Here is a 144,179-nt window from a genome sequence, read left to right as displayed (position 1 = left end):
TCGCTGATCCGATCCTCTGCTTCATCAAGTCTGCTTTTAATTCCTTCTACTGTGTTCTTCAATTCAGAAATTGTATTCTTCATTTCCTCTTGGCTCTTGTTGATATTTTCTATTTCCTTTTTCATGTTGATATAGTTTGCAATGAGTTCATTGTAGTTTCCTTGTAGTTTCTGGTAGTTCTCTTTGAGCTCAGAGAGCTCAGTGAGCTTCCTGATGACCATTGCTTTGAACTCAGTATCTGATAGTTGACTTGCCTCTTTTTCGGTTAGTATTCTTTCTGAGACTTCCTCCTTTCCTTTCATTTGGGAATTGTTTCTTTGTCTTCCCATTGTTTGTGAGGCTCTTCTTGTTGGCCTCTGCTTCTTAAATTGCTTTGTTCTGATTCCCTGGGTTTATGATATGAACTTCTATGATAGAATGCCAATGGGATTCGGTGGTGCTGCCTCCTTACTCTCCTGTGCTCACTGGTCTTAAGCTGACGTTTATGTGTTTAACACGGTCTAACTCTAGTCTTTTCAGCACTCCAGGTTTTGTTGTCTCACCGTCAGATCTTTCAATGTCCTCTATCTTTGGTCTCTGATCTTCGTATATGCTGGAATACTGTTGGCTGTTCGCTCTGCTCCTCAGATCAGCTAGGTATTTCCCTGGCGTTGAGGGGAAGTAGATTCCGCTCCCACCTATGTTGCCGCCATCTTCCCCCAGAGTCCCCTTGCTGTTCTGATTTAATGCTTTTTTTTTTCTTGTGCTCCAAATCATTGGTTTGATTCTTGCCTTCATCCCCTCTACTGTTGGTTCCCTGTAGATTTTTCTTTATTTCACTTAATGTAAACTTCATTTCTGCCTGGCTCTTTTTTTATGCTGTTGAAGTACCCAATTGTTCCTGGAACATCCTGATAACAAAGTTTTGAACTCTACCTCTCATAGAGTTTTGTTTAGTTCTTTTTCTGGAGGTATGTTCTGTTTGTTATTTGAGCCATGTTTTTCTTTGTCTCATTTTGGCAGCCTCCCATGGTTTGTTTCTGCGTGTTAGGTGGAGCTGCTTTGACTCCCTGTCTTAGTAGCATGGCCTATTGCAGAAAAGCACACCTGTAAATTGTATAGGGCAGAGCCTAGCTAGTCACCAGGGCAGGGCAACCCAAGTGGCCACTCTGTTGCTGTATGTAGGGGGAGCTCAGAGAGGGGACAATGTCTCTGCCTTGCCTCTGAAGTTTTGCCCCAGAAGAAGCTGTCTCCTGGCACTTCCCTTGTTGCCAGTCACTTTATTTTCTCCCCTTATGCCACTGGAGCCCAACCAGCTGTTGCCCTGTTGCTGAATTCCAGAGTGGGTGGGTCGGTGTGAGTCCTAAGTCTATTGTGGACAGTTTAAGAGGGGACTCTTAAGAATTCCACAGTTTCTTCTGCTGCCCCAACCCCCCTGATTTTTACAATCAGAAGTTATGGGGACTTATCTTTCTGGTACTTGAAACTTGGGCTGGGTGGTCTGGTCTGGGGCTGAGATCTTTCATTCCCAAGGTATCCCTCCCAATTTTTATCCACCACATGTGGATTTGGGATCAGTCCTTCCATATCTCCATGCCTCTCCATATGTCTCTGCATCTCCACCCTTCCTACCCATCTGGATGAAACTAGCTTCTTAAAATCCTTGGTTGTTGGACTTCCATACAGCTCAATTTTCTGACAATTCTGGGTGATATTCATTTTGTAGTCTAGTTGTAATTTTTGCTGTAGTTATGTGAGGAGGCAAGGTGTGTGTACATATGCCTGCATCTTGACCAGATATAAAAATATAAATTCTGGGACTTGAAAGAGTATATAAATTGGATTATACTTATTGTTTTACAAATTACTGCCCCTTGCACCCACCCCCTATTCTCAACTAAATAGCAATGTCTGAGTTTCATTCAGCTTCTGCAGAGACTGTCAGTCTGAAACAAATCAGGACAATGAAGCTGAAGATACAGTTCTTTGGGAAAGACCCTTTTCCAGAAGGTGGTGCATGTATTTGTAAGAGCACCACTCCCATAACAGTGCACTCAGCAGGGTCTTTTCCATTGAAATCAGAATTTAGATCAGGAAAATTTGTGAAATAAGAGTATATTTGTTCTCTTGAGGCAAAGAAATTTTATTCTGAAGGATAGATATTTTGCTTAACTTCAACATTTTTAGAGCTCTATATTTAGTCCCCAAACTTCTCTATTTTATACCTTCACTATCCAATACAATAGCCAGAACCCACATGTGGCTACTGACTACTTGAAATGTGACCAGTCCTAACTGCAAAGTGCTTTAAGCATAAAAATCACAGAATGTAAATATCTCATGAATAATGTTTATGTTGATTATATATAGAAATGACACTATTTTGGTTAATTTGGGTCAAATAAAATATATTATTAAAATTAACTTTACCCATTGTTTTTAACTTCATTAATGTGGATACCAGAATATTTTAAATTATGCATGTGGTTCAAATTTGTGGCTCACATTATATCTCTATTAGCACTGATTTAGGCTGACCTAAAAAATCTAGTAGCTTTAAATAACATTAATATGTTGACAATTCTCAGGTTTTTACCTCCACTCCCAACCTCATCTCCTCTCTCCAGACTTGCATATATAATTGCTTATTTGAATATCTATTTGGATGTTTATTCATCAATTTTCAAGTTTACCTTCCTATCTTTTATTTCAGTGGACCTACTTCAGCCCTGGTATTGACACAGGATGACAAATTCTGCTTAATGTACATAACTCAAATATAGATTGGTCTTTTTCTGTCATGAACAATAAAGTCAATTTCCCTGGTTCATTTATATAACTATATATACATATAAATCTTTACATTTTAATTCCTTGTAGGTTTCATTTGGAAACAACAACCTCCATTGAAAACTTGGGTGCCGCTAACCAAATCTAACTTTGTGCATGAGATCAATTTAAATATTGCATATATAATTTAAACATCATGATAGAGATTTCCATCTTTTAACAAATAAAGCAGTTTACAGTAGGTAAAGTTAGTTCCTTTTTGAGATAAGCTATTAAGCCTGTCATTTCTTCCTTTTTCTTTTTTTATTTTCTTTTTTTGATATATTTATTGATTACGATATTAAAGTTGTCCCTTTTCCACCCCTTCACTCAACTGCATCCTGCCCACCCCCTCCCTCCTACATTCCCCCCCTATAGTTCATGTCCATGGGTCATACTTATAAGTTCTTTGGCTTCTACATTTCCTACACTATTCTTACCCTCCCCCTGTCTATCTTCCACCTATCATTTATGCTATTTATTCTCTGTACCTTTCCCCCCCTCCCTCCCCCTCCCAATCCCCTATTGATAACCCTCCATGCGATCTCCATTTCTGTGGTTCTGTTTCTGTTCTAGTTGTTTCCTTACTTTTCTTTTGTTTTGGTTTTAGGTGTGGTTGTTTATAACTGTGAGTTTGCTGTCATTTTTACTGTTCCTATTTTTTACTTCTTTTTCTTAGGTAACTCCCTTTAACATTTCATATAATCAGGGTTTGGTGATGATGAACTCCTTTAACTTGACCTTATCTGAGAAGCACTTTATCTGCCCTTTCATTCTAAATGATAGCTTTGCTGGATACAGTAATCTTGGATGTAGGTCCTTGCCTTTCATGGCTTGGAATACTTCTTGCCAGCTCCTTCTTGCCTGTAAGGTCTCTTTGGAGAAATCAGCTGACAGTCTTATAGGAACCCCTTTGTAAGTAACTGTGTCCTTTTCTCTTGCTGCTTCTAAGATTCTCTCCTTCTCTTTCATCTTGGGTAATGTAATTATGATGTGCCTTGGTGTGTTCCTCCTTGGGTCCAGCTTCTTTGGGACTCCCTGAGCTTCCTGGACTTCCCGGAAGTCTATTTCCTTTGCCAGATCGGGGAAGTTCTCCATTATTTGTTCAAATAAGTTTTCAATTTTTGTTCTTCCTTTTCTCCTTCTGGCACCCCTATAATTCGGATGTTGGAATGTTTCAAGATGTCCTGGAGGTTCCTAAGCCTCTCCTCATTTTTCCGAATTCTTGTTTCTTCATTCTTTTCTGGTTGGATGTTTCTTTCTTCCTTCTGGTCCACACTGTTGATTTGAGTCCCAGTCTCCTTCGCATCACTATTGGTTCCTTGTACATTTTCCTTTGTTTCTCTTGGCATAGCCTTCATTTCTTCATCTACTTTTCGAACAAATTCAACCAATTCTGTGAGCGTCTTAATAACCAGTGTTTTGAACTGTGCATCCGATAGGTTGGCTATCTCTTCCTCGCTTAGTTGTATTTTTTCTGGAGCTTTGAAGTGTTCTGTCATTTGGGCTGCTGGGAACCGCCCTGCCTGGTTTCAGAGGCTGTAACCCCCCATGATTAAGGCTGAGTCAGAGTTGGGACCATAAGCCACTAAGGAGACAAAGCTTATCTCCCTGGCAGGTGTGCCACCCCTGCCCACTTCACCCTGCTTGGCCCTGAGCTTGGCCAGTTAGCCAATGATGGGTAAGAATCCTCAAGGGAGGATCAACCTAAGACAGGCATGGTCACAGAAGAGGCCCGCAGGGAAGGACTCGGGGGGCTGTGGAAAAAGGGGGTGATGGACCCTTGCCCCTCGGTTTTGAAATAGCCTGAGTCCTCATTCTGTCTGCAAGAAGTCTCCTAATCTCTTGGTTGCCTTACTTCCCTTGCCTGACTTAAGCCTGAAGCAATAACAGAGGGCAGTGCAGTCCTGTGCTGGGAGGGGCGGATTCCCTGGGGAATCAGGCCTAACAAAAATACATACATTCCTGTGAAACCTACTTAATTTGTACCCTCAGTTTAAGAGATAAGGGTCCAGACCTGAGATGAGTCTGGCGCCTAAAGTTTTATGGCCCTCTAACTAATTGGCTGTAACTCAGAATAAGCCCTCAAAGTTCTCTGTAAATCTTGTATTGTTTAACCCTTACTGGCTGACAATGATTGATGAGCTTTATCTGTATTCCTATGCGAATGAACCTAATAAAAGCCCCTGGAGAGAGAGGCTCTGGGCCCTTCTCCTTTGAGAGAAGCGGCCACCTTTCCTCCCCAAGCAGATCATGTCTTGGTAGTCTTTTTCTTCATCCGTGTTGGACCGGAGGGCTGCGTTAAACGCCCCCCCAACGTCGGGCCATTTATTTTTTTTGTCTTGGAGCGCCTGTTACTTAAAGGGGCAGAGCCTTAGGTGTTCCCTGGGGTGGGGTAACGCTGATCTCTGTGCTGTGATGCTGTACGTGGGGGAGGGGCCGAGAGGGAGCAATGGCGCCCGCTCCACTCTCCACCGGGTTTCAGCCACTCCCTCCGCTACCCACAATCAAATTGGGCCCCTCTGGGGCTGGTTCCCGAGTAGGTGGGCTTGTGCACACTCTAGGCCCCTGTGGGTCTCTCCAATGACCTCTCCTGTGAGGCTGGGAGTCTCTCCTGCTGCCGCCCCAACCCCCTTGGGCGTTTTCAATCAGAGGTTTGAGGCTTTATTTCCCCGAGCTGGAGCCCTGGGTTATGGACTGCTTCGCTCCCCTCTGTTCGTCGTGGTTTATCTGTGGGCGAGTGTGGGGCCATGGTGTGCTACCTGCACTCTGCCTGCCCTGCTCTCCGCCACTCCAAGTCCAGCCCTCTCGGTTTATCTGCGGGAATGTGGGGCCACAGGGTCTGCTAGTGGTCAGACTGCCTGCCCCGTTCGTTCCACACTCTGCCAGTCTCAGTTGCGCCACGGCAATGCGAGTCCTCTCTGCCCCGGCTGCCCGTCTCCACCCCTCCTACCGGTCTCGATGAATGTTTATTTTTTATTTACTTGGTGTCGGACTTCCTTGCCATTCGATTTTCCGTCAGTTTTGGTTGTGTGAGTAGGCGCAGTGTGTCCACCTACACTGCCATCTTGGTTCTCCCCTTTTTCTTAATACCAACAAAGATCATTTTTGTTCCAAGAATATACTTCCTGGAATTCTCAAAGCACTCCCTCACTTGTCCTCCCTCCAGGGGATGTTTTATCAATGTCCATGTGAGAGAATTCTGAGGTCTGACACATCTTTAATTCAAATAACTGATGAAAAGGATGAGGATCTATAAATTAAATGTCACAGATCTAGCACAGAGCAGTGGCTATGGATAGTCCATTGCCTCTTGTTGTGTGAGGAAAACATTAAGCATATGTATGGAAAATCTCTCTTATTTCAAACAGTTGTTTTAGATGCCCCCTGGATCCACACAAGAGTAGCCTCCCCCATTATCAACATCCTCTACCAGAATGTACATTTGTTAACAAATGATGTTCATCATTGACTTATTACCATCACCCGAGTCCACAGTTTACATGAGGGTTCACTCTTGGAGTTGCACATTCTGTGGGTTTGAACAAATTCATAATGACAAGTATACATACAAAAAAACATTTGGGGATTTGGCTCATAAATCTGCCTAAGTAAAGAGGAAGTGACTGTGAGGACTGATGAAAAGGACCTTTGGTTTAAAAAGATGATTCTGAAATTTGACATGGGAGATATCAGAGACACAGGCCTTTTATGAAGTTATTATGCCTTCACGGGTATAATGTAGTGTTCAAGCCTTGACAACATCAGTAAATATGACAAAAGATCATAAGGAAGATGCCACAGAATTTAATGACACTTGCATTGGGTATGAGAAGATGAGGAATTGTAAATGTTAAGATTTTAAGTTCAGGTTATTGGTGGAGCCATTGGTACACAAGGTTGGCTAGAGATAATTTTAAAAATGATTAACAAACTAAAGATTGCATATTTAAATTTAAAATGGATATTTATGTAAAAATATTCAGCAGGAGGTTGCAGATGGGTCTGTGGTTTAAAAATAAAAGTAGTGTTGGAGTTATCCCAGAACAAAGTTTTAGCCCAAGGTATCCTCATGAAGTACAATACTGTAAATTAAATTCTCTTCTGGGGGGGAAGGGGAAAGACTTAGAGAGTGTAAATTACTTCTGAGGGACATTTATAAAGAATTTTCCAGAGAATTACATGAAAATAAGTGCAGCTTAGATCTGGACAGTAGTGACCTCACAAAGCCTATAGCTGTTTGGCTCATACTGAGTATTGACTAAATGTCATGTGTTTGGTCTGGAAGATTTGTACCTACCTCCCAAAGTGACGGCACTGGTGAAATGTGAGAGTCAATCCAGTCAACATAACCTTACTAAGGATCCTCATTGGTTCCCAAAACTATACTTGGAATTATAAAATATTTTAAAAAGTGTTTTAAAATTGCCCTGGCTGGTGTAGCTCAGTGGATTTAATGCTGGCCTGTGAACTGAAGGGTCACTGGTTCAATTTTCAGTCAGGGCACATGCCTGGATAGCAGGCCAGGCCCCCAGTTGGGGGTATGTGAGAGGCAGCTAATGGATGTTTCTCTGGCACATTGATGTTTCTCTGTCTTTCTCCCTCTCTTTCCCTCTCTCTAAAAAATAAAGGAATAAATAAAATCTTTTTTTAAAGTGTTTTAAAATAGTTCCTGATGTTGAGGGCTTTTATAAATCAGGTTGTCTGAATGGTTGTTGGTTTGCCACTTGTGGTTTGCAGTACATTCAACATTTACTATGCTCTAGAAAAGAACAACTGGCTGTGATGAAGGCAGAATTTGAGGGTGCTGAAATAAGTAATGTGTAATAGAAACCAAAAGCGAAACTAGAAACTCAATTTTAGAGAAATATATGAAAATCTTATTAAGTTGTATTTCAAAATAAAGAAGTCTACCTAAGGTATGGACATCTCTGGAACAAAAGAGTAATAACTGCCTAAGATTTAAATTATGAATCTAATGAATTTTTAAAACCATCTTTCCAATATATGAAAATAAAATAAATTGATGGTGGGGTGGAAAGCATCATCTTAATTGTCTCATGATCTTCCATATTTATTCTCCTAAATATTAATGATTGCATTATATTAAATTTGACTTCTGAATCTCTTAGTGGTTTCTCACAATAATACATTCACAATTTTCTTTAGTGCATCCTTCATATCTTTGTTCCAGAAGTTGTAGATAAGGGGATTAAAGCATGGAGTTACCAAAGCTTAGAACAAGGTCACAAATTTCTGTATGCCAGGATGGTCCCCCTGAACCTAGGCTAATGTACATCACCATGACTGAACCATAGAACAGAGACACCACAGCAAAGTGGGATGCAAAAGTAGAGAAAGCTTTATGCCTTCCTGAGCCTGAGGGCATCTATAGCACCACACCTAGGACACATAAGTAAGTGCCAAGGATCTACAGAAAAGTGAGAAAGATGATAAGAGAGGTAATGATACCACAGACCAGAGTAGTTCCAGGTACTGGAGCACAGGTGCCCAACAAAGGTGCCAGATCATAGAGAAAGTGGTCACTGGTGTTTGGACCAGTGACCACTTTCTCTATGAAGGGCACCTGAGATATTAGAGTCAAAAGAGTCAGTAAGCAGAGGAAGCCACCTGTCCAGCAGAAGACCACTAATTGAGCACATAGGTGATGTGTTATTATAGTGGGATAGTGCAAAAGCCAACAAATGACAAGAAATCAATTAAAAGACATCACTGACAGAAATAAGCCTTCGGCAGCACCCATGGAGAAGAAGAAGTAAAACTGGAGCAGGCAGCCAGAGTAGGAGATGCTCTTGTTCTGAGAGATGATGTTGGCCAACATTTTGGGCACATCAGAACTGACATAGCAGATCTTCAGGAAAGAGAAGTTGGCCAGGATGATGTACATTGGTGTGTGGAGATTCTGGTTTGACCACACAGCATAGATGATGGCTATGTTCCCCAGGAGGGTCAGAAGGTAGATGACGGAGAAGAGCACAAAGAAGAAGATCTGGATGTGTCTATGGCAGGGAAAGCCCAGGAGGATGAACTCATTCACAAACCCAGAGACTTTAATAGTCTCCAAAGTCCTCATTAGTCTGACCTGTGAAAGCGACAGAGACAGTAAAAGCCACAGAAATATTGACACAATTTTTCTTCTTCCTGATGGAGAGATATGTTTATTTTCCTCAATTTGGGGTTGTAATATTACTATATTTCCTTCAGAAGGTGAGTTGTTCTTTCCTCTTTGTCTCCTGCATTTATTCAATAAACATTTGCTGATATTACTGCCAACCAGTGTTCTACTAAATGGGGCCTGGGGGAATAATGAATTAAAAAGCAGAGTCCTACTCTTTTAGAGCTTATGTCAAACATCTTTAGTTCAAAACAACTTCAAGCAATGCAATGCATTCATAGCTCTAAAACAGGGGTGTCAAACTCATTTTCACCTGGGGCCATATTAGCCTCGCGGTTGCCTTCAAAGGGCTGACTGTAATTTTAGGATAGTATAAATGTAACTACTCTTTTTAAAAAATTTTTATTGTTATTCAATTACAGTTGTCTGAATTTTCTCCCCACCCCTCCACCCCACCCCAGCCGAACCCACCTCCCTATTCCACCTCCACCTGCTCCCTTGATTTTGTCCATGTGTCCTTTATAGTAGCTCCTGTAAACCCCTCTCCCCACTGTCCCCTCCCCACTCCCCTCTGGCTACTGTTAGATTGTTCTTAATTTCAATGTCTCTGGTTCTATTTTGTTTGCTTTTTTCTTTTGTTGATTATGTTCCAGTTAAAGGTGAGATCATATGGTATTTGTCCCTCACTGCCTGGCTTATTTCACTTAGCATAATGTAACTACTCTCTAACAGTTAAGTGAGAGCTCGGCACTGCTGCTGGGTAGAAACAAGGTGCCAGGCTAGATAAAAGAAGGTGGAGGGCTGGATTCAGCCTGCGAGCCTTCAGTTTGCCACCTGTGATCTAGAATTTTTGTTTAAAGGGAGTTTAAGAGCTTAAATCTGATTGAAAGAGATCTAAGGAGATTTACCTTGGAACTTCCTTTGCCTAGAAAGGGAATTGCTTTTATTTTGATTTTTTTGTGTGTGACAACTTCATGGGGAGCTGAGACAAAATATAAACCAAATTACCATCCCTCCACCTTCATCGTGGTGCTGCCACTGACAGTAACAGCAGGATATGAAATTTCAGAAAAAAGTGTTGTTGTCATATGAGACATGAAGATTATACTCATCTGGGCAAAATAATGAAAGGCTTTTGAAAGGGAGATGGACTTTGGCAAAAGACAGGATTTTCCAAGGACAATCACTGATGGAGGCAGAATATTAGCAGCATATAATATAAGCATAAAAGTTTTTTGTCTTTTTTCTTTTAACTGTTCAAGTACAATTGTCCCCATCCCCCCCATGCCCCCTCACTCCACCCCTCACCACCTCCCACCCTCAAACCTACCCCTTTGGCTTTGTCCATGTGTCCTCTACACATGTTCCTTGAATACCCTTCCCCTATTTTCCCCCATTATCCATCTCTCCCCTCCCCTGGTTACTATCAGATTGTTCTTTATTTCAATGTCTCTGGTTATATTTTTCTTGCTAATTTGTTTTGTTAATTAGGTTCCACTTATAGGTAAGATCATATGGTATTTGTCTTTCACCACCAGCATATAAGGTTTATGGAACTGCCTTTGAAAGACAATTTGCCAGACAAGTACAGGCTAATGAAATTAACAGGAAACCATTAGAAAGCTATTTCAATAGTCCAAGTTAAAAAAAAAATGTTTTTTGAATGCTGACCTAGGGTAATATATAAGCAAAAAGATACCAGGGATGGGTTCAAAAGATGTGTAGAAACCTAACCTCTCAGTCTTTAAAGTCAGCAGAGGTAATTAAATGCTTCTCATGGAACAGAGGAAAAAGACACACCAAAAACAGAGACCTCACTGTCCGTTTGCCACAGTAATACACTTTAGGTCTCTTCTAATTGTCCTGCCACCTGAGGTGACTCAGAGGGGAGAGCCACTCCCAGCATAACAATCCACTCTGTAGGCCTTCCGCTCCCACACATCACTGTGCTGAGGAGTGGATTCCCCAGTCCCCTGCTTTCTTTTTGACTCTGGAATCTGAGTACTATATTTCACTAAATAAATTAGCTTCTACTTACATAGTTTTCCCCTCCTACAAGCCACACACAATGGGTGTTGATTTGCCATGACATCAACAATGTGAAAGAGAACAGTAAATAAGAGTCATCTAAATTATTGCCAAGTTTTAAAGAAAAATTTTGCATTTTCTTGTCAGCTAAGAATACAATTCTTTTGAAGATGACCTGCAAAAACAAAATATTTTGACAAAAAATACCTCTTTAATCACATGTGTAATAAGGTTTCTATAATTAGAAGAGTGTTAATACAAGAAAATAATCATGAAAATTTATGCTCTTTTTTCTTGTGCATATATCAAACAAAAAGGACATTCAGACAGGAAAGAAGTTACTGTTCCATCTGCCCAAAACCACTTATCCTAATTCAATCCGTGAGCCTGAGATGTCAACTACTTGGTAAAAAAAAAAACCTTTTGGCTGCTTTCTTCACATCCTTTGGATCCCTTTCAGGTTTTCCTCAGAAAATAGAACGTGCCAAAAATCTCTCCATCCCCCATTATTTATCCCTTCCAAACTCTGAATCCTGTCTCTGGAGACCTCAATCCCAGTAGCAATGAGGACAACATATATCATACAGGCTTGAGTATGTTTCATCTTTAGTGAGTATCTTTTGGACATTAAAACTACATGAATGTACACACACTCATATGTACTCTCACACACAAATACAGGCACATGCACGCACTTATATTCTAGCCTAACACTTCCAGAGCTGCCTCTCCCAACCTTAATAAATTACTTGTAAACTTACAAAGATGCATCATTACCTTAAAGCTTTGTTAGAACTATAGTCTCCCATTCCTATTGTCCAAACAGCAGTTTAGAGAGCTCATCCATTGTATCTACAACGAGCCTATTCCCAGATATCCTCAGAATTACCTATCCCCATTGTTTACAAACTCCTTATCTCTCTACCTATGGGTCAAACAGGATATATATATGCTGGTCAAGCAGGAAGTTAAAACATTGTGTGAGAAAAAAAAATTTCCTCTTCAAAAAATGCATTTTTTCTAAGCCTTCCTTGCAGTTAGGTCTGCTCATGTGACTGAGTTCTAGTCAGTAGAATATAATTTAAACTGATGTGCAACACTCCAGGCCACACCTGTGCATGGTCCTTGATGATCTTTGATATAATCAAGCATGTGACCTAGGAAGCTGAGGTTTTTGTGGTTTTTGTTTGTTTGTTTTTAAAGATTTTATTTATTTATTTTTAGACAGAGCGGGAGGGAGGGAGAGAAACATCAATGTGTTGTTGTCTCTCACACACCCCCAACTTGGGACCTGGCCTGCAACCCAGGCATGTGCCCTGACTGGGAATTGACCTGGTGATCCTTTGGTTCACAGGCCGGCACTCAATCCACTTATCCACACCAGCCAGGGCAGAAGCTGAGTTTTGAAGAAGATGAAGGCAAAATGGAAAAAGCCTGAATTCCAGAATCCTTTTATTGTTGTTCTATTAGAGTTGTCCCCACTTTCCCCCATTGTTCTTCCTTGCTGCCCCCACTACTCCCCAGTCCTGCAGTCAATCCCCACCCTATTGTCCATGTCTATGGGTCATTTATACTTATTCTTTAACTAGACCCAGAATTATTACATGAAGAACAATCACTTGTCAATCAGGGACATCCATTTGGATTTTAAGTGAACAGTAAATAAACGCCCTTCATATTTGACCCACTAAAAAAGAACCTCATTTGGAGAACAATAATGTGAATAAAATATTTACATCTTGATAAATATAAAAAGAAAACAATCTGTGGGTGACTATATCAAAAATATATTTGCAGGCTTATTCCCTTCAAATTTAAAACAGCAGGGAAAATTAAGGAAACAATGCTTATGAAGGATAAATTCTGAGAAATGAAAACTTTGAGTCATAGAGTGAGTGTATTTTAAATGCTGGTGAATGTGGCCACATTTCCTCTAAAGCTTTCAGGGCTTTCCTCATTACTGTTACTCTTCTCCCGTATCTTAACATTGAGGCCTAGCTTTTCATACTGTGCTGTTGGCCCAGCCCTTCAAACTGGGACTCATAAATGAATATAGCAACACTATTACATGCCTCCATTATGAGATATCTGTAAGCATCGATTGAGAGAACATGCAACACATTCTTAGATTTAAAACTCTCTTTTCATCCAAGGTGACTCAATGTCTACCCTTTTCTTCTTAATTTTTTTCTTTTACTGATTATAAAGAAAGGGGAAGGGCAGAGAAAGAGAGGGAGAGAAACACTGATGTGAGAAAGAAACATTGATCAGTTGCCTCTTGCACATGCCCAGACTGGGAGCTGAACCTACCACCCAGACCTGTGCCCTGAGCAGGAATCGAACCTACAACCTATAGGTTTGCATGACGATGCCCAACCAAGTGAGCCATGCCAACCAAGGCTGAATGTCTACCCTTTTAACTGAATACCTACTCAATCAAAATATCAAGCTGCTAACCTTGAACTCTGACAATGTTGATGTAAAACAGAGATTTCCTGCCTTGACTCTATAACACTCTAAGATATCAGAAGTATTTTCGAAAGGAATTGTGAAGTTCTCAAAAGACTGAGATGATACAATTAATTTGAATTCCCCTTCTCCTTAAAACTGATTGGATAGCTTACAACATGTTTGATGAGAGAAGGAGCTATATTATGACACTAAACAGCACAGACTCTAAACTTAAAGACACCAAAAGTTTTAAAATGTAAATCTGATCACATCAATTCCTTGCTCTCAATCCTTAAATACTTCTTTCTTACATATAGATTAAGTTCAACCATTTCGGTATATCTAAATTCCTACATCTCTAAGTTCATCTCCTTTCAGGACCCCCCATTCACACTAATTATTCACACTACATTCATTTATTTATACATTAGGACTCTTCTATATGCTATTTCTTTTCCTGCTTGTCACATTATCATCCACCCTCCCTCCCTCCTATCTAGAACACTTGTAATTCAAGACTCAACTGAAATAGCCTCTGTGAACTCCTCTCTGACACTTCCCACTTACCCCACCCCCCAAACCTATACTCCTGTCAGACACCCCTCTGTGCTCCTCTGGCACCCTATGCTTTCCTTTTTCTTAGTATTTTTTACTGGAATTGTTGACATCTGTGCCACCATAAGTCAAAAGTCCTTTGAGAACAAGGATCCTATCATATGCATCTATGTACCATCAATACCAAGTGTACTGCCTGGAACATGATTTGAGTTTCAGAAGCCTTTGCAGGCCCCAGAGTTCCTATGTGTAAAAGTGTACATCCTCAGGCTGATATACCACCACTGGTAAGATAAAGAGAGGTCTGCAGAGCTCTGCCATCTCCTAGTAAAGATACCCACTCCCCTTCCCCATCAACCTTTCCACAACTGTCTGCTGTGGAGGGCAGCAATACAAATGTCATTGTGCCTTTTCCCAAAATGGCCCTCGTCTGACTCCATTGGTAACAAAAGGAGGGTCTTGCTTGTCTCTTTTGCTGCTTCCAGGTTTTTATCCCTCCCTCCTCTCTAAAAGCCATGTTTTGAAGTTCAATCTCCCTTTAGATAAAGAAGACAGAAAGGAAGGGACAGAGAATAAAGAAAACATAAGTCGTTTACCTAAGGTTACTTATGGAAACTCCTCATCTACTAGCCCTAATCACCCCGCTCCCACCCACTCTCATTACAAAGGACAACATAGAAGCCACAGGGCATCATTGTCTCAAAGGTAATCACTAGCTACATGTGGCTGCTGAGCACGTACCTGTGGCTGGTCCAAATTCAGATGTGCTCTAAGTAAAAACAATTCAGCCCAGTTTATGATCTCTCCTTCTTCCTGAGCTCAGATGCCTCAAAACTGTTGCTCTATAGTGGAAGAGGCTGTTGACCCACAGTAAAATCAAGTCAGCTCAGGTAGGAGGCATATCTGAGCTTCAGGAGAAGCTCTGCCTGTGACAAATGCCAAGAGCTGGCACACCTCAGGTGGACTTGACCTTACATGGATGGCCCAGAATCAAAATTTTTCCTTTCTTTAAATTTATCACCAGTGACAATGCAGTTTCTATAATCATGTATACTGGAGTGAAAGAAACTTCCTGAGATGGAATTTGCATTTGGAAGAAGGGAGTGCCTGTCTCCTGGAGACCACTCTCTGTAATGGAAGAGCTTGCTTCCAAGGAGCACCTGGAGGACAGAGCACTGCTGGAGTTGGTGAGTGGGGACATATTTGTGACCAGAAAGGAAAGATGTTTGTCCTCCATAGCTTTTATTACTTAGTAAAAGTTATAACAGCATCATCACAGAAGAAAAGAAAATGCACACACAGATGAGATTAGAGCTGCAGGGAAAATGTGAACACAATAAAATAAATAGCAACTGATATTGGTGGTGTACTTTGCATTTAAATTTTTTTTTAATTATTTTTAATTGTAGTAAAGTACACACAACATGACATTTACCATCTTAACAATTTGTTAAGTGTACAGTTCTGTGGCATGAAGTCCATTCACATTGTTAAACAGCCATCACCACCATCCACCTCCAGAACTCTTTTCACCTTCCAAAACTGAAAATTTGTATACATTAAACAACAGCCCCCATCCCCCTTCCTCCAGTCCCTGGAAACCACCATTCTACTTTGAATTTGGCTACTCCAGGAACCTTATAAAAGTGGAATCATACAGTATTTGGGGGGGGGGGTTGACTAACTATTTCATCCAGTTTCAGAATATTTAAGAATTTTCTTTCTCTATAAGACTGAATAATATTAGATCATATATATATATCATGTTTTGTTCATTCATTCATCTGCTGATGGACATTTGGGTTGCTTCATCTTTTGGCTATACATTGCATTTTGCAAATAGTTTCATATGTGATTTCTCATTGATCCACATAAACCTTCCTTCTAAAATGCCCTTTTTGAGAACTAGGGATGAAAGTTTTGATTTGCTTAGGTGGAACTAAAACACAGTCCTCAACAATATTTGTCAAAAAAATTATTGTCATCACTTTCAGAAGACAAGGAAATGTGAGGGAATGTAGCAAAAATAATTCTCCTTTTGATTTGCATTTACATAGATCCCTTTTAAAAATCAAAACTTTTTTTCTTAAAAATAGTCATTTTTTGAACTATAAGCAAAATAGACTACAAAAGTAGTCATTTTTTATATAAATATAGTAGAGTATTATTTAAAAATTTGGAAAAAGGAAACTGCTGAAACATATTTTGCAGTAACTGATGATAATAAAATTTGGTGAAATTATTATTGATAATAATATATTACATAATATTATAATATAATACTTAGTGAGCGCCATGGACTGTTACAAATGCTTCCATATATTAATTCATCATCCCAAATATGTATGATATAGATATTATTTTTAGGATCACCACATTAAACTGGAAAATGAGACAAGTAACAATTTGCATAACCTGCCCATAGTCACTCAAGGAATAGAGAGAAGCTTTTTATTTTCCTTTTTAATGAATTTATTGAGGTGACACTGGTTAATAAAATTATATAAGTTTCTGACTTCTGGCCAAGATGGAGGCGTAAGTAGACACATTGTGCCTCCTCACACAACCAAAAGAAGGACAACAATTTAAAAACAAAAAACAACCAGAACTGACAGAAAATCGAACTGTATGGAAGTCCGACTACCAAGGAGATAAAGAAGAAACATTCATCCGGACCAATAGGAGGGGTGGAGATGAACAGCCAGAGTGGGGAGGGCTCAGGGCAAGGCAGCGGCTGGTGGACCCAGTGAGATGGCGGATTGTGAAATGGAGCAGGCCAGGCTGCAGCTAGCAGACCCCATGACCCCACATTCACGCATAGATAAACCGGGAGCAAGGCAGACCACACAACCCAGGGCTCCGGTATGGGGAAATCAAGCCTCAAACCTCTGATTGAAAACACCCATGGGGGTTGAGGCGGCAGCAGGAGAAACCCCCAGCCTCACAGGAGACTTCGTTGGAGAGACCCACAGGGGCCTAGAGCATGCACAAAACCACCCACTCGGGAATCAGCACCAGAGGGGCCCAGTTTGATTATGGGTAGCAGTGGAGTGACTGAAATACGGCAGAGAGTGGAGCAAGCACAATTGCTCCCTCTCAGCCTCTCCCCCATGTACAGCATCACAGCACAGCTACCAGCTTTACCCCACCCTGGTGAACACCTAAGGCTCTGCCCCTTTATGTAATAGGTGCACCAAGATAAAAAAAAAAAAAAAATGGCCCAAATGAAAGAACACATCAAAACCCGAGAAAAATACAACTAAGCAATGAAGAGATAGCCAACCTATAAGATGCACAGTTCAAAACACTGGTAATCAGGATGCTCACAGAATTGATTGAATTTGGTCGCAAATTAGATGAAAAAAATGAAGGCTATGCTAAGAGAAACAAAGGAAAATGTACAGGGAACCAATAGTGATGGGAAGGAAACTGGGACTCAGATCAATGGTTTGGAGCAGAAGGAAGAAAGAAACATCCAACCAGAAAAGAATGAAGAAACTGGGTTCTTAGGGTATAATCCCAGAAGTGGAATTATATCCTAAGAACCCTGAAACACCAATCCAAAAGAACCTATGCACCATAATGTTCATAGCAGCACAATTTACAATAGCCAAGTAGTGGAAGCAACCTAAGTGCCCATCAGCAAATAAGTGGATCCAAAAACTATGGTACATTTACAGAACAGAATTCTACGCAGCAGAGAGAAAGAAGGAGCTTATACCCTTTGCAACAGCATGGATGGAACTGGAGAGCATTATGCTAAGTGAAATAAGCCAGGCGGTGAGGGACAAATACCATATGATCTCACCTTTAACTGGAACATAATCAACAAAAGAAAAAAGCAAACAAAATAGAACCAGAGACATTGAAGTTAAGAACAATCTAACAATAGCCACGGGGGAGTGGGGAGGGAACAGTGGGGAGAGGAGATTACAGGAACTACTATGAAGGATGCATGGATGGGATCAAGAGGGAGAGTGGAGGTGGGGGAGGAGGGTGGGTTCGGCTGGGGTGGGGTGGAGGGATGGGGACAGAAGGTATACAGCTGTGATTAAATAACAATAAAAATTTTAAAAAAAAGAATGAAGAAACAAGAATTCAGAAAAATGAGGAGAAGCTTAGGAACCTCCAGGACATCTTGAAACGTCCCAACATCTGAATTATAGGAGTGCCAGAAGGAGAAGAGGAAGAGCAACAAATTGAAAACTTATTTGAACAAATAATGAAGGAGAACTTCCCTAATCTGGCAAAGGAAATAGACTCCCAGGAAGTCCAGGAAGCTCAGAGAGTCCCAAAGAAGCTGGACCCAAGGAGGAACACACCAAGGCACATCATAATTACATTACCCAAGATGAAAGAGAAGGAGAGAATCTTAGAAGCAGCAAGAGAAAAGGACACAGTTACCTACAAAGGGGTTCCTATAAGACTGTCAGCTGATTTCTCCAAAGAGACCTTACAGGCAAGAAGGGGCTGGCAAGAAGTATTCAAAGTCATGAAAGGCAAGGACCTACATCCAAGATTGCTCTATCCAGCAAAGCTATCATTTAGAATGAAAGGGCAAATAAAGTGCTTCTCTGATAAGGTCAAGTTAAAGGAGTTCATCATCACCAAGCCCTTATTCTATGAAATGTTAAAGGGATTTATCTAAGTAAAAGAACATAAAATATATGAACAGTAAAAAATGACAACAAACTCACAGTTATTAACAACCACACCTAAAACAAAAACAAAAGCAAACTAAGCAAACAACTAGAACAGGAAGAGAACCACAGAAATGGAGATCACATGGAGGGTTATCAACAGGGGAGTGGGAGGGGGAGAGAGGGGGGAAAGGTACAGAGAATAAGTAGCATAAATGGTAGGTAGAAAATAGACAGGAGGAGGGTAAGAACAGTATGGGAAATGTAGAAGCCAAAGAGCTTATATTCATGACCCATGGACTATAGGGGGGGAATGTGGAGTGAGGGGGTGGGCAGGATGGAGTGGAGTGAAGGTGGGGAAATGGGACAACCGTAATAGCATAATCAATAAATATATTTTTTAAAAATCTTTAAAAAATTATACAGGTTTTTCTTTTTAATATATTTTATTGATTATGATATTACAGTTGTTCCATTTTTCTCCCCTTTAATCCACCCTGCACCCCCCACTACCACCAGCATTCCCTGCCTTTAGTTCATGTTCATGGGTTATAATGAACTTCTTTAACTTGACCTTGTCTGGGAAGCACTTTTTCTGCCCTCCCATTCTAAATGATTTTTTTGCTGGATAGAGTATATATATAATTGGATATATATTATTATATATTTGTAATATATTTATACATTTATTATATATAATAATATATGTTGGGATATTATTCAGCCATTAAAAAGCAAATCCTGCCATTTAGGACAACATGAATGGAACTTGAAGGCATTATACTAAGTGAAATAAGTCAAAGGCCAAGACTATATGATCTCACTGGGGATTATTATGCTAAGTGAAATAAGCCAGTCAGTGAAAGAAAAGTACCGCATGGTCTCACTTATATGTGGAATCTAATGAACAAAATAAACTGATGAATAAAATAGAAGCAGTGGCATAGACACATGGAATCGGCTGACAGCTGAAGAAGGAAGGGGTGAGGGGGGAACTGGTTGAAAGAACATGAAGTGGTTAGCCAAAAAACATATATGCATGACCCATGGACACAGACAACAGTATGGAGATAGTCAGAGGGAAGGGGGGCATGGGGCAGGGGAAGCAGCGGGGGTACAGGGACATCAATAATAGTATAAACAATAAAAATAAAGTAAAAAAAGAATATAATGTAATGATTAAAAAAAAAAGATCAGATTTGTGGTTACCATAGGGGGAGAGGAAATTGGATGAAGGTGATCAAAACGTACAAACTTCTAGTTATAAAATAAATAAGTACTAGGGTTGTTATGCACCACATGATAACTATAGTTAACTCTGCTGCATGGTATATATAAAAGTTATTAAGAGAATAAATCTTAAGAGTTCACGTCACAGCACAATTTTTTTCTTTTTTCTTTTGTATCTACATGAAATGAAGCATTTTTACTAAACTTATTGTGCCAATAATTTTATGATATATATAAGTCAAATCATTATGCTGTACACCTTAAACTTATACAGCATGTCAACTATATATGAACAAATGATATAATTAGAAACAAGGAAATGCAACTATAAAAATGAGATATAAATGGTTTTCTTTTTTTATTGTTGTTCAGCTACAGTTGTCCTACCTTTTTCCCCATTGCTCTCCCCTAACTTACCCCCCTCACTCCCACAGTCAATGCCCCCCTCATTGTCTGTGCCCATGAACCCTCTATTCCTGAATGGGTTTCTTCTATCAATATAGAGGTAAATTTTTAAAATACCATCCTTATGTTGAAAAGGACACTATAAGATGGCAAATTCATCAACAGATCTTTCGAGAATATATTTTGGAAAGTAATGTGGTAATGTATAAGAAAATTTAAGCATACATATATATAATTTGACATTATAATTTTCATTCAATCAGTCTGTTCTAGGGAGACACTCTAAAATTAAACAAATATTTGAACCCAGATATTTTTTATTTTATTATTTTAAGATCAGAAAAGTTTAAATAGCCTCAATACACACTAGGAGAACGTTGTGCAAATAACATTATTCTGCAGCTTTAAAAATATTTGGAAGAAAGATGTCACCTATAAGTGGAACCTAATTAGCAAAACAAACAAGCAAACAAGATATAACCAGAGACATTGAAATAAAGAACAAACTGACAGCAACCAGAGGGGAGGGGGATAACGTGGGAAAGAAGGGGAGAGGTTGTCAAGTAACATGTATAAAGGACACATGGACAAAGCCAAAGGGGGTAGGTTTCAGGATGGGAGGTGGGGATGGGGGGAGTGGTGGGGAAAAAATGGAGCCAACTACTTGAACAATAAATAAGTCAATTAACTAATTAATTAAAAGTTTAGAAGAATTTTAATCATAAAAAAATGTTTATATGAGCAGGAGACTAAAGTGTCAATGCTGTCTGACCTCATATGTTAAAGAAAAATTGTTAGGGGGGTTTGGCTGGGGTGGGGTGGGGTGGAGGGATGGGGAGAAAAGGCATACAACTGTAATTGAATAACAATAAAAATTTTAAAAAAAAAAAAATGTTAGAACAAAAAAGACCACAGGACATATGCCAACTTTTTACCTGAATTTCTATCTGCTTGATAAAATCATCACTAATTTTTAGCTTCCTTAACTCTTTTGAAACATCCAAATTTTACTTAAACACATATCATTTTGATAATGAGTATATTTAAAAAGTTACAACAGTGATGCCTGGTACACAGGGTGTTGCAAGAATTAGATAAAATGATTTATATGTAAGAATTTCCCACACAGCTGGCATGAGGTGAGTTATCTGTAAGTATTGTTTTTCTTCCCCACCAAGTGAAGATTCAGGATAAATAGTTTACTATTTAAGAACTCGGGCTCTGCTCTCAGAGACAAGTTAGTTCAAATATACTTCAGATCTTTTATAAGATGTGACACCTTGGACAAACTAATTTATTTAAGCTTCAATAACTTTACCTATAAAATAAAAGTAATAGTAATAGCTAAAATATTGAATTGTTATGGGAGTTAAATCAACTTATTCATAAAAGTTACTTATCTTAGTACCTGCCATGTAACAAGCTTTCAATAAGTGTTAACTGCTAATATTTGTATGGCCAAGTAAAAGGGCAGCTATGGGCATGTAATAAACTCAAAAATGAGAAAACAAAATAGCTGTCTCTTTAATCAGATAAAGAGGCTCAGAACTGCATGCTAAATGGACAGTGTAGATAGGTGGAGTAGAATCCTTGGTCCAATGTGAGCAAAGGGTTGTCAGATGTTTGAAATAAAGTCATCCAAAGATGGGTCCCTGGGGTAATGTCCATCCAGCTGAGGGAATCTCAGTAGAGTCCCTTTAGGGAAGCTGGCTGCAGTACAGCAATAGTTTCACTGGGGACAAATGGAGAATCCAAGTTTTCATTCTTATCACTGCTGGGGGTTGGGGGGGGCAGGACACATGTTACATAACTTCAAAAAAAATTTTTTCCCCAAATGCACTGGAAGTAAAACCACTAGGGAGAGAGCTCTGAGATCCAGCAAACTGAAGAGCAGGGAAGGACTATCTGCAGACACTGCTTCCTCTTCCTAATTGGTGCCTGAATCAACTCCTTCAACAAAGGGCAGCTGCTCATATCTCATGAATGTGGGATGGTGAAAAATATGTATTATATTTTGAGTGCAGAAATATAAGTGTGGGAAAGTATTTTTCCCTACTTTTCTAGTTAAAAAAGAAACCATTACTTCCAAATTTTGTCAAATGAAAAGGTAAAAAAATAATTTTTATATTGTTTTCATTTCATCTTTTATACTATTGCCATGGCTTTTTTGACCTTTATTCTGAACTACAGAGTTCTCTTTAAAATAAAATTTACTGAAGAAAAGTAAAACCCCAATTGGAAACTAATATCATGTTCCTTTTTGTTTCTTCTAGGGAAGAAAAGTAAACTGAGGATGAGATGTAACTCCATCCAATGGGAAAAAAGTAGCAACACAAATCCTCTTGAAGGAAATGGCTATTATTTCCCATAACATTGCACTCTAACTTTTAAACTTACCTCCTAATCCCTGTCCTTGGTTTATGAAATGGTATTGGTCACCCAAAATTAAAATGCAGCCTTCAGGATGCCCTGTTGGAAATTTTTTCTTTTTCCTCAACCCAGGCACGGAGGCTGACTTCATTGGCTTGAAATTCAAGTAGCAAGTGAAGGGGAGGTGATGCCTGCATGGTAAGTCAAACATGATAGAAATAGTGGGCTTCTTAGCACCTTGGAACATTCTAGAAATAGCAAAGTTTACAGAAAATGCTTAGGAAGGGTAGAATCTGATCCAGAAAAGTAAGTATCTGCAAAACCAATATTTTATAATGATTACTTTTCCAAATTATAAAAGTAATATGTTACTCATAAAATTTTGGGAAGTATAGACTTGAATGAAGAAAAATTATATAACCTATCATTTGACCTTGAAAAATTTACCACTATTAATTTTCTTTCTTTCTAGGAAATTTTTATTTCCATGTATTATTTACTTTTTCTACAGAAATGTATATAATGAACTACATGAGCCCTTGCTACACAAAGAACTCTATTAAGTATAAAGAACTTTATAAAGCTTTACTACCTAAAGAATCAGTACTACCTATTATTTATTAGAAATGTAGAATCCCAAGCCCCATTCATTCCTTTTGAGTCAGAACTTCTATTTTACCATGATTCCAGAAATTCTTACATACTGCTTTGATGAACTTGCTTATTATTAAATTTTTCTACACTTCTGATCATTATTTAATGGGCATAAATGTTTTAAAGCTCCAGGTACTTCCAAAATATCTGCCAGAAAAAATAATTTTTTGCAAGTATATATCCCCCCCCCCAGCAGTTCTGAATATCATTCCATTGCGCCTTCACTGACACTGGTATTGTGACTATTCATGTATGCTAATTTGAAAAGCAAACAAAAAAATTATACTTTTCATATTTAAACTAACAACCTTCATCTATAAATGTGGAGGTTATAGACTTAACTCCCACAATTTACATTGAAATTTCATATTCACTTCTTAAAATACCCCTTAATTTTACTGAGAAGAATATTTCTTTTTTTAATTACAATGATATATTTTATTTTTTATTAAATACTTTTGAATTTTATTGTTATTAAAGTACAGTTTTCTGCCTTTTCCCCCCACCCCTCCCCACCACCCTAGTCATCCCCACCTCCCTCCCCTGCTTCCAAGCCCCCTTGTTTTTGTCCATGTGTTCTTTATAGTTGTTCTTGTAAACCCTTCACCCTTTTCCCCCATTATCCCCTCCCACCTCCCCTCTGGTTAGTGTCAGTTTGTTCTTAATTTCAATGTCTTTGGTTATATTTTGCTTGCTTGTTTGTTTTGTTGAGTAGGTTCCACTTATAGGTGAGATCATATGGTATTTATCTTTCACCACCTGGCTTATTTCACTTAGCATAATGCTCTCCAGTTCCATCCATGCTGTTGCAAAGTGTAGGAGTTCCTTCTTTCTTTCTGCTGCATAGAATTCCAGTACATAAATGTACCATAGTATTTTCATCCATTCATTTACTGATGGGCACTTAGGTTCCTTCCACCACTTGGCTATTGTAAATTGTGCTGCATAGGTTCTTTTGGATTGGTGTTTTCGGGTTCTTAGGTTATAACCCTAGCAGTGGAATTGCCGGGTTGTTACAACATTTCACCATCAGTAATATAAGTATACATTCTAAAGCATCCCTTGCACTGAAAAGTATACACAAATACCATAGGCACTCCATAAACCTACACTGAGTTTTTGAAATGATTTAGGCCAGTGATCAGCTATAAAGCCAAATGGAGTTTAGAAGATGAGCTTGAAAAGATTGTACTTACCACATAAGTGTTCAATAAATGGTAGTCAAGTGATAGTTAATAGAAAATGAACTAGCCCTGGCCACTGTGGCTCAGTTGATTGGGCATTGTCACAAGAACTGAAAAGTCACCAGTTCAATTTCTGGTTCAGGGCACATTTTGGGGTTGCAGGTTCAGTCCCCTGTCAGGGTGCTTAGAGAAGGCAACCAATCGATATTTCTTTCTCACATCAATGTCTCTGTCCCTCTCTTTCTTCCTCCCTTCCCACACTCTAAAATAAAAAAATAAATCAAAGAAAATAAACTAAAGTTCATGATGGACAATGATCAAAAAGTTAGTGCTGTTATTTAAAAATATTTTACTGGAAATGCTATGAAATATTGTTCTTTAATTATACAAGTACTGAAACTATATGAAATGGGTAGCATTGGAACCAGTTCTTAAATTTTCCAGGTTAAGAATCTCCAACTCACAGTGTCATCTTAGAAGTAACTTTAAGGAAAAAAAATAAATGTAGAGAGAGAAAGAAAGAGTCAAACAGACAAATGAAATAGAATGATTATAAAGAACAAATGAGTTTCTCTAAGGAATTTAATGGGCTTTTCACTGGATTCATACCTACACAGGAAGGTCTTTCCAACACCTGCTGAGAGTATTGTGGTAAGAGAATCTCCTAATTTGCACAGTTTATGAGCTGAAAGGAAAAGACTGGGCCATCTCCTGTCATCTGGAGAGAGAAAGAGATATGGCCCATCCATTTAAAATAGAGTATGGACAGCTCCAAAGGGACATCTTTCCAAAAGGAGATGCACTTGAAATGTGGGTAATCTTAACTGAAATGTGCAGTAAGTATAAAACACATACCAGATATTGTAGATCCAGTACTTAAAAATATAAAATAACACATTAGTAACTTTTAAAATTCATTTCATGTTGAAATGTTCATAGCAGCACAATTTACAATAGCCAAGTGCTGGAAGCAACCTAAGTGCCCATCAGCAAATAAGTGGATCCAAAAACTATGGTACATTTACAGAACAGAATTCTACGCAGCAGAGAGAAAGAAGGAGCTTATACCCTTTGCAACAGCATGGATGGAACTGGAGAGCATTACGCTAAGTGAAATAAGCCAGGCGGTGAGGGACAAATACCATATGATCTCACCTTTAACTGGAACATAATCAACAAAAGAAAAAAGCAAACAAAATAGAACCAGAGACATTGAAGTTAAGAACAATCTAGCAATAGCCAGAGGGGAGTGGGAAGGGAACAGTGGGGAGAGGGGTTTTACTATAAAGGACACATGGACAAAATCAAGGGGGAGGGTGGAGGTGGGGGAGGGAGGTGGGTTCAGCTGGGGTGGGGTGGAGGGATGGGGAGAAAATGCAGACAACTGTAATTGAATAACAAAAATTTTTTAAAAAGAAATGACATTATTTTGGATAAATTGGGTTAAACAATGTATATTATTAATTTTACATGAAGAAAAAGAAAAGGGGGATTGACATCAAAATAAAGTAAAGAGCACTCAATTATTTTAAATTAAGCTTAAATTTTTAGACATAGGTAAATTATATCCCAGGGTGCCAAGGGAATCCACATACATGATTTCAAAACTACTAATGGTATCTTTAAAGAATTCTGGAGAATGAGAGAACATTTTTTAAAAACTTAAATTGAACAAGGATATCAATTTAAAGTCCAAAAGTTGTTTCTAAAAATGTTTCCTAAACCATCTGTTTAACAGTTTTTGCTAGACTGTTTTCTGAAGATACCAGATCATTTTCATCTCCTTTGTATCATTATTCTATTTTTAGCTTAGCTGTCTTTCTACAAATGTTGATTATAATAGATGTAAACCTAGAAAAAGTTTTAAGTGATCTGAAATAGCATTTTCTCATGTTGTACATAATATTTTAATCAAAGATATAGATGAAACACAAGAAATTTTATCAAAGTCACAGGCAATAAAAATAGAAAAGAAAGCTAATATTTGAAATTCTTAAGATCTTTATAAACTGAGACTCTTGGTGAAATTCAGGCATTACCTTCCCTCACTTTAAAAATTCAATGACACAGGCATCAGATGGGGCCAGGAGAGGAGCCCCTTTTGTGGCTGGTGCCCCTTTCCCCAGTCACAAACTCTGAGCCTGGAAATATAACTAAAGCCAAGTGTTCTTCATTTTGACATTATATCGCAGTCCTACTTGTGTTAAGAGAAGGGTTAACACTTCCCTAACTACACAGTTAAAAGAAAACTCACAGTTCAAGGGCTGAGGTACCCTCTTGGAATGGAATACCCTAGATCTCTGTGCACCATTGTAAGTTATAATGAGCACCTATGATTGTTCCAGGTCTGCAAATGTCCCCTGGTAAATGCTGCTCCAGTAAATTCGGTGTGTGTGCTATCTAGTTCTGTGCCCTTGTGCACACAACATGGGAAATGAAAACTGCTGAGAATCTTCACAATTTTTTCATTTAAGCTTATGCATGTGTTTATTGGATTTATTTTTCCCCTGAGAACTGGTTTTGTTAGGAAAATGTGAACAGAGAATGTGAGTTCTGAACTTCTAAAATGGGAAAGTAGGGGGAAAATAGTTGAAACAGATGATAGACCCATATTACAAACTGCTGGCTTAAACTTTGGCTTTAGGTCAAAGACTAAAATTCAGAAACACTTCTCTCTATTTCCCTGTGTTCAAAAGAATAGTCAGGCTTTCTTCAGGGCTGAATAAACCACAAAATCAAAGAATACCAGAAAGAAAAACGGTTGCACCAAAAACCTGATTTTCATAATGCTGCCTGAGTTGAAACTGTATTTCTTGGTGCTCCTCTGTTATGGTCATTTGAGTACAGTCTGATCCTCATTTCCCAGGAAATCCCACAGGTGAGCCAGGTGTGTTGGAATGGGGCGGGGAGTGACAAGTAGGGGAAGGGATCACTCAGGAGCTTGGCAGATTCCACTAGGTGGCCTTAGCATAAACTACAGAGTAGCCATCAGGGAAATGATCCTATCATTCATTTTTTATTAAATTTGTTGGGGCAACATTGGGTCATATGATTACATAGGTTCCAAGTGTACATTTCTATGATACAAAATCTGTATGCTGCATTGTGTGCCCACCACCCAAAGTCAAATCATCTCCCCTAACCATATATTTGACTCCCTTTACCCTTTCTTCCCCCACCTCCCACCCCACTTCCCTCTGGTAAGCACCATGCAGTTGTCTGTGTCTGAGTTTTGTTTGTTTTTCTTATTTGTTTATTTGTTGCTTTCAGTTTTATATTCTACATATAAGTGAAATCATATGGTTCTTAACTTTTTCTGTCTGACTTATTTCACTTAGAATGATACTTTCAACATCCATCCATATGGTCACAAATGGCAGTATTTCATCTTTTCTCATGAAAATACTGCTGAGTAGTATTCCATTGTATAAATGCACCAAATCATCTATCAAGGGACACTTTGGCTGTTTCCATGTCTTGGCCACTGTGAATAATGATCATTTAAAATTGTATTGTACCCCACAAGGAAGACCGTCTATAAAGGAGAAAATGAGCACTTTGGTGTGTTTGATGAACAAAAAAAATAGTCTTAAAAGGAAGTTTATTAGGAAGTTGTATCTGCTGTGGTCTGAGAAGACTGAGGAGCACTCTCCTATTCATACACACACATGTACATACATACATACATGTACTTAGCCTGTCACATGGCTAAAATTCTACAAGTGAAAACATTCTTTGGTATTTTGAAATTAGTCCAATTTATAAAGATTAATGAGGGATAGTAAATAATCTAACACCATAATAATACAATAATCCCTGAACAATTTGTAATAATTTACATTTTTGTAGCATTGTATAATTTGTAAACTGCTGTCACATATATAATTTTATGCAATTCTCATGTCATCCTTGTTATGGGCATATTATTATTCATATTTTAGAGAGAATGTAATGAGCTTAAGTCCTTCCCTGAGGAAATACTCCTTAAGAAGTGGCAGAGCCAACGTCTATAATATAAATGTCCATGCTCAGCTACACCAGTGGATCCCAAACCAAAGCTGGAGTGCAAAACTCTATACCTTTCAAAGGTTACTCCATATGATTCTGAGCATGTCAAAGTCTGGAGCCCATGTATTACACCATCCTACAGAGAGAGGACAGACACTAATAATGGCCTATAAATGGTCCCTTAATGGAGGCAAATTGAAACTTGCTTAAAGTCACTCTGTAGTTATTTTCCTATCTGGCTACCAAGCCTCATGTTCCCTCCTTTATGTCACTTAGTTGATACTACTGTTTTGTTCAGTGTATATCAATTCTAATTGTTTTGGAATTGAACTGCCCATGTCAAAGTTTACATCTCAATTTAGCTTGATCCAGCCACATATTTGTATTGTCTACACCAATGTTCTGCAAAGTTGGTAGTACCAGGCAACCCAATGAAGGATGCAGAAAGGAAATGTCTGAATTCCTATTTTTATTTTAATTCTAAGAACGCTTTCTTTCAAAATCTTTACCAATATTTACTATATTGGTTGACAGTGGTTTGTATATAGTTTAAAAGTAAATAGTCACATATTAAAAAAGTATACTCACAACTATATTGTTGGGGCAATCAAAAATAGAGACCACTAGTCTAGACCCCTTCCCCTATGATCAGGAGCATGTGCTCACTCTCCTGGGGAGGAATCAGGAGGCACAATTCCCTTTGTATATGTAATTTCTACTGCAATCCTTACAGGATGGAAGAAAATGACCTCAGAGGCCAGTAATATTTCTCACACTGTGAGTGAATTCATCCTCTTGGGATTCCCTTGCCACTGGGAAATACAGATCTTTCTCTTTTCCATATTCTTTGTGACTTACATCCTGACCCTCCTTGGGAATATGGCTATCGTGTGCGCAGTGCACTGGGACCACCGGCTCCACACCCCAATGTACATTCTGCTGGCTAACTTCTCCTTCCTAGAGATCTGCTATGTCAATTCTGATGTGCCCAACATGCTGGCCAACTTCCTCTCCCAGACCAAAACCATCTCCTTTGCTCGGTGTCTCCTCCAGTTGTACTTCTTCTTCTCACTGGGCACAACTGAATGCTTATTTCTCTCCATCATGGCCTATGATAGGTTCCTGGCCATCTGCCGCCCCCTGCACTACCCCACTGTCATGACTATTAAGTTCTGCAGGAGCCTGGTCATCTTTTGCTGGGTGTATGGTTTCCTCTGGTTTCTGATCCCAGTGATACTCATTACCCAGCTACCATTTTGTGGCCCGAATGTGATTGATGACTTTCTGTGTGACCTGGGTCCTCTGTTGGATCTGGCTTCAGCCTGTATCCCAGTTCCAGGGACTGTTCTCATGTGTGGCACCATGAGCTCCCTCCTCATCTTTGCCACCTTTTTCTACATTATTGGCTCCTATACCCTGGTGCTGAGGACCGTAATGCAGGTGCCCTCAGTTGCTGGCCGGAAGAAGGCTTTCTCCACCTGCTCCTCACACCTGGCTGTTGTGTTTTTATTCTATGGTTCTGTCATGATGACATATGTGAGTCCAGGGACAGGACAAGCAGAGAGTATGCAGAAGTTCACAACTTTGTTCTACTCAGTTTTGACCCCTTTTTTCAACCCCATAATCTACAGCCTTCGGAATAAAGAAATGAAGGAAGCCCTGAAGAAAGTTCTAAGAGGTCCCTAAAATTGGTCTGTGATATAGTGAGTTATTCCCAGATGAGTTCAGACAGTGAGCCTCCTGTCAGTGAACAGTTAAGAATCTGGAAAGCAAAAAATTAAAAAAAAAAATGACTGGAAAGCAGACATGAAATTTTTGAAGAAGCCATTTTAAAATCCTAAACACCAGGACATTAATGAAGTCTTTCTTTAGGTGGAATTAATTGCTTCTTCCATAGCATATTACTTGTACTTCTATTTAACATGGCCTTCCTCTTTTCTTGTATATTTTTAAATTTTTTAAAAAATTTTTATTGTTATTCAATTACAGTTGTATGCCTTTTCTCCCCATCCCTCCACCCCACCCCAGCTGAATCTTTTCTTGTATTATAGTTAGCTTTTCACAAATCCATATCCACATATCTTCCCATTCTTATTAGATTGTAAATTTTTTAAGGGCAGAAACTATGTTTTATTATGTGTTTATTTTCTATTTATTTATTATCTATTTATCTATTTATTATTTATTATCTAGTTATTATTTATTATCTAGTTATTATTTATTATTCCAGAACACAACACAGTACCTGGCACAAAAATTTCAATAAAATCAATTTAAATAAAAAATATATTTTTCATATTTCCTCACTAGAGTTTATCACTCCTGACCTTCAGGAAAATATATAAAGAAGCTATGCAAACTCTGTAACAATGCATTTTATATGTCCTATGGGTGAAATGAAAAGAATTTTCCTAGAAAAGTGTGAGATTGACCTGAACCTGTTATACCAATCATTAAATAAATGATAAACAAATCAATGGCAGTCTCACCAGGTGAAAGTTAATGTCTAAGAAGTTACCTGATTCCTATCCTCCATCAATCCCTTTGTCTAATAATGTAAGTAGTTTATTTCATTTTCTTCTTACTAACCATGCTTCTATTATTGCACATTTTAAAACATATTATACAACCTGAGTGGCTGCTGGGAAGGCAATGAGTAGTGCCTCACACATGAACCTTGACAACAAAACTGAATGGTAACAGTACAAAAAGGAAACTTACAGACCCACCTCAGGAACATAACCATGAAAATCTTATATATTTCTCAAGATGGTGGTGAGATAGGTGGGAGTGGAGGCCACCTCCCCTACACATGGTTGAAACACTTAGCTGATCTAATGAGGAACAAAGCGAACAGCCAACAGTACCCAAGCGTTTATGAAGATAGGAGACCAAAAAGTATAGAGGACACTGAAAAAACAGACAGTAAGGGGATTGCTTCAGGCCAAAATGTCCCTGGGACCAACACGGGGACCAGGGTGACTGCAGCCCCAGGCCCCAGCCCACTGGGCCTGCCACAGGACTCCTGGGAGAGAGTCAGGTTAACAGCTCCCTCCCCTGACAGACAAAGCTTGAGCAGCACCAAGAGAGGCCTGGTTGCTTTAAGTCCCAGGGAGGAGAATAAGGACTAAATGGTAAACTCATAGAGACTGTGGAGGCCAGCTGGGGAGAGTTGAGAGTTGGGCCATGTGAGGCCCTGACCCGGACAGTCCTCAGTCTAGCTGGAGAGGTGGGCTGTGTGAGAGGACAGGCCCTTCATTGTATGGAGCAGCAGGATTGAGCAGGAGGATTTTCTCAAAAAGAAAAAGACCCTTGGGGACACTTTGGGGAATTCTCCTGCAGCAGCAGCTCCAGTATCCTCTCCACCCTGCTGCCCAGCACTCCCGCAGGGGTGTTGGAGGGCATTGAGCCCAAACCTGAAGCACTGGGGAGAGTGCACACCTCAGGGGGAGCTGAGACCACAGGCACTGGAGAGAGTACACACAACAGAAGGCCCCACACGTGCACCCATTGCCAGGAGGAGGTTGAGTGCCTGAACCTGTGGGTCCGAGGGCTGCAGGAGAGCTGGGCCAGAGGCTGCCTGAGTGTTGGTCAGGAATGGAGAAGAGGTGGGCTAGACCCCCTGAGTTGGCTGAGTTGGCAGCCAAAAAGACAAGCAAAACTGGCTTGGCCAGTTTGAAGCCAGCAGGATTCTTTCTTTCTTTTCTTTCTTTTCTTTTCTTTTCTTTTCTTTTCTTTTCTTTTCTTTTCTTTCTTTTCTTTTCTTTCTTTTCTTTTTTCTTTTCTTTTCTTTTCTTTTCTTTTTTCTTTCTTTCTTTCTTTCTCTTTCTTTCTTTCTTTCTTTCTTCCTTCCTTCCTTCCTTCCTTTCTTTCTCTTTCTCTTTCTTTCTTTCTTTCTTTCTTTCTCTTTCTTTCTTTCTTCCTTCTTTCTTTCTTTCTTTCTTTCTTTCTTTCTTTCTTTCTTTCTTCCTTCCTTCCTTCCTTCCTTCCTTTCTTCCTTCCTTCCTTCCTTTCTTTCTTTTTTTCTTTCTTTCTCTTTCTTTCCTTCTCTCTTTCTTTCTTTTTCTTTCTTTCTTTCTTTCTTTCTTTCTTTCTTTCTTTCTTTCTTTCTTTCTTTCTTCCTTCCTTCCTTCCTTTCTTTCTTGCTTTCTTTCTTCCTTCCTTCCTTCCTTCTTCCTTCCTTTCTTTCTCTCTCTCTTTCTTTCTTTCTTTCTTTAATAAAGTAACTCTCTATTTTTATTGTTTTATTATTTTTTCTTTCTTTTAACACCTTCTTCCTCTCTTTCCTTCTTTCTTGTTCTACTCCTTCTTTCTCTCTCTTTATATCTCTTCTTCCTTCTGTCTTTTTTTTTTAACCCCCACAAGTGAGACAACAAAACCTGGAACTGTGAAAAGACCATAGTTGGACCCAAAGAGGGGGCATCCCAACAGCTAAGACAGTGAAACAAATTTCACTTTGCTACTCCAGAGAACTTGCAAGTTATTGTATATTGGTGTTATTGTTTTTTCATTATTCTCACATCACTCATTTTATTAGTATTTTCATATATCTCTTCTTTCTGTTTAGTCTTCTTCACCTCACTGGTTAACTTGCATTGTTTGACTGGTTTCCCCTTGTTCTCTCTTTCACAGTGTATTGTTAATTAACTGTCTTTCACTTCACTTGGGTTCCATTAGCACACTACTCTAGGACTTATGCTCCATGTTCTAGTTATCCACATCACTAAGATTCTGTCATACACACATGGACAAAACCAAGGGGGAGGGTGGAGGTGGGGGAGGGAGGTGGGTTCACCTGGGGTGGGGTGGAGGGATGGGGAGAAAAGGCATACAACTGTAAATGAATAACAATAAAAATTTAAAAAAAATTCTGTCATACAATTGTTGCTCCATTACTATTGTAAACAATAGCTGTTCCATACATTTGTAAATACTACACAGAACCCCTCCCAGATTCAGCCCACTTCACTGTTCCCTGAACTTTATTACTGGTGTGGTGAACTCTATTCTCTCACACATTATATCTATTTTCTACCCTTTACTCTTGCTTGAACACATAATCTGACCTCCCACAAACTCACAGCTTTCTAGACCCAACTCACAATCCTTCCCCCTTACAACAAGACTATTATCTTCTTTCCACCCTTTCTAAAAAGTGACTAGGTGGGTGAATTATCACGGTTAAAACTATACTTATATGAAGGATATCCTGTCTTTACTCTAAGGGCTGGTACATTAAATGCCATATACACTCCTGCTGTCTAAAATTTTTCACCTTCCCCTACAACCTATCACAAAAAAGAGTAGGTAGAAGCAGTGAACACCAGGATTCCTCGTGCAAGAAGAAACCCACCAACAAAGTAACCACCAACAGCTAAGAACAGAAGGTGAAGGAATTGAAGTCAAACTAACTCAACCCAGGACCTATCTGGAAACACAACTAAATAGTGGAGAAATTACTCTGAACAAACAACTGAACAAGAGCAAGAGAAAGCCTCAAACCCTGTACACATGGAAGAACCAGCTCCAACACAACCTGCCCACACCTGCACAAGAGAAAACAAGAGGTGGTGGGCAGACTGACCCTCAGTTACCCAGATAGTGGGTAGGACCCACCAAAGAAAGACCGAAAAAACCAAAAAACAAAGACATAAAGAGAGCTAACATAAACCACAGACCAAAATCAGTAAACTCGGGAGATCAAGGAAACTGCACCACTGAATCTCACAGGTATTCTACCACAGAGTTTTGCACCATATATCCAGGGGGTCAAAGCAGAGCAACTTAAGAAGCAGAGGATGACAGGGAGAGTCTCACAAACAATGGGAAGACAAACAAACAATCCCCAAATGAAAGGAAAGGAGGAAGTCTCAGAAACAATGCTAAATGAAATAGAGGCAAGTCAACTATCATATACTGACTTCAAAGCAATGGTTATCAGGAAGCTCACTGAGCTCACAGAGAACTACCAGAAACTACAGGGAAACTACAATGCAGTCACTCCAAACTATATCAACATGAAAAAGGAAATAGACACTATCAACAAGGGCCAAGAGGAAATGAAGAATACAATTTCAGAACTGAGTAACACAGTAGAAGGAATCAAAAGCAGGCTTGATGAAGCAGAGGATCGGATCAGCGAACTGGAGGACAAGGTAGAAATAAACACCCAGAATGAGCAAGAAAAAGGAAAAGAGGCTCAGAAAGTATGAAGGCGGATTAAGGGAAATGCAGGACAACATGAAACGTCATAATATCTGTATTACAGGGATACCATAAGGAGAAGAAGAAGAGCAAGGGATAGAAAACCTGTTTGAAAAAGTAACGACGGAAAATTTCCCTAATCTGATGAGAGAAAAAGTCACACAAATCCAGAAGACACAGAGAGTCCCAATCAAGAGGAGCCCAAAGAGGCCCACTGCAAGACACATCATACTTAAAATGGCAAAATTCCAAGACAAAGAGAGGACCTTCAAGGAAGTACCATACAAGGGAGCCCTGAAAAAGTTAGCAACTGACTTCTCAATGGAAATGCTCCAAGCCAGAAGAGAATGGCAAAAAATATTCCAAGTAATGAGAACCAGAGGCCTGCAACCAAGACTACTTTACCCAGCACAACTCTCAATCAAGATAGAAGGCCAAATAAAGAACTTCCCAGACAAAAGAAGTCTAAAAGAATACACCTCCACCAAACCAGCTCTGCAAGAAATGCTAAAGGGACTGCTTTCAGTAAAGGAAGGAAAAGAAAGAGAGAGAGAGAGAGGAACACAGGTACAAAAAAAGTGGCAGTGAATAAGTACCTATCAATAATAACCTTAAATGTAAGTGGATTAAGTGCTCCAACCAAAAGACATAGAATAGCTGAATGGATAAGAAAGTATGACCACACATATGCTGCCTACAAGAGACCCATCTCAGGACAAAAGACCTACACAGACTGAAAGTGAAGGGCTGGAAACAAACATTCCAAGCAAATGGACAGGGAAAAAAAAAAGGGGGTAGCAATACTCATATCAGACAAAATAGACATCCAAAGAAGGGACATAAAGAGAGACCCAGAAGGTCACTTCATAATACTCAAAGGAAGAGTCCACCAAGAAGACATAAACATTGTAAATATATATGCACCCAACATAGGAGCGCCCAAATACATAAAGAAAATCTTGGAGGACTTCAAGAAAGATATTGACAGCAACACAACTATCATAAGGGATTTTAACACCCCACTGTCAAAGATGGACAGATCTTCCAAACAAAATATCAACAAAGATATTGTGGCACTGAAAAATACCCTAGATGAAATGGACTTAACTGATATATATAGATCTTTCATCCCAAAGAGGCAAAATACACATTCTTTCCAAATGCAGATGGAACATTTTCAAAGATAGACCACATGATAGGACACAAAACAAGCCTCAATAAGTTCAAGAAAATTGAAATCATATCAAGCATTTCTCTGACCTGAAGGGATTGAAACTAGAAACAAATCTCAAGGAAAAACCCCCAAAACACTAAAAATCATGGCAATTGTACAGCATGCTATTAAACAATATATGGGTGAAGAATGAGATAAGGGAAGATATCAAAAAGTTTCTGGAAACAAATGAAAATGAACTCACAACAACCCAAAACCTATGGGACACAGCAAAGGCAGTCCTGAGAGGGAAGTTCATAGCAATAGAGGCCTATCTAAAAAGAATAGAAACATTTCAAATAAACACCCTAATCCTATACCTGCAAGAAATCGAGGAACAACAACAAAGACAACCCAGAGCAATCACAAAGATGGAAATAATCAAGATCAGATCAGAATTGAATGACATAGAGACTAAAAGCATAATTTTAAGGATGAATGAAACCAGGAGCTGGTTCATGGAAAAGATAAACAAAATTCGACAAGCCCTTAAGCAGGCTCCTCAAGAAAAAAAAAAAAGAGAGAGAGAGGACCAAAATAAACACACTTAGTAATGAAAATGGAGAGACTACAGCTGATACCACAGAAATAAAAAAGATTGTATTTCTGTAGTATCAGCTGTAGTCTCTCCTCTTTCATTTCCAAGACATACGAAAAGATGCACAGAATCACTAGCCATCAGACAGATGCAAATTAAAACCACACTGAGGTACCATCTCATACCAGTCAGAGTGGCCAACATAAACAAATCAACAAAGAAATGTTGGAGAGGATGCGGAGAAAAGGGAACCCTAGTACATTGTTGGTGGGAATGCAGACTGGTGTGGCCACTGTGGAAATCAGTATGGAATTTCCTCAGAAAACTAAAAATGGAACTGCCTTTAGACCCAGCGATTCCACTGCTGGGAGTATACCCTAAGAACCCTGAAACACCAATCGAAAAGAATCTATGCACCCCAATGTTCATGGCAGCACAATTTACAATAGTCAAGTACTGGAAGCAACCTAAGTGCCCATCAGCAAATGAGTGGATCCAAAAACTATGGTACATTTACAGAACAGAATTCTATGCAGCAGAGAGAAAGAAGGAGCTTATACCCTTTGCAACAGCATGGATGGAACTGGAGACCATTATGCTAACTGAAATAAGCCATGCGGTAAGGGACAAATACCATATGATCTCACCTTTAACTGGAACATAATCAATAAAAGAAAAAAGCAAACAAAATATAACCAGAGACATTGAAGTTAAGAACAATTTATCAATAACCGGAGGGGAGTGGGGAATGAAGGGTGGGGAGAGGGAATTACAGGAACTACTATAAAGGACACATGGACAAAATTAAGGAGGATGGTGGAGGCGGGGGAGGGAGGTGGGTTTGGCTGGGGGGGTGGAGGGATGGAGAGTAAATGCAGACAACTGTAATTGAATAGCAATAAATATTTTTTTTAAATGTGAAAAGGAACAGGAAAGGTATTTTTTCCAAATATTCAAGTGGTCAACAGATACAGGAAAAAGTGTTCATTATCACTTATCATCATGGAAATGCAAATCAAAACCACAGTGAGATATTGCCTCTTGATTGACAAAATGGCTTTTGTTTAAAAAAGAGAGAGGGAGATAACGAATGCTAATAAGATTGTGAAGAAGCATTATTTACAACAGCCAAGACATGGAAACAACCTATGTGCCCATCAATGAATAAATGAATGAATAAGTTGTGGAATATATATGTAATGAACTTATTACTCAGTTGTAAAAGAGTGAAATCTTGGCAAGCTAATTTTATTTATTTATTTATTTATTTATTTATTGTTATCCAATACACAGACTTTATTCAGACTTAGCCCATTGTCTTACTTATCTTTTGTAGTAAGAATTTTTCAGGGATAACATCCAATCCAGGATCATTTGTATTTTGATCACGTCTCTTTAGCCTTCCTTCATCTGAATCAGTCTTAGTCTTTCTTTGTCCTCTCATCTTTGACATTTTGAAGAGGTGGGGTCAGTTATTTTGTAGAATGTCCTTCAATTTGGTATCATCAGATACTTCATTAGATTCAGTTTGTACATATGTAGCAGGAATATGCCTGAGGTAATGCTGTGTTCTTCTCATTGATCCTATCAGGTGGCAGGTGATTGTGACTTGTTCCCATATTAGTGATGTTAACTTCAATCACCAAGTTTTAGACATCTTCCAAGTTACTCTAACGTAAAGTTACTATATTCCCTTTTGTAATTAACAACTAACCTCTGGGGAAATTATTTGAAATTCTATCCTTATAGTACCATCCTTATAGTACATTGGTGGCCCTTGCCTGTGTCAGATTACTATAATGATTGCCAGATAGCGATTTAAACTCTATCATTCCTTCCACATTTGTTAGCTAATGGTTTACTGTAACAGTCTTTCCCTCTTCATTATTTATTTACTTCTTTTTATATGGACCCCTGCATTCTGATTTTATTTAATGGTTTATAATATATTCATTATTTAGTTTGATACCAGGATTGCCCCAGATTTGGCCAGTGGGAGCTCCTTCTAAACCTGTCATTCTTTGAGTAAATTATTACTTACAGCACAAGATGATCCAGGCTTAACTCTTCCAGCCCCAGGCCTGGACTTGGCCATTTTGCTAAGGACTCCTGCTTCTTTTTTGTCAGAAGTGATATTTGAACCCAAGATGTGGAAGCTGTATTCACAGACACTGAGTTGTGGTTGCTCATGTTCTTTCAGTGGATAAACTGGGGAAATTAGCCATTTCATATTATTCCTGCCTGTCATCATTTTATATTTGTAGCTCCTTTCCCTCACTATGAAATGCCTGGTTCCTAATGAAATCAATATATTTACTCCTTTATTCAATGCTACAATACACATAAACTTGTTTCAGAATTACTACATCCATACCACTATTAATAACAAAACTACTAACTTATTAAAGTTTTCTTTGCAGTTCTTTTGGGGTTTTTTGTTTTGTTTTATCTTCAGACTGAGAGGGGAGAAAGTACTGTAGCTAAAATTTATGTGGATTCTTTCTTTGCTACTTTTTAAAATATGGTTTTTACCTACTTGGCATATAGTTAAGTTTATTTGTTTCTGGTTTTTTTCCAACTTTGAAGTTATAAAAATACTTGTTGATTGAACTTTTAGCACTTTAATTATGATGTGTCTTGGTGTAGACTTCTTTGGGTTCATCTTATTTGGGACTCTCTCCACTTCCTGGACCTGGATATCTGTTTTCTTCACCAGATTGGGCAAGTTGGCTTTTTTAAAATTTATTTTATTTTTGATTTTAGAAAGAGAGGAAAGGAGGGAGAAAGAGAGGGAGAGAAACATTGATTAGCTGCCTTCCATATGTGCCATGACCAGGGACCGGATCTGCAACCCAGGCATGTGCCCTGACTGGGAATTGAACGAGTGACTTTTCAGTTTGCAGGGCAATGTTCAACCAACTGAGCCACACTGGCTGGGGCTGGGAACGTTTTTATCCATTATTTCTTTAAGTAGGCTTCTGGTCTCTTTCTCTCTCTTTTTCTGGTACCCCTATGATGTAAATGTTGGTATGTTCAATATTGTCCCAGAGGTCCTTTAAACTATCCTCATTTTTTTAATGCTCTTTTCTTTGTGCTGTTCCAGTTGGGTGTTTTTTGCTATCCTGTCTTCCAAATCACCAATTCAGTCTTCTGCTTCATCTAATGTGATGTTGATTCCCTCTAATGTATTCTTCATTTCAGTTATTATATACTTCATTTCTGACCGGTCCTTTTTTATGTTTTCTTTCTCATTGCTGAAGTTCTCACTGAGTTCATCTATGCTTCTCCCCAATTCATTGAGCATCCTTATGCCAGTGCTTTGAATTCTTTATCTGATAGACTGCTTGTTTCTGTTTTACTTAGCTCTTTCTCTGGGTTTTTGCCCTGGTCTTTAATGTGTGACATATTTCTCTGTCTCCTCATTTTGGCAGTCTCTCTGTGTTTGTTTATATGAATTAGGCAAACGAGTGAGGCTCCTTGCATAGGAGCTACTCCTTTGTAGACTGGATGTGCTAGTTGTCTTTGGCGAGCCAGGTAGAGCTGAAGCATGTGTGTGTCCCAGAGGCAAGACTTACCAGAGCCTGAAGCTATAGCTGAAGTGAAGAGAGGACAAGGGCAAGTTTCACTGGGACCACATTGGTAGACCACTTGGAATTGTAGCTGGAGTGGGCCTAGGCCTTGGGTAGTCCTAGTGGCAAGCCACACGAGGACCTGGAACTGAAGCTGGATTAGATGTGAGCTGTACGGATTTCCAGAGTTCAGCCACTGGGGCTGTAGCTGAAGCCGATGTGGTCTACACGAAGTCTCAGAGATGAGCCACACCTGAGTGAGAGCTGTAGTTTGGGCTGGTGCAAGCTGAGAGAAGTCCTGGGGAAAAATCTTGGCTGGAAGCTGGAGCATGCTTCAGGAAGACCTGTTTTTGTGTGGTCTCTCTCTTGTATGCTGTGAAGAAGCTCTTTACTTGGCCCTCAGTTCTTCAGGAGAACTGCTCTGTCTACAGATGTAAAATTAATATGTTCCTGGAAGAAGGTGAGTTTAGAATATTCCCATGCTATCATCTTGGACCAGAAGCCAAGTTAAATTTAAAAATCATGCAGAGAGCTTCCAGCCAAGATGGAAGCGTAGTTAGACACACTGTGCCTCCTCGTACAACCAAAAGAAGGACAACATGATTTAAAAACAAAAAACAACCAGAACTGACAGAAAATCAAACTGTATAGAAGTCCGACAACCAAGGAGATAAAGAAGAAACATTCATCCGGACCAATAGGAGGGGTGGAGATGAACAGCCAGAGTGGGGAGGGCTCAGGGCAAGGCAGCAACTGGTGGACCCAGTGAGGTGGTGGATCGTGGAACAGGGAAGGCCAGGCCACAGCTAGCAGACCCCACAAGGTGGTGGCTGGCAGACCCTGTGACCCCACATTCACTCATACATAAACTGGGAGGAACGGTAGGGGAGCAAAGCAGACCATGCAACCCAGGGTTCCAGTGTGGGGAAATAAAGCCTCAAACCTCTGATTGAAAACACCTGTGGGGGTTGAGGTGGCAGCAGGAGAAACTCCCAGCCTCACAGAAGAGGTTGTTGGAGAGACCCACAGGGGCCTGGAGCGTGCACAAGCCTACCCACTCAGGAATCAGCACCAGAGGGGCCCAGTTTGATTGTGGGTAGTGGAGGGAGTGACTGCAATCCAGCAGAGAGTGGAGCAAGCGCCATTGCTCCCTCTCGGCCCCTCCCCCACATACAACATATCACAGCGCAGCTACCAGCTTTACCCTGCCCTGGTGAACACCTAAGGCTTCACCCCTTTACATAACAGGCATGCCAAGACCAAAAAAAAAAAAAAAAAAAAGGTCCCAATGAAAGAACAGATCAAAGCTCCAGAAAAAATACAACTAAGCGAAGAAGAGATAGCCAACCTATCAGATGCACATTTCAAAACACTGGTAATCAGGAAACTCACAGAATTGGTTGAATTTGGTCACAAATTAGATAAAAAAATGAAGGCTATGCTAAGAGAAACAAAGGAAAATGTACAGGGAACCAATAGCGATGGGAAGGAAACTGGGACTCAGATCAATGGTTTGGAGCAGAAGGAAGAAAGAAACATCCAACCAGAAAAGAATGAAGCAACAAGAATTCAAAAAAATGAGGAGAGTCTTAGGAACCTCCAGGACATCTTTAAATGTTTCAACATCCTAATTATAGGGGTACCAGAAGAAGAGGAAGAGCAAGAAATGGGAAACTTATTTGAAAAAAAAAATAGTGAAAGAGAACTTCTCCAATCTGGCAAAGGAAATAGACTCCCAGGAAGTCCAGGAAGCTCAGAGAGTCCCAAAGAAGCTGAACCAAGGAGGAACACACCAAGGCACATCATAATTATATTAGCCAAGATGAAACAGAAGGTGAGAATCTTAGAAGCAGCAAGAGAAAAGGACACAGTTACCTACAAAGGACTTCCCATAAGACTGTCAGCTGATTTCTCCAAAGAGACCTTACAGGCAAGAAGGGGCTGGCAAGAAGTATTCCAACTCATGAAAGGCAAGGACCTACATCCAGGATTATTCTTTCCAGCAAAGCTTTCATTTAGAATGGAAGGGCAGATAAAGTGCTTCTCAGATAAGGTCAAGTTCAAGGAGTTCATCATCACCAAGCCCTTATTCCATGAAATGTTAAAGGGATTTATCTAAGAAAAAGAAGATAAAAAATATGAACAGTAAAAATGACAGGAAACTCACATTTATTAACAACCACACCTAAAACAAAAACAAAAGCAAACTAAGCAAACAACTAGAACAGGAACAGAACCACAGAAATGGAGATCACATGGAGGGTTATCAACAGGGTAGTGGGAGGGGGAGGGAGGGGGGAAAGGTACAGAGAATAAGTAGCATAAATGGTAGGTAGAAAATAGACAGGGGGAGGGTAAGAATAGTATACTAAATGTAGAAGCCAAAGAACTTATATATATGAGTCATGGACATGAACTATAGGGGGGGAATGTGGGAGGGAGGGGGTGGGCAGGATGGAGTGGAGTGAAGGTGGGGAAATGGAACAACTGTAATAACATAATCAATAAATACATTCAAAAAAAGAAAAAGAAAAAATAAATAAAAATCATGTGGAAGTGCAAAGGACTTAGACTAGGCAAAATGAAGTTGTAGGACTAACACTATCTAATTTTAAGACTTATAAATCTACAGTGATCAAAACAATGTGTCATTGACATTGTGTTAAACAAATAGATCAATGGTACAACATGGAGAGTCCATAAATAATACCATATACATGGAAAACTGATTTTCAACACATGCAAAAGCAATTCAGTATAGAAAATTCAGTTTTTGTAATAAATGGTGCTGTTATAGTTAGATATCCATATCAAAAAAATGAACTTCAGTACTTCAACACCTCACAAAAATTAGCTCAAACGGTTCATGGGATATAAAATCTAAAACTATAAAACATCTAAAAGAAAATATAAGGGAAAATCCTTGTGACTCAGGCTTAGGCAAATATTTCTTAAACAAATCATAAAAAGCATAATCCATGAAGGAACAAATTGATAAACTGGACTCCAATCAAAATTTAAAGTATCTACTCTTAAAAGACACTATTAAGAGAATGACAAGACAAGCCACAGAATGGAAGAAAATATTTGTAAAACATATATCTATTGAAGGACTCACATAAGGATATATCAAGAACTCTCAAAAATCAATAATAAGAAAACAAATTACCCAATATAAAATGTCAAAAAGATTTGGACATTGAAAAACACATATGCAGATGGCAAATAAGCAAACAAAAGTGTTTTCAACATCATCAGTCATTAGGAAAATACAAATTTAAACCACAATGAACTGCCACTATATACATACCAAAGAACTAAAATTAATTTTTTTAAAGATTTTATTTATTTATTTTAGGCAAAGGGGAAGGGAGGGAGAAAGAGGGAGAGAAACATCAATATGTGATTGCCTCTCACATACCCCCTACTGGGGACCTGGCCCAAAACCCAGGCATATACCCTGACTGGGAATTGAACCATCATCCCTTTGGGTCACAGACCAGCCCTCAATCCACTGAGCCACACCAGCCAGGACCAAAGAACTAAAATTTAAAACACTGAGCATACAAGTGTTCATGATGATGTAAGGGAACTGGAGCTCTCACACACTGTTAATGCAAATGTAAAATTATGCAAACACTTTAGAAAAGTTTGGCAATTTCTTCAAATTTTAAGCATTCATCTACTATTTGATAGAGCCATTTCACCTCCAGTTACTTACCTAAGAGGGAAAAAAGTATATGCCATACAAAGTCTTAGGCACAAATATTTCTTATAGGTTAATTTATAAAAGCGCAAAATTGGAAATAACCCAAACATCCATCAACAGAGAAATGGATAAACAAACTTTGGTATATTTATACAATAGAATATTACTCAGCAATAAAAAAAAGCGAATGGATCTATTGATACATGGAATAACATGGATGAATCTCAAAATAATTGTGCTGAGTAAAGGAAACTAGAACCCCAAAAAGAGCATATATGGTATGATGCCATTAATATAAAGCTATAGAAAATGTAAACTCATCTATAGTTGAGATAAAGGCCAGTAGTTACCTGGAGAGTGAAGTCAGGAAGAGGGAGGAGGGAGAGGTTGTAAAGATTCATGATTATGAGAGATGATGATTATTTTTATTATCTTGATTATGGAAATAGTTTCACAGGTATATTTATATGTAGGGATGTGTGTGTGTGAAAATTTTATCAAATTACACTCTTTGTATATAGTTTATACCATAAAACTGTTTAAAAATAAAAGGTATTCTCAGATCAATCCCAGAGATGGGGGGAGGAATATAAAAAAGATAGAAAAGAGGCAAAGAGAAGTGCAGAGAACTCTGAACACTGTTACCCTCCACACGTGATTTTCTAGGTCACTTTGTCCACAGGGCTTGACTCTCCCACTGTAATTCACATTGGATGCTCTTTTACATTTTCCAGAAAGTAAAATTACTCCTTCAACATGTATTTATTGAACTCCCACTGTATGCCCAAATGGTTTGGGGTTTTTTGTTTGTTGTTTTGTTTTTTTGTGAGGTATTTGTTTGTTTGGGGGGATTTTTTTTTGTTTTTTTCTTTTTTGTGTGCTTAGACAAAATTATAAAGTAGCCTTAAAATATATGTATACATGTGTATTATAACTGGATTGATGAGTGAAATAAGTATTACTGCATCCTTTTGTTTATAGAGCACAGAATGTAATTTTTCCATGAATTGATCCTGGAGATGCATGGAACTTCATGTTTCCATACCTGTTTGGAAGTTCCTGTAGATGCATCAAGCCACTTCTTGTGTTTTCCATGTTTTCTGGGATGCTAACATACTCCCAGAGATTAGTCCCTTCACCACTGAGGCCCTGCTAAAACTTCCTAGGCCTCTAACTACCCCACATCCTCAGGCTGTCTTTGCTCCTGCTAAGAGCCTCTGACTGCCATATGACCCCATATTGGCAGCTGGGCTGGGTGAAGAAAAGGCTTTGTGTTGTTCTGAAAACAGCACATGCTGGTTATCAGCAAACAGCATGTTGTGCCATGCTTTGGCTTCATGGACAGCTCCTTCTCTCTCTCAGGACTTAGGTTTTCCCATCTGTTCAATGGGTGATTAGTGCTTTTTAAGATGTATGTGAAAGATTGTTATGCCACAGAATTCTTTCTTTAAAGGAAATCTGTCTACAGCCCATGTATAAAATACATCAAGGTCAAGCAGTCCTGAATGAAGAGGGTGGATGAAGAGGGTGGAGATGGGATAAATAAATAAATAAATAAATAAAGCTTTATTTTGTTTAATTATATCATGGTCTCAGACTAACCTTGTTTTTGTATTTTATTGAATTTATTCGGGTGGCATTGTTTAATAAAATCATGTAGATTTCAGGTGTACAATTCTATAATACATCATCTGTATATTGTATTGTGTGTTCACCACCCCAAGTCAAGTCTCCTTCCATCACTGTTTATTTCACCGATACCATCTTCTACTTCCCCTATCTCCCTTTCCCTCTGGTAATCACCATATGGTTGTCTGTGTCATGTCTATAAGGTTGTTTGGCCTTTGCTGTGTGTGGGTATGTGTGTGTTTGCTTAATCCCTCCACCTTTTTCACCCAGTCCTGCAACTCTCAACCCCAACCAGGCTTCTGACAACTGACAGTTGGTTTCAGACTAACTTTGACTGAGTTTTTATTTTGTGAAATTATGTCCAATAACAGAATAGCATGACCTAGCTTGAGAATATCAGATCAGCTTTTAAAAACTTTGAGGTCTAGTTGTGAATGTCAGATCAATTATGGATGTCTGGAGCTGCTTTTATCCACTTCAGGTTTGTAAAATGCTTCATTGTCTATGTGGTAAACACACTTAGGGGAGGTAGAAACACTTACTGGTGTATTAATTCAGCAGACAATCAACCAATGATTAGTTAACATTTCATTTTACCTGTGAGAGGTTTAAAATAAATAAGTGATTATTTTAACTTGCATAGAAAAAACAACCAACAACAGAAATTAAGGCAGGCCCCAAGGAAATGAATAAGCATAACAATGTCTCTTGACACTGTTCCTTTCAGAAGCAGTAAATGAGTCCTCAAGGATCAGGAACACCAGGGCTTACTTCCTGGCAGGTTCTGCTCATAACCCCTCCATCCTTCAGCAAAGGCAATCAAGGACCTTTATCATAAGCATTTCTACCTCTTTTCTCCTCACTGATCATTGCCAAGAAGACTATCTCTATGAAAATAAGAGAGAAATTTGATACATTTCAGTTTAGAATTTCCTTTGCTGACCAGGTAATACGGTTATGTAGTGTTTGGAAGAGTAAAAAATATAAACTACTAGTTTTATCCACAGTTCTCTTTAAATTTGCCATGGCCATACTCATACAACCAATATTTCTTAAGCAATGATCAAACAAGGGACTCCCACAGGCATTTGTCTCAGTCAGTAATCTTTACAACAGCCCTTTAGTGAAGGCATAATTACACCCATTTTATAACTTAGAAAACTGAGTATTAATTTTATGACTGTTTTAAAAAATCTCTTGACTATAAATGCAATGATTCTTCAAGTATACCCAGCTGCCTACCACTCATCCTAATCTAGAAAGTTATTCTTACTTTTAAGTATTTTCCAGAAACAGATTTCCCAGAAACAGATTACACATGTGGTACTGAAACTATACCTACCAGGGAGAAATTGAGTTGTCATGAGACATCTCTGGACTGGCTATGCAGAGAGGGCCAACAAATGGACATACCATGATTTCTACTGTACTGAACTTTGAGAAAAAATTAAAATAGGGAATGTCTTTCTCACATTGACATGGCCTGGCTCACTCAGATATTGTCTATCTAAACCTTTCTGGAGTTGGCTGATTTAACAAGTAAACCATAAAAGAGTGATTATTGTTAATTAAACTCAGTCCACACAGCCTAGGTACATAAACACAGATGCCATTGTAAAGTCGTGCACGGCATCCTGTGCAATTGATGCAGGATGACTCAACCAGACTTTTTTTTTTTTTGACAGCTCCAGCATAGACTTGTGACCAGTAAACATAGTTTCTTCTGTTCGGTGGAACTAAGTAATAAAAGGTGAGTAACAACACAGTCTAACACAGTCTGTTTAAATATATCATACTGAGCATAAAATGGTGATGGTCATTCCTGTTTTCTAGAACAGCTTCTTATTAAACAGCTTTATAAGACTTTCTGACAGAATTGTTCTCAGAGGGAATGGTTTAACCCAAAAGTCTAACATGATTGGTTTTTTCATTCTTAAAGCATACTCTGCTGCTGTGTAGAAATAAAAGGTACAGGGACAAGTAGAGGCAAGGAGGTCTGTTAGGATGCTGCTGCAGAAGTCCAAAGAAGAAAGGATAATAATTTGAACTTGGGGGATGACAAGACAAAGAAGGGCATTACATGAGTCATGTTTTAGAAACAGAAGCATCTTGCTGATAAGATGAATGTAAGGTTTAAAAGAAAGGAAGAGATGTAACATTAAAATAGACAAGCAATAAAAATAAGTCCTTGAACTTTAACTATATGATTCAAAGTGCTAAAAACATTTTGAGATGATGGACAAAGTGATGATCACACAAAATAACCTTTTAGAAACATCCTACAGAAAAGTTTGGTTAAAGATGCCCCAACCACAATTAGTAACAAATTATTTTGACCTGTTGAAAACTGAGTGACTTTCCTCTGAGTTGGTATTAAAACTATCAGCCTAAAAGGACTTTTTAACATTGTGGAATTTAAAGTTCATAAGTGACCTTCGCATGTTATATCAAATTTTCTTTTCAGTCACTCTTACAATTCATTAGCAATTGGTATAGTCTCATGGCCCCAACATTTATTAACAGCCCCATTGAAAGAATGGGGTATTTGGGAAAATGGCTTCTTCAGAAAAGACCACATTCTGAATATTTTCATCCTGAGTGAGACTAGGGTAAAAGAGTGGAAATATATATTAAATATTTTATGTCTGGTTTAAGTTACTTTCAAAGAATATGAATATTTGGTATCTGAAACTTAATGTCAGTCCCTAGTCACACACCCTTAAAATCTAAGCAGAAAGGTCATTTAGAAAATGTAAGTTTATTGTACAAGAACCAGAACCTGTTTATTCTATATCTCAGGTATTAAAAGACCTAAGGTAATACAAGTTAAGACATAAACTATCAGGGTCTTGGGAAAATTTAAGGCCACATGAGTCCCCCATGGCATAGATATATTAAGATCAAAAACTAGATCTGGCTCAGAGAGATAAGCTTTTGTGCTCATTTTATAAGTTCCAATATATTAATCAGTTTGCTAATCCACTGTCACATAATTTTTTGCTCTAAAACAAGCAAACAAATAAACAAACAAAAAGTCCATTATAATCAACTAGCTCTCCCCTGACAACTCCTTCCATTTATCCAGGGAAGTCTTACTGTTTTTGAATATTCAAAAAAAACCATCGGCAGATTCCTTGGATAACTATGCCAACTGTTGAAAATAATTTATTATTGATTAATTGATGCTACATTCCAGATAATGGAAAATAGATTATTTTTCATGTTTCTATGCATGCCCTATTTACAGAGGCTATAATAACCAAAATCAAGGTCTGGATGCAGAATTATTTAACAAAGGTTGGGTTTTTTCTAACTCAGAAAAACATAAGGCCATTATGCAAATGTATAACTATCAAAAGTCATTTGGCTTTGAGATGTTTCCAAGGAGTAATTGGAAGAGAAAACAAAAAATTTTAAAGTTTTCTCTCCTTTACAAGTTCTCTGCTACATGAACCTTAACATTAAACCCATGACATCAGGTTTCACAGTTTACATGGAATTTGCAGTATCATATTCCCAACCCAAACAATCAGAGACCTATTTCAATAAGAACACATTAATGCTGATCCCATCCCTCAGCTGTATCCACCCTGGATACCTGGGGAACTGTATTAACAGAAAACTGTATTGAGCAAGAGCTATTTCCTACAATTAATTTTGTTTTACTCCTGAAATTTATAGATTGCACTACCAAACAAAATCAATGAGTTAGTTAACTACCTCAAAAGAGAAAAATGATTCCAATAATCCCAAGGGTCCCAGTCAGTTTTGTCCACAAACAGCTATGTAGGTGTAACCTCTTTCTGAGAACTGAAAAAGTGCTTTTATTCATTCATTTTATGAATATTTATTAAAAGCTGTGTAAGTGCAAAACATCATGCTAATTCCCAATCACTTCTGGTAAAGTTACTTCTCACAAATTGATTGTGAGCCTATGACAAAGTTCTATTTGAAATTTGTTATATAGGAAAATGTTCCAGAGTGAGACACTTCAAGGAACTCTCTCTTGGGAGAGGCATATAGGAAAAGTAGGAGGTACAACAAATGCTTTGTTTAAATCATAAGGCTGATCACAGGATTCAAAGCACACAGGTTGCTTCTAGCACTTGGCTATGGTAATTTATGCTGCTATGCCCATCAGTAAATGAATGGATCAAAAAACTATGGTACATTTACACGAGGGAATACTACACAGCAGAAAGAAAGCAGGAGCTCCTACCCTTTGAGACAGCATGGATGGAACTGGAGAGCATTATTCTAAGTGAAATAAGCCATGCGCTGAGGGACAAATACCATATGATCTCACCTTTAACTGGAAAATAATCAACAAAAGAATAAAGCAAACAAAATATAACTAAAGACATTGAAGTTAAGAACAATCTGACAGTAACCAGAGGGGAGGTGGGCAGGGATAATAGGAGGAAAGAGGGGGAAGGATTCAGGAACTACTATAAAGGACACATGGACAAAACAAGGGGGCTGGAATGAGGGGAGGGAGGCGGTGTGGCTGGGGTGGGGGGGAGTCGTGGCGGGGGGAAGAATGCAGACAACTGTACCTGAACAACAATAAAAAAAAAAAAAAGAATAAAAATTCTTGTGAAAACCAATGAGTCTCAAAAAAAAAAAAAAAAAAAAACCCCAAAGACTCAAAGCACATAAAAGATGGATGATGAACTGCCCAGTGGCCGTAATTTGCATTACACATTAAAATATTCTCCTAAACCAAGTACGAGGACAGTTTTCTTTATTACTTCCAGAATACTCTTTCTTGAGAACAGTTAAGATATAATCAATTACACTGAAAAAGAAAAAAGTGCTACCAAGGACAGAACAACCCAGTCTGATATTACCAGAAGAAAAAAAGAGAGAAAGGGAATCTGTTAAAATGCAGCCTCTATCATTCCCCAGGCTCTGGTAAATACAGAACTTAATATTAGAAAAGGATGTTGTTAAAACTAATATAAAATAATGTTTTAAAAATAAATAATCACTTTGAACATAAAATGAAAAGAATGTTAACAGAGTTCTCATATACTGTCAGTGGCTGTGAAAATAGAGCAATAATTACAGAAAACTTTAGCTTAATCTATTAAAATTGAAGATACACACATTCTATGATCCAACCTACAAAAATGTATGCATGTATGAACCATGAAAAGTGAACTGTATGTTTGTGGTAACATTCTTCCTAACTGGAAATAACCAAAATATTCATCTACAGAATAATAATTAAATAAGTGGTTTGTTCATAAAATGTAAAAGTATAGAGCAGTAAAAATGGACAAACTACAAATACAACATGAATTTCACAAACTTAATGTTTAGCAAAAGAAACTATCCAAAACTACTACATATAACATGATTTCATTTATGTAAAGTACAAAAACAAGCAAAATTAAACACTTTTGTTTAGGAATGCATACTTAGTTATTAAAATAAAGAAAAACAAGGAAGTAGTTACCAAAAGGAAAGGAGAAAATCAGCAGTTGGAGGAACAGAGAGGCAGAGGATAGTGATTGGAATGAAGCATGAAGAGAGATCTGAGGGGTATTCAATTTCTTACCATCAGTGATAATTACTGTGGAATTTTGTTTATAATGATTTAATAAGCTGTATATTTATATATTAAGCATGTTTCCATACATTTCACAATAAGTAAACATTTCTGTTTATCTGTTGATATTCATTGACTTCTAGTGTTTTTACAGTCCAACAACTAAGCCAGGAAAGTATTTCAGGTTTAGACAAAAATAGTACTATTAATATATGTATTTATTGCATTCCCTATGGTGGTTTCAATACATACCTGGGTCCCCATCTATATATACACAGTCATTCAATGATTTTATGGTCTTTTTACAGCTCAGAGACCCATGAAAATCTTCAACAACTCCAGCACCATCACTGGCTTCATCCTCCTGGGCTTCCCTTGTCCCAAGGAGGAGCAGGTTCTCCTCTTTGTGCTTTTCTTGGTTGTCTATCTCCTGACCCTCATGGGCAATGGTTCTATCATCTGTGCTGTGCGCTGGGATCAGAGACTCCACACCCCCATGTATATCCTGCTTGCCAACTTCTCCTTCTTAGAGATCTGCTATGTCACTACCACTGTCCCTGGCATGTTGGCCAACATTCTCTCTGGCACCAAAGTCATCTCCTTCTCTGGGTGCTTTCTTCAGTTCTACTTTTTCTTCTCCTTGGGTTCTACAGAATGCTTTTTCTTGGCTATTATGGCATTTGATCGATACCTTGCCATCTGCTGGCCTCTACACTATCCAACTATTATGACTGGACGTCTCTGCACCAATCTTGTGGTCAGCTGCTGGGTACTTGGATTCCTCTGGTTCTTGATCCCTATCATCATCATCTCCCAAATGTCCTTCTGTGGCTCCAGAATCATTGACCACTTCCTATGTGACCCAGGTCCTCTGCTGACCCTCACCTGTACCAGAATGCCTGTGATAGAGTTAACTAGTTCCACTTTAAGTTCTCTGATTTTATTTATTCCCTTTCTTTGTATCATGGTGTTCTATTCTCTGGTTCTACAAGCTGTGTTGAGGGTTGCTACCACAACTGGACAAAGAAAGGCTTTCTCCACCTGTGGGTCCCATCTGGCTGTGGTTTCTCTTTTCTATGGCTCAGTGATGGCCATATATGTGAATCCAACCTCAGAACATAAAGCTGGAATGCATAAGATAATTACTTTGCTTTATTCTGTAGTTACTCCACTCATTAACCCTGTAATATACAGTCTGAGGAACAAAGATATGAAAGATGCTATAAAGAAATTATTGGGGCCCTGGACAGTGTGGCTCAATTGTTTGGAGCATCATCCTGTAACCAAAGGGTTGCAGCTTCCATTCCCTGTCAGGGGACACACCTAGGTTTTGGGTTTGATCCCCGGTCCGGGTATGTACAGGAGGCAATGTTTCTCTCTCCCACTGATGTTTCTCTCTCTCTCGCTTTCTCCCTAAAAGCAATGAAAAAGTGTCTTTGGGTGAGGAGAAAAACTTATTGGGGTCATAAGTGTCTTGATTTAAAAGATTTTGGAGTAACCCTGGCTGTGTGGTTCAGGGGCATTGTCCTGTATACCAAAGATTGAGGGTTTGATCCCTGCTCAGGAAACATACTTAGGTTGCAGGTTTGATCCCCAGTGGGGCCATGTATGGGAGGAAACCGATCAATCTCTCTCTCTCTCTCTAATAAACATGTCCTTAGATGAGAATTAAAAATAATAATAATAAATTAAAAGGCTTTGAGGGACATAATCTGTCTTTCATTTCTTGGTTAAAAAAAAAGACTGACATTACTCAGAAAATTATTCGTGTTGTTTTTGAACTTCATACACCACAGTGTTTTTTTATTTCCTAGAATTTATCAGGCTATAAAGGGATCTCAAAGATGTACTCCATCTCCCTAATCTTACAAATTATAAAACTATACGTAGATTGAAAAACTGAGTTGAGTTTGTTGGAAAAATGTAATTAAAAACAAATCTCCTGCCAGCACCCCCCCCAAAAAAAACCTCTCCACAAAGGTAGAAAGGAATAAAATAGTTTTATTATTGAATAAGCATGAAAGCAATGGAAAATGTATGTTACAGGCAATCCACTAAGAGATGACAAAGACAGAAAGAAATCTAATCCTTTTACAATACATAGCCAAGCAAATACAATCTATTATATACATTGTCTCAAGATAACCTGTAACTGGTCCTTAAAAAGACTTAACAGTATCATCCTAGATTCACCTGGTAACCAGGATGGCCATCTGTGTCTTCTAATTGGCTCATGCAAAGAAAAAATAAACACATCTGTACCAACAGGAAGTAGTTTTGCAACTTGAAAGGCTGCCAAAGTTAGGCTCCTACCCTCCCACAGAAACTGGAAGACTGGGGTTCCATCAACTTGATGAATACATTTCAGAGATTTCCCATGTTCTTGACAAAGACATTCCTGAGTCATAAAGCTGGAAAGAGGCTTATTTAGATTTAGAAAGATTTACAAGCATTTCAAAGACAGAGAAAGAACTTAATTACAATTTTTTTAATTTTAATTTTTTTATTTTATTGCTGTTCAAGTACAGTTGTCTCCATTTTCCCCACCATACCCCCTGCCTCACCATCCCCACCTCCCACCTTTGATCCTACACCCTTTGTTTTTCTCCATGTGTCCTTTATACATGTTCCTTGACAATCCTTCCCCTATTTCCCCCCATTATCCCTCTCTCCCTCTCCCCTCTGCTTACTGTCCTTTGTTCTTTATTTCAATGTCTCTGGTTATACTTTGCTTGCTTGTCTGTTTTGTCAATTAGGTTCCACTTATAGGCGAGATCATATGATATTTGTCTTTCACCACCTGACTTATTTCATTTAGCATAATGCTCCCCAGACCCATCCATGCTGTTGCAAAGGGTAGGAGCTCCTTCTTTCTTTCTGCTGCATAGTATTCCATTATGTAAAGTTCTTTAAAATTTTCTTAAGTAAATGTTCTAAAAAAGGGTGGGAGAGGGCAAAGTCTCTCCCTTATTTTCAACAGGTGTAATTATTCCTCTTTTTAATTTGCATTTGCCCTTACAAATTACAGAAGATTATAACCCTAGGGAAAAAACCTAAAAGTTTTCTATTATCCTTAACAACAATAAATTGTCTTTACCCTTCTAGTTGAGCTTCTACTACTGCCCTTAAGAACACCTGTCATGGTAGCATCAGTTATAAACAAAAAATTAATATCCTTGAGACACATAATATAGATAAAATCTTCAGACCAATAAGAAAAATAGAATCAACACTATAGAAAAGGTGCCAAATATCTGAAAAAAGTAAACAGCAAAGAATTTTAAATATCTGAAAGGACATTCTATTTAATTCAGAATAAGAGAAACCAAGAAAACTATAGTAAATATACTGCTTGTCCCTAAAAATTGATAAAGATGAAAACTGTGAAAAACAGCAATCTCATCCTTTGCTAGTAAAGCATTAATTGGTAAAACATTTATGAGAACATTTTGCCAGAAACTATCAAATTTAAAAGGTAGAAATTCCTTTTGACTCAGAGATTCCACTCCTAGATATTTGAGTAGTATTCTCACGCATAAGAATAATAGCATATGTACAAGACTATTAACTACTGTTTCTAATAGGAAAAGATTAAAACAATCTAAATTCCATTAATTAAGGAGTGATTAAGCAAATTATTGTATATACATAGATTGGAATATACTATATAACTGTCAAAAATGAAGATCTGTACATATCTGTTGATATAAAAAATATTCTCAAAGTGTGTTGTAAATGAAAAGCAAGATAAAAGAGATCTGTATCTTGGGCTAGCTTTCATATGAAGAAAAATTGTATATATATATTTGTGTTCATAAATATATTGTATGCTTCTTAAAGAAGAAAAAACTAGTAACTGTATGCTTTTGAGAAAGAGAATTGGGTGACTAGAAACAGAGGGAAGGAGACATTTTTACTTTATATGCCCTCGTATTTTCAAAATTTCATTCTATGTGCATGTACTGCAGTTGAACATACATTTAAACAACATTAATGTTTACATTAAAAATAAATCTAGATTTTATGAAGTGTCATGGAGGAAAAGGCTTTTCAGCCCAGCATTCACCATAAAGATAGAAGGAAAATTATTTTTTCTATTCTGCAGTTTCTGGTGACTAGGATGAGCCCTGCTTGGACACCCCATCACACCAGAGCCTGCAAATGGAATCCAGGGAAACAGTCAGGATCTGGCAAAAGATCCTAATGAAAGGTTTTAGGTGGATCTTGTGTTCTTGTGTCCCAAGTACAGTGTTAACAATATGGCCAACCACCAAACAAGTGGAGTTAGTGGAATCTTGGCTTCCAACTTTCTCACCATGAGGAGACAGTATGGGGATGGTAGCTCTCTTGAGAGAACTAAAGGAACAGCCACCAAGATCTCTGTGATGAGTCATTCCCCGTAGTGCAGAAACCATCTTTCTCAGACAGACAACTTATCTTCAAGTGGCATCAACTTGAAGGGAAACAATAGCCCCACCTGCAGGAATTACTCTGCTCCACCCTGTGGCACTTAAGCTGGCCTGCTGATTACAGCTTAATTAGCTTAACAACTGATCAGTTACCTGACTGATTAGTTTAACACCTAAGGAAGAATATACAAATAAGTAGCCAAAATAGAAAGACAAAGAAACAGACCCCAAATGAAAGAATAAGAAAATTCCCGGAAGAAGAAATAGAGGAAACAGACAGAAGCAATTTAGCAGATAGAGAGTTTACAGTAATGGTTATAAGGATACTTAAAAGCATAAAAAAGATATATTAAAAAGGACCAGTTAGAAATAAACAATGCAATATCTGAAATAAATAATACACAGAAAGGAATAAAAAGTAGGTTAGATGAAGCAGAGGATAGAATCAGTGTTTTGGAAGACAAGGTAGAAAAACACACCCAGGCAGAGCAGCAAAAGGAAAAAAAGAATTTAAAAAAATGAAGAGAGCTTAAGAAACATTTTGGACAACATGAAGTGTGACACACCCACATCATGGGAATACCAGCAAGAGAAGAGAACGAGCAAGGGAGCGAGAAACTATTTGAAGAAATAATGACCAAAAAGTTTCCTACTCTGGGGAAGGAAAAAGTTGCCCAAGCACAGAAAGTTCAGAGAATCCCAAACAAGTTGGACCCAAATAGACACATCACAATTAAGATGACAAGGCTTAAAGACAAGGAGAGAATCATAAAGGCTACAAGAGAAAAGCAGAAAGTTACCTACAAGGGAGCACCAATAAGACTGGCATCTGATTAATCCACAGAAACATTTAAGGCCAGAAGGCAGTGGCATGAAATATTCAAGGTGATGAAAAGTAAGGACTTATAACAAAGGCTACTTTACCCAGCAAGACCATCATTTAAAATCAAAAGAGAAATAAAGAGATTCCCAGACAAGAAAAAGCTAAGGAGTTTGTTAACACCATACCATTAATACAACAAATGTTAAAGGGCTTGCTTTAAAAAGAAGAAGAAAGGGAGAACCAAGATGGCGGCGTAGGTAGACACACTGAGCCTCCTCGCACAACTAGAACTGACAGAAAATTGAATGGCAAGGGGGTCCAACACCAAGGAAATACAAAATAAACATTCATCCAGACGGGTAGGAGGGGCGGAGACGGGCACCGGGGTGGAGAGGACTCATGTTGCTGTGGCAGGACTGAGACTGGCGGAGTGTGGGACGAACGGGCAGGCAGTCCAAGCACTAGCAGACCCTGCAACCCCACATTCGCGCAGATAAACCCAGAGGGCCAGACTCAGAGTGGCAGAGAACGGGGCAGGCAGAGCAGTGGGTAGCACCCCACGGCCCCACATTCGCGCACAAATAAATCCGACAAACGGCGGGGAACAAAGCAGACTGCGCCACCCAGGGCTCCAGCTCCGGGAAATAAAGCCTCAAACCTGTGATTGAAAGTGCCTGTGGGGGTTGGGGCAGCAGCAGGAGAGACTCCCAGCCTCACAGGAGAGGTTGTTGGAGAGACCCACAGGGGCCTAGAGTGTGCACGAGCCCACCCACTGGGGAACCAGCACCAGAGTGGCCCAGTTTGATTGTGGGTATCGGAGTGAAAGACTGAAATCTGGAGAAGAGTGAGGCGGGTGCCATTGCTCCCTCTCGGCCCCTCCCCCATGTACAGCACGGCGACCAGCGTTACCCCGCCCCGGTGAACACCTAAGGCTCCGCCCCCTAAAGTAACAGATGCGCCAAGACCAAAAAAAAAAAAAAAAAAAAAAGGCCCAAATGACAGAACACTTCAAAGCTCCAGAAAAAATACAACTAAGCGACGAAGAGATAGCCAACCTATCGGATGCACAGTTCAAAGCAATGGTTATCAATATGCTCACAGAATTGGTTGAATCTGTTCAAAAAGTAAATGAAAAAATGAAGCCTATGCAAATAGAAACAAAGGAAAATGTACAGGGAACCAATAGTGATGCAAAGGAAACCTGGACTCAAATCAACAGTGTGGACCAGAAGGAAGAAACAAACATCCAACCAGAAAAGAGTGAAGAAACAAGAACTCGGAAAAATGAGGAGAGGCATAGGAACCTCCAGCACATCTCGAAACGTTCCAACATCCGAATTATAGGGGTGCCAGAAGGAGAAGAGGAAGAACAAAAAATTGAAAACTTATCTGCACAAATAATGAAGGAGAACTTCCCCAATCTGGTAAAGGAAATAGACTTCCAGGAAGTCCAGGAAGCTCAGAGAGTCCAAAAGAAGCTGGACCCAAGGAAGAACACACCAAGGCACATCATAATTACATTACCCAAGATTAAACACAAGGACCTACATCCAAGATTACTGTATCCAGCAAAGCTATCATTTAGAATGGAAGGGAAGATAAAGTGCTTCTCAGATAAGGTCAAGTTAAAGAAGCTCATCATCACCAAGCCCTTATTATATGAAATGTTAAAGGGAGTTACCTAAGAAAAAGAAGATCAAAAATAGGAACAGTAAAAATGACAGCAAACTCACAGTTATTAACAACCACACCTAAAACAAAAACAAGAGCAAACTAGGCAAACAACTAGAACAGGAATAGAACCATAGAGATGGAGATCACATGGAGGGGTGTCAACAGGGGAGTGGGAGAGGGAGAGGGGGGGAAAGGTACAGAGAATAAGTAGCATAGATGATAGGTGGAAAATAGACAGGGGGAGGGTAAGAATAGTGTAGGAAATGTAGAAGCTAAAGAACTTATAAGTATGACCCATGGACATGAACTATAGGGGGGAATGTGGGAGGGATGGGGTGGGCAGGATGGAGTGGAGTTGGGGGGAGGGGAAATGGGACAACTGTAATAGCATTATCAATAAATATATTTTTTAAAAAAACCATTATAGTGAAGAGCACCCATCTGACAAAATTAATATTTAAAAGGTCCAATGGTTTAACTGAAAAAAAAGTTTAACTGGTTGTTTAAAACTTGAAACAAATCTGCTCTTCTCACCAGTGTTACAAATGGTGGTTCAGCCATAATATACCTGTCCCTGTGTCTTTGTTGGTCTCCAAAGAAGTAAATCCTGAGACCAGTGCAAGTAGTTTACAGTGTTTGGGTAATAAAGGAAACATTGACAGAAAAGAATTAAACAAAGAAGGGAGGTGTTCCAACAAGCAGTACATTGTCAAGCCAGCTACAACTGTGGATAACTGGAGCTAAATCCTCTGGAGAACAGCAATATAATCAAGTAGACATCCCAGGGTTATCCTGCTATAAGGGCAAGGGAGCTGGGACACTAATATTCCAATCTGTCCCTTGTTGAGAGCTTCTGGGTAGTCAGGAGGTCATCAACTTCCCAGCTCTCTGGCCTGGAGGAATAAAGAACAGGCAAGCAAAGTAGGCTGTGCATAAATGTTCTTTGGTTAACCCTTTCACCATCATTGATCCCATCCCCCACCCACTGTCTGGCATTTGTCAGTCTGTTTCATGTATCTAAGCTTCTGTTATTATTTCATTAGTTTATTGTGTTCATTAGATTCCACATATAAGAGGGATCGTATGGTATTTTTCTTTCACTGACCAGCTTAAAGCACTTATAATATTCTCCAGGTCCATCTACACTGTTGCAAAATGTAAGTGTTTCTTCTTTTTTACTGCTGTATACTACTCCATTGTATCACATTCCAAATGCATCACAGCTTTTTTGTCCACTCATCTACTGATGGGCACTTTGGCTGTATCCAAATCTTGTCTATTGTAAATAGTGCTGCTATAAACATAGAGATGCATATGTATAGTTTTTGTTTTGGTGCTTAGGGATCCCTAGGATATATTGCCAGAAGTGGAACCACTGGATTGAAAGGGTGTTCCATCTTTAATTTTTTGAGGAAACTCCATACTGTTTCCCACAGTGGCTACACCAGACTGCATTGCCACCAACAGTGCACGAGGGTTGCCTTTTCTCCACATTCTTGCCAACACTTGTTAATTGATTTATTGATGGTAGCCATTTGACAGGTGTAAGGTGATATCTCATTGAGGTTTTAATGTGCATTTCTCTAATAATTAGTGATGTTGAGCATTTTTCATATGTCTATGAGCCATCCGTATGTGCTCCTTAGAGAAGTGTCTATTCTGTCCTTTTGCCCATTTCTTAATTGGGTTGTTTGTCTTCCTAGTGTTGAGTTGTATTAGTACTTTGTATATTTTGGAGATTAAAGCTTTATCAGATGTATCATTGGCAAAAATGTTCTCCCATACAGTGGGTTCTGTATTTGTCTTGCTGAGGGTTTCTTTAGCTGTGCAGAAACTTTTTAATTTTATATTGTCCCATTTGTTTATTTTCTCCATTGTTTCCAGTGCCTTAGAAAATATATTGGCAAAAATATTTCTGCATGGGTTGTCTAAGATTTTACTGCCTATGTTTTCTTCTAGAATTTTAATGGTTTTGCGACTTACAGTTGTCTTTTATCCATTTTGAGTTTATTTTTGTGCATGGTGTAAGTTGGTGGTCCAGTTTCTTTTCTTTCTTTCTTTCTTTCTTTCTTTCTTTCTTTCTTTCTTTCTTTCTTTCTTTCTTTCTTTCTTTCTTCTTTCTTTCCTCTTTCTTTCTTTCTTTCTTTCTTTCTTTCTTTCTTTCTTCTTTCTTTTCTTTCTTTCTTTCTTTCTTTCTTTCTTTCTTTCTTTCTTTCTTTCTTTCTTTCTTCCTTTCTTCCTTTCTTCCTTTCTTCCTTCCTTTCTTTCGTTCTTTAGTTCTTTCTTTCTTCTTTCTTTCTTTCTTTCTTTCTTTCTTTCTTTCTTCCTTTCTTCCTTTCTTCCTTTCTTCCTTCCTTTCTTTCGTTCTTTAGTTCTTTCTTTCTTCTTTCTTTCTTTCTTTCTTTCTTTCTTTCTTTCTTTCTTTCTTTCTCTTTCTTTCTTTCTTTCTTTCTTTCTTCCTTTCTTCCTTTCTTCCTTCCTTTCTTTCGTTCTTTCGTTTTCTTTCTTTCTTTCTTTCTTTCTTTCTCTTTCTTTCTTTCTTTCTTTCTTTCTTTCTTTCTTTCTTTCTTTCTTTCTTTCTTTCTTCCTTCCTTCCTTTCTTTCGTTCTTTCGTTTTCTTTCTTTCTTTCTTTCTTTCTTTCTTTCTTTCTTTCTTTCTTTCTTTCTTCTTTCTTCTTTCTTTCCTCTTTCTTTCTTTCTTTCTTTCTTTCTCTTTCTTTCTTTCTTTCTTCTTTCTTTCTTTCTCTTTCTTTCTTCTTTCTTTCTTTCTTTCTTTCTTTCTTTCTTTCTTTCTTTCTTTCTTCCTTTCTTTCTTCCTTTCTTCCTTCCTTTCTTTCGTTCTTTCTTTCATTCTTTCTTTCTTTCTTTCCTTTCTTTCTTTCTTTTTTTTTACATGTACCAGTCCAGTTTTCCCAACACCATTTACTGAAGAGACTATCTTTGCTCCATTGTATGGTCTTGCCTCCTTTGTCTTATATCAATTGACCATAAACACATAGGTTTATTCCTGGGCTCTCTGTTCTGTTCCATTGATCTATATGTCTGTTCTTATGCTAGTACCAGGCTGTTTTTATTACAGTGGCCTTATAGTATAGTTTGATATCAGGAGTTGTAATGCCTCCATGCTTGTTCTCTTTTCTCAAGATTGCAGTGGTCTTTTTTTGTTACATATAAATTCTTGGAATATTTGTTCTAGTTCTAAGAAATATGCCATTGGTATTTTAATAGAATGTATAGATTGCATTAAGTAGAATAGACATTTTAAGTATGTTAATTTTCCAATCCATGAATATGGTATATGCTTCCACTTATTTGTATCTTCCTCAAATTCTTTCTTCAGTGGCCTATAGTTTTGCAAGTACAGGTTTTTTACCTCCTTGGTTAAGTATATGCCTAGGTGTCTTATTTTTGTTGTTGTTGCAATACTAAATGGAGCTGTTTTCTTCGTTCCTCTTACTGATAGCTCATTAATGGTATATATAAATGCCATCAATTTCTGGGTATTAATTTTGTATCCTGCTACTTTGCTGAATTCTTTTATTAGGTCTAGTAATTTTTTGGTAAAGTCTCTAGGGTTTTCTATGTACAATATCATGTCATCTGAGAATAATGACAGCTTTACCTCCTCCATTCCAATTTGGATGCCTTTTATTTATTTATTTATTTATTTATATTTTTAATTTTTTATTGTTATTCAATTACAGATGTGTGCCTTTTCTCCCCATCCCTCCACCCCACCCCAGCCAAACCCCCCTCCCTCCCCCACCTCCACCCTCCACCTTAATTTTGTCGATGTGTCCTTTATAGTAGTTCCTCTAATCCCCTCTCCTCACTGTCCCCTCCCCACTCCCCCCTGTCCATTGTTAGATTGTTCTTAACTTCAATGTCTCTAGTTATATTTTGTTTCCTTTTTACTTCTATTTATTATGTTCCAGTTAAAGGTCAGATCATATGGTATTTGTCCCTCACCGCCTGGCTTATTTCACTTAACATAATGCTATCCAGTTCCATCCATACTGTTGCGAAGGGTATAAGCTCCTTCTTTCTCTCTGCTGCATAGAATTCCATTGTGTAAATATATCATAGTTTGTGGATCCACTCATTTGCTGATGGGCACTTAGGTTGCTTCCAGTACTTGGCTATTGTAAATTGTGCTGCTATGAACATTGGGGTGCACAGGTTCTTTTGGATTGGTGTTTCAGGGTTCTGAGGGTATAATCCCAGCAGCGGAATTGCTGGGTAAAAGGGCAGTTCCTTTTTTAGTTTTCTGAGGAGATTCCATACTGTTTTCCACAGTGACCTCACCAGTCTGCATTCCCACCAACAGTGCACTAGGGTTCCCTTTTCTCCGCATCCTCTCCAACATTTGTTTGTGGATTTGTTTATGTTGGCCACTCTGACTGGCGTGAGATGGTACCTCATTGTGGTTTTAATTTGCATCTCTCTGATGGCCAGTGATGCTGAGCATCTTTTCATATGTCTCTGAGCCCTCTGTATGTCTTCCTTGGAAAAGTATCTCTTCAAGTCCTTTGCCCATTTTTTAATTGGGTTGTTTGTCTTCCTGGCATGGAGTCCTGTGAGTTCGTTATATATTTTGGAGATCAGGCCCTTGTCTGAGGTATCATTGGCAAATATGTTTTCCCATACTGTTGGTTCTCTTTGTATTTAATGCTATTTTCTTTAGCCATGCAGAAGCTTTTCCATTTGATGAGGTCCCATTTGTTTATTCTTTCCTTTATATCCCTTGCTTTAGGGGACATGTCTTGAGGATGTTGCTGTGTTGAATGTCTGAGATTTTCCTGTGAATGTCTTCCTCAATGACTTTTATGGTGTTACAACTTATATTTAAGTCTTTTCCATCTTGAGTTTATTTTTGTGTATGGTGTAAGTTGGTGATCGAGTTTCATTTTTTTGCATATAAACTGTCCAGATCTCCCAACACCATCTGTTGAAGAGGCTGTTTTTGCTCCATTTTATGCTCCTGCCTCTTTTGTCAAACATTATTTGACCGTAAAGGCTTGAGTTTATTTCTGTGTTCTCTGTTCTGTTCCATTGGTCTATGAGCCTGTTTTTATGCCAGTACCAGGCTGTTTTGATTACAGTGGCCTTGTAATACAGTTTGATATCAGGTATTGTGATCCCTCCTGCTTTGTTCTTCTTTCTCAAATTTGCTGCAACTATTCAGGGTCGTTTATGGTTCCATATAAATTTCTGAAATGTTGGTTCTATATCTGAGAAATATGTCATGGATACTCTAATAGGGATTGCATTGAATCTATATATTGCTTTGGGTAGTATGGCCATTTTGATGATGTTAATTCTTCCAATCCATGAGCATGGTACGTGCTTCCATTTGTTTGTGTCTTCTTTAATTTCTTTTTTCAGTGTTGTGTAGTTTTCTGAGTACAGGTCTTTTACCTCCTTCGTTAGGTTTATTCCTGGGTACTTTATTTTTCTTGTTGCTGTATGAAATGGGATTTTTTTTCCTGATTTCTGTTTCTGCAGTTTCGTTGTTGGTATACAGGAATGCCTTTGATTTAGGAGTATTGACTTTGTATCCACCTCTTGTGCCAAATTCATTTATTACGTCAGGTAGTTTTTTGGCGGAGTCTATAGGATTTTCCATGTACACTATCATGTCATCTGCAAACAGTGACAGTTTCATTTCCTCCTTTCCAATTTGAATGCCTTTTATTTCTTTTTCTTGTCTGATTGCTGTGGCTAGGACTTCCAGTACTATGTTGAATAGGAGTGGTGAGAGAGGGCATCCTTGTCTTTTTCCTGATCTTAGTGGGAAAGCTCTGAGTTTTTGTCCATTGAGTGTGATGTTGGCTGTAGGTCTCTCATATATGGCCTTTATGATGTTGAGGAATGCTCCCTCTATTCCCACTTTACTGAGTGTTTTTATCAGAAATGGGTGCTGTATCTTATCAAATGCTTTTTCTGCATCTATTGATATGATCATGTGATTTCTGTCTTTGCTGTTGTTGATGTGATGTATTATGTTTATTGATTTGCAAATATTGTACCATCCTTGCATCCCTGGGATGAATCCCACTTGGTCATGGTGGATGATCTTTTTAATGTATTGCTGCATGTGGTTTGCTAATATTTTGTTGAGAATTTTAGCATCTATGTTCATCAGCGATATTGGCCTGAAGTTTTCTTTCTTTGTTGTGTCTTTATCTGGTTTGGGGATTAGGATGATGCTGGCTTCATAAAAAGAGTTTGGGAGTCTTCCATCAATGTGGATTATTTCAAGTAATCTGTGAAAGATAGGGGTTAGCTCTTCCTTAAATGCTTTGTAGAATTCTCCTGTGAAACCATCTGGTCCAGGGCTTTTGTGTGTTGGGAGTTTTTTGATGACTGCTTCAATTTTGTCTGCTATTATTGGTCTGTTCAGACTTTCTGCTTCTTCTTCATTCAGTTTTGGAACATTATACTTTTCTAGAAATGTGTCCATTTCACCTAGGTTTTCAAGTTTCTTGGCATACAGTTCTTCATAGTAATTTCTTACAGTCCTTTGTATTTCTGTGGTATCAGTTGTAATCTCTCCTCTTTCATTTCTGACTGTGTTTATTTGGATCCTCTCTCTTTTTTTTTTCTTGATGAGTCTGCTTAAAGGCTAGTCAATTTTGTTTATCTTTTCAAAGAACCAGCTCCTGGGTTCATTGATCCTTAGAATAGTGCTTTTAGTCTCTATGTCATTTAACTCTGCTCTGATCTTGGTTATTTGCTTCCTTCTGCTTGCTCTGGGCTGTCTTTGTTGTTGTTCCTCGAGTTCTTGTAGGCATAGGGTTAGGTTGTTTGGTTGAAATGTTTCTATCTTTTGAAGGTAGGCCTGTATTGCTATGACTTCCATCTCAGGACTGCCTTTGCTGTGTCCCATAGGTTTTGGGTTGTTGTGAGTTCATTTTCATTTGTTTCCAGAAAGTTTTTGATTTCTTCCCTAATCTCGTTCTTGACCCATTCATTGTTTAATAGCATGCTATTCAGTCTCCATGATTTTGAGTGTTTGGGGTTTTTTCCTTTGGGGTTGGTTTCTAGTTTCAGTCCCTTGTGGTCAGAGAAAATGCTTGGTATGATTTCAATTTTCTGGAATTTGTTGAGGCTTGCTTTATGTCCTATCAAGTGGTCTATCTTTGAAAAAGTTCCATGTACACTTGAAAAGAATGTGTATTTTGCTTCTTTGGGATGAAAAGCTCTATATATATCAGTTAAGTCCATTTCATCTAGGGTATTATTGTTAAGTGACATAATATCCTTCTTGATATTTTGTTTGGAAGACCTGTCCATTTTTGACAGTGGGGTGTTAAAGTCCCCTACTATAATTGTGTTGCTGTCAATATCTTTCTTGAAGTCCTCCAAGATTTTCTTTATGTATTTGGGTGCTCCTATGTTGGGAGCATATATATTTACAATGTTTATGTCTTCTTGGTAGACTCTTCCTTTGAGTATTATGAAGTGACCTTCTGGGTCTCTCTTTATGTCCCTTCTTTGGAAGTCTATTTTGTCTGATATGAGTATTGCCACCCCTGCTTTTTTTTCCTGTCCAGTTGCTTGGAAAATTTGTTTCCAGCCCTTCACTTTCAGTCTGTGTAGGTCTTCTGTCCTGAGATGGGTCTCTTGTAGGCAGCATATGTGTGGGTCATGTTTTCTTATCCATTCAGCTATTCTATGTCTTTTGATTGGAGCATTTAATCCATTTACGTTTAAGGTTATTATCTATAGCTAGTTATTCATTGCCTTTTTTTCCTACCTGTGTTCCTCTGTCTTTCTCTTTTCCTTCCTTTCCTTAAAGCAGTCCCTTTAGCATCTCTTGCAGAGCTGGTTTGGTGGAAGTGTATTCTTTTAGACTTCTTTTGTCTGGGAAACTCTTTATTTAGCCTTGTACCTTGATTGAGAGCCTTGCTGGGTAAAGTAGTCTTGGTTGCAGGCCTCTGGTTCTCATTATTTGGAATATTTTTTGCCATTCTCTTCTGGCTTGGAGCGTTTCCATTGAGAAGTCAGTTGCTAACCTTATTGGGGCTCCCTTGTATGTTACTTCCTGTTTCTCCCCTGCTGCCTTTAATATCCTCTCTTTGTCTTGGAATTTTGCCATTTTAATTATGATGTGTCTTGCAGTGGGCCTCTTTGTGTTCCTCTTGCTTGGGACTCGCTGTGTTTCCTGGATTTGTGTGACTTTTTCTCTCATCAGATTAGGGAAATTTTCCATCATTACTTTTTCAAACAGGTTTTCTATCCCTTGCTCTTCTTCTTCTCCTTCTTGGTATTCCTATTATATGGATATTGTTACGTTTCATGTTGTCCTGCATTTCCCTTAATCCCTGTCCATTCTTTCTCAGCCTCTTTTCCTTTTCTTGCTCTTTCTGGGTGTTTTGTTTTACTTTGTCCTCCAGTTCGCTGATCCGATCCTCTGCTTCATCAAGTCTGCTTTTCATTCCTTCTACTGTGTTCTTCAATTCAGAAATTGTATTCTTCGTTTCCTCTTGGCCCTTGTTGATAGTTTCTATTTCCTTTTTCATGTTGATATTGTTTGCAGTGAGTTCATTGTAGTTTCTCTGTAGTTTCTGGTAGTTCTCTGTGAGCTCAGAGAGCTCAGTGAGCTTCCTGATAACCATTGCTTTGAACTCAGTATCTGATAGTTGACTTGCCTCTTTTTCAGTTAGCGTTCTTCTCGGGCTTCCTCCTTTCCTTTCATTTGGGGATTGTTTCTTTGTCTTCCCATTGTTTGTGAGACTCTTCTTGTTAGCCTTTGCTTCTTAAATTGATCTATTCTGACTCCCTGGGTTTATGGTATGGACTTCTGTGGTAGAATGCCAGTGGGATTCAGTGGTGCTGTCTCCTTAATCTCCTGTGCTCACTTGTCTTGAGCTGACGTTTATGGGTGTATCATGATCTAACTCTGGTCTTTTCAGTACTCCAGGTTTTCTTGTCTCACCTGTGGGAAAAAGAGGAAGGGAGGGAAAAAGAAAAAAAAAGAAGGGAAGGAGGGAAAAAGGGAATAGAAAATGAAAAGTAGGAAGGATGAAGGAATAAAGAAAGATCTGAGGCAAGATAAGGAATTTTAACAGAAATTAAACAAAAGAATAAATAAAAGAAGGCAGGAAGAAGGAATAAAAAAGGTAAAGGATGGAAGGAAGAAGGAATAAAAAAAAGAAAGAAGGACAGAAAGGAAGAAGCAATTCAGGGGGGGAGGAGGAAAGAAAAAAAAAAGTCTTCTGCTGGCTTTAAACAGGTCAGGTTAGTTCTGCTGGTCTTCCTGTCTGTGGAAGGGAAGGGTGGTTGGAAGGATTGGTTTCACTTTTCTCCCTTCCTGAGCCACACTCTTCACTGTTGTTCAGGCTCCAGTCCAGTCCAGTCCAGTTCTGCTCCCCGCTAGGCCTTTAGTTCACCAGTTGTGCTGTCCTTGAGTTGCACCAATTAGGGGCAACTCACACTCCACCTTCTTGCTCTTTGCTGTCTTAGATGCTAGGGGCTCTTAGTGCTGCTATGGGGTGGTTCAGCCCCCTACTGGGTTGAGTCTTTCTGGGGAATGCAGTCTCCCCTAGGCCTGCAGCTCCCCTCTGCTGGGTGTTCTGCCTTCCTCCTAGAGAGCCAGTAGGCCCTGCAGGGCTCTGTGTGCAGGGGTTAGGTAGGAGTTGTAGGTGTGGTCCCTCACAAGCAGCCAGGCCATTGATCAGCAGATCTGCTGCTTTGGGCCTGAGTCGCGGGGCCACTCTGGGACTGAGTCGCGCTTGTCTGGCCTGTCTAGCCGCTTTGGGCCTGAGTCGCGTGGCTCTCGGGTTCGCTGCTTTGGGCCTGTGGGTGGGGCAGCTAGCCTCTGCTCCCAGTGCACACCCACTTGAGGTGTCAAGTTTGGGCGCCCCGCCCGGATTTCAGGTGTGGGCCCCCAGTCCGCTAATCTGGGTGCCGGCAACCGAGTTTCAGGTGAGCGCCAGGGCTGCTTATCCCGCATTCACAGTCCAGGGGCTGAGGGGAGAGGGGCACTAGAGGCCCCGGCTGCTGCAGAGATTTCTCTAACTAGCCTCTGAGTGCCTCTGTTTTCTTTTTCTTTTTGAGAAATTCTTCCTATTCAAGCCCCCCTGGTCCAAACATGCACCTGGCTGCTCACACAGCTCAGCCTGGCTCTCTCCCAAGAATCCTGCAGCAGACCCTGCTCCTGGGCCAGGGCTTCAGTCACCCTGGCCCCCTCACTGGTTCCAGGGACCTTATTGTCCTTAAGCACTCTTCTTACAGTCAAATCTTTCAATGTCCTCTATCTTTGGTCTCTGATCTTCATATATGCTGGAATACCGTTGGCCGTTTGCTCTGCTCCTCAGATCAGCTAGGTGTTTCACTGGTGCCGAGGGGAAGTGGACTCCGCTCCCAGCTATCTCACCACCATCTTGCCTTTTATTTTTTATTCTTGTTGATTACTATGGTGATCAGAACTATTAACAGAAGTATGAACATACTTTCAGAACTATGATGAAAAAGAGTGGTGAAAGTAGACACCCCTGTCTTGTTTCTGATCTTAAGGGGAACACTTGTAGTTTTTGCCAGTTGTGAATGATGTTAGCTGTAGGTTTTTCATATGTGACCTTTAGTACACTGAGGTATGATCCCTCTATTCTCACTTTCCTGAGTCTTTATTATATGTGGGTGCTGGATTTTTTAAATTCTTTTTCTGCATCTATTGATATGATCATGTGATTTTTATCTTTCATTTTATGTGATGTATCATATTTATTGATTTGTGAATATTGCACAAACCTTGCATCCCTGAGACAAATCCCACTTGATCATGGTGTATGATCTTAAAAATAAAATAATTCTCCAGTTCCATTCATGCTGTCAAAAATGTAGGAGTTCTTTCTTTCTGCTATGTAGTATTCCATTGTGTACATGTACCAGTTTTTTGATCCACTGACTTACTGATGGCACTGAGGATGTTGCTAGCACTTGGCTATTATAAATAGTGTTGCTATGAACATAGGGGTACATAAGTGAAATAACCCAGGTGGTGAAAGAAAAATACTATATGATCTCACCTATAATAAGAATCTAGTGAACAAAATAAACTAATGAACAAAATAGAACAACAGGCATGGTAACATGGAACAGACCAACGGTGACCAAAGGGGATGGGGATAATGGTGGAAAGAAGGGGAAAGAACTAGTCAAAGAACATGTATGAATTACCCATGGCCATTGACAACAGTGTGAGAATTGACTGTGAGAGCAGGGGGAGGGATGGGTGGAGGAGGGAAAGAGGGGGCGGGATTGAGACAACTATAATAGAATAACAATAAAAAAGATTAAAAATAAAATAAAATAATTCTCATGCCAGACAGACATATTTTGGGGTGACAAATTTGCTTCCCTACAGTTGGTTTTGCTTCCCTAGGATTAGTCCCTTGGATACCTGGTAGGTACCCTGAGTCATCTTGTAGACTGATTCCATCTGAAGCTGTCCCTGAGAAGTCTGGGGCTGGAAAAAGTAATATTTTCTACTCTTACCAGAAAACAAAGGCAGTATACATCGGGTCTCCAGAGAAGGTAGGCCCCAGGGAAAGAGAAGAACTAACACAGAACAGTCTCCTGACACTCTTTTCCTTCTAGAAGTGGTAAATTGATCCTCCTGGAACAGGGCTCATTCCCTGGAGGCACTGCTTATAATCCCTTTATCCTACAGCAAACAGTGAGACATCTTCACCCTATCTCTACTGTTTACTCTTTTACAGCTATTGTAGAGGAAAACACCTCTCCTCCTAGGAAGATCGAACACTGTCAGAGAAACTTCAGGTTTGGATTCCCCTTTTATCCATGAAAAGATATGATATAATGCTTACATAAGGAAATAAATATTAAAGAGCCACAGAAGTCTCTGCCTTCTAAATAAGACTCCTTTTCATTTTGCTTCAGCTATATATTATATGACCAACAATTCCTAAGCATTACTATGTATCAGGTTGTAGACAAGTATTTCTATATTCCGAGTCCTCAGTCCTTTGGTGAAAGTGTTACTGTGCCCATTTTACAGTTAAGGAAATGAGAAATAGTTTAGATGATTTTAAAAGTTTCCACAATTGGCAAAGTATGACTTGTAATTCAAACCCCAGGCACTTTACTCCAAATCTTTTGTTTTTCTACTATGCTTTAGCTGCTTACCACTTCTCATAAATGGGAAAACTGTTCTTATTTTCAAGGGCTTTGCAGAAATGGGACAGGTGTGAAAACCTACTTTGCAAACCAAATGAAGCAGGTAGATGTGCTGCTGTGAGAGCAGGTCAATTGTACTTTAATGTCATTGTGCCTTCTTGGACTAGCCTTGGGAGAAAAGTAAAATCAGAGAAATACCTTTCTCTCCTATATTATAGCTCAGAACAGGGCTAACCTAGATTGGGTCTACTACAATCTCTCCAAGATGTAATGGGAGTGAGGATGCCATTTTTTTTTGAGGGGGGGGGGGGGCTTTGTTAAGTAACTCAGTCCAAGCATCCAGTATACATAAACACAGCTTTGGCACCATTCTATCCATATTCATGCTCTGTCACAGTGCTTTCCACAGCAAATTCAGAACTGTCAGTTGGCCACCTCCAGCTTACCCTTGCGCCAAGTAAACACCACTGTTCTCTGTTCACGGGAGCCAGGTAATAAAAGGTGAGTAACAATACTTGCTAGAAATCTTTTTTCACCCACAGGTGGGTCAAGCATAAAATGGTGGTGGCACACAGAGAATCATTTTTCACATGCTATTCCTTTTCTAGGGCAGCTTTGTCGAACTCTCAAAATTGAAAAATTACCAAGAGAGAGTTGGCCTGAAATTTTGGCTTCATGTATAAGTGACAAACTAGCCAACTAATGTTTTCATCTGAGAAAGAAATGTAACTAAAAGATCATTTCTATCTATAAAGTCTTGATATCATTTGTACTTGTGGTATACTTGCAATAGGAATAAGCATAATGAGAAGTGATAAAAATCATGCAATACTATTCCCTTTTCATATAAATAAACAACACTTATAGAGATTTAAAGACCCCACTAGAGCCACTGAGAAAATTTGTTGCAATGCTGAATCTAGAATTTCCATCCTGCTCTCTCTCTCGTACTTCAACATTCAGGGCTGTGGAACCATAATTACCTCCAGCAGTCAGAGAGGTGATATCTGGGTGGGGTGGGACATGTTCTACCACCCAGAACATTTAGTCTCTTATTATTTCTTTTAAGTAGAATTCCTCTGAAGTCTGGGCCAACGCTCCAGTAGTCTCATGTCATCTGGACCCTTTCTTGTATGTTTTATTTCCTAAAATTTCATGTCACAGGTTTTTAAAAGTTCAAATGAAGTAACTGGCAAATATCTATTATCTATCTATACTCTCTATCTTTATAACAGTGTAAACAATCATTTCTTTGACAAATATTTACAAAATTCCTACTATCTTTCTCAGATTGTCTTAGGCACTGGGGATAAAAAGTGAATGTGAAGGATAACAAGAGCAAAGACCTTGGCTATTTCTTTCTTCTTTTTTTTAATGAATGATCATTTCATTCAATTAATTAAGTTATTTACTTTTAGTTATACTTGTCCCAATTTTTTCCCCATTGCTCTCCCTAGCCCCATCCCCACCCACTCCCACAGTATTTTCCCCCACATTGTCCATGCCCATGAGTACTCTATTCACACTCCTTGGCTTGCCCCTTCCCCTTCTTCCCCCATTATCTCCCTCCCCCACCCCCTCTGGTCACTGTCAGTCTGTTCGTTGTATCCATGCCTCTGGTTCTATTTTCCTCATTTGTTTGTTTTGTTCATTAGGTTCCACTTATAGATGAGATCATCTGGTATTTGTCTTTCACCATCTGGCTTAATTCACTTAGCCTAATACTCGCCAGTTCCATACATGCTCTCATGAAGGATAGGAGCTCCTTCTCTCTTTCTGCTGCATAGTAATCCGTTGTATAAATGTACCATGGTTTTTTAACCCACTCATTTACTGATGGGCACTTAGGTTGTTCCCAGCACTTGGCTATTGTAAATTGTGCTGCTATGAACATTGGGATGCATAGGTTCTTCTGAATTGGTGGTTCAGGGTTCTTAGGGTATAGTCTTGACAGTAGGATCACTGGATCAAAAGCCAGTCCCATCCTTAGTTTTCTGAGGAAATTCCATACTGTTTTCCACAATGGCTGCACCAGTCTGGATTCCCGCCAACAGTGCACTAGGGTTCCCTTTTCTCCACATCCTCACCAGCACTTGTTGTTTGTTGACTTAGTAATGATGGCCATTCTCACTGGTGTGAAGTGGTATCTCATTGTGGTTTCAACTGGCATCTCTATAATAGCTAGTGATGCTGAGCATTTCTTCATGTGTCTATAGGACCTCTGTATGTCCTCCTTGGAGAAGTATCTGTTCAAGTCATTTGCCCATGTTTTAATTGGATTGTTTGTCTTCATGGTGTGGAGTCATGTGAGATTGTTATATACTTTGGAGATCAGGCCCTTGTCTGAGGTATCATTGGCAAATATGTTTTCCCATATGGTTGCTTCCTTTTCCATTTTGTTGATGTTTTCTTTAGCCATGCAGAAGCTTTTTAGTTTGATGTGGTCCCATTTGTTTATTCTTTCCTTTATATCCCTTGCCCTTTGGGATGTATCACTGAAAATATTATTGCATGAATATCTGAACTTTTCCTGCCTATGTTCTCCTCTAGGACTTTTATGGTGTCACAACTTATCTTTAAGTCTTTTATTGACCTTGATTCTACTTTTGTGTATGGTGTAAGTTGGTGGTCTAATTTCACTTTTTGCATGTACTTGTCCAGATCTCCCAACATTGGCTGTTTCTTAAAACTGAAAGAAAGACAATGTTGTATAAACGAAGTATTATGTGGAGGAAGGAAGAGGTGTGTGTGTGTGTGTGTGTGTGTGTGTGTAAAGACAGAGAGAGAGAGAGAGATGAATCCTGATGACTTTGGAAATTTATTCTTTGTAATTTAGCAGAAATCTGGCCCAACACCTCTGTTAGCTCTGCACAGGCTGACTGCAGCTGCTGACCTTTAGAAGCCTCCTCCCTTTCTACAAATGTCACTTGTTAGACCAAGGAGCTTCCATTGTTTCACAGTTAAATACATGGTCCTTGTTTCCTGTCCCTATAAATCTGCAGGGCAGAGCTCAGCAAACTATAGCCAGTGGACCAGATTGGACCTGCTCCATGGTTTTGTACAGCCAGTGAAATAAAACTTCTTACATTTTAAATTTAAATTTTAAAAAGTAGTATAAGATTAACATTCTGTGACACATGTAAGCTATATGAAATTCAAACTTTAGTGGACATAAAGTTTTATTGGAATGCAGCCATGTGCATTCATTTGTCTATGGCTGCTTTCACACAACAGCAGAGGTAATTATGGCATAGACACAAAAACTATATGGTCTGCGAGTCTAAAATATTTAAGAAAATATTTGCTGACCCCTTAGAGAAGTATAGAAGTGGGTCCCTCTTCACTGAAATGCTGGCTAGTGTGGGTGTAATCCAAATATATGCACTTCCCAGTGGAATCAGCATAGCACAGGGGTTGGTGTATACCCTGCTACCCCTATGCTTGTTGAACCTTATTTTGTATTTACTGTGCTTATGTTAGTGGAGTATGTGTGTGCCTCCTTTGCATGCCAGTAGGCGTGTGTGTGAGAGAGAGGTGGGGAGGGAGATAAAGAGACAGAGAGAGAGAGTTTCATTAATAGCATGAGATGAGGTTGGAAATGTTGGATCAAATAAAAATCCCCAATTGGAAAACTAATTGAAGTCTGTGTGCAAGGGAATAGACTGATCTAATTTTACTTCATTTTATTTTTATTTCATTTTATTGATTGATTGATTGATTGATTGTTATTCTGTTATAATTGTCCCAATTTTTTTCCCTTTGCCCTCTTCCATTCAGCCCACCTCCCACTCCCAGTCAAACCCCACACCATTTGTCCATGTCCATGGGTGATTCATACATGTTCTTTGAGTAATCCATTCCCCTTCTTTCCACCATTATCCCCCTCCCAACTCCCCTCTGGCCATTGTCAGTCTATTCTTTGTTTACATACCTATGGTTCTATTTTGCTTGTCGGTTTATTTTGTTCATTAGATTCCTCTTATAAGTGAGATCATATGGTATTTGTCTTTCACCGACTGGCTTATTTCACTTAGCATAACAGTCTCCAGTTCCAACCACACTGTCACAAAAGGTAGGAATTCTGAAACACCAATTCAAAAGAACTTATGCACCCCTATTGTCATAGCAGTGCTATTTACAATAGCAAAGTGCCAGAAACAGCCTAAGTGCCCATCAGTAGATGAATGGATCAAAAACTGTGGTACATTTACACAATGGAATACTATGCAGTAGAAAGAAAGAAATGATATTCTTTTTCAAGGAGTGACTCTGGCTGTGGCATGGATGTCATGTAGTAGAGAGACAAGAGTAGAAACAGTGGTCCAGGGGAGAAAAGGTGATGGCTTGAACTATAGATGAGTTTGTAGCCATGAGATATTATGGAGACAAACTAACAGAAATTGCTAATAAAGTAGATGTGAGGGTAAAGGAAAAGGAGAATATGCTACATTGAAATGAATTCAACCAGAATAAAAAGGAGCTTTTAAACATTTGATCCAAGGGATCAATTATGAGATTGGTGAGCAGATACTCCTAAAATAAAATTTGAGGAACTCCAACAAAACAACCTTAGTCAAAAATATTTAATCATTGTTAGTAACTGTTTTAACTGATCATAATAAAATTAGCTTCCTCTGAATTAATACTACACTTATAGACTTAACCTTTTTTGGAATCTGTCAAGGACATTTACACAAAGCAGAATTTATCTTTTGAGTCCCTGTTTTTATTCATTAGCAATCACTGTGCTCATGTGACTCCAACATAACTTTTAAAACACACTAAAAAGGCCAGGGTATGCTGTAAAAAGGCTAAATACCTAATGTCCTTTAGCGGGTACAGAGTGATTTTTTTTAAATGTAGGACTTTTCTGCTGTTTGCTTTTGACACCCCCTTATAAAAGATAAATATGTGGTCTCAGATATTTACTGGGCCCCAACACAAATGGCTTTAAAAGCAGATTAAAAAAAAAGGACTTAGAGAAAATAGAAGATCATGCTGCAGCTATAAGAGCCTGTCTCCCCATCTCCCACAAAGAGCAGAGTCTATTAAACCCTTTTCCAGTTGTACACATTAAAATAGAGCCTGCAGATCTGTGGAGGAGATTTTATTGACCGCAAGCATACATCATGCAGTAGAAATTATGAAATCCTAAGTTTGAAATGACCCAGAATGGATTTTTAAATATTATATGTTGTGTTATAATTACTCACTCAGGCTCCTCAGCCCAGACAAAATTGGAATCCTCCCCCAACACAACACTCTAAGCACCCACACCTAATATTTGAGAAGGTGTCATCTTGGTGCTACCACCTTCTGCTCTTGGTCCTAGAGGTTTCTCAGAACTTGAATATTCCTGGTAAAAAATTATTAGACTCACAGGGACTGATACCAATTTTCAAAAGCAAATCATGGGGAGAACCAAGATGGCGGCATAGGGAGACACACTGCAACTCCTCGCACAACCAAAACTGACAGAAAATCGAACGGCAGGGAAGTCCGACACCAAGGAAATAAAAAATAAACATTCATCCAGACCTGTAAGAGGGGCAGAGACAGGCAGCTGGGGCGGAGAGGACTCGCATTGCCGTGGGGGACCCAGACTGGCGGAGTGTGGGACCAACGGGGCAGGCAGTCTGACCACTAGCAGACCCTGCAACCCCACATTCGCGCAGATAGGCTGAGAGGGCCAGACTCAGAGTGGCAGAGAACGGGGCTGGCAGAGCGGCAGGTAGCACCCTGTGGACCACATTCACACACAGATAAACCATACAAACAGAGGGGAGCGAAGCAGACCGCGCAACCTAGGGCTCCAGCTGGGGGGGCGGGTAATAAAGCCTCAAACCTCTGATTGAAAACGCCCGTGGGGGTTGGGGTGGCAGTATGAGAGACTCCCAGCCTCACAGGAGAGGTCTTTGGAGAGACCCACAGGGGCCTAGGGTGTGCACAAGCCCACCCACTCGGGAACCAGCACTAGTGGGGCCCAGTTTGATTGTGGGTAGCGGGTGGAGAGTGGAGCAGGTGCCATTGCTCCCTCTCGGCCCCTCCCCCACATACAGCATCACAGCACAGTGACCAGCATTACTCCACCCGGGTGAACACCTAAGGCTCCACCCCTTAAAGTAACAGACGCGCCAAGACAAAAAAAAAAATGGCCCCAATGACAGAACACTTCAAAGCTCCAGAAAAAATACAACTAAGTGAGGAAGAGATAGCCAACCTATCACATGCACAGTTCAAAATACTGGTTATCAAGACGCTCACAGAATTGCTTGAATCTATTCGAAAACCAGATGAAAAAATGAAGCCTATGCTAAGAGAAACAAAGGAAAATGTACAGGGAACCAATAGTGATGGGAAGGAAACTGGGACTCAAATCAACAGTGTGGACCAGAAGGAAGGAAGAAAGAAACAGCCAACCAGAAAAGAATGAAGAAACAAGAATTCGGAAAAATGAGGAGAGGCTTAGGAACCTCCAGGACATCTTGAAACGTTCCAACATCCGAATTATAGGGGTACCAGAAGGAGAAGAGGAAGAACAAAAAACTGAAAACTTATTTGAACAAATAATGAAGGAGAACTTCCCTAATCTGGCAAAGGAAATAGACTTCCAGGCAGTCCAGGAAGCTCAGGGAGTCCCAAAGAAGCTGGATCCAAGGAGGAACACACCAAGGCACATCATAATTACATTACCCAAGATGAAAGAGAAGGAGAGAATCTTAGAAGCAGCAAGAGAAAAGGACACAGTTACCTACAAAGGTCTTCCCATAAGACTGTCAGCTGATTTCTCAAAAGAGACCTTACAAGCAAGAAGGGGCTGGCAAGAAGTATTCCAAGTCATGCAAGGCAAGGACCTACATCCAAAATTGCTCTATCCAGCAAAGCTATTATTTAGCATGGAAGGGAACATAAAGTGCTTCTCAGATAAGGTCAAGTTCAAGGAGTTCATCATCACCAAGCCCTTATTCCATGAAATGTTAAAGGGACTTACCTAAGAAAAAGAAGATAAAAAATATGAACAGTAAAAATGACAGCAAACTCACAGTTATTAACAACCACACCTAAAACAAAAACAAGAGCAAACTAGGCAAACAACTATAACAGGAGCAGAACCACAGAAATGGAGATCACATGGAGGGTTGTCAATAGGGGAGTTGGAGGGGAAAAGGTACAGAGAAAAAGTAGCATAGATGATAGGTGGAAAATAGACAAGGGGAGGGTAAGAATAGTGTAGGAAATGTAGAAGCCAAAAAACTTATAAGTATGACCCATGGACATGAACTATAGGGGGGAATGTGGGAGGGAGGGGGTGGGCAGTATGGAGTGGAGTGGGGGGGGGAATGGGACAACTGTAATAGCATAATCAATAAATATATTTAAAAAAAAACAAAACATGGATTTGGCATAGAAGAAAGGGTAGGGGACACAGACTTTCTTTATGTTGGTCATTTATACATGTATTTACAGAGGATTCTAATTGATTCCAAGGCTTGAGTGCATGATTGTTTAACATGGTATTCTAACTCACTTGGAACAAAGAAAGTCATTATGCAGATATTCAATCTTTAAAGCCACTCTTTCTTGAGATGATCCCAAGCAGTTACTGGGGGATGGAGCAAAGTTTTAGCTTTCCATCCCCTACAAATCCACTGCTATTTAGAAATCCATGTTATTAATAATGTCCACAGTTTATATTATTATAATAGAATTATATCTATAACTGAAGACTGGGAATATTAGTATGTTTTCCAGGTAAGCACAAACCTATTTCAACATTAATAATTCTTTCACCTTGGTTCATAAGGATTGCTATTTTAACACAGCAGAAACTAAGGCTAATTTCCTCTTGTTGACTTCACTGTTTACACATGAAATTGGTGTATAATATTATGAAATTAATAAGTTAATTATTTAATTTGAAATAAGGCCAGTTTTAAAAGTTACATAGAGAAGTAATTCAAAACACCCTATGAGTTTCTTTTACAAGGCTACACAATTTGACTCAGTTTCTGCCACAATTGCAATTGATGTCACCTCTTCTGAAAATGGGAGAAATTCCATTTTCATAAGGATAGAGAGATAGTAGATAAATGGAGACTCTATTAAGTATGACATCTAATACAATTTTCAAACATCACTACATCACTCTCCTTTAAGAGCTTATAATTCTGACCAAAAGGTTTCTTGAGTCCAGTGAAAATGTGAATGAGAAGAAAGAAACAACCCAGGTCAATATTCAATCTTAAAGGAAAAAAGTAGCTATTGATATATAAGTCTTTATTTTCTTTCCCAAGATAGTTTAAACATAAATCTGGGTCCCCATTTGTCTACATCCAGTCATTTAATATTTGCTGGTCCTTTCAGAGTTCACAAACCCATGAAAATCTTCAACAACTCCAGCACCATCACTGGCTTCATCCTCCTGGGCTTCCCATGCCCCGAGGAGGAGCAGATTCTTCTCTTTGTGCTATTCTCGGTTGTCTATCTCCTGACCCTCATGGGCAATGGATCTATCATCTGTGCTGTGCGCTGGGATCAGAGACTCCACACCCCCATGTATATCCTGCTTGCCAACTTCTCCTTCCTAGAGATCTGCTATGTCACTACCACTGTCCCTGGCATGTTGGCCAACATTCTCTCTGGCACCAAAGTCATCTCCTTCTCTGGGTGCTTTCTTCAGTTCTACTTTTTCTTCTCCTTGGGTTCTACAGAATGCTTTTTCTTGGCTATTATGGCATTTGATCGATACCTTGCCATCTGCTGGCCTCTACACTATCCAACCATTATGACTGGACGTCTCTGCACCAATCTTGTGGTCAGCTGCTGGGTACTTGGATTCCTCTGGTTCTTGATCCCTATCATCATCATCTCCCAAATGTCCTTCTGTGGCTCCAGGATTATTGACCACTTCTTGTGTGACCCAGGTCCTCTTTTAGCACTCACTTGCAAAAAAGATCCTGTGGTAGAGCTAGTCTTTTCCATTTTAAGTCCTGTGCCCCTCATCATTCCCTTTCTCTTCATCATAATGTCCTATGCTCTGGTCCTAAGAGCTGTATTAAAGGTCCCTTCAGCAGCTGGGAGAAGAAAGGCTTTCTCCACCTGTGGGTCTCATCTGGCTGTGGTTTCACTGTTCTATGGTTCAGTACTGGTCATGTATGGGAGCCCAGCATCTGAGCATGAAGCTGGAATGCAGAAGGTTGTGACTCTGTTTTATTCTGTCATGACCCCACTTCTTAATCCTGTGATATATAGCCTTAGGAACAAAGATATAAAAAAGGCCCTGCAGAAATTTCTGGGAATATAAAAAGTGTTAATCATCAAGAATCTTGGAAAATTATGAGGCAAGATAGTAAGAAGCTAGGAAAATTCCTAGGCAAGTAGAATTGGGAAACTGAACCAAGAGAATTAAACAAGCCCAAACAATTTGAACAACTTACAGCCAGCTGGTGAATCGCAAGACCTTATCTCCCCTAAGCAAGGACACTTGAGAGCAAATGGTTTATACCTCTACTCCCTAACCAGAAAATACATAGCTTAAATCACCCTAGCTGGGCAGGTAGAGAACAGAAACCCAACTAATACCATTCATGCCAACTAAATCCAAGGGCAGATAAAGTCAGAAAAACAAATAACAAAAATTCCATTAGAGCCAGACAGACACAAGATAAAAGTGAAACAATAAAGCAGACCAAAGAATAATCCCAGACTCTACTATATGCCCATTTTGATGCATCAGCATATTAAAAGTGCACCTGGAAAGTTTATGAATATTCTGCTGAAACACTCCCCTAAGATTCTCATCTGCAGAAGAGACATTAAAAATTCTCAAGACAAAGACTGGGTGCAAACTCCCTCTAGAGCACCCATCCCTCTTATCAGGCATGAACTTTTTCCTTCTCTTAAACTTTGGGTCCCCATGAGACTACAAACCAGAGGAGTAGCTGGCCCTACCAACTTGTCCCAGGCTTACCCCCTAATCCCATCTCTAGGGCCCTCTTTCTCTGCCTTCCAGTGAGCCAACAGCAGCCCTGCCTTGGCTCACTTTTTCTTATAATGTTGCTAGAGAGCCAAAGCAGAGCACCACCTAGGCTCTCTCCTGTTGCTCCTTCTACCCTAAGCCCTTCCTTTGTTTCACTGTCCCCAACTTTAATAAACAGATTTTCAAAATCACCTAGACTCACATTGTGAAATCTTTCTTACATTAAGTCAAGAACCCACACACTACAGGCTGGCCTGAGGCAGACCTGCTACAGGCCAGTCTCTGTCGAGTAACAGTATCTCATTTTTAACCCATCAGAGCGACACAAATCAAGCAGCTTGATGACATTATAGTTGAGGATGGTGAAATGGATTCTCTCACACTTAGTAGGTGGGAGTTACATTTTAGAAACTGTACAGAGGAAGATGGCAGCGAGATAGGTGGGAGCAGAGTCCACCTCCCCTCAACACCAGTGAAATACCTAGCTGATCTGAGGAGCAGAGCAAACGGCCAACAGTATACCAGCATATATGAAGATCGGAGACCAAGGATAGAGGACGTTGAAAGATCTGATGGTTAGAAGAGTGCTTAAGGACAATAAGGTCCCCGGGACATGTGCGGGGACCAGGGCAGCAGAAGCCCCGGCCCCGGGCACAGGGTCCGCTGCAGGATTCTTGGGAGAGAACCAGGCTGAGCTGTGTGAGCAGCCAGGTAATTGTTTGGACCAGGGTGGCTTAAGTAGGAAGAATTTCTCAAAAAGAAAAAGAAAATAGAGGCACTCAGGGGCCAATTAGAGAACTCTCGGCAGCAGCCGCAGGCTCAGGCACCCCTCCCCCCTCAACCCCTGGATGGTGAACACGGGATAAACAGCCTGTGCGCTCACCTGAAGCCCAGTTGCCCGCACCCAGATTAGCTGACTGGGGGCCCACACCTGAAACCCCGGCGGGACATTCACACCTGACACCTCAGGTGGGTGTGCACTGGGAGCAGAGGCTAGCTGCCCCACCCACAGGCCCAAAGCAGCGAACCCGAGGGCCCCGTGACTCAGGCCCAGAGCTGGGGACCAGCCAGCCATGCATGACCCAGGCCCAAAGCAGCAGATCTGCTGAACAGCGGCCTGGCTGCCTACGAGGGACCACACCTACAACTCCTACCTAACCCCGGCGCACAGAGCCCTGCAGGGCCTACTGGCTCTCTAGGACTAAGGCAGAACACCCAGCAGAGGGGAGCTGCAGGCCTAGGGGAGACTGCATTCCCCAGAAAGACTCAACCCAGTAGGGGGCTGAACCACCCCATAGCAGCACCAAGAGCCCCTAGCATCTAAGACAACAAAGAGCAAGAAGGTGGAGTGTGAGTTGCCCCTAACTGGTGCAACTCAAGGACAGCACAACTGGTGAACTAAAGGCCTAGCGGGGAGCAGAAGGACCATGAGCAACTGGACTGGAGGCTGAACAACAGTGAAGAGTGCAGCTCAGGAAGGGAGAAAAGTGAAACCAATCCTTCCAACCACCCCCTCCCGTTCCACAGACAGGAAGACCAGCAGAACTAACCTGACCTGTTTAAAGCCAGCAGAAGACTTTTTTTTTCCCTTTCCTCCTTTCCCCCTGAATTCCTTCTTCCTTTCCATCCTTCTTTTTTTTTTATTCCTTCTTCCCTCTATCGTTTACCTTTTTTTATTCCTTCTTCCTGCCTTCTTTTATTTATTCTTTTGTTTTAATTTCTGTTAAAATTCCTTCTTATCTTGCCTCCGATCTTTCTTTATTCCTTCTTCCTTCCTTCCTTTCCTTTTCTATTCCCTTTTCCCCTCCTTCCCTTCTTTCCCCCCCCCCCTTTTCTCTTTTTCCCACAGGTGAGACAAGAAAACCTGGAGTACTGAAAAGACCAGAGTTAGATCATGATACACCCATAAACGTCAGCTCAAGACAAGTGAGCACAGGAGATTAAGGAGACAGCACCACTGAATCCCACTGGCATTCTACCACAGAAGTCCATACCATAAACCCAGGGAGTCAGAATAGATCAATTTAAGAAGCAAAGGCTAACAAGAAGAGTCTCACAAACAATGGGAAGACAAAGAAACAATCCCCAAATGAAAGGAAAGGAGGAAGCCCGAGAAGAACGCTAACTGAAAAAGAGGCAAGTCAACTATCAGATACTGAGTTCAAAGCAATGGTTATCAGGAAGCTCACTGAGCTCTCTGAGCTCACAGAGAACTACCAGAAACTACAGAGAAACTACAATGAACTCACTGCAAACAATATCAACATGAAAAAGGAAATAGAAACTATCAACAAGGGCCAAGAGGAAACGAAGAATACAATTTCTGAATTGAAGAACACAGTAGAAGGAATGAAAAGCAGACTTGATGAAGCAGAGGATCGGATCAGCGAACTGGAGGACAAAGTAAAACAAAACACCCAGAAAGAGCAAGAAAAGGAAAAGAGGCTGAGAAAGAATGGACAGGGATTAAGGGAAATGCAGGACAACATGAAACGTAACAATATCCATATAATAGGAATACCAAGAAGGAGAAGAAGAAGAGCAAGGGATAGAAAACCTGTTTGAAAAAGTAATGATGGAAAATTTCCCTAATCTGATGAGAGAAAAAGTCACACAAATCCAGGAAACACAGAGAGTCCCAAGCAAGAGGAACACAAAGAGGCCCACTGCAAGACACATCATAATTAAAATGGCAAAATTCCAAGACAAAGAGAGGATATTAAAGGCAGCAGGGGAGAAACAGGAAGTAACATACAAGGGAGCCCCAATAAGGTTAGCAACTGACTTCTCAATGGAAACGCTCCAAGCCAGAAGAGAATGGCAAAAAATATTCCAAATAATGAGAACCAGAGGCCTGCAACCAAGACTACTTTACCCAGCAAGGCTCTCAATCAAGGTACAAGGCTAAATAAAGAGTTTCCCAGACAAAAGAAGTCTAAAAGAATACACTTCCACCAAACCAGCTCTGCAAGAGATGCTAAAGGGACTGCTTTAAGGAAAGGAAGGAAAAGAGAAAGACAGAGGAACACAGGTAGGAAAAAAAGGCAATGAATAACTAGCTATAGATAATAACCTTAAACGTAAATGGATTAAATGCTCCAATCAAAAGACATAGAATAGCTGAATGGATAAGAAAACATGACCCACACATATGCTGCCTACAAGAGACCCATCTCAGGACAGAAGACCTACACAGACTGAAAGTGAAGGGCTGGAAACAAACATTCCAAGCAAATGGACAGGGGAAAAAAAAAAGGGGGTAGCAATACTCATATCAGACAAAATAGACATCCAAAGAAGGGACATAAAGAGAGACCCAGAAGGTCACTTCATAATACTCAAAGGAAGAGTCTACCAAGAAGACATAAACATTGTAAATATATATGCTCCCAACATAGGAGCACCCAAATACATAAAGAAAATCTTGGAGGACTTCAAGAAAGATATTGACAGCAACACAATTATAGTAGAGGACTTTAACACCCCACTGTCAAAAATGGACAGGTCTTCCAAACAAAATATCAAGAAGGATATTATGTCACTTAACAATAATACCCTAGATGAAATGGACTTAACTGATATATATAGAGCTTTTCATCCCAAAGAAGCAAAATACACATTCTTTTCAAGTGTACATGGAACTTTTTCAAAGATAGACCACTTGATAGGACATAAAGCAAGCCTCAACAAATTCCAGAAAATTGAAATCATACCAAGCATTTTCTCTGACCACAAGGGACTGAAACTAGAAACCAACCCCAAAGGAAAAAACCCCAAACACTCAAAATCATGGAGACTGAATAGCATGCTATTAAACAATGAATGGGTCAAGAACAAGATTAGGGAAGAAATCAAAACCTTTCTGGAAACAAATGAAAATGAACTCACAACAACCCAAAACCTATGGGACACAGCAAAGGCAGTCCTGAGAGGGAAGTTCATAGCAATACAGGCCTACCTTCAAAAGATAGAAACATTTCAACCAAACAACCTAACCCTATGCCTACAAGAACTCGAGGAACAACAACAAAGACAGCCCAGAGCAAGCAGAAGGAAGCAAATAACCAAGATCAGAGCAGAGTTAAATGACATAGAGACTAAAAGCACTATTCTAAGGATCAATGAATCCAATAGGGTTCCTTTTCTCCACATTCTCTCCAACATTTGTTTGTGGATTTGTTTATGTTGGCCACTCATAAACATTTGTTTATGTTGACCAGTGTGAGATGGTATCTCAATGTGGTTTTAATTTGCATCTCTCTGATGGCCAGTGATGCTGAGCATCTTCTCATATGTCTCTGAGCCCTCTGTATGTCTTCCTTGGAAAAGTGTCTGTCAAGTCCTTTGCCCATTTTTTAATTGGGTTGTTTGTCTTCCTGGAGTGGAGTCGTGTGAGTCTTTATGTATTTTGGAGATCAGGCCCTTGTGTGAGGTATCATTGGCAAATATGTTTTCCCATACTGTTGGTTCTCTTTGTATTTTCATGCTGTTTTCTTTAGCCATGCAGAAGCTTTTTATTTTGATGAGGTCCCATTTGTTTATTCTTTCCTTATGTCCCTTGCTTTAGGGGACATGTCTGTGAGGATGGTGCTATGTGGAATGTCTGAGATTTTCCTGCCAATGTTTTCCTCCAGGACTTTTATGGTGTTACGACTTATATTTAAGTCTTGTATACACCTTGAGTTTATTTTTGTGTATGGCGTAAGTTGGTGATCGAGTTTCATTTTTTTGCACATAGCTGTCCAGGTCTCCCAACACCATTTGTCAAAGAGGCTATTTTTAGTCCATTTTATGCTCCTTCCTCCTTTGTCAAATACTAATTGACCATAAAGATTTGGGTTTCTTTCCGGGCTCTCTGTTCTGTTCCATTGGTCTATGTGCCTGTTTTTATGCCAGTACCAGGCTGTTTTGATTACAGTGGCCTTGTAATGCAGTTTGATATCAGGTATTTGGTCCCTCCTGCTTTGTTCTTCTTTCTCAAAATTGCTGCAGCTATTCAGGGTCAGTTAAGGTTCCATATAAATTTCTTAACTGTTTGTTCTATATCTGTGAAATATGTCATGGGTACTTTAATAGGGATTGCATTGAATCTATACATTGCTTTGGGTAGAATGGCCATTTTGATGATGTTAATTCTTCCAATCCGTGAGCATGGTACATGCCTCCATTTGTTTGTGTCTTCCTTAATTTCTTTCTTCAGTGTTGTGTAGTTTTCTGAGTACAGTTCTTTTACCTCCTTGGTTAGGCTTCTTCCTAGGTACTTTATTTTTCTTCTTGCTCTATCAAATCAGATTTTTTTTTCCTGATTTCTGTTTCTGTAGCTTCACTGTTGGTATACAGGAATGCCTTTGATTTCTGAGTATTGACTTTGTGTACAGTTGTTTTGCCAAATTCATTTATTATGTCGAGTAGTTTTTTTTGTGAAGTCTATAGGATTTTCCATGTATACTATCATATCATGTGCAAACAGTGACAGTTTCATTTCCTCCTTTCCAATTTGGATGCCTTTTATTGCTTTTTCTTCTCTCATTGCTGTGGCCAGGACTTGCAGTACTATGTTGAATAGGAGTCGTGAGAGAGTGCATCCTTGTCTTGTACCTGATCTTATTGGGAAAGCTTTAAGTTTTTGTCCATTGAGTATGATGTTGGCTGTAAGTCTGTCATATATGGCCTTTATGATGTTGAGGAATGCTCCCTCTATTCCCACTTTGCTGAGTGTTTTCATCATAAATGGGTTCCTAACTTATCAAATGTTTTTTCCTTATCTATTGATATGATCATGTGATTTTCATCTTTGCTGTTGTTGATGTGATGCATTATGTTTATTGATTTGCGAATATTGTACCATCCATGCATCCCTGGGGTGAATCCCACTTGGTCATGGTATATGATCTTTTAATGTGTTGCTCGGTGAGGTTTGCCAATATTTTGTTGAGAATTTTAGCACCTATGTTCATCAGCGATATTGGCCTGAGGTTTTCTTTCTTCGTTCTGTCTTTATCTGGTTTTGGGTTTAGGATGATGCTGGCTTCATAAAAAGAGTTTGGGAGTCTTCCATCAGTTTGGATTTTTTCAAATAGTCTGTGAAGGACAGGGGTTAGCTCTTCCTTAAATGCTTTGTAGAATTCTCCTGTGAAATCATCTGGTCCAGGGCTTTTCTGTGTTGGGAGTTTTTTGATGACTGCTTCAATTTCGTCTGCTGTTATTGGTCTGTTCAGGCTTCCTCCTTCTTCTTCATTCAGTTTTGGAAGAGTATATTTTTCTAGAAATGTGTCCATTTCACCTAGGTTTTCAAGTTTCTTGGCATACAGTTCTTCATAGTAATTTTTTACAATCCTTTGTATTTCTGTGTATCAGTTGTAATCTCTCCTCTCTCATTTCTGATTGTGTTTATTTTGATCCTCTCTTTTTTTTCTTGATGAGCCTGCTTAAAGGCTTGTTGATTTTGTTTATCTTTTCAAAGAAGCAGCTCCTGGATTCATTGATCCTTAGAATTGTGCTTTTAGTCTTTGTGTCATTTAACTCTGCTCTTATCTTGGTGTCAATTTTTTTAATAAAAGTCTGAGTGGTGACCCCTGTGGACCTTAAAAAAGAAGATGTCTTCTAAGATGGGCTCCTGGTGGCTCACTGGGAAAGAAAAAAAAAACAGAGCCTAGCAGCCATTTTCTATACAGGAACCTCTCATGTAAACTGCACTTCAGATTGAAGCCTGCAATGAATTACCTACCTCTGTAGTGAACTGCCTGCGTATACTAATTATGTTTCTGCTATCTGAGGAAGCCCTTATGAAGGAGTTCCTGGAATCTTATTTCAACCAATAGGACTGAGGCTTTCCACACAGGAGCAGACAGACAGGTGCAGAGTGAAGCAGAGTAGACCAGAACAGACCAGTCCAAGCTGAGCTGTCTAGCTCAAGAGGGGCCTGGCCCCAGGGCTGATTCACACCCATGCTGCATTATCACTGAGCTGTTTGTACTAAATAAAGTTTCCTTCTTCACCACACCCCAAATTGGGGATTGCTGTTGGCATTGAGCTGGCACCAACAACCACCAGTTGACAGCACTAAAGTCATTCATGTTCAGAGAGTACTTGCCCATAGTTCAAATCCTTATGTTTCATGACAATGCTTGTCTGGGGAGATGGAGATGAGAACCTAGGACTCACATGAAGTTGGAGAAGTTAGTGGTTTTCACCTGAGGTAAGCATGAACCAGAATTAAACCTGACACCACTCAGAAGGAAAACTGACATTTAGCCATCCCTGAAAGTTTGTGGTCATGGTTCAGCTGTTGCTTGGATTTGCATATACCATTTTCCCCAGTTTTTCCAATATATTGTCTCCTTTTCGTTCAAAGGTATTTAACTTTCTATGAAGATTCTGCAATCCCCTTCCCTTTGTCCTTACTCATGAATGGACACATTCATGCCACACATGGACTTATAAACTCACACACTTCATGACACTATGGTTCTTAACAAAATTTTAAAATATTTTATTCTCTAGGAAAGTCCATATGTAAGCCACAAAACATGCAATAAATTATGAAACATTAAAATCATACATGTCTTTTCCAATTACAATGTAGTGAAACAGCAGAAGTAAAATTGGAAAGTCCTCAAAAACAAAGAAATTAAACTGTACACTTGTTAAAATATATTTTATTGATTATGCTGTTACAGTTGTCCCATTTTTTTCTTCCTCTGTATTCTCCTCTGCCTTGTACCCTCCTCCCCTGCATTCCCTCACCTTAGTTCATGTCTATAGGTCATACACATAAGTTCTTTGGCTTCTCCATTTCCTGTACTCTTTTTAATCTCCCCCTGTCTATTTTGTACCTACCATTTATGTTTATGATTCCCTGTACTTTTTACCCCATTATCCTCCCACCCCCTCCCCACTGACAACCCTCCATGTGATCTCCACTTATGTGAGTATGTTCCTGTTCTAGTTGTTTGCTTAGTTTGTTTTTGTTTATGTTTCTGTTTTTTAGGTTTGGTTGTTGATAGTTTATCATTTTACTATTCATATTTTTGATCTTCTTCTTTTTCTTAGATAAGTCCCTTTAACATTTCATATAATAAGGGCTTGGTGATGATGAACTGCTTTAACTTGACCTTACCTGGGAAGGACTTTATCTGCACTTCCATTCTAAATGAAAGCTTTGCTGGATAGAGTAATCTTGGATGTAGGTCCTTGCCTTTCATGACGTGCAATACTTTTTTCCAGCCCCTTTTTGCCTGTAAGGTCTCTCTTGAGAAAACAGTTAATAGTTTTATGGGAACTCCTTTGTAGGTAACTGTCTCCTTTCCTTTTGCTGCTTCTAAGATTCTCTCCTTCTGTTTAATCTTGGGTAATCTAATTATGATGTGTGCTTCCTTGGGTCCAAGTTCTTTGGGACTCTATGAGCTTCCTGGACTTCCTGGAAGTCTATTTCTTTTGCCAGATTGGAGAAGTTCTCCTTCATTATTTTTTCAAATAAGTTTCCCATTTCCTGCTCTTCCTCTTCTCCTTCTGGCACCCCTATGATTGAGATGTTGGAATGTTTAGAGTTATCCTAGAGGTTCCTAAGCCTCTCCTCATTTATTGAATTCTTCTTTCTTCATCCTGTTCTGGTTGAATGTTTCTTTCTTTCTTTTCCAAACCATTGATTTGAGTGCCAGTTTCCTTCCCATCACTGTTGGTTCCATGTACATCTCTCTTCATTTCACTTTGGAGAGCCTTCACTTTTTCCTCCATTTTGTGAGCATATTCAACCATTTCTGTGAGCATCCTGATTACCAGTGAACTCTGCATCTGATAGGCTGGTTGTCTCTTCATCACTTAGTTCTATTTTTTCTGGAGTTTGATCTGTTATTTCATTTGGGCCATAATTTTTTGTATCAGTGCACCTGTTACATAGTAAGGGGTGGAGCCTTAGGTATTCACCAGGGTGGGGCAGCCCATGTCACTGCATTGTGGTATTGTGGGGGAGGTGCCCAAGAGGGAACAATGCTGCTTGTTGGGTTTCAGCTGGCTTTCAGTCACTTCCTCTGCTATCCACAAGCAAATTGGGCCCTTCTGGTGCTAATTCCTGGGTGCATGTGTTTGTGTACATTCTAGGACCCTGAATTCCTGAACGAACTCCTGAAAATTTCTCCTGCCACTACCTCAACCCCCACAGGTTTTCTCAGTCAGAGGTTTTGAGGCTTTATTTCCCCACACCGGAACCCTGGGTTGCTTGGTCTGTCTTGCTTCCAAGTTGCTACCCCCAGTTTATCCATATGCAAGTGTGGGACCACCTGGTCTGCCAGCAGCTGCCTTGCCACAGGTCCTCTTGCCACAGATGCTGATCTCTGCCCCTCCTACCAGTCTGAGTAAATGTTTCTTCTTTAAATCCTTGGTTGTCAGACTTCCATATAGGTCAATTTGCTAGCAGTTCTGGTTATTTTTTGTTTTTAAATTTGTTGTTGTCAGGGGAAACCAAGATGGAGGTGTAGGTAGATACACTGTGCCTCCTCACACAACAAAAAGAAGGACAACAACAATGTAAAATAAAAAAACAACCAGAACTGACAAAAAATCGAACTGTACAGAAGTCCGACAGCCAAGGAGATAAAGAAGAAACATTCATCCAGACCAGTAGGAGGGGCGGAGATGGGCAGCTGGGGAGGATGGGACTCATAGCAACGCAGCCAGACCCAGAGACTGGCAGATTGTGGGACAAACAGGGCAGGCAGTGCAACTGCTAGCAGACCCCACAGCCCCACATTCACGCATAGATAAACCCAGAGGGCTGGACCCAGACAGGTGGCGGATTGTGGGATGAACAGGGCAGGCCAGGCTGCAACTACCAGACCCCTGGGCCCCACATTCACGCATAGATAAACCAGGAGGACCGGACCCAGAAACTGGCAGATTGTGGGATGAATGGGGCAGGCAGTGCGACCGCTACCAGACCCCACGGCCCCACATTCACGCATAGACAAACTGGGAGGAACAGCAGGGGAGTGAGGCAGAACCCTCAACCCAGGGTTCCAGCTCAGAGGAAATAAAGCCTCAAACCTCTGATTGAAAACACCTGTGGGGGTTGAGGTGGCAGCAGGAGAAACTCCCAGCCTCACAGGAGAGGTTATTGGAGAGACCCACGGGGCCTAGAGCATGCACAAGCCCACCCACGCGGGAATCAGCACCAGAGGGGCCCAGTTTCATTGTGGGTAGAGGAGGGAGTGACTGAAATCTGGCAGATAGTGAAGCAGGCACCACTGGTCCCTCTCAGCCCCTCCCTCACAGCACAGCGACCAGCATTACCCCACCCCTGCGAAGACCTAAGGCTCCACCCCTTTATGTAACAGGAGAGCTGAGACAAAAAAAAATAAAAAGGCCCAAATGCAAGAACAGATCAAAGCTCCAGAAATAATTCAACTAAGCAACAAGTAGATAGCCAACCTATCAGATGCACAGTTCAAAGGAAGCTCACAGAATTGGTTGAATTTCATTGGAAATTAGATGAAAAAATGAAGGCTATGCTAGGAGAAACAAAGGAAAATGTACAGGGAACCAACAGTGATGGGAAGGAAACTGGGACTCAAATCAATGATGTGGACCAGAAGGAAGAAAGAAACATCCAACCAGAAAAGAATGAAGAAACAGGAATTCAAAAAAATGAGGAGAGTCTTAGGAACCTCCAGGACATCTTGAAACGTTCCAACATCCAAATTATAGGGGTGCCAGAAGGAGGAGAGGAAGAACAAAAAATTGAAAACTTATTTGAACAAATAATGAAGGAGAACTTCCCTACTCTGGCAAAGGAAATAGACTTTCAGGAAGTCCGGGAAGCTCAGAGAGTCCCAAAGAAGCTGGACCCAAGGAAGAACACACCAAGGCACATCATAATTACATTAGTCAAGATGAAAGAGAAGGAGAGAATCTTAGAAGCAGCAAGAGAAAAGGACACAGTTACCTACAAAGGAGTTCCCATGAGACTGTCAGCTGACTTCTCAAAAGAGACCTTACAGACAAGAAGGGGCTGGCAAGAAGTATTCCAAGTCATGAAAGGTCAGGACCTACATCGAAGATTGCTCTATCCAGCAAAGCTTTCATTTAGAATGGAAGGGCAGATAAAGTGCTTCTCAGATAAGGTCAAGATAAAGGAGTTCATCATCACCAAGCCCTTATTCCATGAAATGTTAAAGGGATTTATCTAAGAAAAAGAAGATAAAAAATATGAACAGTAAAAATGACAGCAAACTCACACTTATTAACAACCACACCTAAAACAAAAACAAAAGCAATCTAAGCCAACAACTAGAACAGGAACAGAACCACAGAAATGAAGATCACATGGAGGGTTATCAACAGGGGAGTGGGAGGGGGAGAGGGGGGGAAAGGTACAGAGAATAAGTAGCATAAATGGTAGGTAGAAAATAGAGAGGGGGAGTGTAAGAATAGCATAGGAAATGTAGAAGCCAAAGAACTTATATGTATGAGTCATGGACATGAACTATAGGGGGGGGAATATGGGAGGAAGGTGGTGTGCAGGATGGCGTGGAGTGAAGGGGGGGAAATGGAACAACTGTAATAGCATAATCAATAAATATATTTTTTAAAATTTTGTTGTTGTCCTTCTTTTGGTTGTGTGAGGAGTCAAAGTGTATCTACCCGTGCCTCCATCTTGGCCAGAGGTCCTAAACTACACATTCTTAAACAACCAATAGGTCAAAGAAAAAATTGCAAGGAATAAATTTTTTTTTAAATCTTGAAACAAATGAAAATGAAAACACAATATACCAAAATTTATGGAATGCAGAGAAAGCAGTACTAACAGAAGTATTTATAAGTAGAAAGCCTAATGTTTAAAAAGGCAAAAGAGCTCAAGTCAAAAACCTAACTTTACACGTTAAGGAACTAGAAAAAGAAGAACAAACTAAACCCAAAGCTAGCAAAAGAAAGAACATAATAAAGATCAGAGCAGAAATAAATAAAATAGTGATTAGAAAATCAGCAGAAAAATTAGCGAAATCAAGAGCTGAGTTTTTTAAAAAATCAAAAAAACTGACAAGCCTTAGCTAAGAAAAAAAAAAACAACAAAGAAGACTCAATTAAATAAAATCAGAAAGTGGGGATTTACAATTGATTATGTTAGAAATAAAAATGATTATTGAAATGTACAATGAACAATCTGTCTTTTTTTTTAATGGTTAGCCTCCGAGAGGAATATCAGGGGAGCGAGACAGACTGCACAACCCAGGGTTCCAGCATGAGGACATAAAGCCTCAAAACTTCTGACTGAGAAAACCTTTGGGGGTTGAGGAGGTAGGAGAAACTCCCAGCCTCACAGGAGAGTTCATTGGACAGACCCACAGAATCCTAGAGCATACACAAACCCACCCACCTAGGAACCAGCAACAAAATAAAAATAAGGTAACTAGGAACAAATTTAACCAAGGGGGTAAAAACCTGTACTGAAAATTATAGGATACTGAAGAAAGAAATTGAGGAAGATCCAAATAAGTGGCAGAATAGGCTGTGTTCATGGATAAGAAAAATTAACATCATTAAAATGTCCATACTTCCCAAAGCAATCTATAGATTCAATGCAATTCCTATTTAAATACCAATGGCATATCTCACAGATATAGAACAAATATCCTAACAATTTATGTGGAACCATAAAAGACACTGAATGTCCTCAGCAATCTTGAGAAAGAAGAACAAAGTTGTAAGTATCACATACCTGATACCAAACTATACTACAATTCCACTGTAATCAAAACAGCATGGCACTATCATAAGAACAGGCATACAGATCAATGGAACAGAATATAGAGCCCAGAAATAAAACCACAACTTAATGGTCAATTAATATTTGACAAAGAAGGCAAGAACATACAAAGAAGTAAAGACAGTGTCTTCAGTAAACAGTATTGGGAAAATCAGACAGACACATTCAAAAAACTAAAAATGAAACTAGACCACCAACTTACACCATACACAAGAATAAATTCAAAATGGATTAAAGACTTAAATTTAAGATGCAAAACCACATAAATCCTAGAAGAAAACATAGGCAGTAAAATCTCAGACATTTCTCATAGCAATATTTTTACCAATATCTCTCCTCAGACAAGGGAAACAAAGGAAAAAAAATAAACAAATGGGACTACATAAAACTAAAAGTCTTTTGCACAGTCAACAAGAAGAAACCATCAACAAAATAAAAGAGGAACACACTGAATGGGAGAACATATTTGCTAATGATACATCTGATAGGGATTTAATTTCCAAAAATATATAAATAATTTACACAAATCAACACCAGGAGAACAAACAATCAAATTTAAAAATGGGCAAAGGACCTGAATAAACACTTCTCCAAAAAGGATATATAGATGGCCCATAGATATATGAAAAGATGCTCAATATCACTAATCATCAGAGAGATGCAAATTAAAACCACTATGACATATCACCTCACATTTATCAAAATAGCTATCATCAACAAATCAACAAACAATGAGTGCTAGCAAGGATGTGGAGAAAAGGGACCCTAGGCACTATTGGTGAGAATGCAGTCTGGTGCAGCCACTGTGGAAAACAGTGTGGAGTTTCTTTAAAAAAATTAAAAATGGAACTGACTTCTGCCTTCTGCCTTCTGGGAGAAGTCATTGCCCCTGGCTGAGCCCAACCCCACCCCCACCCCCCACCCCCCCACACACACAGAGCCAGTAGGCTAATGCCATATCTGAGACTCCATCAGCCTGGGTAACAGTATGGGACCCACCTTGAAGATCCACAGAGGTCCTACCCCACCCAAGTTACAGGCCCACCCAAACTGTTTTCCATAAGAATTACTGGTGTTGGCTCCTCACTCCTCTTAAACAAGCAACATCTGGCTTTAGTGAGCCCCAGTGGCAGCCAGATTAGAGTCTCAGCTTGGCTTCTCCTGGGAATCTCAAAACCCAAAACAAGTAGCAACCATCTCAGATTGCTTTATAGCTCAGGAGGGTGCCCTGATTAAAACATAGGTGGGGGTTGACCTTGGCCTGCACCACCAGGTAAACCACAGGGTCAACGCAGCCAGTGGACAGCTACAGACCAGGTCAGAGCACCACCACCCTGCCCCTGCACAGCTGATCCTCCACAGAGGGCAGAGGTTGGTGGTAAGTGGCTACAGTCAATCATTACAGCTGAATAGCCTGGGTAAATCCCTCCTATTGATCTGCTAACAAGAACCAAGACTCAACTACAAGAGGAGGGTGTACTTGGTCCACACTAAGGGTGCAGCTGGAGTACCCAGCTTGGATGATAGGAGAGGCTGTGTCATGGACCCAACAGGATACCTACTACATTAGGCCACACTACCAAGACATGCAGTCATAGCAGCTCTGCCTAATACATACAAACAAACACAGGGATGCTGCCAAAACGAGACAAAGAAACATGGCCCAAATGAAAGAACAGATCAAAACTCCAGAAAAAAAGAGCTAAACAAAATGGAGATTAGCAATCAGTCAGATGCAGAGTTCAAAACACTGTTTATAAAGATGCTCAAAGAACTTAGTGAGGACCTCAGCAGCATAAAAAAGACCCAGTCAGAAATGAAGGACACTACTTGGAATAAAGAACAATTTACAGAGAAACAACTGTAGAATGGATGAAGCCAAGAATCAAATCAATAATTTGGAACAAAAGTAAGCAAAAAAAAAACCAAAAAACAAAAAACAACCCATGCAGAATAAGAAGAAAAAGGAATCCAAAAAAATGAGGGAAGTATAAACAGCCTTTGGGACAACTTTAAATAGTCCAACATTTGCCTCATATGGGTGCCAGAAGGAGAAGAGAAAGAGGAAGAAATTGGAAATCTATATGAAAAAATCATGAAAGAAAATTTTCCTAATTTGGTGAAGGAAATAGACATTCAAGTCCAGAAAGTGCAGAGAGTCCCAATTATGATGGATACAAAGAGGCCCACTCCAAGACACATCATTGGTAAAAGGCCAAAGGTTAAAGAGAAAGAGAGATTCTTTTTTTCTCGTGTTCATTTATTTTCAAACTTAAACCATTTCTTTTTTTTAATTGTTGTTCAAGTACACTTGTCTGCATTTACCCCTCATCACTCCTCCCCACCCCAGCCATCCCCACCTCCCCCTGCTGCCCCCGATCTCACCCACCCTTCGTTTTGTCCATGTGTCCTTTATTGTTGTTCCTGAAAACCCTTCACCCTTTTTCCCCCATTAGGCCCTTCCACCTCCCATCTGGTTACTGTTAGTTTGTTCTTTATTCAATGTCTCTGGTTATATTTTGCTTGCTTGTTTATTTTGATTAGGTTCCACTTATAGGTGAGATCATATAGCATTTGCCTTTCACTGCCTGGCTTATTTCACTTAGCATAATGCTCTCCAGTCCTATCCATACTGTTGCAAAGGGTAGGAGTACCTTCTTCCTTTCTGCTGCATAGTATTCCATCGTGTAAATGTACCATAGTTTTTGCTCCATTCATTTACTCATGGGCACTTAGGTTGTCCAGGACTTGGCTATTGTAAAATGTGCTGCTATCAACATTGCGGTGCATAGATTCTTTTGAATTGATGTGTCAGGGTTCTTAGGATATAATTCCAGCAGTGGAATTGCCAGGTCAAAAGGCAGTTCCATTTTTAGTTTTCTGAGGAAATTCCTTAGTGTTTTCCACAGTGGCTGCACCAGTCTGGATTCTCACCAACAGTGCACTAGGGTTCCCTTTTCTCCACATCCTCTCCAACACTTGTTGTTTGTTGATTAGTCTATAATGGCCATTCTCACTGGTATCTCACTGGTATGAAGTTGTATCTCATTGTGGTCTTAATTTGTCCATAGTCCATACTACCTAATGCAATTTATACATTCAATGCAATCCCTGTTAAAGTACCAATGACATATTTCACAGATAAAGAACAAACATTTCAAAAATTTATATAGAACCATAAACAACCCTGAATAGCTGCAGCAATTTTGAGAAAGAAGAACAAAGTAGTCAGGTTCACAATACCTGATATCAAAGTGTATTACAAGGCCACTGTAATCAAAACATCCTGGTACTGGCATAAGAACAGACAGACCAATGGAACAGAATAGAGAGCCCAGAAATAAACCCAAGTCTCTATGGTCAATTAATATTCAACAAAGGGGCAGAAGCATAAAATGGAGTAAAAATAGCCTCTTCAAAAAATGGTCTTGGGAGATCTGGACAGATACATGCAAAAAAGTGAAACTCATTCACCAATTTACACCACACACAAAAATAAATTCAAGGTGGATAAGAGAGATAAGAGAGACTCTTAAAAGTAAGAGAAAGGCCCTGGCTGCTGTGGCTCAGTGGACTGAGCACCAGACTTTGAAGCAAAGGGTCGCCAATTTGATTCCTAGTCAGGGCATATGCCTGGGTTGCGGGCCAGGTCCCCAGTAGTGGGTGCACGAGAGACAACCACACAACAATGTTTCTCTCCCTTTCTTTCTCCCTCCCTTCCTCTTTCTCTAAAAATAAATAAAAATCTACTTTTTAAAAAAGCAAGAGAAAAGAAGTTAGTTACTGGAAGGTTGCCAGATGTGAGGGAGGAGGAAGAGAATGAATGAAGTGAGGGATTAAGAAGTACAAATAGGTAGTTACAGAAGAGCCATGGGGATGTAAAGGACAGTGTAATAAATGGAGTAGCCAAAGAACTTATATGCATGAACCATGGACATGAACAATGGTGGTGGTATTGCCTGAGGGAGTAGGGGTCACTGGGTAGAGGGGGGCAAAGGTGAAAAATCAGGACAACTGTAATAGCATAATCAATAAAATATGATTTTTTAAAGAAAGGAAATCTTACCTTTTACAACAGCATGGATGGACCTGGAGATTATGTTAAGTGAAATAAGCCAGTCAGAGAAAAACAAATATAAGATTTCACTCGTATGTGGATTCTGTATGTGGAATATATACAGAATAATGAATAAAATAGAAACAGAAGCATGGATCAGACTGACAGCTGACTGAGGGAAGAGGGGTTGAGGGACTGGATGAAAGAAGGTGAAGAAAATAACCCAAAAACATATATACATAACACACTGACATAGACAGCAGTGTGATGAGAGTGGTGATAGCCAGAAAGAAAGGATGGTAGGGGCTAGGTGGAGGTGGGCACAAGAGGGGAACATGGAGATGAAAGAGACTTTGCTTGGAGTGATGGGTGCACGATGCAGTTCGCGATGATATTTTGGGTTGTACACTTGAAATCTGTATGGTTTTGTGAACCAAAGTCACCCTAATAAATTCAGTGTTGTTGTTTTTTTAAAGTCCTTTTAGCAGGTGGCCAGAGGAAGGCCTTTTCCACCTGTGGATCATATCTGACAGTGGTGTGCTTATTCTTCAGGACTCTTTTGAAAATGTATGCGAGCCCCACAGCTGATCACCCAGCTGAAATTCGGAAGATTATGACTTTGGCCTATTCTGTGGTGATTCCCTATTTAAACCCCATGATTTACAGCTTACAAACCATACTCTGGTTTCTCTTCAGATCATATAAATCTTTTGCCTTTTATAGCTTACAAACCAAGGAGATGACAGCTGCTCTGAAGAAAGTCCTGAGGACAGAATGAGCATACACTAGTCTATACAAGACCAAAGCAAACCATTGTCCAGGCATCAAAGACTAATAAAGAAAGACTTGATTTACTGCTGCTGATTCTCCAATGCACACTTTAAAGAAGATGCTTCTCAGTGGGGTCCCCCAAAATTTTGTTCTTCTACTAACCTGGCAGAGTTAAACTATAGTTGATTCATATTACATTCCAAATGTAACAACAATATTTTCAACATGGGTAACTCCAGTAGCTGGTGATATGAGGGCAATATCAGTGCATTTCATTCTGTTTTAGTTTTGATTTCCAGGGGTTGGGGTGGACTGTAGAATAAGAACAGTTATCCCAGGTGAATCATTGAAGTACTCAAGGCACTAGAAATGGATGCAGTGAGATCTCAAATAATTTGTGAAGTTCATTTATCCATCTTTCTATATCCCATATTCCACAGCTAACTGAAATTTCACTCCAGCACAAATGTCAAAAAGTCTTGGACATTATGAAGTCAAATGGCCAGGTGAGAGTTAAGGCATATGAGGCCTGGTTTCAGGTCAAAAACAATGAATTGGAGTTACATTTCTTTGGTTCATAGGCTGGTACTCAATCTACTGAGCCACACCAGCCAGGGCTGGAACTATATTTCTCTTCTTTATGCCAAGAATGTCCTGGCTAATGAGTAGAGTAAGTCAGTTTTCATATCTCATCTCTCTACCTACTGTCTTGAAAAGCCCAAAATATCTCATTTATGTCAAATAAAGTTTGCTATCACTTTACTGCCATTCAGGCCCACAGCATAAAGTTGGGCATGTTGTAAACCACACAGCTCAAGGACACACCATCCACATAGAGATATGACTGTATGGACGTAGGTGGCAGGCAGCCTTGATTGCTTTTACAAGATTCTCGAAAGGGGAAATATTTTATTTCCATGTGGATCATGTACCCTAGAACTGGGCACTCTGCTAGGAATATAAATGATGAATAAAGATTTGTTAAATGACAAAATTAATAAGTGGAAAATATACTACAATTTAAATTTAGCATTCTTTTTTATTGCAAACCCAGTAATTATATCTTCCAATCAAAAATGGCAGCATGTGGTCTGGCAGTTATAGGCATAGTTTATGGGAAATATATTTGAAATTACAACTCTCCTAGAAATGTAGATATCTATGGTCCTCATAATTATAGTCCATTGCACTAAATTGCTTGGACAAAATTTTGATTTTTATAAAAATCATGTTCATTAGAAAGACCATTTTTCATCATTCTAAAAATATTATAAATTGATATAAATATCCAAAGTTACCTTGGTGATTAAACATTTATCCTCTGGGCTTGCTCCAGTTTGATCAAATATTGAGAAGCAGCCCCCTTGCTCTCTCTCTGCAGATTGTATAAATGGCACAAGGATACAATTTTGTGAGCATCTTAACAGTGGTGTTAATAAATAGTATGGTCAATTATCCTACTTTTATAGTAAATATATTAATATATTTAAAATATTGATGGTGGCTTCCCCAGCCAAATACTTTGAACTTTAACCAGGAAACTTTAGGACTCAGAAATAAGCCTGGACCAATAGTTTTAGGAAGATTGCTAGTAAAATATCCGAGTTTATATAGTCTTGTCTCAACTCCTAATTCAGCTGGCAGAGAAAGATCTTTCTGGTCTCAACATATTCTAAGGCCACCCTTTTATTTATTATTTAGTTTATAAATTAAATAGCAGGTCAAAGCAGGTGAGTGGACAAGTTATGGTGGTTAGGTCTTTATTCCTAGCAAAAATGAAGTCTCGAGTTTTGTTTTGTGTTGTTTTGGGTTTTTTAATATACTTTATTGATTATGCTATTACAGTTGTCCCATTTCCCCCCCCCCGTTTACTTCACTCCATCCTGCACACCACCTCCCTCCCACATTTCCCCCCTATAGTTCATGTCCATGACTCATACATATAAGTTCTTTGGCTTCTACACTATACTTCCTATACTATTCTTACCCTCCCCCTGTCTATTTTCTACCTACCATTTATGCTACTTATTCTCTGTACCTTTCCCCCCCCTCCCCCTCCCACTCCCCTGTGGATAACCCTCCATGCGATCTCCATTTCTGTGGTTCTGTTCCTGTTCTAGTTGTTGGCTTAGATTGCTTTTGTTTTTGTTTTAGGTGTGGTTGTTAATAAGTGTGAGTTTGCTGTCATTTTTACTGTTCATATTTTTTATCTTCTTTTTCTTAGATAAATCCCTTTAACATTTCATGGAATAAGGGCTTGGTGATGATGAACTCCTTTATCTTGACCTTATCTGAGAAGCACTTTATCTGCCCTTCCATTCTAAATGAAAGCTTTGCTGGATAGAGCAATCTTAGATGGAGGTCCTGACCTTTCATGACTTGGAATACTTCTTGCCAGCCCCTTCTTGCCTGTAAGGTCTCTTTGGAGAAATCAGCTGACAGTCTTATGGGAACTTCTTTGTAGGTAACTGTGTCCTTTTCTCTTGCTGCTTCTAAGATTCTCTCCTTCTCTTTCATCTTGACTAATGTAATTATGATGTGCCTTGGGGTGTGCTTCCTTGGGTCTAGCTTCTTTGGGACTCTCTGAGCTTCCTGAAAGTCTATTTCCTTTGCCAGAGTAGGGAAGTTCTCCTTCATTATTTGTTTAAATAAGTTTTCAATTTTTTGTTCTTCCTCTCCTCCTTCTGGCACCCCTATAATTCGGATGTTGGAACGTTTCAAGATGTCCTGGAAGTTCCTAAGACTCTTCTCATTTTTTTTGAATTCTTGTTTCTTCATTCTTTTCTGGTTGGCCGTTTCTTTCTTCCTTCTGCTCCAAACCATTGATTTGAGTCCCAGTTTCCTTCCCATCACTATTGGTTCCCTGTACATTTTCCTTTGTTTCTCCTAGCATAGCCTTCATTTTTTCATCTAATTTGCAACCAAATTCAACCAATTCTGTGAGTTTCCTGATTACCAGTGTTTTCAACTGTGCATGTGATAGGTTGGCTATCTCTTCTTTGCTTAGTTGTATTTTTTCTGGAGCTTTGATCTGTTCTTTCATTTGGGCCATTTTTTTTGTCTTGGCTCGCCTGTTTCATAAAGGGGCAGAGACTTAGGTGTTCACTGGGATGGGGTAATGCTGGTCACTGCGCTGTGACGCTGTACATGGAGGAGGAGCCGAGAGGGAGCAATGGTGCTTGCTCCACTCTCTGCCGGATTTCAGTCACTCTCCCTACTACCCACAATCAAATTGGGCCTTTCTGGTGTTGCTTCCCGAGTGGGTGGGTTTGTGTACGTTCTAGGACCCTGTGGGTCTCTCCAACGAACTCTCCTATGAGGCTTTGAGTTTCTCCTGCTGCCACCTCAACCCCCACAGGTGTTTTCAATCATTGGTTTGAGGCTTCATTTCTCCACATTGGAACTCTGGGTTGCATGGTCTGTCACCCAGTCCACTGGCTGCTGCCTCACTGGCCAGCTGCAGCTTTGCCCACCCAGTTCCACAATCTGCCACCTCTCTGGGTCCACCAGCCGCCGCCTTGCCACAAGTCCTCCCCACACCAGCTGCCCGTCTCCGCCCCTCCTACCGGTCTGGATGAATGATTCTTCTTTATCTCCTTGGTCGTCGGACTGCCATATAGTTTGATTTTCTGTCAATTCTGGTTGATTTTTGTTTTTAAATTGTTGTTGTCCCTCTTTTGGTTGTGTGAGGAGGTACAGTGTGTCTACCTATGCCTCCATCTTGGCTGGAAGTCTGTTTTGTTTTTTTGATCCTCACCCAAGAATATGTTTATGGATGTTGGAGAGAGAGGGAAAGAAGGAGAGAGAGATAGAGAGATGGAAGCATTGATATGAGAGAGAAACATCACTTGGCTACCTCCTATATGCACCCCAATGAGGGGATCGAATCTGCAGCCCAGGAATGTGCACTGAATGGGGATCAAAGCCACAACCTTTTGGTGTACAGGACAATGCTGCAACCAACCAGGCAACCCAGCCAGGGCAAGGCATACAGTTTTATATACTAGAAAAATGGACATACCTAGCTGCAAGGTACCCCAAGAGCCCAACCATGATGTAGAATAGTGTAGTTTAGGCGGAAACAAGCCACAGAAAAATGATGGCCTCCAAAAGAAATCATGTATAGGGTACATAGTAGCTGCCATCAGTTATTTAAGGTCCCCACCATTGCCACACTGAAAGAGGAATTAGACTTGATTTGTGCAGCTTCAACAAAGGAGAGTCCCAGGATTAATATGTGTAAATAATAAAGGAGACAGATGTTCCTCAACTTAAAGAAGTACTTTGAGAGAACTAGAACTCCTCAAGAGGGGAATGGGGTGAATTGTTCAGCAAATCCAGATGCTGTGCAGTGGGAGCTAGGTAGATGGTTTTCAAACCATTTTACAGAACCCTGAAAGTTCTGCAACCCCTCCCTGAGGGCAGCAAAAGCAAGGAAGCTCGACTCCCATCCACAGTTCTATTCTTACCTGCTATTTATTGAACTTCTACCTATCAAACTCTAAGGAGGAAAATTAAGGAAGTTATATTTACTTCACATTTATACTCAATTTTGTTTCAAAGTAAAAGGATGTATCCAAAGTTTATACTTGTATGTAGGATATCAAATGGGTAATGATTTTAACATGAAAGAGGAAACATTACTGAGACTCCGGATTATAGGAATATTTTAAATGAAGCGAGGATTGTTCCAAACCAATCTCCAAATGGGCCAGTGTGTCTAGGAGTTACTGACTTTGCACATTTAAGGAAATCCCTTAAATCTCTCTAAACTTCAGTTTTATAATCTGTAAAAGAGAAGGATAAAGCATACCTCCATACTGTTCAAAGGGTCATTAGGAAAACAAAATGAGATAATGTGTATAAAAATACTTTATACATTTTCAAGCAATTTATTAGTAAAACCTACAAATGTTCATCTTCATTCTTTAGTTAATTCTGTTTCTCTTACAGGTTTGGGATCCCAGAATACAACAATGCATTTTGTGACTGGGTTTGTCCTCCAGGTTTCCCTGGTCCAGGGGAAATGCAGAGATGCTTCTTCTCATTAATCCTGGTAGTCTACTCCTTGCTAGGTAGGGAATGGAGCTATTGTCGGTGCAGTGAAGTGGGACAAGCGGCTTCACGTACCCACGTACACCCTCCTGGGAAACTTTGCCTTCCGAGAGATCTGGCACATTTCCTCCACTGTCCCAAACATGCTAGTCAACATCCTCTCTTATACCAAGACCATCTCCTTCATTGGCTGCTCCAATTGTATTTTTTTTTCCACTGGGCACAACAGTGTTTCTTCTTATCAGTATCACTTAATCCTAAACTAGGCTTATGATTAGTACCTAGCCATCTGTCACCCACTACATTACCCCTCCAGCATGACTGGGAAGTTCTGTGTGATCTGGATCTGTGTTTGCTGGTCGAGTGGATTTCTCAGCTATCCAGTCCCCATTGTCCTTATCTCCCAATATCATTGACCACTTCATGAGTGACCCAGGCCCATTGCTCTGACTGGCCTGCATCCCTGCTCCTTCTACTGAGCTTATCTGCTACACCTCCAACTCAATGATTATCTTTGGGTCCCTCATTTCCATCTTGGGATCTTACACTGTGGTACTCAGAGTTGTGCCTTGTGTTCCTGCCGGTATTGGTCAAACTAAAGCTTTCTCCACATGTGGGTCCCACCTAATGGTGGTGTCTCTATTCTATGGAAACCTCTGGTGATGTATGTTAGCCCAACATCAGGCAACCCAGCAGGAATGCAGAAGATCATTGCTTTGATAAACTTAGTGGTGATTCCTCTCTTAATTTTTTTAATTAAATGTATTGTGTAACATTAGTTCATAAAATTATAAGAAATATATTCATTATGTATTTCTATGATACATGATCTATATATTCTGGTACAGACACTCTGGAAAGCAGTACGGAGGCTCCTCAAAAAATTAAGAATACCGTTACCATGTGACTCCACTCTTAAATCCCTTTATCTATAGTCTCCAAACAAAGACATGAATGGTGCCTAGAAGAAAGTCCTGGGATTAAAGACAGCTTTTTAAATATGAGTTGCAATTTTTGGGCCATAAATAAAATATTTTATAGTCATATTTATTAAAGTTTTACATTTATGGCTTCTGGCTTTTGTGATATGCTTAGAAAGTAAGTCCTTTTCTACTCCAAATTTATGAGAGGGAAAATTCTTATGGTTTCTTCACCTACTTTTATGATTTTTGCCTTCAAGTTTTCTTCATAAATTTTTTTGTACTTTTTGTTAAGATCATTTATGGATATTTTGTCATTTTTACTGTTATTGTACATGGATCCCATCTTTTATTAGATCTCTTAATTTATTTCAATATATTGAGGCTACTGATTTTTGTATGTTAATTTTGTAGTCAGTCACCTTACTGAATTCTCTAATTTCAGTAAGTTTTTAGTTAATTATCTTGATATTTTTAGGCATCCAATTATATTGCTTATAATAGTGATAATTCAATATCTTTCTCTCTGTTTATTTTTATTTATTTATTTCATTTTTTCTTTTTTGACCTTATTATTTTATTTTTTAAAGCTGTCTTTACATATAACTTCTATGAATCAATTTTTTAAAAATGCAACAATATGAGAAAATAAAAAAGAGATATAATCAGAGAGTTGTTAGAAAAGGAATTACAAGTGGCTTTTAAATATTTGAAAAGATTGCCAATCTTACTCATAGTAGGTAAAATGTTAATTACAGTTATGAGATCAGCAGAAAACTTAGTGATATACTTTTGTTGGGTGAATATTATCATTCATACATTTTTGATTGGACATTTTACATACAAATTGGACTGTAGTTCAATTTGACACCTACAGAGGATAATTTGGCAGTGTCTATCAAAATCACAATGACGTTTACCCTTTAACCCTGTAATCCCACTAATAGGAATTTAACCTGTAGTTATATTTTCACACATGTGAACTAATGTACAAAATTTTTTGTTGCAATGTTTTTTATAACAATAAAAGTTTGCAGACAAGTTAAATGTTAAAGAAAGAAAGAAAGAAATTCCTGGGATTAAGTGATGCAGACCCCAGCGGACAGACTCCATGTGTTGTGGCTGCCATGGACAAATTCACATGGACTACAGAAGTCCTGTGGAGAAAAAGTAGACGGCATGGCCACTCTCTAAGTGAGAGAGAGGGCCTCAATCCCTGCCTGAATAGGCTTTTATTGTATTTCTGGGTAAATTACATCAAAGATGGTCCTCATTTACTATGCACAGGTTCACTGTAGATGATTACCTTTTACAGATAACAAAGAGAAAGAATGTTGCTAATTACTTCAAAGAGAAGGATGTTATAGATCAAGGGGAAAAGTGGTTGAACTGGTTACACTCCATACTTGGGAGATTTAGTACAGATTTTAGAAAGTTACTTTAGAGATATGCAGTAAACATTTGCTGCCTCAATCCAGGGTGAGGGAGTTTTAGCGAAAGCAAGTCTCATAGCAGCCTAGGTACAATGCAGGCCTGATTCCCCATGGGAGAACCTGTCCATGGGCATGGGTCCTGTGTGTCAGACCTCGCTCCCCACTGGCCTTTCCAAGTGGGGGCTGGGCTACATGCCCCATGCCACATGGAATGGTTTCCTATAATTAAGAATTAACCAAAACTTAGACATTTTTGAAAGAGAAGGAGAATTTGCCACTTCTGACCTAAGTTATTTGTAACAACAATAGAGAACGGCTTCAATAAGTCATGTTCTGGCTTACACTTAAGTAGAAAGAGAGACTTATTTTTCACAGTTCTTTGGCAGTTCTAGTTCAGCTTATTGAGATAAATACTCAGTAAAACATTTTAAACATGCAAGATCTCACTGAGTAATTATATGGTGTTATTATAATATATGCTCTTCTGTGATGTATCTTTCCTGGTTCAATCCTAGCTGGTGGAAGGAATCAAATGCATGTGTACTTGGAGTCTTTCAAGAGAGGGTGCAATCTTTTAAATTCAAAAAGTAAACATTCTTAAAGATAATGGGTCAAGGTGCCACCAAAACAAAACACCCAGTAATGGACACTTCCCATTGTTTGAGGCTTTCACACCAAAAACAGAGTATGTTTCATACCTCTCTCACTTAGAGATAAAGTACAAACTTTTCTTCCTGCCCTCAAAGCCTTCATTCAATAGACTGTTCTATCAGTCTTCTCTCCTACTGATCCACCACCTATGCCCTGCAGTTTACAATGATCAGTCTTGTTACTTTACTTTAAATACGTTTTCGCCCAATTAGGCATCTTTGCTCATAGTGCTTCCTCCCCAAATCAATTGTGCAATCCTAATATTACTTGTAATATGGAATAACAATGCCCTAAACATATTTTTATGCCTTTCAGAAAGCTGTAGGGAAAAATTTCAGAAAGGTATTCAGAGAAAATAATCCCAAGGACAATTGCTATTTTTTGTGCCCAAGCCCCATGCTGAAACACAAAAGTTATCAGCTGAGAGGCCAATTTATTGAAAATAAGAGGAGACCCATTTGGTTATGGCCATACTGAGAATGAAATTATGTGTGCTAGGAAGATAGGCCTGTTGGAGGTAAGTGATGATACACAGTTTCAAACCTTTCCACTACCAAAGCGTGTTTGACAACAGGGATCAGAAAACATGGGGCACTTGGGGACTATATTTCTTTTAAAAATCAAAGTTTTTATCTTAAAATTTATCACAAACAATACTTTCTCCTCCATAATATATATGTATTTAGGATGATACAAAATTATCTTCTCTCAATAACATTGTCTTTCAGGAATGCATTTAATTAGGGGTTGTGTGCATGATGTGGCACAAAATCACATTTGAGAAACGTGATATCATGTTTGAGAAACACAAGCTAAAGGAGAGGAGGGAGTCCCCCCATAGTTAATGTAGCATATTATTTTTAATAATCCTTATGGGCCAACTTACCATAAATGTTAATGAAACCCCCAAGCAAGAAGTAAGAAGGCACCTAGGGAAAACATGGAGAGTTATAGGATCACATGAAGAGATACCTGAGAATTCTAAACAGCAACTAAAATAGCATATGTATAGTACATAGTTTCAACATACCCTACAGAAAATAGGCCACTAGAATCTTGTGGTACAAGGGAAGTAAAATAAGCCATGCATTAAGTTCTCACACAGGGCTTCCACATTAAAACCAGTGAAAGAGCATCTCTGTGATCTCCCTGTAAAGCTTCATGGTACACAGAAAGCATTTTCTCTGGCAGGCATTGCTGTTATTATACATCACAGGTAGGCCTATTCCCCTATAATTTGTTCATTCAATATGCTCAAAAGATTGAGTATCAAAAATTTGGTTTCTCTTTCAACTCAAAAAAACACACAAAAAAACCCTGTCAGAGTATTTAGAGCACCATGGAATTCATACCCTCCAAAATAAGTGAACTAAACAATGCCAAAGTCATCCACAAGCCTTCCCTTTCTCAGAAAGTGGCTGAGACACAAGGAATGGTATTACTTTTAAAGGTATTTTCAATACAACTGTATGGAACTAGCTATCCACTGGGACTAGAACCAGAAGAAAATAAGGAAAAATTTTTGTCACCTCTTTATCCATTCCATTACTTATCTACAACTTCACAAGATATGGAATTTTAAAAATTAGGGGTAAAACCAAATTGGTGTGTATGAGAGCTAAGATTCACATAGAATTTGGCGAATATATTAGGAACTGCTTCTTACAATCATGTTGGAAATTACCTGTGAAATTCATTTACCATGCTTTCCCTATTAGCTGACTGACAGTTTTTCTGTGATGTTTTTTACTGTCTAGTAGAGTAGTCTACAGCTCAAACACATGGAGCTAAGTCTTCTGCATTTTGATTTTGAGTTAAAGTCTATGAATCCGAGTTCAAGTCATTGTTGCTGCTGTTCCAGAGTTAAGTGGCTGCTCTCTGCCTCACTGCTTTCTTGTCTTCTTTTCTTTCTAATTTATTTTATTTTTTTATTCAGTTATAATTGTCTGCATTTTCTCCCCATCCCTCCACCCCACCCCAGCCAGTCCCACCTCCCTCCCCCACCTCTACCCTCCCCCTTGATTTTGTCCTTGTGTCCTTTATAGTAGCTCCTATAGACCCCTCTCCCTACTATCCCTTTCTTGTCTTCTTGAGGAGAGGTTTCTTATTTGGAAATCAGAGTTTCCATAGTGCCAAATCATTGTTTCATGGTGTCTCACCAAAATGATCATCAATGCAAGTTAGTTTAGCTCTTTATGATAAGTTAAAAAAATTTTTAAACTTATTCTCATCTTTCAGTTTCCTTCTCTTCTTGGTTTCTTGTTCAAAAGACTACAACCTTCTTTGATATAACAACAGGAAGCTAAACAGGAAGGGTATGTTTGATAAGTAGGTTCATAGTTCACTTCATGCATTATTAATTTAGTGATCCCAAAATAGTTGCATCATTATAAATATATTTATCTTATTTAATATGAAATCACTGAATAGAAGGGGTTTGATTATGTTCAGTGAGTACTATAAGCATTCTATTTACACCATTTGTATCGAAATTATTTTTAAGGGAAATTTTTTTCTTATCAGTAAAAATGTTAAAAGTATCTTGTTAAAAAATTCCTGGAGATTCTAATATGTTAAAGTTATCATTGTGCTGTTTTATCTGAATTGTATTTAGTTCTTAAAAAGATATCTTCCTTGCTGATAATGTTCTAAAGGAAATAAGGGTAAGTTTTGCAATATGGGTGAATAATTATTTTTGAAACAACTTTGACTCCCTTAATTTGTGTTATTTTGAAAACAGAGTCTTATTTTTTAAATAGATTAAAGAAAAATACGCTGAATAGCGAATTTTAAGAAAACTTGAGGCACCAGTAAGAAGAGTTTTAGGAGAGAATCTTTGGTGATATTTTTCTCTAATACATCCCATATGTTATAGTCATATTTAATTACATTTATCTTAAATGTATATGAAGCATGATAGATTATCATGTGAAATCAATCATTATAAAGTGAATAATAGTGATTTTTCATCTCTAAAAACAAAGAATTAAATACCAAACTATAAATGAGGTGTAGTGTAGTATAAGTATCTTCAAATAAAAAATAGATATATAAAGAATTTATCTAAATATGCTTGTTAATTTTCTTATGGCATCATGTAAAAAAGTGATAGAAATTTAATGCTCTCAATGAAAAGAACTCAGGTGTGGGGGTGAAGGAAATCTGACATTGTGTCAAAGTTCCTATCATTTAAGTCTATAAAAAGTGTCAGATTCAAATGTTTTTAAATGACAGGTGTGTGTCCTCACATTTTGAAGTGAATAACACTAATAGCTTACAGCTATTCAGGGTTGTTTATGGTTCCATATAAATTTTGTGTTGTCTTTGTGTCTATGACTTTCAGTTTTATTTCCCACACATGACTGAAATCATATGGTTCTTAGCTTTTTCTGACTGACATTTTTTAAAAGATTTTATTTATTTTATTTTTAGAGATGGGGGAGTGAGGGAGAAAGAGAGGAAGAGAAACATCAATATGTGGTTGCCCCTCACACACCCTCTACTGGCCCACAACCCAGGCATGTGCCCTGACAGGGAATCAAACCAGCAACCCTTTGGTTCACAGGCTGGCACACAATTCACTGAGCCACATCAGCCAGGGCTGACTGACATTTTGTTTAGCAAAATATTCTCAAGATCCAGCCATGTTGTTGCAAATGACAGTATGTCATCTTTTTTTATGGCTGAGTAATATATTGCACTGTATATATGTACCACATCTTTATCCATTCATTTATTGAAGGACATTTCAGGTGTTCCCATGTCACAGTGACTAATACTGCAGTGAACATAGTGGTGTACATATCTTTGTGAATAAATGCTTTCAAACTTTTCAGGTAGATACCCAGAAGAGGAATTCCTGGGTCATATTCCTAATTTTTTGAGGAGCTTCCATACTATTTTCCATTGTGTCTGTACCAGTTCACTTTCCCACCAGCATGAATGAGGGTTCCTTTTTCTCCACAATTTCTCCAACATTTGTTATTACTTGTCTTGTTAATAATATCCATTCTAACAAATGTGAGGTGGTATCCCGTTGTAGTTTTGATTTGCATTTCTTTAATAGCTAGTGAAGTTGAGCATCTTTTCATATATCTGTTGGCTATTTGCACGTCTTCTTGGGAGAAGTGTCTGTTCAGATCCTCTGCCTGTTTCTTAATTGGATTGTTTGGTGTTCAGTTATATTAGTTGTTTACATATCTTGGATATTAACCCCTTGTCGGACCTGTTTGAAAATGTCTTCTCCCATTTGATTGGTTGTCTTTTTGTTTTGTTGGTGGTTTCTCTTGGTGTGCAGCTTTTTAGTTTAATATAGTCCAACTAATTTATTTTTGCCTTTACTTCCCTTGCCTTTGGAGTCAAATTCATAAAATTTTCTCTAAGACCAAGGTCAATAAGTCTAGTGTCTATGTTTTTTCTGTGTGATATATTGTTTCAGATCTTATTTTTAGGCCTCTGATCTGCTTTGAATTAATTTCTGTACATGGTGACAAAATGTAATCTATTTCATTCTTTTGCTTGTGGCTTTCCAATTTCCCCAACACCATTTACTGAAGAGATTTCTTTTCTCTGTTGCATGTTTTTGGCTTCTTTTTTGAAAATTATTTGCCCATATAAATGAGGTTTTATTTCTGAGCTCTCACTTCTGTTCCATTGGCCTGTGTGTCTGTTATTCTGCCAATGCCATGCTGTTTTGATTACTATTGGTCTGAAGTATAATTTGAAGTCAGATAGTGTGACACCTCTAGCTTCATTATTTTTCTGAAGATTGCCTTGGTTATTTGGGCTCTTTTATGGTTCCATGTAAGTCTGATGGATTTTTGTTCTTTTTTTTTTAATTTTAATTTCTTATTGTTATTCAATTACAGTTGTGTGCCTTTTCATTTTTTTTAAATATCATTGAGAGTTTGATGGTGATTGCATTAAATCTGTATGTTCCTTTGGGTAATATGGACATTTTAACTATGTTGATTCTTCCAATCCATGAACACAAAGTATTGTTCCATTTCACTATGTCTTTTCAATCTCTTTTAATAATGCTTTGTAGTTTTCAGTATATACATGCTTCATATCTTTTGTTAAGTTTCTTTCTAGGTATTTTACTCATTTTTTTTGCAGTTGTAAAAGGAATTGTTTTCTCACTTCTTTTTATGAAATTTCATTATTAGTGTATAGGAATACAGTGGATTTTTGTACATTGATCTTACATCCTGCAACTTAACTGTATTTGTTTACTGTTTCAAATAGGTTTTTTTTGGTGGAGTCTTTACAGTTTTCTGTATACAGAATCATGTCATCCGCAAAAAGTGACACTTTTACTTCTTCAGTCCCAGTTTGGATGCCTTTTATTTCCTTCTCTTACCTGATTGCTCTACCTAGGACTTCCAGGGCTGTGTTGAATAATAGGGGTGAGAATGGACATCCTTGTCCTGTTCCTGATTTTAGAGAAAAAGCTTTCAGTTTTGCACCATTGCATATGTTACTTGAAAGTCTGTCACATATGGCCTTTATTGTGTTGAGGTACTTTCTTTCTACACCTATTTTACTGAGTGTTTTAATCATAAGTTGATGTTATAACTTAACAACTGCTTTTTCTGCATCTGTTGATAGAATTATATGATTTTATCCTTTCTTTTATTAATGTGGAGTATTAGGTTGATCAGTTTGTGTATGCTGAACATCCCTTTGCACCTGGAATGAACCCCACTTGATCATTATTATTATTATGTATTATTTTTTCGATGTATTGTTTTATTTCATTTGCTAGTATTTTGTTTAAGATTTTTCCATCTGTTTTCATCAGAGATATTAGTCTGTAGTTTTTCTTCTTTTGTATTATCCTTGCCAGGTTTTAGTGTCAGGATTATGTTGGCCTCATAAAATGTGTTAGGAAGTATTGCCTCTTTAATTTGGGGGAGAGTGTGAGAAGGATAGGCATCAAATCTTCTTTGAAAGTTTGTTAGAATTCCCTAATGAAGCCATTTAGTCCTGGACTTTTATTTGGCGGAGGGGAGGGAGTTCAAGAATGTTTCAATTTCCTCACTGTTGATTGGACTATCTAGATTTTCTAATTCTTTGAAGTCTACGAAGGTTATAGATTTCTAAAAACTTACCCATTTCTTCTAGGTTGTTGAATTTGGTGGCATTAGTCTATCACATTGTTATGGCATAGTCCTTTCTATTTCTGTAATGTCTGTCATAACTTCTCTTTTATATCTGATTTTGTTTATATGAGTTTTTCTTCCTTTGTCTATTCAGGGTTTTGTCAATTTTGTAAATCTTTTTTTAATTTTTTTAATTTTTTATTGTTTATTCTATTACAGTTATCCCAATTTTTTCCCTTTTGCCCCCCTCCACCCAGCCCACCCCTCTCACCCACAGTCACTCCCCTCTCCGTTGTCCATGTCCATGAGTCATTCATACATGTTCTTTGACTAGTTTCTTCCCCCTTCTTTGCCCCATTTCCCCTCTGCCTCATCCCCTCCTACAGCTATCAGTCAATTCCATGTTTCCATGTCTCTGGTTCTATTTCTCTCATTATTTTGTCCAGTTACAAGTGAGCCATATGGTAGTTTTCACTGACCAGCTTATTTCACTTAGCTAATAGTTTCCATGCTGTCACAAAAGGTAAGACTTCCTTCTTCCTTTCTGCTGCATAGTATTCCACTGTGTAAATGGAACCACAATTTTTTAATCCACTCATCTACTGATGGGCACTTGGGCTGTTTCCAACACTTAGCTATTATATATAGCACTACTATGGACATAGGGGTGCATAAGTTCTTTTGAATTAGTGTTTCAGGATTCTTAGGCTATATTCCCAGCAGTGGAATCACTGGGTCATAGGCAGTTCCATTTTAATTTTTTGAATAAATTCCATACAGTTTTTCACAGTGGCTACACCAGTCTGCATTCCCACCAAGAGTGTACTAGGGTTCCCTTTTCTCCGCATCCATACAAGCACTTGCTGTTTGTTGATTTATTAATGATGGCCATTCCAACAGGTTTTAAGTGATATCTCATTGTGATTTTAATTTGCATCTCTCCGATGGCTAATGATATTGAGCATTTTTTTCATATGTCTATAGGCCCTCTGTATGTCCTCCTGGAGAAGTGTCTAATCAAGTCCTTTGCCTCTCTTGAAAATTTTTTTAATTGGGTTGTTTGTCTCTCTGGTGTTGAGTCATATGAGTTATTTATATATTTTGGAGATTAAACCCTTGTCTTCTCAGTTTAAGACTGGTGTCACTACAGAGTATATCAGTGTGATATACTATCATTGTCCCCTATCATTGGCAAATATGTCCTCTGATACAGTTGGTTACCTTTTCATTTTGATGGTGGTTTCTTTAGCCATGCAGAAACTTTTTAATTTGATGTAGTACCCTTTGTTTTCTATTAATCTTTTCAAAGAACCAGCTCTTTGTTGTATTAATTTTTAATAGTCTTTCTGTTCTCTACGTCATTCCATTCTTCTCTAGTTTTTATTATTTCCTTTATATTGATGACTTTGGGCTGCTTTTGTCCTTCTTTTTCTAGTTCTTTAAGATGTAATGGTAGGTTGTTAGACTACCATTAACTTGGTTGAAAATCTTGTTTCTTAAGATAGACCTGTAATGCTATAAACTTCCATCTTTGTACTGGATTCACTCCATCCCAAAAGTTTTGATATGTGGAATTGTCATTCGTATTTGTCTGTATATATCTTTTTTTTTTTGAGGGGGGAAGGGACAGAGAAAGAGGGAGAGAAAAATCAATACAAGAAACATTAATCATTGCCTCTCACACATGGCCAAACCAGGGACCAAACTCACAACCTAGGCATGTGCCCTGACTGGGAATCAAACCAGTGACCATTCACTTTGTGGGACAATGCCCAACCAACTGAGCAACACCAGTCAGGGCTGTCTCTCTCTATATTTCAATCTCACCTTTTTTTGCTTCTTTGACTCAGTCATTTTTTTAGCAGAACATTGTTTAATCTCCACATGTTGGTGGGGCTTTTTACTTTTTTTTCTTTTTTCTTTTTTTTAAATTAATTAATTTATTTTTATTCAGTTACAATTGTCTGCATTTTCTCCCCTTCCCTCCACCTCACCCCAGCCACCTTCCTCCCCCACCTCTACTCTCCCCCTTGATTTTGTCCATGTGTCCTTTATAGTAGTTCCTGTAATCCCCTCTCCTCACTGTCCCCTCCCCAATCGCCACTGGCTATTGTTAGATTGTTCTTAACTTCAATGTCTCTGGTTCTATTTTATTGCTCTTTTCTTTTGTTGGTTATGTTCCAGTTAAAGCTGAGATCATATGGTATTTGTCCCTCACTGCCTGGCTTATTTCACTTAACATAATGCTCTCCAGTTCCATCCATGCTGTTGCAAAGGGTATAAGCTCCTTCTTTCTCTTTGCTGCATAGAATTCTGTTCTGTAAATGTACCATAGTTTTTGGATCCACTCATTTGCTGATGGGCACTTAGGTTGCTTCCAGTACTTGGCTATTGTAAATTGTGCTGCTACGAACATTATGGTGCATAGGTTCTTTTGGATTGGTGTTTCAGAGTTCTTAGGGTATAATCCCAGCAGCGGAATTGCTGGGTCAAAGAGCAGTTCCATTTTTAGTTTGCTGAGGAAATTCCATATTGTTTTCCACAGTGGCCGCACCAGTCTGCATTCCCACCAACAGTGCACTAAGGTTCCCTTTTCTCCGCATCCTCTCCAAAATTTGTTTGTGGATTTGTTTATGTTGGCCATTCTGACTGGTGTGAGATGAGACCTCATTGTGGTTTTAATTTGCATCTCTCTGATGGCTAGTGATGCTGAGCATCTTTTCATATGTCTCTGGGCCCTCTGTATGTCTTCCTTGGAGAAGTGTCTGTTCAAGTCCTTTGCCCATTTTTTCATTGGGTTGTTTGTCTTACTGCAGTGGAATTTTGTGAGTTCTTTATATATATTGGAGATCAGGCCCTTGTCTGAGGTATCATTGGCAAATATGTTTTCACTTCTTTTTTGTAGTTTATTTCTAATTTCAAAGCATTGTGGTCAGAGGATATGCTTGGTATGATTTCAATTTTGGGTTTTTTTGAGATTTTATTTATTTATTTTTAGAGAGAGGGGAAGGAAAGGAGAAAGAGAGGGAGAGAAACATCAATGTGCGGTTGCCTCTTACATGTCCCCTACTGGGGACCTGGCCTGAAACCCAGGCTTGTGCCCTGACTGGGAATTGATCCAGCAACCCTTTGGTTCACAGGCCCATCATCAGTCCACTGAGCTACACCAGCCAGGGCTGATTTCAATCTTCTTAAATTTGTTGCAGCTAGTTTTGTGACCCAGCATATGGTCTATACTTGAGAGTATTTCATGTGCACTGGAGAAGAATGTATAATCTGATGTTCTGGGATAAAAGGCTCTGTAAATGTCAATTATGTCCATTAGGTCTAATGTGTCATTTAAGGTTGATATTTATTTATTGATTTTTATGTTTGGATGGTCTATTTGTAGCTGTCAATAGAGTGTTTAGGTCCCAAACTATGAATGCATTTTGTCATTTTCTCTCTTTAGTTCTGTTACTAGTTGCTTTATATTTTGGTGCTCCCTGATTGGGTACATACACAGGGTCAGGCAGAAGTAAGGCCTGCTTGAGTGTGGTTGGTAGAGTAATAATATTGCTGTGATAATTTATAGTTTTAATTTGAACATTTCACCTAAAAATGTCATATGGTGTGCTTGAATGTGATTACATGCTTATGATTTTATAATTAAAAAGGGGCATTATTTGTGCCAGACCCTGTATATTGAGGTGTTATATCTTCTTGATGTAATGTCCCCTTTATCATCATAAAATTTCCATCTTTGCCTCTTGTTACCTTTGTTATCTTGAAACCTATTTTGTTAGGTATAAGTATGGCTACAACTGCTTTTCTGTGGATGCTATTTGCTTGGAGATTCATTTTCCCCTGTTTCACTTTGAGTCTAACTTTGTCTATGCAGCTTAGATGTGTTTCCTGAAGGCAACATGAGTTCTGTGTTTTGATCCAATCTGCTACTCTTTTCCTCTCTATTGATGATTTCAGTTCATTTACATTTAGGGTAATTATTGATTAGGATTTCCTATTGCCATTTCCTATTACCATGTTTTCTGTTAGCTCTCTGCCTGCATTGGTTATTTTCCCTTGTGTTTCTGTCTGTTGTTTTTGTCTAGTGGTTTCCATGCTTTTTTTTCTATTTCTACTTTTTTAAGTTGTTCTTTTTTTGTACAGTTTTTGATTTTTTGTGTGTGGTTACCATTTGGTTTACTTTTTAAAAGATTCATATATATAGTAATCCTTTTTCTTTTGACTACATTTGATCTCTATCCTCCTTTGCAAATACGGAATTTTACCCCCCCATCCCTTTTATGTTTTTGATGTCACAAATTATTTCTATTTATGCTGTGAGATCATTGGTTATCTTACTTGTAGTTTTGTGACTTTTTGTTCTTTGTTTCAGGTAGAATAACCCCCTTGAGTATTTTTCATAAGAAAGGTCTTCTGGTGATACTTTCTCTCAGCTTCTGTATGTCTGGAAAAGTCTTTATTTCTCTTTCATATCTAAAGGATAACTTTGCTGGATATATTATCCTTAGTTGATAATTTCCCTATTTCAGTAGTTTGAATATTTGTTTCCACTCCCTTCTAGCTTGTAGAGTTTGTGCTTAGAAGTCCAATGATAGCCTAATAGGCTTTCCTTTATAGGTTACTTTATTGTTTTCCCTGGATGCCTTGAGAATTCTTTCTTTGTCATTAATTTTTGACAGTTTTAATACAGTACCTTGGATAAGGCCTTTTGAATTGAGGTAATTAGGCATTTTGTTTGCTACTTAGATTCAAGGGTCTAGCTCTTTCCATGAATTTGGGAAGTTCTCATCAACTATTGTTTGAAGGCTCTTTGTTCCCTTCTTCTTCCCTCCTTCTTCTGGTATGCCGATTATTCTTATGTTGTTCTTTCATATGGAGTCAGATAGTTTTCATAGAGTTCTTTCACTTTTCTTTTATGCTCAAGTCTCTCTCTTATTCCCTTTGCATGATTTCTAGATTTCTATCTTTGATATCACTGATTCTTTCCTCTATCTGGTCAACTCAATTTCTTATGCTTGCTAGTTCATTCTGGATCTCTTGTATTGAGTTCTTCATCTCTAGAATTTCTATTTGGCTCTTTTTTTAAAGTTTTGATTTCTTTGTTAAAGTACTCGTTTTGTTCATTAATTTTGTTTCTGAGTTCATAAACTACTTACCTGTGTTTTCTTGAATCTCATTGAGGTTTTTCAAAACTGCAATCTTTAATTCTGTCATTTAAGTCACATATTTCCATGATTTTAAGTTGATTTTCTGGAGATTTTTCATTTTCTTTCACTTTTCACATTTTTAAAATTGTTGTTCAAGGCCAGTTGTCCCCATTTTCCTCCCACCACTAGCCCCCAACATCAGCCACCCCCACTTCCCACCCTTGATCCTACCCCCCTTTGATTTTGTCCATGTCCTTCACACACGTTCTTGAAAACCCTTCCCCCTTTTCTTCCCATTATCCCTTCCCACCTCCCCTCTGGTTACTGTCAGTTTGTTCTTAATTTCAATGTCTCTGGTTATATTTTGCTTGCTTGCTTTGTTGGTTAGGTTCCACTTAAAGGTGAGATCATATGGTATTTGTTCCTCACCACCTGGTTTATTTCAGTTAGTATAATGCTTTCCAGATCCATCTGTGCTATTGCAAAGGGCAGGAGCTCCTTCTTTCTTTCTGCTGCATAGTATTCCATCATGTAAATGTACCATAGTTTTTGATCCATTCATTTACTCATCAGCATTTAGGTTGTTTCCAGCACTTAGCTATTGTAAATTGTGCTGCTATCAACATTGCGGTGCATAGGTTCTTTTGGATCGGTGTTTCGGGATTTTTAGCATATAATCCCAGCTGTGGAATTGCCAGGTCAAAAGGCAGTTCCATTTTTAGCTTTCTGAAGAAATTCCGTACTGTTTTCCACAGTGGTTGCACCAGTCTGCATTCCCACCAATAGCGCACTAGGGTTCCCTTTTCTCCACGTCCTCTCCAACACTTGTTGTTTGTTGATTTATTTATGTTGGACACTCTGACTGATGTGAAGTGGTATCTCATTGTGGTTTTAATTTGCACCTCTCTGATAGCTAGTGATGCTGAGCATCTTTTCATATGCCTCTGGGTCCTTTGTATGTCCTCCTTGGAAAAGTGTCTGTTCAAGTCCTTTGCCCATTTTTTTATTGGGTTGTTTGCAGTGGAATTGTGTGAGTTCTTTATATATTTTAGAGATCAGGCCCTTGTCTGAGGTATCATTGGCAAATATGTTTTCCCACATAGTTTTTCTTTTTTTCATTTTAATGCTGTTTTCTTTAGCCAGGCAGAGGCTTTTTATTTTGATGAGATCCCATTTGTTTATTCTTTCCTTTATGTCCCTTGCTCTAGTAATTTTCTTTCTGAGCTGCTTCATTACCTTAGTTATGCATGGCATTTGATGAATTTCTTCTCTGTCTAGGCGTCTATGTATGAGTTGCTTTTCTCTAATAGATTAATAAGAAGTCTTTCTTTTTTTAAATTTTTTATTGTTATTCAATTACAGTTGTGTGCCTTTTCTCCCCATCCCTCCACCCCACCCCAGCCAATACCATATGACCTCACCTTTAACTGGAACATAATAAATAGAAGAAAAAAGGAAACAAAATATAACCAGAGACATTGAAATAAGAAGTCTTTCTATTGTTTTCCAGGAGGTGGTGCTGAATCACAAGTATTTTTTAGCTCTCTTGCACTTTTCTGGCTTTTCACATCTCTGTGGGATGGTGGAAAATAGCCTGTGTTCCTGGGAAAGGTGGATGGCCATACCCCTGTGGTATGGTCATTCTGGTCCCAGGGGACCAACCCTATAGAGGAATTTGGTGGGTAATGGGGCTCCAAGTCCATGAAATTCCAGTACTGTCCCCCACAGTCAGATGCCTCCAGCAGTGTAGCCACAATGCTTGAGGGTGGAGGGAGCTGGGGGAACCTAACTGCCTCCTTTGTTGCATTGCCCTCCCAGCAATGGCAACCAGCAAACCCCTACAGCATTCCATCCGGCCCTGGGATTAGTCACAGAATTTACCCTTTGCTCAGAAAAAAAAGTGCTTCCAAAGTACCAGTTCTCAGGTTTATAGATAATGTGCTCTGCAACTGGACATGCAGGGTGAGGGGAGGTGAACTCTCAGAGGTTAAGGGAAGGTGGCCAGGCTCCTTGGTTTTGTTTCTTTGTCTCAAATGCTGATTGCCAGACAACCATGGCCACACCTCTGTGCTTCATCCCTGCCCAGGTCACTGGACTCAGCTGCAGCCCATACTTCCCTGACCTGCAAAAATACGCATTAAATCTCCTTGCTCCTCCCAGATGAAGGGAATGCCATCTACAACCTGGTTCCTCCCCTTGCCAGGCTGAGCCCCACAGTAAGCTCTAGGCTGCAGGGTTGCATCCATGGCTTCTTTGAGGTCTTCTCCCTTCTCCCCTCCCCGTGTACTACTACTTGCCCATCTTTAGATGTCTCAATGTGCAGATCTCTCAGATGTGTTTATGTTGAGCAGGGAATTATAGCTTTTCAAATTGTAGAAACGTCAAGGGGAGAGACTGAGTGGAAATCTCTCACACCACCACCCCTCTGACATCATTCCAAGATTTCTTTTTATCAAAATAAGATGAAATTCAACAGATGATATCCACTGACAAAAAACAGTTCAAGCAGCCTGGAATTGTATAACAAAGAATGAGGGCCAAGAGGCTCATTCAGAATAGGGTAGGACTTATTCAAGACTTGTTTTTCAATATTCAATACATTTGCCTGCATATTGGTCAAACTCTTTGTCCTAAGAAAAGGTTCAAATGCCTCAGCAGCAAAGTGACTTGCCATTATCTCTCTGTCTTTTCTCCACAGTCTAGGGACAATGAATAAATCGGGGGTATCTACTATGATACAGTTTGTCTTGTTGGGCTTTCCTGGTCCCTGGAAAATGCAAATTATCCTTTTCTCAATGATTTTGTTCATCTACATCTTGACTCTGACTGGAAATATGACCATCATTTGTGCGGTGAAGTGTGACAACAGACTCCATACCCCTGTGTACATGCTCCTGGACAACTTCTCCTTCCTAGAGATCAGATACGTGACCTGCACAGTCCCCAATATGCTGGTCAATTGTTTTTTCCAAAACCAAGACCATATCCTTTTCTGGTTGTTCTTTTCAATTTTACTTCTTCTTTTCCCTGGGCACAACTGAATGTTTCTTCTTCTGTATCATGGCTTCTGATCAGTACCTAGCCATCTGCCATCCACTGTACTATTCCTCCATCATGACTGGATAGCTATGTGCCATTCTGGTGTCTCTTTGTTGTCTCATTGGTTTCCTGGGACACTCAATTCCTATTTTCTTCATTTCTCAACTACTCTTTTGTGGTCCCAACATCATTGATCACTTTCTGTGTGATGTGGACCCACCGATGGCATTATCCTGTGCCCCTACACCCATCATAGGACATATATTCCATTCTGTGAGCTCTGTCATCATCATTCTCACCATGCCGTACATCCTTGGCTCCTACATCATGGTGCTCAGAGCTGTGCTTCAGGTTCCTTCTTCAGCTGGGCAGCAAAAGGCCTACTCTACCTGTGGATCCCACTTAGTTGTGGTTTCTCTGTTCTATGGAACCATAATGGTGATGTATTTAACTCCTACATCCGGTAACTCAGTTGCTATGCATAATATCATCACACTGATATAGTCCATAGTGACACCAGTTTTAAACCCTCTCATCTACAGCCTACACAACAGGGACATGAAATTTGCCCTTCATCGGGTCCTTTGTGGAATGAGAATTACCCAAATGTCATGAATAGGTTTTGTGAAATCCAATGACTCTCTCCAAGTGTAAGAATAAGTCAATTCTTCCACCTCACCTGACATGGCTTTATTTATAAACATCACAGTCCTTTTGTACAAAGCAAAAGTCATCATGTATTGATAATTTTTGATGTGCTTTTTGTTTCATAAATGTACTCCCATGGGAAGAGACAGACACCAGACACATGGTAAAAATAATTCTTAAAAATCTCAATATTTACTTCCAGGAAAGTTTTTTTTTTTCAATGCGCAATCTCTGTCTGCACAACTTTGTTAAAAGATGGAAATCAAATTGGTTATTTGGTTACATGGCTAACACTCTGTTTAAAAGACAAATACAATATAAAATGCATGTGTGTCCTGAATTTTTGGTAGAAACCCCACACATCAATGTTGGATACACCAAGAGCCTATAAAGCCAGTTTTTCAATGCTTAGCTCATCATCTTCATCAACAGTGTACAGGGGGAGGCTGGAAGTTTGATTGAGACCATGAGTAAAAATATCTTTAGTGAGTTGTTAGTATGTAATCTCCATGATGTAAATGAGAATTATATCAAAAGAAACACTCAGGAGGCTTGACCTTGTTCCCTGGAGTTTGAAGGACACCTGCACTGTCACTGATTCAGACCTGGAAAAAATGTCAATACTATATAAAAGAGCTTGCTCTGAGAGCACAGCAGAAAGAAATGGACTACAACAGGAGCAAACTGAATTCCCACAAAAAATAGAGCAAATATAGAATACCCACATTTGACCTAGTTAGAACTCAAGGAAGATAATTGATTTGGACCACCTTGAAAGGGATTCCACTCAAAAGTACTACTTGATGAAGTAAGGTCAACCCCTCACCCAAGTGAGTCTATGTGTAGTTAGTCACCAGAATCAGGGATGAAAGAAGTCATAAGTAGCCAACCAAGAAAGCCTTGCCTACATTAGGGAACTGCAGTTTAAGGAGCTCCCTGCCCCCCTGATAAATGCAGGGGAAAATGCGCAGAACCACCACCGCAGGGGCGTTTCCGCAGGGTTTGGAAGATTTAAACTCAACGACGTCAGCAGGGTTTGCCACGTTGCCCTCATTAGTATGTTAGGGGGAGAGAGGGAAGGAGACGTTAAAAGTGCTCAAACCACATAATAAAAGTGGAAATACCAAGTTCATGTGGATGGTCGTACTTCATACATCAGGCACACCATTGTCTCTCTAGAAAGTTCATTGGCCCTTACAACAATGGAGCTTAACCCCAGTCCAACTACAGAATCCTTATCGCCATCACGTGGAAATCATGTGGTAGCCCAGCCCAGTGTGGTTGACGCAGGCCCTGCTGGGGAGTAGGGGGTGTTGGCCTGGCGAGCGTTTGAGCTCTGGACTTTGCAGGGCTGTTGGCATCTCCTGCCAGAGCTGCCTTTGGGTATGAGGAGGTCGCCAGGCAGCTCTGCTGCTTCCCTGTTTGTTGCACTTGCATTGTGATTTATAACCCTGAAGAGTCTACTTTTCTCCTGCACTTAAAAAAAAAAAAAATCCCATTAAGGAAACATACACACACACACACACACACTTAATACTGGGGGAAGAGAGAAAGATGAATAGGCAGAAGACAGAGGATTTTTAGGGCGGTGAGAATACTCTGTTTATTATAATGGTGGGTATATGTCATTATACATTTGTCCAAAACTATGGAAAGTATAACACCAAGAGTGAGCCCTAGGATAAACTATGGACTTTGGGTGATTATGATGTGCCAATGTAGGTTCATCCTTGTGGGGGGAAAAAGTACCATTCTGAAAACTACCATCCACATGGGGAAGGGGGGGACCATGTATATGTATGTGTAGGGACAGAAGGTATATTGGAAATCTCTGTGCCTTCCTTAACTTTTTTATAAATCTAAAACTGCTCTTAAAAAAATTAAAGTCTTTAAAATAAAGAGAAGGGAACTATCAGGCATGCCAGAAAATATAGTAGATATAAGTGAAACCCCCAACAAAGAATTAAAAGGCTTAATAAAATATGTAATACAACAACACACTCATGACACATAAGAAACAAGATACTATGAGAGACAACATAAGCAATAAACAGACCAGATCAATAAAACTTTCAATTTCAGAATAAAGCATCTTTGAGTGTCCTAGAATCCAAGGCAAACAAAGTAACATTATATTGTTCTAATTATATAATGAGACAATATAAACAGAGAAATAAAATGTGCATAGTATTATACTTCAAAAAAGAATTTACTCTTCAATTAGGTTCCCCATGATTTTATTTCAAATTTATTTTTACAAATTTCTTATAAAATATGGCATGTGGCAGAAAATGTATAAAACATATATGCAAAGTGTAATAAGTAAAATGAATAATTAATTATAAACCAAACATCTAATAGCCACTACCAAACACAAGAAATAGGACATTGCAAGAATTCTGGAAGTCCCTTTGATTTTTTACCATATTTATTTCTCTAACTTCTGTACATATCTTTGCTTTATAATTTTTCTTCCTCTACTAAAAATATAGTTAAGATTTATCTGCTTTAAAGCTTTACATAATTACAAGTATGTTTAACATTATATATATATATTTTTTACTTTGTATACAATAAAATTTACTCTTTGAATTAACTTCAATTTGATCAGTTTTTGCTTATGTAATTTGAAGTTCTGTTGTTAGGTACATCCCACATTCAGAATTGTTATATCTTTCTGGAGAAATGACCTATTTTGAATCATGTAATGTCCTTCTTTACTTCTGATAATGTTCCTTATTCTGAAATCTACTTTGATATTAGCAGAGCTTTTACAATTTTCTTTTGATTGTTTGTATGATTAATTTTCCTCTAGTATCTTAGTCTAATTTCTGATATGAGTGGATCTATCATTTTGCTAACTGTATTCTATTTTGCTATTTAATTCTTTTTCCCCTCTTTTTCTACCTTTTTGGGCTTTTTTTAATGAGTCCATTTTAACTGTACTATTGCCTTATTATTTGTATTTTAAAAAAATTTTAAATGGTTGCCCTAGGTTTACAATATTTATTTAATCAGAGTCTAAATGTTTTTCTCTTTGTAGTCTCAGATTTTTCAATATAGAATGTCTGTTACTTATATAATAAAAAAATAGAAGTTAAAATAAATACACTTTAGAAACTCAGAAAAAACACACAAATTCATAGTACTGCATTGTATGGGATTTATTTAACCCGGCTCCTCTTAATGAATGGCTATTGTCTTCCCTTATTTTTTTATTATAAGTAATGCTGAAATCAATATTCTTATCATCACACATGTATTTGTTGAAGTGCATTCACATTTGTTTGTTGTCTTTGAACATTTTTATGGTATATGAAAAGATATTGTTTAAACTTTATGTGGCCAAGTTCATCAATCATTTCTTTAATGGCGTCTGGGCTTTGTTTTATGCTTTAGAAGGACCTTCTTCATTCCAATATTACAGAATAAAAATGATTCATCAAAAACATAATATTATTATACTATTTGATGTGCTGTGTAACTCTTAAATTGTTTTAGAAGGAACATAATAAAACATAATAAAAGCCAAATATGACAAGCCCATAGTTAACATCATACTCAATGGTGAAAGGTTGAAAGCCTTTCCTCTAAGATCAGAAACAACAAAAGGGTGCCCACATTTACTGTTTCTATTCAACATAGTACTGCAAATTTTACCTAGAACAATCAGTCAAGGAAAAGAAGTAAAAGGCATCAAATTAGAAAAGGAGAAGGTAAATTGTCTTTGCAAATGACATGACCTGTCCAAAAAAGTCTGAAATTGTTCATGTAGAGGAAATTGTAAAGATCCCACCAAAAGAGGAACCAAGATGGCGACGTAGGTAGACACACTGCGCCTCCTCGCACAACCAGAACTGACAGAGAATCGAACAGCAAGGGGGACCAACACCAAGGAAATAGAAAATAAACATTCATCCAGACTGGTAGGAGGGGCGGAGACGGGCACCAGGGTGGAGAGGACTCGCGTGGCTGTGGCGGGACTGAGACTGGCGGAGTGTGGGAGAAATGGGGCAGGCAGTCCGAGCACTAGCAGACCCTGCGGCGCCATATTTGCACAGATAAACCCAGAGGGCCGGACTCAAGAGTGGCGGAGAGTGGGGCAGGCACAGTGGCGGGTAGCACCCTGCGGCATCACAGTCGCCCACAGATAAACCGGACCAACGGCAGGCAGCAAAGCAGACCGCTGCGCAACCCAGGGCTCCAGCTGGGGGGGGGGGAGGGGGGGGAAATAAAGCCTCAAACCTCTGATTGAAAGCGCCCCTGGGGGTTGGGGCGGCAGCAGGAGAGACTCCCAGCCTCACAGGAGAGGTTGTTGGAGAGACCCACAGGGGCCTAGAGTGTGCACAGGCCCACTTACTCGGGAACCAGCACCAGAGTGACCCAGTTTGATTGTGGGTAGCGGAGTGAAAGATTGAAAGCCGGAGGAGAGTAAGGCGGGCGCCATTGCTCCCACTCGGCCCCTCCCCCACGTACAGCGTCACAGCGCAGCCACCAGCATTACCCCGCCCCGGTGAACACCTAAGGCTCCGCCCCTTAAAGTAACAGACGCGCCAAGGGAAAAAAAAAAAAAAAAAGGCCCAAATGACAGAACACTTCAAAGCTCCAGAAAAAATACAACTAAGCGACGAAGAGATAGCCAACCTATCGGATGCACAGTTCAAAGCACTGGTTATCAATATGCTCACAGACTTGGTTGAATCTGTTCGAAAAACAGATGAAAAAATGAAGCCTATGCTAAGAGAAACAAAGGAAAATGTACAGGGAACCAATAGTGATGAGAAGGAAACTGGGACTCAAATCAATGGTGTGGACCAGAAGGAAGAAACGAACATCCAACCAGAAAAGAATGAAGAAACAAGAACTTGGAAAAATGAGGAGAGGCTTAGGAACCTCCCGGACGCCTTGAAATGTTCCAACATCCAAATTATAGAGGTGCCAGAAGGAGAAGAGGAAGAACAAAAAATTGAAAACTTATTTGAACAAATAATGAAGGAGAACTTCCCTCATCTGGCAAAGGAAATAGACTTCTGGGAAGTCCAGGAAGCTCAGAGAGTCCCAAAGAAGCTGGACCCAAGGAGGAACACACCAAGGCACATCATAATTCCATTACCCAAGATTAAACGCAAGGACCTACATCCAAGATTACTGTATCCAGCAAAGCTATCACTTAGAATGGAAGGGAAGATAAAGTGCTTCTCAGATAAGGTCAAGTTAAAGAAGTTCATCATCACCAAGCCCTTATTATATGAAATGTTAAAGGGAGTTACCTAAGAAAAAGAAGATCAAAAATAGGAACAGTAAAAATGACAGCAAACTCACAGTTATTAACGGCCACACATAAAACAAAAACGAGAGCAAACTAGGCAAACAACTAGAACATGAGGGATGTCAATAAGGGAGTCGGAGGGGGAGAGGGGGGCAAAGGTACAGAGAATAAGTAGCATAGATGATAGGTGGAAAATAGACAGGGGGAGGGTAAAAATAGTGTAGGAAATGTAGAAGCCAAAGAACTTATAAGTATGACCCATGGACATGAACTATGGGGGGGAATGTGGGAGGGAGGGGGGTGGGCAGGATGGAGTGGAGTGGGGGGGGAATGGGACAACTGTAATAGCATAATCAATAAATATATTAAAAAAAAAAAGATCCCACCAAAAAACTGTTAGAAGTAGCAACAAATTCAGTAAAATTGCAGGATATAAAATCAACATACAGTTCATTTATATACACTAACTATGAAATATATGAAAGAGAAATAAAGAAAATGGTCCCATTCACAACATCATCAAAAACAATAAAATACTTAAGAATAAATTAAGCCAAGGAGGTGAAACTATAAGATTTTAATGAAAGAAATTGAAGAAGATAGTAATAAATGAAAAGTTAGTCCATATTTGTGGATTGGAAGAACTAATATTGTAAAAAATGTCCACATTACTCAAAGCCATCAAAAGATTCAATGCAATTCCTATTGAAATTCCAATAGTATTTTTCACAGAAATAGAGACAACTTAAAATTTATATAAAATCACAAAGATCTCAAATAGTCAAAGCAATCCTGAGAAAGAAGAACAAAGCTGGAGGCATCAGATTTCCTGATTTCAAACTATACTATAAACTACAGTAATCAAAACAGTATGGTACTGCCATAAAAATAGACACATAGACAAATGGAACAGAATTGAAGGCCCAGAAATAAACCCTGACGTACATAGTCAACTAATATTTGACAAGGGAGACAATGGGAAAATGGCATAGAGTGTCACTGAAAATCAAGTTTACTTACAAACTGGCCCAGTAACCACCAGTGAAGATATTCTCATTGATCCTCACTGTCAGCTCACTGTTAGGGAAACCTATAAGTCATATTTAAAGAAGTGGTTTTAGAGGACCCTAGGAAGCAAACCCAATTTTTTTAGCATTATAACAAAAGATCAACGATAAAAAATTTCTCACATTTACACTGGTTTCAAATTCCTCATTCTTTGAAAATGAAATCAGAGTGGAAACCAACAATTTAACTAGATTAGTTAATTAAATGGCTTCTGCTGTCTTGGATTTCTTTTCACATGAATTAATGTCACTCCACATTATATAATATCACACAAGGCAGTTCCTACTTAGTACCAACCACCTGGTCATTACACTGAAAAACTCCAGGAAAATTTCATGGATTTAATTTTAAAATGACCAACAGAATATAGTTTCCTGTTCTCTGTGTTGTAGTATTTCATTTAAGCTAGAGAAGAAATGTTCACAAACATGTCTCAGTTTCAGAAATAGAGTCCTGGGCAAAACTTTCATTTACTGTACTGATCCTCACAGAAGGTGATTCCTTAATGGAACACAATCTTTACAATAGAAAACCTCCAAAACTTTACCCAATATTTCCCCCTAGATTTTGTTTTCCTAATTCTGGCCACCCCCTAGGAACTGGATGAGCTCCAAAGATCGGAAAGAGATGCACTCCAGGAAATACTTGAAGAAGCCACTGAGACCACTTGGGGAGAGACATGGATATTTGGAGTAATCCCTGAGAGGAAACATAAATTAAATACGGCTTCACTAGTTAAATGTCTCAGCAAATTACTAGAAAACAAGCACCTGGAGCCTCCAGAAATTAAGGAAGCCTGATGAACCACACAGAGTGCCCTCACCTGGAGTTTTCCTCAACAGAGCCAATGAGAAGGAGATGTCTTTATGTTCATCATCATGATGCCCATCACTCTCTCCAAGCTGAGCCAGGATATCCATCATATATGAAAGAGAAAAAAGGACTAATTGTCCACATTACAACCACTGTGGTGATATACTGCAGAGTGCCTTTTACTTTATAAATCTGATTAGTCATTGTTCCTCCGAAGTAGCATAGTGTAAATGTTCCATATTTGAACACTTAATACTCATTGGGTGAAAAGTCAAACACCCTCTGTGAAGCCTATCTGTAAAATGAACAGTTAAAATCGATCGGTCTGTACCATTTTTTCCCCAAATTCTATGACTTCGATTATTAGGGACCATCTTTCCGAAATCTCACTTTCCAGGAGTAACCAGGCAGGAAGCTCTTCTCTCAGACTACCTGGGAAGACAGTATACCAAGTAAGGAACATGTGAAAGAGGATTATTTAATCAAACTATTATTCTTGAGGTGGGTAGTCTGATTGATTGATTGATCAGTTGGTTGGGTGGTTGGTTAGTTTCTTATATTGGAAAGGAGTGTATGAAAGAGTTGGTCCCTCAGATTGTAGTTCATATGGTAATTTATGAAAACCTAAAGCATCAGAAACAGTATGTTTATGTATTAATATACAATAAAATGGTGGATATTCCATTCTAATACCCTAACCATTCCTAACAAGTAATTTTAGAGGCTTTGGAGTGTGTAGTTATGCAAAAGTTGATGGAGTCATTTTATTCTATCAATGGTTAAAATGAAAATTGATTACTCCATTAGGCTCCTCACCTTCTGATCATCTCATTTCTTATCTACACTTTCACCAAAGGCTACAGGAAAAATAGTGTTGCTGCTAGTAAATCTTACAGGGTATGGTGGTAGAAAAGATAAAATGAGGTATGAAGTTGCCAGGGTATAATGCAGAGTGTCCCAAACTGTTATTCACATTAAGCAGGCATGGTCCATTTTTCAGAAAGGAGGACAGGAAGCACAGATCTCATGAATCTGCCTCATGGTTTGAATCTATGAGCCTGGACTTAGTTCATGACCCACAGCAGGGAAAGTGACTAATTTATACTTCATAAATAACCATCTGGGAATCATTTCTTGAGCACCTTATTAAGTGAAGTTGGTAAAAAGAACTGTCTTTTGAATTCAACATTGACTGGAAAACTGTACTTGAGAATTTGGATGCTCAAACCTACCTTTTTTATGCTTCTTTAGAAATGCCAACAGGGGACTAGTAATATTGAAGTTCAAATATTGGTTTCTTCTGTTCTTTGTCTTTCAAATTTCATTAACTTCCATTTCTGACAAAGTCATGACTGGTGACCTCCAATAAACAAGGCACAAAATTTGAATTTAACAAGAAAACTCAACATCAAAACTATCACTTTTAAGACTCTTAATCAATGCTATTTTAACAATAATTGCAAGATCACTGTCTTTTTTAAACACAAAGATTTGTACATTTTTGTTCAATTCTTAAATATAAATTTTTAAAACAATTTTTTCAGTCTTTACCCTAGGACATTTTTTTCATTGGTTTCAGAGACAGAGGAAGGGAGAGAGAGAAACACTGATCATTTGCCTCCCATATATGTCCAGACTGGGGATCAAACCCACAATGTAGGTATGGGCCCCAACCAGGAATTGAACCCACAACCTTTGGTTACAAGATGACACTCCAACCAATTGAGCCATGCCAGCCAGAGCATTAAATATAAATTCTTAAATACTACTGAAAAGTACCTGCCTGTCCAAATATTTGAAAATGTACTCTCTCCCCTTTCAGGGAACAAAATTAATTTTCCAAGATAAAACCCCATTTGATCTCAGATCCTTTTGTTTTTATCATCTATAAATACTTACTAAATGAATTAAATCTTTGAGCTGAAAACACTATTTTCTTTATTTTATCTAAGTAGAATCTAAACATGAAAAGCGAATAGTTCATGTTGCATAGTATGTGTAAAAAACATGAGATAAACACTTGCAAATAGAGATATTCAAAACTAATATTCTCATTTATACTTTAGAGCCAATATATTTGAAATCCTGGGTCTTTTGTATACTTTTTAGGTGTCATTCAATTGGTTAGAGTGATATTTTAAAAGAAAATCTTTAAAGCAAAATTGAAGAACAGCTTTGAGTCTTGAGTGTAGTGACATTTGTAACAATTAATTCAGTTGATTAGACTATTCAGAAAAGCCAGTGTCCTGGAGTAAGTTTTATATCCATGTGCAATTCAACTAATTGTTTGGTTGCCAAAGGTTTTGACCCAACATCACACCACCTGTTCTCAAAATTTATGTCTTTTTTTTTAACCATGTAAGCTGAATAAGACAAAGTGGATGAGTTTGTGCATGAAGACCCTTAGTCTTTAGGAAACAAACTAAACTTTAGAAAACAAACTAAACTCAGAAAAAGCCTTCTTAGGGACCAAAGAAAAACAGAAATAAATTTGTCTGGTTATACCAATGATGTGGAAAATTCTTGCTGCATTTGGATTCTAACAAAATAATACTGAGATTTAGAACCACAGTCAGTTCAAAATAAGGTGAGATTTATTCCCACCTGGTCTCAAAATATCTCATATATTTTCCTGCAGAATTTAAGTTCCCTTCTCAATAAAATCCTTGAGATATGTAGGAAGCAAAGTAACTTGTGTTTACACTTACGCCTTTCTCCTTTATAGATTAAGACCCATGAACAGGTCAGCAACGTACGTTGTGACTGAGTTTGTTCTCCTCGGATTCCCTGGTTGCTGGGAGATACAGATTTTCCTCTTCTCATTGTTTTTGGCAATTTATATCTTGACCTTGCTGGGGAATGGAGCCATTACCTGTGCAGTGAGATGGGACCCACGACTACACACCCCCATGTACTTCCTGCTGGGAAACTTTGCCTTCCTTGAGATCTGGTACGTTTCCTCCACCATTCCTAACATGCTAAACAACATTCTCTCCAAAACCAAGGCCATCTCATTTTCTGGTTGCTTCCTCCAGTTCTATTTCTTCTTTTCCCTCGGCACAACAGAATGTCTCTTCCTGGCAATAATGGCTTACGATCGGTACCTGGCCATCTGCCACCCGCTGCACTACCCCACCATAATGACTGGGAAGTTCTGTGGAATCCTGGTGTCTCTATGCTGGCTCATTGGGTTCCTTGGCTACCCAATACCCATATTCTTCATCTCCCAACTCCCATTCTGTGCATCCAATGTCATTGATCACTTCCTGTGTGACATGGACCCACTGATGGCTCTGTCCTGTGCTCCAGCCCCCATTACTGAATTTATTTTCTATACTCAGAGCTCCCTTGTCCTTTTCCTCACTATTTTTTATATTCTTCGATCCTACACTCTGTTGCTCAGAGCTGTTTTTCAGGTACCTTCTGCAGCTGGCCGGAAAAAGGCCTTTTCCACCTGTGGTTCTCATTTAGCTGTGGTGTCTCTTTTCTATGGAACAGTCATGGTAATGTATGTGAGCCCTACCTATGGCATCCCAACTTTGATGCAGAAGATCCTCACACTGGTATATTCAATAATGACTCCTCTCTTTAATCCCCTGATCTATAGTCTTCGTAATAAGGACATGAAACTTGCTCTGAGAAATCTCCTGTTCAGCATGAGAATTAGTCATAATTCATGAGCCAGAAATGTGCCTTACTCCAAGCTCTAATAAATAATAAGTTGCAGTTGTATAAGTTCCTTCAATTGTCTTTTAGTCCTTATTCTGAGGACAAAATACCTATGCTGACTAAAAAAAGCCTTGATTCACTGGACTGTGGCATGCAGTGAAATTTTTTTAAAGGTTGTCCTTATTGGAATGATAAAATAAGATTCCTATATGAGAGAAGTTAAGACTTTCATGAAATATTTATCATCAGTTTTAGAACAAGTCTAATGACCAATGCAGGTATCCCCCACTATCCAAAGGTAAAGTGTAACCTTTCTTAAGCCAATGTGGCATACAGGGAAGAAGCAATTACTATTAATTTAAAAGCAATAATCTTCTTTGGACTTACTTTAGTTAGGAAAAACAGGTACTAATGTAGGTCTTTCATAAAAACGAAGTGGCATAATGCAAACTTTTGAAAAGCAGGGGATATCTGTAGTTAAAGGTGCAGTGACTTTTTTCATTGTTAATTTTTTTGTTGTTGTTTTTTATTGTTATTAAGTACAGTTGTCTCCATTTTCCCACCACTACTCTCCACCACCCCACTTCCCACCCTCAATCCTATTCCCCTTTGGCTTTGTCCATGGGTCCTTCATACATGTTCCTTGTTGACCCTTCCCTTTCTTCCCTCCATTATCCCTTCTGGTTACTATCAGTTTGTTCTTTATTTCAATCTCTCTGGTTATATTTTTCTTGCTTGTTTGTTTTGTTGATTAGCTTCCACTTATAGGTGAGATCATATGGTATTTGTCTTTCACCACCTGGCTTATTTCACTTAGCATAATGCTCCCCAATTCCATCCATGCTGTTGCAAAGGGTAGGAGTTCCTTGTTTCTCTCTGCTGCATAGTATTCCATTGTGTAAATGTAACATAGTTGTTTGATCCACTCACTTATTTAGACATACATAATTGATATACAAAAAGACTGCATATGTTTAATGTATCTTAAAGGTCCAGTGACTTTTAAGTAGCCATGAGACCTTTCTATAATCTTTAACAGACATTTCTTTCTTATACCTACTCTAGCAGTTTTACCTAATGCATTTCCTCTCTATTGAGGGAAAAAAACTTTCCTAACCAGAAGGAACTCTTTCAACAAATTTTCTTAGAGATATAATTCCTTTGTGATAAGTTTAAAATAAAACTTGGATACATGCTAAATAATAATGTCAAAGTTGCTTTTAACACTTCTATTATTACATATACCACATTGGAGTGCAATTTCTTTATTTAAATGTACTTCTCCTGAGGGAAAATTGCCTTCTTCATTTCTAGAGTGCCAATACACAATGACAAAGAGGAAAGCAGCTCTTGGCAGTTGGGACCAAGCCTGGCATTATCTGTAGGTCTTGGTGTTGCCAGGAGTTCTTGGAGCTCACAACCAGGCCATGGTATAATCCTGTTGAACAAGGTGATTCTGTGACCATGATCAATCAAGACAAAACACTACCACTCTATAATCATGTCTGAGTAGAGATAAAATCAAAACACTATCCCAACCACCAAAAAATGACCCAACGTCCCCCTCTTTAGGCTAATCTGAGTGACTGCTGCCTCTTTACCAAATATAGCTTTAGCCAACTGCCTTTTAGATAAAAATTAAGAGACCCAATCATAGAATTTCCCTCCACTTTCTGACAGCATCCTATACTTCCTTAAATTCTCCCCAAAATCAACTAACACAAGCCCAAATCATATAATAAATCCTTTCTAGCTCTGACTGGTGTTGCTCAGTGGATTAGGTGTTTTTCCAAAAACAAAAAGGTTTCAGGTTGGATTCTCAGTCTGAGCACATGGCTGGGTTGCAGGCCCAGTCCCTGGTTGGGGCATGTGTGAGAGGCAACTGATTGGTGTTTCTCCTCCTCTCTTTTTCCCTCCCTTTCCCTCTCTCTAAAGAAATAAAATATTTTAATAAATAAATAAATTATTTCTAACATCTTCCTATTCAGATGCCTCATGTTCCTCATGGCCTATGTTCTCCCTCATTGTAAGCCAATAAACCCATCTTTAGTCAATGGCAAATGTGTTCCTGGTGGTCTCTGCATGGTTAGGAATCAACAGTAGCATTGGGTTGGCCAAAAATTCCATATGTTTTTTTCCATAAAATAAAAGACACATTTTTCATTTTCACCAATAGCTTTATTGATTTGGTATTTTGAGAATGTCAGCCATATCCTGAGTGATATAATGTTCATTGTTCTCAATAAATGTTTTGATTTGATTGCTATCAACTTCATCTGGTCTACCCAATGGTGGAGCATTATCCAGTGAGAAATTTCTAAAACAAAAATTCGCAAACCACTTTTGACACGTTCAGTCACAGTACTTTCTCCATACACTGCACAAATCTCTTTTTGCATTTCAGTTGTGTTTTTGCCTTTCTTGAAATAATAAAGCATAATATGCCAAAAATGTTGCATATTTTCTTCCATCTTTAACATTAAATGGCTACACAAAAATTCACTAATTTTGATAAGTGTTTTTTAAATGCACTCTGAGAATTTCCAGTCAAAACGGAAGTGTAAGTAGCCACGCTTCACCTCCTTGTGCAACTATAAAAAGAGTTACAACCAGATCTCAAAAACAAATACTCAGAGCTTTCAAAAAATCAAGCTGTATGGAAGTCAGACACCAAAGGTATTAAAGAAAACACATTCACCCAGACGGGTAGGAGGGGTGGAGTCACAGAGACATGGTGGAGAGGTGGTGTGGCACAGACAAGCTGCAGCAGTGGCAAGATGGTCCGACATTCATGTCTGGTGGATAAAAATTGGGAGGAATACCCTGGGAGTGAGCAATCCTAGGCCCAGGCCAGAGCTCACAGCCCAGGGCTCCAGCACCAGGAAGATAAGCCCCCATTACCTCTGGCTGTAAAAACTAGTGGGGGTTGGGACAGTAGAAGAAACTGTCAGATTTTCAATGCTTAAAGGGCCCACATGGACTTACAATGTACACAAACCCTAGGGCAGCAAGTATAGGGGTGCCAATCACATATAGGAAGTGGGTGAAGTGACTGCAAATGGGGCAACCACCATACAGACCTCTGGAGGCTAGGCAGTAGAGTTGTCCCCTCTCCAGTCCCCCCTACCCCACCACAAGTGGAGCTGCAGAGTGGTTAAGTGGGTTGCCCTGCCCCGGCAATTATCTAAGGCTCTCCCCCACACAATTTACAGGTGCCTTTGCTACATAGGCCATGTTACTAAGACAGGGAGTAAAAGCAGCTCTACCTAATACACAGAAATACACAGAGGGAGGTTGCCAAATTGAGGAGACAAAGAAATATGATCCAAGTGAAAGAACAGAATAAAAACCCAGAAAAAGAACTAAATGAACTGGAGATAGCCAACATATCAGATGCAGAGTTCAAAACACTGGTGATAAGGATGCTCAGAGAACTCATTGAGTACAGAAAAAAAATAAATAAAGGAAGGAAGAAATGAAGGTTATACATAGTAAAAAAAAAAAAAAGAAAAAGAAAAAGAAAAATACACAGGAAACCAACAGTGAAGGGAAAGAAGCCAGGATTAAAATCAATGATTTGGAACAAAAACAAGAAATAAACATTCAACTAGAACAGAAAGAAAAAACAAGAATTAAAAAAAAAAAAAACAAGGAGAGTCTTAAGAACCTCTGAGACAACTTTAAATGTACCAACATTCACAGGGGTGCCAGAAGGAGAAGAGGAAGAACAAGAAATTGAAAACTTATTTGAAAAAATAACAAAGGAAAACTTCCCCAGTCTGGCAAAGGAAATTAGACATATAAGTCCAAGACACACAAAGAGTCTCAAACAAGTTGGACACAAAGAAGAACACACCAAGACACATCATAACTAAAATGTGGAAGGTTAGAAATAGAGAATTATCGAGAACCAAGATGGCGGCATAGGTAGACACACTGCGCCTCCTCACACAACCAGAACTGACAGAGAATCGAACAGCAAGGGGGACCAACACCAAGGAAATAGAAAATAAACATTCATCCAGACTGGTAGGAGGGGCGGAGACGGGCACCGGGGTGGAGAGGACTCGCGTGGCTGTGGTGGGACTGAGACTGGCGGAGTGTGGGACAAATGGCGCAGGTAGTCTGAGCACTAGCAGACCCTGCGGCCCCACATTTGCACAGATAAACCCAGAGGGCCGGACTCAGAGTGGCGGGGAACGGGGCAGGCAAAGCAGCGGGTAGCATCCTGCAGCACCACGTTCACCCACAGATAAACCAGATGAACGGCTGGGAGCGAAGCAGACCGCGTAACCCAGGGCTCCAGCTCAGGGAAATAAAGCCTCAAACCTCTGATTGAAAACGCCTGTGGGGGTTGGGGCGGCAGCAGGAGAGACTCCCAGCCTCACAGGAGAGGTTGTTGGAGAGACCCACAGGGGCCTAGAGTGTGCACAGGCCCACTTACTCGGGAACCAGCACCAGAGTGACCCAGTTTGATTGTGGGTAGCGGAGTGAAAGATTGAAAGCCGGAGGAGAGTAAGGCGGGCGCCATTGCTCCCACTCGGCCCCTCCCCCACGTACAGCGTCACAGCGCAGCCACCAGCATTACCCCGCCCCGGTGAACACCTAAGGCTCCGCCCCTTAAAGTAACAGACGCGCCAAGGGAAAAAAAAAAAAAAAGGCCCAAATGACAGAACACTTCAAAGCTCCAGAAAAAATACAACTAAGCGACGAAGAGATAGCCAACCTATCGGATGCACAGTTCAAAGCACTGGTTATCAATATGCTCACAGATTTGGTTGAATCTGTTCGAAAAACAGATGAAAAAATGAAGCCTATGCTAAGAGAAACAAAGGAAAATGTACAGGGAACCAATAGTGATGAGAAGGAAACTGGGACTCAAATCAATGGTGTGGACCAGAAGGAAGAAACGAACATCCAACCAGAAAAGAATGAAGAAACAAGAACTTGGAAAAATGAGGAGAGGCTTAGGAACCTCCCGGACGCCTTGAAATGTTCCAACATCCAAATTATAGAGGTGCCAGAAGGAGAAGAGGAAGAACAAAAAATTGAAAACTTATTTGAACAAATAATGAAGGAGAACTTCCCTCATCTGGCAAAGGAAATAGACTTCTGGGAAGTCCAGGAAGCTCAGAGAGTCCCAAAGAAGCTGGACCCAAGGAGGAACACACCAAGGCACATCATAATTCCATTACCCAAGATTAAACGCAAGGACCTACATCCAAGATTACTGTATCCAGCAAAGCTATCATTTAGAATGGAAGGGAAGATAAAGTGCTTCTCAGATAAGGTCAAGTTAAAGAAGTTCATCATCACCAAGCCCTTATTATATGAAATGTTAAAGGGAGTTACCTAAGAAAAAGAAGATCAAAAATAGGAACAGTAAAAATGACAGCAAACTCACAGTTATTAATGGCCACACATAAAACAAAAACGAGAGCAAACTAGGCAAACAACTAGAACATGAGGGTTGTCATTAAGGGAGTGGGAGAGTGAGAGAGGGGGGAAAGGTACAGAGAATAAGTAGCATAGATGATAGGTGGAAAATAGACAGGGGGAGGGTAAAAATAGTGTAGGAAATGTAGAAGCCAAAGAACTTATAAGTATGACCTATGGACATGAACTATAGGGGGGGAATGTGGGAGGGAGGGGGGTGGGCAGGATGGAGTGGAGTGGGGGGGGAAATGGGACAACTGTAATAGCATAATCAATAAATATATTTTTAAAAAATTTAAAAAAAAAGAAAGAAATAGAGAATTAAAAGCAGCAAGAGAAAAGCAGAGTTACCTACAAAAGAGTTCTCATAGGCTGTCAGCTGATTTATCAAGGACAATTTTGACAAGTTTCAGGAAGCTCACAGAATTGGTTGAATTTGGTCACAAATTCAATGAAAAAAATGGAGGCTATGCTAAGGGAAACAAAGGAAAATGTACAGGGAACCAATAGTGATGGGAAGGAAAGTGGGACTCAAATCAACAGTGTGGACCAGAAGGAAGAAAGAAGCGGCCAACCAGAAAAGAATGAAGAAACAAGAATTCAGAAAAATGAGGAGAGGCTTAGGAACCCCCAGGACATCTTGAAACATTCCAGCATCTGAATTATAGAGGTACCAGAAGGAGAAGAGGAAGAGCAAAAAATTGAAAACTTATTTAAACAAATAATGAAGGAGAACTTCCCCAATCTGGCAAAGGAAATAGACTTCCAGGAAGTCCAGGAAGCTCAAAGAGTCCCAAAGAAGCTGGACCCAAGGAGGAACATACCAGGGCACATCATAATTACATTAGCCAAGATGAAAGAGAAGGAGAGAATCTTAGAAGCAGCAAGAGAAAAGGACACAGTTACCTACAAAGGTCTTCCCATAAGACTGTCAGCTATTTCTCAAAAGAGACCTTACAGGCAAGAAGGGACTGGCAAGAAGTATTCCAAGGCATGAAAGGCAAGGACCTACATCCAAGATGACTCTATCCAGCAAAGCTATCATTTATAATGGAAAGGCAGATAAAGTGCTTCTCAGATAAGGTCAAGTTAAAGGAGTTCATCATCACCAAGCCCTTATTCTATGACATGTTAAAGGGATTTATCTAAGAAAAAGAAGATAAAAACTATGAACAGTAAAAATGACAGGAAACTTACAGTTATTCACAACCACACCTAAAACCAAAACAAAAGCAATCTAAGCCAACAACTACAACAGGAACAGAACCACAGAAATGGAGATCACATGGAGGGTTATCAACAGGGAAGTGGGAGGGGGAGAGAGGGGGGAAAGGTACAGAGAATAAGTAACATAAATGGTAAGTAGAAAATAGACAGGGGGAGGGTAAGAATAGTGTAGGAAATGGAGAAGCCAAAGAACTTATACGTACAACCCACTGACGTGAACTAAGGGAGGAGTATGCTAGAGGGGGTAGTGCAGGGTGGAGGGGGATAAAGGAGAGGAAAATAATGGGACAACTATAATAGCATAATGAATAAAATATACTTAAAATAATAATAAAAATACTATTGGTTGTCAGGGGCTAGAAGAAAAGGGAAGGATGAGTAGATGGAGTACAGAGTTTTAGGGCAGTGAGACTGTTCTGCATCATATTTTAATGGTGGATACAAGTCATTATGCATTTGTCAAAACCCACAGAATGTACATTAAGCGTGAACCCTAATGTAAACTATGGACTTTGGGTGATGATGTATCAATGTAAATTCATTGATCATAACCAATGTACCACTGATGCAGAATGTTGATAGTACGTGTCCTTGTGAAGGCAGAGGTATATATGGCAACTCTCTGTACTATCCATTCAATTTTGCTGTCAACCTAAAACTTCTCTTTAAAAAAGTCTATCTATGTAAGGAATATTTTTAAATGTAACCTAATTATGAATATTGGCCAAAGCTGTACAGCTAGTGTTTACTCTCCTTTGGGCAGTGACAAACAAAAGCAGACCAAGCAAGCTTTCCACAAGGCTTTTTGGTAATAGAGAAGCAGTCTATGGGCCAAACTATCAAGGCTCACATTCCTCAAATGATGGTTTTTCATCTCTATGCTTCTCCATCATTCACTAGGCTCATTTTGGACACCTCACCCAGGTATCTTCTTCTACCGTCTCTGCTAGCATGAACAAAAGGCTTCAGGCCAAACAGTAGTTGACAAAGTCTAGAAGTTGGCACCATTCAAGATGCCTCTGTGAAAATAATGCCCAAAGGATCCTTATTCCCAAGGCCTAATTCAAAGACAAAGTTGTTTTAGCAGATTAGAAAAGAAAGTTGAAGAAACAGAGTCATAGCAGAAGAACCTGGGGTCCCAAGATACCAGTTTGGGACTCTGCAGCAGCTCTGCCTTAGCTGATTAACGTGAGTGTTGAAAGCCCCTGAGAGCAAATTAGAAAAGGAAGTCAGGGTGAGGGGGACAGAAATGATTCCAGCAACTACCAATTAAAAATAAGTGGATCCCACAGCACTAAGGAATCATGACTCAAACTGTTGCAGCAGCCAAGTTCCAATACCAACTCCCTGAACATGAAGAGGGAGCAAAGCGGAGGGGTGAGGGAGGGAGGCAGAGGTGTCGCACATTCTGGAAAGCTTCCACTTCTTATCCCAAGTGCATACACACCTGACAATTAAGGAGCAAGCTCTTGATTAGTCATTTAGAAAACCCACGAACATGCCATGAGAGACAGGACCTGTAGGCTGGGAAACTCACCCAATAGTTAGGCTACTGACACAACGGCCCTGCTACCAACTCAGAACTGCTCTTGTCAAATCAGATTGCATGTGACTCATTGTCCTTTATGAAGAACAACTCTACTGCCATGACCACCCACCCCTCCATCCTGTACTTGTAAATAACTACTGATTCTCAAAGCATGTTCACAAGCACTACTTCATTGGTTGTCACAAAATCCCTGTGGGTTTTGTCAGGTATATATTATTTCCACATAGGATTTTAAATAAGTTCATGCTGAAGTTAAAGAGATTTGCCTAAGATCACACAGAGAGTATTATTTGTATATTTTTAAGTGATATGACACTATGATTATATATACACTGAATATCTCTGGAAGAAAAGAAAATGGAATGGACACTGACTACAAGGGAACTAGGGGTCAGGAGTAGAAGTGAAGCTTTCTTTTCACTGTTACTCTTTTGTTGATTTTTGATTTTACATGATTGTGTATACAACTTCCTGAAATTAAATGAAAAAAGGAAGTTATAATTAAGAAGCAGAAAACCACAATCGAATTCTCCTTCCCACTATATAATATAATGCTGCCTCCCATGTTGCGTATGAGGCCACAGCATATTTCTTTCTCCTGTATCTTCCCACTTATTCCCCACTCCATCATCCCCACCCATATATACACATTTCTATGAGCACTTTCCCATCATTGCCTGCTCTCTGAAAATCTGCCAGGAACTGATAGTGTGCTGAAAACCAACTGAGTGATACAGAAACTGAAAATGTGATTCTGATTGATATGTATTCTCATATTTCCTTTGGAAAAAACATTTTTGTTCAAACATTTTAAGAGAGTAGAAAAATAACACTAAAGTTTCAAGATTAAAAGAAAAGGCCATAAAAACCTGCCAGTACTAGGGACTATGTTTTCCCAGTACACAACAAGATGGCAAGTCACTGAGAGAATGGAAAAAAATTTCCTTTCCTGGATGTCAAGGGGAATTTGTCAACCTGAATCCTGTCACAAGAAGAAAGAGAAGGGATATATGACACAATGGGCAATGCAGCTACACACATCTAAAGATGAAATACATAAAATTAAATTGATAAAGTATTGGAAGAAACTGTCTCTCAGGCCACTTTCAAAAGTGAGTAGAAGAAGTGCTAACAGAATACTGACACCAAGGGGCAGTCATTACCATAGACTAAAATAGGAGACTACCATGGGAACAGCATAAATATTCTTTTAAAGTTCATTCATTAATTCCATGTAAATTTATTGTGCACGTATGTCAGGTACTGAGCTAGGATCTAAGACCTCAAAGATAAGTACCTTCAATAAGCTCATACCCTAAGGAAACTGGCAAATATTTAAAACACAATGTCATAGGTACTCTTAGACACACACATATCAAAATCTATGTTGAGTATGCTCAGGAAAGTTTTACGAAAGTGGTAACATTTGAGCTGAATCTCAAAGGACAGTTAGGAGCTCTCCAGGAGTGAGGATAACACATTTCAAGCAGAAGTACTAAGAACAAGCGTGGAACTTTCCAGATATTAAAAACATGTGGCTCAGTCAGCTGGGCATTGCTCTGCAGAATGAAGGGTCACTGGCTCCATTCCCAGTCAAGACACACGCTTGGGATATGGGTTCAGTTACTGGTCAGGGCCCATACAAGAAACCAATTGATGTTTCTCACATCGATGTTTCTGCTTCTCTATCCCTCCCTTCCCTCTAAAAATAAATAAAATCTTTTTTTAAAAAAATTTGGAGGTTGCCATGAATTAGGAGTACAAGAAGAGGGCAGAAATGAGCATAAAGGCCATGGCCCATGTGAAAGAGTTTCTTACTAGAATTACAGATTGCTAAGTGGTTTTTTTTAAAGATTTTATTTATTTATTTTTAGACAGGAGATGGAAGGGAGAAAGGGAGGGAGGGAAATATCAATCAGTTGCCTCTTATATGTCCCCAACTGGGGACCTGGCTGGCAACCCAGGCATATACCCGAACAGGGAATCGAACCAGTGACCTTTCAGTTCCCAGACCATCATTCAGTCCACTGAGCCACACCAGCCAGCGTGCCAAGTGTTTTGTTTTTGCTTTTGTTTTAAATAAATTTATTTTTTTAAGATTTTATCTATTTATTTTTAGAGAGAGGGGAAGGGAAGCAGAGAGGGAGAGAAACATCAATGTGTGGTTGCCTCCCACGTGCCCCAAACTGGGGACCTGGCCCGCAACCCAGGCATGCGTCCTGACTGGGAATTGAACCTGGAACCCTTTGGTTCACAGGCCCACACTCAATCCGCCGAGCTACACCAGCCAGGGTGTGCCAAGTGTTTTTAAACAAGGAAATAATATGATCAGATTTGTGGTTGGGAAAGGTGAAAATGTCGGCAGTACTTCCCACTTCTGAAACAGCAGAAGGACACATTAGCATTCATTAATGGATAAGAATACAGCTCCAGAGTGGGATGAGTGGTTTCAAATTTCAACTATAGTAATTCCAGCATTACTGAATGTCATCCTTCTTGTCTCTCTGCTTGTCTTATACCACATGCAGGATATATGTGAGTTCATTTAATCCTCACAACAACCCTACAAGGTAAGTAATAATACTAAGTCCATTTCACAGATGGGGACACAGAATCTCAGAGGTAAGGAACTTGCCCAGAGCCTTTGAAGCAGAGTTAACAGTTCAGACTTCAAATCCTGGCTCTGCTACTTACTAGTTTATAAACTTGGACAATACTAATATTATGATTATTATTAAAAAGAGAAAAAAATGGAGGACTTCCAGCCAAGATGGCAGCATAGGTAGATATGCTTTGTTTCCTTGCACAACAAAAAGACAACAAATTTAAAAATAAAAACACACAGAACTTCCAGAAAACCAAACTGTTTGGATGTCTGACAACCAAAGAGTTAAAGAAGAAACATTCATCCAGACTGGTATAAGGAGCAGAGACAGGCAGCCACGGCAGAGAGGACACACAGCAAGGCGGCCACTGGAGGACCAGGCAGTTCCACAATCATGTGCATATAAACCAGGAGGAACAACTGGGGAGCGAGACAGACCATGTGATCCAGGTTTCCAAAGCAGGGAAATAAAGCTGCAAAACCTCTGGCTTTAAAAATCTGTGGGAGATGTGGCAACAGTCTCAGGAGATTCTGTGCTCATGGGGTCCTAGAATGTACACAAACCCACCCACCCAGGAGCCAGCACCAGAAGGACCCAATTGCTTGTGGGTAGCAGAGGAAGTGACTGAAAGTCACCTGAGAGCTGAGCAAGCAGCACTGTTCTCTCTCTGACCCCTGCCCCACAGACAATGCCACAACGCAGCAAAGTGGGTTGCCCTGCCCTAGTGAATACCTAAGGCTCCACCCCAGTGAATACCTAAAGGCTCTGCCCCTTACAACTCAACAGGTGTGCCAAGACAAAGAAATATGGCCCAAATGAAAGAATAGAACAAAACTCCAGAAAAATAACTAAGCCACAAGGAGATAGCCAAACTATCAGATGCAGAGTTCAAAACACTGGTAATCAGGATGCTCAAAGAAATGATTGAGTATGGACACAAAATAAACAAAGAAGTAAAGGCTACACAAAGTGAAATAGAGGAAAATATATATGGAACCAACAGTGAAGGGAAACTGGGACTCCAATCAATGATTTGGAACAGAAGGAAGAAATAAACATTCAACCAGAACAGAATGAAGAAACAAGAATTCAAAAAAATGAGGAGAGGCTTAGGAACCTCTGGGACAACTTTAAATGTTCCAACATCTGAAATCATAGGGGTGCAAGGAGGGAGGAAGAACAAGAAATTGAAAATTTATTTGAAAAAATAATGAAAGAAAACTTCTGCAATCTGGTGAAGGAACTAGATGTGCAAGTCCAGGAAGCCCAGAGAGTCCCAAAGAAGTTGGACCCAAGGAGGAACACACCAAGGCACATCATAATTACATTACCCAAGATTAAAGATAAGGAGAAAGTCTTAAAAGAAGCAAGAGAAAAGGAGACAGTTACCTACAAAGGAGTAGTCCATAAGACTCTCAGCTAATTTCTCAAAAGAGACCTTGCAGGCACGAAGCAGCTATAAAGAAGTATTCAAAGTCATAAAAGGCAAGGACCTGCATCCAAGATTACTCTAACCAGCAAAGCCATCATTTAGAAGGGAAGGGCAGATAAAGTGCTTCCCAGATAAGGTCAAGTTAATGGAGTTTATCATCACCAAAACCTTATTATATAAAATGTTAAAGGGATTTATCTAAGAAAAAGAAGATAAAAAATATGAACAGTAAAATGACAACAAATTCATAGCTATTAACAACTGAACCTAAAAGAAAAAACAAAAACTAACCAAACAAGTAGAACAGGAACAGAATCACAGAAATGGAGACCACAAGGAGGGTTATCAGTGGGGAGGAATGGGGGAGAATGGGGAAAAGGTACGGGAAATAAGAAGCATAAATGGAAGATAGAAAATAGACAGGGGGGAGGGTAAGAATAGTATAGGAAATGTAGAAGCCAAAGAACTTATGTGTATGACCCATGGACATGAACTAAGGAGGGGGACTGCTGGAGGGAAGATGGGTGCAGAGCGGAGGGGGATAAAGGGAAGAAAAAATGGGACAACTGTAATAGCATAATCAATAAAATATACTTCTAAAAAGT

General features: G+C 39.2%; 5 protein-coding genes and 2 pseudogenes across 8 annotated transcripts; 6 read left to right on the top strand and 1 right to left on the bottom strand.

Annotated features, from left to right (window-relative positions):
- Nucleotides 1-7,947: 7,947 nt before the first annotated feature.
- LOC112311097 (olfactory receptor 11H12-like) lies at nucleotides 7,948-8,902 on the bottom strand (annotated as a pseudogene).
- Nucleotides 8,903-22,157: 13,255 nt separating this feature from the next.
- LOC112311098 (olfactory receptor 11H6) lies at nucleotides 22,158-30,874 on the top strand. 3 transcript variants are annotated; one of them, XM_045201760.2, is made up of 3 exons: nucleotides 22,158-22,360; nucleotides 22,756-22,821; nucleotides 29,203-30,874. In XM_045201760.2, the coding sequence occupies exon 3, from the start codon at nucleotides 29,214-29,216 to the stop codon at nucleotides 30,153-30,155; it is 942 nt and encodes a 313-aa protein (XP_045057695.1). In that variant the 5' UTR covers nucleotides 22,158-22,360; nucleotides 22,756-22,821; nucleotides 29,203-29,213; the 3' UTR covers nucleotides 30,156-30,874. The 3 variants fall into 3 exon arrangements, with proteins under 3 accessions (XP_045057695.1, XP_045057694.1, XP_024423097.1); XM_045201759.2 differs by having other exon boundaries at nucleotides 22,527-22,821; XM_024567329.3 differs by lacking the exons at nucleotides 22,158-22,360; nucleotides 22,756-22,821 and adding an exon at nucleotides 27,101-27,339.
- A 15,229-nt stretch (nucleotides 30,875-46,103) lies between these two features.
- Nucleotides 46,104-52,987, top strand: LOC112311100 (olfactory receptor 11G2-like). The gene is made up of 3 exons (XM_045201116.2): nucleotides 46,104-46,277; nucleotides 47,017-47,081; nucleotides 51,194-52,987. The coding sequence occupies exon 3, from the start codon at nucleotides 51,205-51,207 to the stop codon at nucleotides 52,210-52,212; it is 1,008 nt and encodes a 335-aa protein (XP_045057051.2). The 5' UTR covers nucleotides 46,104-46,277; nucleotides 47,017-47,081; nucleotides 51,194-51,204; the 3' UTR covers nucleotides 52,213-52,987.
- Nucleotides 52,988-69,499: 16,512 nt separating this feature from the next.
- LOC112311788 (olfactory receptor 11G2) lies at nucleotides 69,500-79,291 on the top strand. The gene is made up of 3 exons (XM_024568238.3): nucleotides 69,500-69,578; nucleotides 70,333-70,436; nucleotides 78,300-79,291. The coding sequence occupies exon 3, from the start codon at nucleotides 78,313-78,315 to the stop codon at nucleotides 79,237-79,239; it is 927 nt and encodes a 308-aa protein (XP_024424006.1). The 5' UTR covers nucleotides 69,500-69,578; nucleotides 70,333-70,436; nucleotides 78,300-78,312; the 3' UTR covers nucleotides 79,240-79,291.
- An 18,699-nt stretch (nucleotides 79,292-97,990) lies between these two features.
- LOC112311101 (olfactory receptor 11H6-like) lies at nucleotides 97,991-103,511 on the top strand (annotated as a pseudogene).
- Nucleotides 103,512-116,528: 13,017 nt separating this feature from the next.
- On the top strand, nucleotides 116,529-120,472 carry LOC112311933 (olfactory receptor 11H7-like). Its single transcript, XM_024568419.2, is given in 3 exon segments — nucleotides 116,529-116,548; nucleotides 119,517-119,778; nucleotides 119,780-120,472. Coding segments are annotated over 3 exon segments (975 nt in total).
- A 7,127-nt stretch (nucleotides 120,473-127,599) lies between these two features.
- LOC112311553 (olfactory receptor 11H4) lies at nucleotides 127,600-133,927 on the top strand. 2 transcript variants are annotated; one of them, XM_045201689.2, is made up of 2 exons: nucleotides 127,600-128,107; nucleotides 130,381-133,927. In XM_045201689.2, exon 2 carries the CDS (start codon nucleotides 130,391-130,393, stop codon nucleotides 131,333-131,335), a length of 945 nt encoding a protein of 314 aa, XP_045057624.1. In that variant the 5' UTR covers nucleotides 127,600-128,107; nucleotides 130,381-130,390; the 3' UTR covers nucleotides 131,336-133,927. The 2 variants fall into 2 exon arrangements, with proteins under 2 accessions (XP_045057624.1, XP_024423733.1); XM_024567965.3 differs by having other exon boundaries at nucleotides 127,600-128,156.
- Nucleotides 133,928-144,179: the final 10,252 nt, after the last annotated feature.

This window comes from Desmodus rotundus, chromosome 7, assembly GCF_022682495.2.
Source record: "Desmodus rotundus isolate HL8 chromosome 7, HLdesRot8A.1, whole genome shotgun sequence".
In the NCBI taxonomy this organism is placed as follows: domain Eukaryota; kingdom Metazoa; phylum Chordata; class Mammalia; order Chiroptera; family Phyllostomidae; genus Desmodus; species Desmodus rotundus.
Note: the sequence above shows the minus strand (reverse complement) of the source record. Positions and strands in the feature narration are given on the sequence as shown.

Coding starts and splice junctions, on each gene's coding strand:
- LOC112311098 (XM_045201760.2), top strand. CDS start 29,214: ATGACCTCAGAGGCCAGTAATATTTCTCACACTGTGAGTGAATTCATC.
- LOC112311100 (XM_045201116.2), top strand. CDS start 51,205: ATGAAAATCTTCAACAACTCCAGCACCATCACTGGCTTCATCCTCCTG.
- LOC112311788 (XM_024568238.3), top strand. CDS start 78,313: ATGAAAATCTTCAACAACTCCAGCACCATCACTGGCTTCATCCTCCTG.
- LOC112311553 (XM_045201689.2), top strand. CDS start 130,391: ATGAACAGGTCAGCAACGTACGTTGTGACTGAGTTTGTTCTCCTCGGA.